This window comes from Monodelphis domestica, chromosome 1 (assembly GCF_027887165.1).
Source record: "Monodelphis domestica isolate mMonDom1 chromosome 1, mMonDom1.pri, whole genome shotgun sequence".
Classification (NCBI taxonomy): Eukaryota; Metazoa; Chordata; class Mammalia; order Didelphimorphia; family Didelphidae; genus Monodelphis; species Monodelphis domestica.
Window position 1 is genome coordinate 283531012 of NC_077227.1, and position 138464 is coordinate 283669475.

At 38.1% G+C, this 138464-nt stretch overlaps 3 protein-coding genes and 1 pseudogene across 6 annotated transcripts; 2 read left to right on the forward strand and 2 right to left on the reverse strand.

The window, feature by feature from the left end:
• The first annotated feature begins 17637 nt into the window (after positions 1-17637).
• Positions 17638-20222, forward strand: MGAT2 (alpha-1,6-mannosyl-glycoprotein 2-beta-N-acetylglucosaminyltransferase). The gene has a single exon (XM_007473123.3). The coding sequence runs from the start codon at positions 18703-18705 to the stop codon at positions 20086-20088; it is 1386 nt and encodes a 461-aa protein (XP_007473185.2). The 5' UTR covers positions 17638-18702; the 3' UTR covers positions 20089-20222.
• Positions 20223-21108: 886 nt separating this feature from the next.
• DNAAF2 (dynein axonemal assembly factor 2) lies at positions 21109-35776 on the reverse strand. 3 transcript variants are annotated; one of them, XM_007473126.3, is made up of 4 exons: positions 32155-35776; positions 28414-28551; positions 25382-25487; positions 22995-23166 (listed from the first exon to the last, which is right to left on the reverse strand). In XM_007473126.3, exons 1-4 carry the CDS (start codon positions 34399-34401, stop codon positions 23138-23140), a joined length of 2520 nt encoding a protein of 839 aa, XP_007473188.2. In that variant the 5' UTR covers positions 34402-35776; the 3' UTR covers positions 22995-23137. The 3 variants fall into 3 exon arrangements, with proteins under 3 accessions (XP_007473187.2, XP_007473186.2, XP_007473188.2); XM_007473124.3 differs by lacking the exon at positions 25382-25487 and having other exon boundaries at positions 21207-23166; XM_007473125.3 differs by lacking the exons at positions 25382-25487; positions 28414-28551 and having other exon boundaries at positions 21109-23166.
• Positions 35777-36868: 1092 nt separating this feature from the next.
• Positions 36869-98056, reverse strand: POLE2 (DNA polymerase epsilon 2, accessory subunit). 2 transcript variants are annotated; one of them, XM_007473127.3, is made up of 19 exons: positions 97944-98056; positions 95292-95392; positions 93845-93920; positions 91299-91376; positions 90459-90552; positions 85108-85182; positions 72174-72257; positions 59055-59111; positions 58075-58123; positions 56274-56346; positions 54968-55140; positions 53430-53519; positions 47455-47509; positions 42975-43034; positions 42809-42886; positions 42100-42208; positions 41488-41664; positions 39745-39812; positions 36869-37671 (listed from the first exon to the last, which is right to left on the reverse strand). In XM_007473127.3, the coding sequence occupies exons 1-19, from the start codon at positions 98009-98011 to the stop codon at positions 37662-37664; spliced, it is 1575 nt and encodes a 524-aa protein (XP_007473189.2). In that variant the 5' UTR covers positions 98012-98056; the 3' UTR covers positions 36869-37661. The 2 variants fall into 2 exon arrangements, with proteins under 2 accessions (XP_007473189.2, XP_016283626.2); XM_016428140.2 differs by lacking the exon at positions 97944-98056 and adding an exon at positions 97767-97915.
• Positions 98057-99322: 1266 nt separating this feature from the next.
• LOC107650958 (coxsackievirus and adenovirus receptor-like) lies at positions 99323-100680 on the forward strand (annotated as a pseudogene).
• Positions 100681-138464: the final 37784 nt, after the last annotated feature.

Below are 138464 nucleotides of genomic sequence, written 5' to 3' on the forward strand. Positions count from 1 at the left end.
ATTTCAGCAGCAAGAATTAGAAAGAGAAATACCATTCAAAATCACCCTAGACAATATAAAATACTTAGGAATCTATCTGCCGAGACAAACATAGGAACTATATGAACACAACTACAAAACACTTTCCACACAGCTAAAACTAGATCTAAACAATTGGAAAAACATTGATTGCTCATGGGTGGGATGAGCTAACATAATAAAAATGACAATCCTACCCAAATTAATTTACTTATTTAGTGCCATACCCATTGAACTACCAAAAAACTTCTTTACTGAATTAGAAAAAACCATAGCTAAGTTCATTTGGAAGAACAAAAGATCAAGGATATCCAGGGAAATCATGAAAAAAAATGCAAAGGAAGGAGGATCTCAAACTATACTATAAAGCAGTGGTTATCAAAACAATTTGGTACTGGCTAAGAGACAGAAAGGAGGATCAGTGGAATAGACTTGGCGTAAATGATCTCAGCAAGACAGTTTATGACAAACCCAAAGACCCCAGCTTTTGGGACAAAAATTCATTATTTGATAAAAAAAAAACTGCTGGGAAAATTGGAAGACAGTGTGGGAGAGATTAGGTTTGAATCAACACCTCACACCCTATACCAAGATAAATTCAGAATGGGTGAATGACTTGAACATAAAGAAGGAAACTATAAGTAAATTAGGTGAACACAGAATAGTATACCTGTTAGACCTTTGGGAAGGGAAAGATTTTATTTTATTTTATTTTATTTTAATTTTTATTTGGTCATTTCCAAACATTATTCATTGGAAACAAAGATCATTTTCTTTTCTTCCCTCCCTTCCCTCCCACCACCTCTCCCATAGCCCACGCGCAATTCCACTGGGTATCACATGTGTTCTTGATTCAATCCCATTTCCATGTTGTTGGTATTTGCATTAGAGTGTTCATTTAGAGTCTCTCCTTAGTCATATCCCCTCCACCCCTGTAGTCAAGCAGTTCGTTTTCATCAGTATTTTTACTCCCACAGTTTATCTTCTGCTTGTGGATAGTGTTTTTTAGATCCCTGCAGATTGTTCAGGGACATTGCATTGCCACTAATGGAGAAGTCCATTACCTTCGATTGTACCACAATGTATCAGTCTCTGTGTACAATGTTTTCCTGGTTCTGCTCCTTTCGCTCTGCATCACTTCCTGGAGGTTGTTCCAATCTCCATGGAATTCCTCCACTTTATTATTCCTTTTAGCACAATAGTATTCCATCACTAACATATACCACAATTTGTTCAGCCATTCCCCAATTGAAGGGTATCCCCTCATTTTCCAATTTTTGGCCACCACAAAGAGTGCAGCTATGAATATTCTTGTACAAGTCTTTTTGAAGGGAAAGATTTTAAAACCAAGCAAGACTTAGAAAGAGTCACAAAATGTAAAATAAATAATTTTGACTACATCAAATTAAAAAGTTTTTGTACAAACAAAACCAATGTAACTAAAATCAGAAGGGTAGCAACAAATTGGGAAACAATCTTTATAAAAACCTCTGACAAAGGTTTAATTACTCAAATTTACTAAGAGCTAAATCAATTGTACAAAAAATCTAGCCATTCTCCAATTGATAAATGGGCAAGGGACATGAACAGGCAGTTCTCAGCCAAAGAAATCAAAACTATTAATACGCACATGAAAAAGTGTTCTATATCTCTTATAATCAGAGAGATGCAAATCAAAACAACTCTGAGGTATCACCTCACACCTAGCAGATTGGCTAACATAACAGCAATGGAAAGTAATGAATGCTGGAGGGGATGTGGCAAAGTAGGGACACTAATTCATTGCTGGTGGAGTTGCGAACTGATCCAACCATTCTGGAGGGCAATTTGGAACTATGCCCAAAGGGCGCTAAAAGACTGTCTGCCCTTTGATCCAGCCATAGCACTCCTGGGCTTGTACCCCAAAGAGGTAATAAGGAAAAAGACTTGCCTATTTATCATTTTAGCCAAATTGATAGGTGTGAAATGATATCTCAGTGTTCTTAATTGGCATTTCTTGCATCAATAATGATTTAGAGCATTCTTTTGTATGGCTTTGATTTCCTCATCTAAAAACTATCTGTTCATATCTTCTGAGTATTTATCATTTGAAATATCTGAGAAACTGTCTATAAAATTCCACCACCACCCATCCAATTTTCTGCTTTCTTTCTAATATTGGCTATATCCGTTTTTTCTATACAAAAACTTTTCAGTTTAATATAATCAGAATTATCCATTTTATATCTCACAATGCTTTGCTCTCTCTTGTTTATTAATAAACTCTTATCCTGTTCATTGATCTGCTAGGTAATATGTTCCCTGTTTTTCTAAATTGCTTATGGTATCTCCTGTGATTAAACAATTTTGGAAAGCAATTTGAAATTATACTAAAAAATCCAATACTCCAAATATATAAAAGAAATTAAGAAAGTGCCTGTATATACAGAACTGTTTATAGTAATACTTATTTTAGCAATATTTTGGAAGCTAAGTATAGGTATAGGAAAATAATTGTCATAAGAAATGATGAAGGGGGCAGCTGGACAGCTCAGTGGATTGAGAGTCAGGCCTAGAGATCCTAGGTTCAAATTTGACCTCAGACACTTCCCATGTGTCCCTGGGCAAGTGATTTAACCCCCATTGCCTACCTCTTACCATTCTTCTGCCTTGGAACCAATACACAGTATTGAGTCCAAGATGGAAAGTAAGGGTTTAAAAAAATGATAAAAGGGACAAATTTGGGAAAATCTGGTAGGAATTGCAAGAACTGATGCAGAATAAAATCAAAAAACCAAAAAGAACAATTTATGTAACTATAACACTGTAAAGAAAAACAGCTATTAAAGAGTTAAGAACTATTACCAATTACATGATCAGTAATGACTAAAAAACATGATGAATTGTATTGTCCATCTCTTGATAGTAGGTAAATAGACTAGAAGTACAGAAAGACATACATTCTCTGAAATAGTCATTCTCTGAAATTGAGTAAATTTGTTTAGCCTGACTATCCATATTTGTTACAAGGGAAGGCTTTTATTTTGTGGAGATTTACAGGAAAGATTGGGGATTAATGCTATTTTTAGAAAAGAGAAGTAAAAAATGTTCATAAAATAATTTTTAAATACCAAGTAAAAAGCAGAAGAAGGTTCAATAGGGGACAAAGGCAAGCAGAAAGCAATGTTGGACTAATGTAGGAGCAGTGTTGAATAAAATGTATACTTAAAAAAGAACTAAGCTGTATGTAATAGAATTTCATGGTGTCATATATAATCCTCTTTTTATTTTTGGTGTAAGGAAGTATTCATATTTTTTAATATTTGTCAAATTCATAAGAATGATGAAAAATAAAAAACCATGACATGTTACAAAATAATTATCATCTAAATTATATGGTTCTGGGAAGAAGCTAGCTGGGTCAGTGGATGGAGAGACAAGTATGGAGAGTCATGGGTTCAAATTTGACCTCTGATACTTCCTAACTGTGTGAACCTGGGTAAGTTACTTAACCTGTAATAATTAAAATTAAATTAAGAGTCCGATCGTAGCTTTGGTAGCTTTATTACATCAAAGTAATGATAAGCTGTGGCCCTGAGGCTAATCTGCCCTTTTGTCTATTTCAAACATCTCTACAAACTTAGAGAGAAATGGGAATTCCAAACTCCCAACTTAACTACTAACAAACTGACTTAAAATAGTTTAGGGAGAGTAAAAAGTGAAGAAACTGAAGAAAATGAGTGTATTTAGCAAACCTTTGTGGTTTATCAAGTTGTAACATGTCATGGCCTTTTATTTTACACCATTCTTGTGAATTTGACAAAGACTAAGCAGGGTGGGGTAAATTTAAAAATTCACAATCCCTCCTGATGATGATTGGGAGACTAGTCTCCCCAGTTGATCACTAAACATAATCAACCTGCACCTCCAAATTTTCTTTTTATTTATTTTTTAGATTAATTTATTTAGTCAATTTAGAACATTATTCCTTAGTTACAATAATCACATTATTTCCCTCCCTCCCCTCCACCCACCCTTGCCGCAGCCAACACGCAATTTCATTGGGTATTACTTGTGTCCTTGATCAGAACCTATTTCCATGTTGTTGGTGTTTGCATTAGGATGTTCATTTAGAATCTACATCCCCAGTCATATCCCCTCGACCCATATATTCAAGCAGTTGTTTTTCTTCTGCGTTTCTACTCCCACAATTTTTCCTCTGAATGTGAATAGTGGTTTTTCTCATAGATTTCTCCAAGTTGTTCAGGATCACTGCATTGCCACTAATGGAGAAGTCCATTGCATTCAATTGTGCCACAGTGTATCAGTCTCTGTGTACATTGTTCTCCTGGTTCTGCTCCTTTCATTCTGCATCAATTCCTGGAGGTCATTCCAGTTCCCATAGAATTCTTCCACTTTATTATTTCTTTTAGCACAATAGAATCCCATCACCAACATATACCACAATTTGTTCAGCCATTCTCCAATTGGAGGGCATCCCCTCATTTTCCAATTTTTGGCCACCACAAAGAGATCAGCTATGAATATTCTTGTACAAGTCTTTTTTCCTTATTATCTGTTTGGGGTACAAACCAAGCAGTGCTATGGATGGATCAAAGGGCAGATAGTCTTTTAGCGCCCTTTGGGCATAGTTCCAAATTGCCCTCCAGAATGGTTGGATCAATTCCCAACTTCACTAGCAATGAATTAATGTCCCAACTTTGCCACATGCCCTCCAGCATTCATTACTTTCCTTTGCTGTCATGTTAGCCAATCTGCTAGGTGTGAGGTGATACCTCAGAGTTGTTTTGATTTGCATCTCTCTGATTATAAGAGATTTAGAACACTTTTTCATGTGCTTATTAATAGTTTTGATTTCTTTAACTGAAAGTTGCCTATTCATGTCACTTGCCCATTCATCAATTGGAGAATGGTTTGATTTTTTGTACAATTGATTTATATCTTTATAAATTTGAGTAATTAGACCTTTGTCAGAAGTTTTTGTTATGATAATAACAATATTTAAGAGTTACCAATATTCTCTTTTTTAGCATTCGTATTTGTCTAATGTCTCTTTCTCCGGATAAATCAAGGTCCATATATGTATTTCCTATGTCAATAAGTCTGTCCATAAACTGGGAGGGTGTTTCATCAATATCTTGTCGGGTTCTTTCAAATTTTGACCAATTTTCAGGTCTATCAGAACAAGCTCTCATGGCTGTCAATAATGCTTCTCTGGCCTGGTTTAGTTTTGTGCGATCTAGTTCAACACTGGGGTTCCAATGTGGATCTTCAGTTGGCCAATAACTTCCTTTTTTACCTCGCTTTTGATTAGCCAGAGAGACGATATTATTTTTCTCTCTCTTTGTCAATAATGCTTCTAATAAATTCTCAACATCCATCCAAGGGGGGTCAAAAGTTCTGAATATGTTCTCTAATTTTTTTATAATTAATATTGGTTCGTCCTCAAATGATGGCATATCTTCCTTCAATTTATTTAATTTCTCAGGGCTAAAAGGTGTATAATGTCTTACAGATATCAAGTTTCCGTCCTTATTAAAAGTGGATACTTCCCTTAAAGGAAATAAGCTATCTGAATTATTTGGTACTCCTGTTTCTAGGCTTCTTGCTCCATTCTCAGTTGGGTAAGTGTGAGAAATAGAAGAGTTGGGCACACTAAGGAAGAGGGTTTGTTGTTGTCCCATAGTGCCAGAAAGATCAGAGTTAGGGTGTGAATTTAGGGTGGAATGTGAACTTAAAGTGGATTGTGTAGGGTGAGAAGGAGGAGCAAAGGAAGAAGTGTGAAAGGATACTGAGGTGTTAGGATTGGAGGGTTCAGTAAGGTATGAAGTGGAGGCATTAGGATCAGAAGTATGGGTAGGGTGTGAACTTAGAGTGGATTGTGTAGGGTCTGAAGTATGGGTGGGGTGTGTACTTAGAGTTGAGGGTGTGAGGTTGGAAGCATGGGTGGGGTATGTACTTAGAGTTGAGGTTGTGGGGTCGGAAGCATAGGTGAATGTGAACTCAGAGTGGGTTGGTTAGAAGTAGGGTTTTCTGAGGCCGAGGGTGCAGGGGGAGGGGTGGGTTGGCTAGGAGGGTTAGTGTTTTTCATAAAAGCTATGAGCTCCCCAAAACTTTCCTCTATAAGTTCAAGCTGAGTATTTTGTTCTACATTTTGTTGAGTAGTAGAAGGAACAATTGGTTGTTTTGACTGAGAAATGAGTTCTTCAAGGAGATCCAATATTATAATTACAACAATCAAAAACTCAGGGGAAAGTAGTATGTCAATTAGATTTTGCCATAAGTTCCATGGGATGAGTCCTTTCAGAGAGACAAGGAATTCTGTATTAATAAGATTGGTCATGGAGCTGATGAGCCAGCTGTTCAGTAAGTTGCAGACCAATGCTTGTACTAAGAAAAGAACAAAGTATTTACTGAAATGCCAGTTGTTTACTAAGTTCTGAACTGTCTGTAACTCCATATTTCTAAAGTAAACACATGGGAAGCAGGACAAGGCAAAAGCTTTCCCAGGTTTTTCTAGTCCTAATTTAGGCAGTTGCTAGCCAGGACCTTAGGGCTCTGTTGCTAAGATCTAAAACAGCTTGATTTAAGGAGAATCAAAAAGGTTTTTCTTCACCCGTTCTTGCAGCTGTATTTTTGAAGCCAAGTTAAAAAAGGAAACAAAACTGACTGATAGAGCAAGTAATAAAGAGAGAGAGAAAAGAAAGAGATGTCACAGAAACTTTTTGAGGGTTTTCTCACCAACCTCGTGGTCAGCCATAAACTGTAAGAGTTAAAATAGTTGAGGCCATAAACTGTAGTGATTAAATAGTGGAAGACTTAAATTGTAGTAGATATAAGAGTGGATGAGTAAGTTGGGACCGCAGGAAATATGTTTTCACTACAGTGTTTTGTTTTTAAATCAAATATAAGGTGGTCGCCAGGGAAATATTCCCAATTATTCAAATATACCCAAGTCAGCTGGGTTTTATAGAGATTTTAATTAATACAAATGAGGAATTAAAGAAAAGGAGAGAAAGAGAGAAAAGGGGGAATAATGAGAAAAGGATAGACCAGCCCAGGCCAGCCCTGGCCAACCCAGGCCTAAGCCCTTAAGAGAAAGATCAGTCAGTCCTTAATCACTCACCACAAGATCTGTCCAAGCAAGGATTCTAGTGACACCAGGTCAGCATCATCTCAGCTGCCTCCACCAGCTCAATCCTCAATCTGAATGCCTCTCTGAATGAATCTGAGCTCCTATTTAAAGGGCATTTTCTCCTATGTCACCTCCCCTAAGTCCTTATATCTACCAATCACAGTAGACGTTTTTCAAAGGACAGACCATTCTTAGTTCACACCTAAGAAGCTGTAAATTTTTGAGTAATTCACACCAGGAAAGCTCTTAGTAAGTTTCTCACCTCTTTGTTCCTTATAAATTCACAAGTTGCCTGACCTTTATAGGTACTTAGCACCCTTTTGTATTATCCATCCAAAAATAGGCATGGCTTAAAGAACTTTTTGTCTTATTATAAGTATGGGTTTAAGTACTTTTCATTGTTCAGAAAAGAGTTTACAACTTTATCTTCCCCTAGGGCAGACTTAAGTAGGGGTGGAGTAGAGGTCTCAAATTCCTGATCTAAGTAGAGTTCTCATATTCCTGATCTAAGTACCTTCACTGCCCAAATGGGCAATGGTCCCAATGGGGAATGGTCCCAATGGGGAAATTTTTAACATTCACAAGTCTGAGAAATTTCAAGATTCACAGCATCAAATTTTCTGTTCGGATCTGGTCTTTTCTTTATAAATGCTTGGAATTCTTCTATTTTATTAAATGACCATACTTTCCCCTGTAAGACTATAGTCAGTTTTGCTGGGTAGTTGATTCTTGGTTGTAGACCTAGTTAGCTTGCTTTCCAGAATATCATATCCCATGCCTTTTGGTCCTTCAATGTAGATGCAGCAAGATCTTGTGTTATCCTCACTGTAATTCCATGGGGTCTGAATGACTTCTTCTTAGCATCTTGTAATATTTTTTCCTTGGTCTGGTAGTTCTTGAATTTGGCTATAACATTCCTGGGTGTTGTCAGTTGGGGATTAAGTACAGGAGGTGATCTGTGGATTCTTTCAATTTCCAGTTTTCCCTCTTGCTCTAAAATGTTGGGGGAAGTTTTCTTGGATAATTTCCTGTAATATAATGTCCAGGCTTTTTCTTTTGTCATGGTCTTCTGGTAGACCAATGATTCCTAAGTTGTCTCTCTTGGTCTGATTTTCTAAATCTTCTCTTTTGGGAATGAGGTGTTTCATATTTTCCTCAATTTTTTCATTCTTTTGATTTTGTTTTATAGTTTCCTACTGCCTTGTGAAGTTGCCTGCTTCTAATTGTTGTATTCTGGTTTTTAATGACTGAATTTCATCCCTGGCTTTTTGGTCATCCTTCTCCTGGTCTGATTTTCTTTGGAGGTCATCTTTCATCTTCTTTGCCTCATCTTTCATCTCCTTTGCCTCATTTTCAAGTTGATTACTTTTGGCTTTCAAGATACTATTTTCTTTTTCCAGATGACTTATCTTGCTTTTTAAGTTCTTTTCCCAGTTATCTTTAGCCTCTTGTAATTGTGTTTTGAATTGTATTTTGAGTTCTTCCAAAGCCTGTTTCCAATTTGCTGGAGTTTCTGTGCTTTTGCTTGGTATTCCTTGATCCTCCTCGGTTATATTTGCTCTTTGTTCATTGTTTGGATAGAAGCTATTGATTATAATTTCTTTTTCTGTTGTTTTTTTTTTTGGCTTATATTTGCCCCTTGTTTCTCCCCTGTAGTTGCCTGCAGTCTTGCTCCTCTCATTATGTGCTGAATCTGTGGGTTTGGACTTTTCTGTTAACCTTCACCCTTGGAGCTTAGTAAGACTCTCAGAGCAGTCTGTTGGGGAGGGGTGTTGGAGCTTGAGCTTCCCAGCCCTCTGAAGGTTTGATAAGATTAAGCCCAGCTGAGTTGATCTTGCAGAGCTGGATGTGCCCTGAGGCCAAAACCTCAGGAAGCTGGGGGGGGGAGGGGTCCACATATGGAGCATCTCTGCCTGCTCTGCACTTCTCCTTTCTCCTCTAGCTGCCTCACCACTGCCTGTGTTCAAAGCCCTGATTCAAAGCCCTGAGTCTGGCACAGCTTTGCCCGCAAGGTACTCCCTTCAGACTAGTGTCCTTGCCTGCCCAGAGATTCTAGGTACTGCTAGAGGCTCAGTACTATAGGTGAGGGAGGAATCCTAGGACCTTCTTCCTTCCCCTTAAATGGGAGTGTTCTTGAATTCAGGCTTATAGGGCACATACCTTTTAAGTTGAGTCCAGCAGGAGGGTTCCTTGACTCTGTCCTGTTGTTAGGTTTGGTTTTTAATCTCCTAGGAGCATTTGGTTTTTAATTGGTGATGAAGGGTTTTCAGAGATCTGAACTTTTTCTGCCTCTATGCCACCATCTTGACTCTGCCCCATCCTCAAGAAATATCGTAATTTCTTTAAAGCACTCCACAAAGCACTTAAGAACTTTGCCTCAGCTCTGTTACAGACAAAAGAGTGGTTGCCTTAAACTGTGACCGCGAAAACATGGGTTTTTAGACTGAATTTCCAAAACTGTAAAGATAATTTTTAGTGTCTTGATTTTATATTTTTAAAAAAGTGGTCGCCATGGGGAAAATTCCCAAATATGATATACCCAAGTCAGCTGGGTTTTATGGATATTTTAATTAATACAAATTAAGGAATTAATGAAAGGGCGAGAGAAAGTGTAAGAGGTAATAATAGGAAATGGGCTTGGGCCTAGACCAATGGCCTAGGCCTTTCTCCTTAAGAGATAAAACTAAGTCAGTCCTTAATCACTCACCACAAGATCCTTCCAAGCAAAACTCTAGTGTTCAGAGATCCAGCTACTCCAACTAATCCCAGCTCCAACTCAGCTACCAAAGCTGAACTCTCTTTTTTTCAGAGGCCTAAACCCCTTCCTTTTAAAGAAAATTTTCTCCTATGTCACCTCCCCTAAATTTCTACGTCTACCAATCACAGTTGATGTTTTCCAAAGAACTGACCATTCTTAATTCACATCTGAGCAGACTAAAACTTTTTGAGTAATTCACACCTGAGTAGACTAATCTTGTCCTTTGCAAGTTGCCTGATTAATTTGATCTTCATAGGTACTTAGCACCCCTTTGTATTAGATCTAAAAATAGACCTAATTTAAGGGTTCTTGCTTCACTTTAAGTATGGGTTGGGGACTTTTCATTGTTCAATCAGGAGTTTACAACTTTATCTTCCCCTAAAGTATGCCTAAGTATGGGTGGAGTAATGTTAGAGTTCCCACCTTCCTGACCAAAGTCCCTTCATTGTTTTAAAATGGGGAATGGTCCTAACCAAATGTTCTAAGGTAAACTCTGAGAATTTTTTTTTATTCAGGTTATCTTTTAATTTTCATAATGTCAATAATCATATTTACCACATTTATATAGAACTTTTAAAGCTTATAAAGTGAATTATAAATATTATAATATTTGATCCTTAAGAATAGCCCAGCCAGGGATATAATAAATATTATCCCCATTAAAGAACTTGCCCATGGTCACTCAGTTAAAAAAATGTCAAAACAAAGAGTCTCTTTACTAAGGTCCATGCTGACTCATTAGCAATAGTGTATCAGAATTTGTCAATAAATGTTAAGCTTAAATTATAAACTTTAAAGTTTACTATTACATCTGAGTTCTATAAACTTTTTTTTATATTTTATTTGATCATTTCCAAGCATTATTCATTAAAGACAAGATCATTTTCTTTTCCTCCCCCCCACCCCATAGCCGACGTGTGATTCCATTGGGTGTCACATGTGTTCTTGATTCAAACCCATTTCTATGTTGTCAATATTTGCATTAGAGTTTCGTTTAGAGTCTCTCCTCTGTCATGTCCCCTCAACCGCTGTAGTCAGGCAGTTGCTTTTTCTCGGTGTTTCCACTCCCATAGTTTATCCTTTGCTTATGCATAGTGTTTTTTCTCCTAGATCCCTGCAGATTGTTCCGGGCCATTACACCACCACCACCAATGGAGAAGTCCATTACATTCTATTATACCACAGTGTATTAGTCTCTGTGTACAATGTTCTCCTGGTTCTGCTCCTGACTCTGAGAATTTTTAAGATTCACACGTCTGAGAAATTTTAAGATTCACAGCTCAGCCATCTTACATTATTGTACATCAGCAGTCTACTGTAGCTGGAATCAACCTCCAGTAAAAGTGTAGAATATTCTTGCTTCTGAAGGGGATGAGCAGTTTTTAACTATTTTTTTAACAACTGACATTAAGTTGCTTAAGTTGATGAATCAATCCTGGCTTGGCACATAAAGCCTCCTGATGGATAATACAATGAAAGGCACAATTGGATGTCCAATAGCTTCCATAAACAATTTGATAAATCTGACTTTTTTCCCCAACATGTTCGGTGCCCCATATGTTGTCACTAACACAACTTTAAAGATATCAATGCTTAGGTTACAGAATGTTTATATAACAACCTTAACATATTTCTCTTCCTGATGTACTTGTTGGCACTGATCCTAACTTTATCAACTCTTCTCTCATTATGAGACCATCAGAATATCAACCAATAATGGCCAACTGAGCATGTGATGTTACATCAGTAATTTCATCAAGAGAGATTGAAAAATATTTTCAATTACTTATGTCTCTTTAATTGAGTTGTATGTTTGTGTTCAGTCTCATTATTCAGTCTTTTAGTATATTTCTACTGAGTGGTAACTCAGATATTCTCTTAATAATTGCATCTTTATTCTACATATTGTGAAATAGAACTGGTGCATATCTTAGGAGAGTTTCTTTAATAAATTCTCCCTCACTGAGTGTTTTTCCATGCTGAGCTATGGAGTGAGCAATGCTCAAACTTGCAGATGTTAAATTTGTAGAGCCTTTTACAAATTTAAGGATGGAATTAGATTGGCTGTGTGAATTTTAGATTTACTCTACCCTGCTTAGTCTTTAGAATTCTAGCAACCAGTAATATATGCACCCCCACTTAAGGATTAAGTGTGGGAGAGGAAGGTCTATGACCTGCATGTGCTAGCAAGTGACAAATCAGAATGAACATTGGTACATGTAAGACACAGGAAGTGATGTAAAACACTGCCTTTATATTTTGCATCATTTCCTATGAGAGGGATTTTTGGTGGTGGAACTTGACATGGAGGGGCTCCAGTGTAGGATCTGAGACTGCTTCCCTTAGGTGACCACATGGTGAGTGTTAAGGCTGAATCCCCTTTTCCTTGCCTTTTTCTGGAGGCACTAGCCTCCAAGGAGGCCCCTCATCTTGGAGGAAGCCTCATGGCTGGAAGCTGAACTAGATTTAATCTTCTGGGAAGACCCCTTGGCTGAGACCAGGCTGGAGCAGATCTTCTTCCCAACCCCCTCCCCCTCATTCCTAATTTCTTCTTTCTATTGTAAATAAACCACCATAAAATTCCATCCTGACTTAATAATTTCATTGAGATTTATAATTTAAATCCCTGGTGACCACTAAAAAATATATTCAGTCTCAACCTTAAAAATTTACCCTTAACAGCTCTTATAAAAGTGTAGCTGCCTGGAAATGTATTCCTTCCTTTCATCCTCACTTTTTTTCAAGAGTTGGAAATGATTAGTTTCAAAATGTCTATTTATATTCCACATTCTGCTTACTACCGTTTCAGTACATAGAAGACAAAATGATCTGCCGTTTTTTTCTATAATGCCATACATCTCGGTCCATGTCTCTTGAAAGGGTTGGCTACTGCTACTACCACTTCCTTTACTTAACCTTGGTTTTTTTGTTTTTTGGGTTCTTCATCAGGAGTTTAGTGACAGAAGATAGAATTATAGATAGCCTGTTAGCCATGCAGGCAATTACGGGTTAACTAGCCTAACTCACCACAAGATGACACATGTAACTGTCTTTTAGGAAAGGGCAGGGTTAATAAGCAGAAATAGGGGCTAATAAAGATGCACAACAGTAATAGTGGTGAAATGGAGTTTGCTCTGTGCTACAATATGGAGTTCTTTATGTAAATTAAGATGGCTACTGTTTCTAATGAAACAGCACCCATAGCACAGGCTCTCCCCTCTTCCAGCCATCCCCTCACTCATCTCAGTAATGATGGTCAATTAGAAATCCATGACACCCCAGAACAGTAGATTGGATGGTGGTTGCTGTGGTTATGTGGTTGCTGGTAATGGAGATCATGGGGCCCCCAGAGATGCATCCCAGCGCCATTCCACTGCTCCCTGCTCTGCGGGTCAGAAGTAAGGTCAAAGATTCCCTAATGGCCTAACTGGAAGTCCCAGAACTAGATGCTCTGTGCCAGACTTCTCTTGTTTTGGCCTACAGCCTTCTGGCATATAGTGTCCACACTACACTACAGCAAATGTTTTATCCTTGGCTATTGCACCTAGCTGTGTAGGAGCTGAGGATGAAATGTCTTTCTCGCCATGCAGTCCCATACTTCCCTGTATGCGGCCAAATGGAGCCACATTTCATCTAAAATTGCTACACGTGTCAGTGTTGACACACATGTCATAGGTTCACCATCATAGGCTTAGTCAAAAGTGGGAAGTTTCAGAAATTATGGCTGTCTCTCAGAGTAGGTATTGGAAAGAACAGGTCAAGTGAGCCCATGGGAGCCACATGTCCTGTGGAGAGCAGGCCTCCTTATAGGAGGGCTATAGGGACATTAGTCAGAGGATATCAATACCCTGGAAGCATTGGAGGCGTGAGCTGCCTATTCTCAAATTCTGATCCCTTGTGGCCTTTTCATGATCTCTGGATTTGCTCAATCACCACATTGATGGTATTTGTTTCTAGAACCATGTACCCTAGGGTGAAGAATGTTCCATTGTTATTTTAGTCTTGTGTTTTACCTTTCTTTTTTCCCCTTTTCTTTTCTCATCTTCAAAGAGAGCAAACTTTTTTTTTAATTCTTACCTTCTGTCTTAGAATTGCTAATGGGGGAAAATAGAACTATTAAATAGTCAGAAAAACTACTCTTTAATTAAGGAATGGAGGTTTAGCGCTAAAATTAGACCTCCTTGCAGAGTTCTGTGCTATCAACCCAGAGTCCCAAACTCTGGCTGCTTTGGTCACCAAACTCCTGGGAGTGCCAGTGCACTTGATGACAACTCCAGAGAGCCATTAAAGTGGGAAGCTTAAAAACCTTTCTAGGGGATGCAGGGACAGAGGTTGAGAGGGATAGTTGATTGGCTTTATAATGGACACAAAAGGGGAAGATCCAGCCAAGGGTTGGGCTACCTGGGTAAAGGACTTTGACCTAAGGGGAAAAATCATTGGGACAAAAGAGATACTTAACATCTGATGGGATTAACCCTCCCACCTAAACTAATTTAAGGTTTATTGTTAGTCTGAGACTCAGAGGTTGGATTTTCCCCTCAGGGAGGAACTCTCACTTGACAAAGTGTGACAGAGACTGGCACTAGGAAAAAGTGCCAGACTGAAGAGTATGTGAAATTGATCACCTCCATGGGGGAGGGGCCCCAGGAGTGACTATCCTGAGGAGAGAAGACTCTGGTGAGGAGAGCAGTGAGGGTCTCTTGGTCTTGAAACATGGAAGAGAGAAGGTGGATAAAGACTTTCTCCTGAGGGTTACTCACTTTTCCTGCTGGTGACTGGAAATCTTTCCCCCCAACACTTCCCAATTGAAGGGACTTTCAGCTCCTGTTGCCCAGGGGTGAGTTGATCTGACTTTCTCTGGGGGGGGGGGGGGGGGGGCTCAGGCTGCCAAGGCCTGAGTTCCCCCCACAAACTTGAGGAAGGAGGGGAAAGGGTTTAGAGACAGGGACCCCCTTTATCCACTTTCCTTTTCCCATTCTTCCCTGCCCATTATTCCCTTTGTATTACCTGATTGGGTTAACATTAAAAGTTATCTGTTCCCCAAGCTGAGTGTGAGTGAACAGAGACCTTTTGGTCTCTAGTAGTAGAGGGGGGACAAGAGGGACAAGAGCAAATTGGGGAGAGCAGCTTTAGCTAAGGAGGGAAGGCAGAAGGGGGAAAATCTTCTAACTCTCTCTAAGCCAACCCATTACATCTGCTGTCTCCCTTGAACCCTGCTTTGAGAAGGGGGTTTTCCTATTTTCCCCTTCTCCATACTGAAAGTCCAAGCTTCCCAGCAGGGTCCAAACTTCCCTACCTTTTTTTTTTTTTTAAACAAAAGTCAAATTTGGGGCTTTTCACCTTTAAGCTAAAGTGGAGGGAAGGGGGGTCATGGAATCTTACTAGACTACAAGTTTGGGGGCTTCCAGATTCTACAATGACAGACTCTATACTAAGCATCAGTTCCAAGGCAAAAGAAGAGTAAGGACTAGGCAGTTGGGGTTAAGTGACTTGCTCAGGGTCACACAGCTAGGAAGTGTCTGAGGCCACAGGACCTCCCATCTCTCCACTTAGTTCTCTTTCTACTGTGCCACCTAGTTGCTTTGAAAAAGTTCTTAATAAATTCTTGTTGACTGTTATCTCTAAAATATATTTTTATGCTTACTCACATACATGCATGTGGTTTAAAAATCACTTTTTATCCCTTTCTCCACCCCTCCTCCTTTTGTAAAATTAATATTTGTGGTGTCCAATCTATTTTTTTTCTTTTTTCTTTTTAAATTTCATTTACTTGATTAAGAAAAAATTTCCATGGTTACATGATTCGTGTTCTCTCTCTCCCCTCTTCTCACCCCCCTCCCATAGCCAACATGTAATTCCACTGGGTTTTATACGTGTCATTGATCAAGATCTATTTCCATATTATTAATATTTGCACTAGGGTGATCATGTAGAGTCTACATCCCCAATCATATCCCCATCTACCTATGAGATCAAGCAGTTGTTATTCTGTGTTGCTATTCCCACAGTTCTTTCCCTGGATATGGATATTGTTCTTTCTCATATGTCCCTCAGAATTGTCCTGGATCATTGCATTGCTGCTAATAGAGAAGTCCATTACATTCGATTGTACCACAGTGTCTCAGTCTCTGTGTACAATGTTCTCCTAGTTCTGCTCCTTTCACTCTGCAGGTCATTCCAGTTCCCATGGAATTCCTCCACTTTATTATTCCTTTGAGCACAATAGTATTCCATCACCAACATATACCACAATTTGTTCAGCCATTCCCCAATTGGAGGGCATCCCCTCATTTTCCAATTTTTGGCCACCACAAAGAGCACAGGTATAAACATTTTTGCACAAGTCTTTTTTCCTTATGATCTCTTTGGGGTATAAACTCAGCAGTGCTATGACTGGATCAAAGGGCAGACAGTTTTTTAAAGCCCTTTGGGCATAGTTCCAAATTGCCCTCCAGAATGATTGGATCAATTCACGACTCCATGTGGTACCCAATTTCAAGAAGTTTACTTCTCCCCCCCCCCCCCATCAGCTTGTCTACGTCTCATTTCTATCCTTTTCCCTTTCGAGCTCTTTTTTTTCATATTTCAAATCTTTATTTTACTTTCTATTTCACAAGCTCCAACATTCTTATCATGTATTTACAGCTAGTTAACTGACATATCTTTTATACTTTAATTGCATTTCATCTAGATTACCTTTTTAAAATAACCTTTATTTTCTCTCTTGATAACAATTTTTAAGTCAGAAGGGCAAGGGCCAGGCAAAAGGGATTGTGACTTGGGCAGGGGCACACTGCTAGGAAGTATCCAAGGACAAATTTGAACCCCAGGTCTTTTGGACTCTGGGTCTGGCCACTTAAATGCCCCAATCTAGATTACCTTTTAAAATTTTTATTCTTTGCATGTTTGGATTTCTTCAGAAAGATTCCGACCTCATTAGAGAAAGTAATTTTTACATTAAAAAAAAGTCATTTTGCAGTATCGCAGGGTAGGTGCTAATCAGTTTCTCTTTGCTTGTTCAGTATATTTCATTAAAGTATCTTTTTTTTTTTAATTTAAAAAAAAGCCTTACCTTCCATCTTGGAATCAACACTATGTATTTGTTCCAAAGCAGAAAAGTAGTAAGGGCTAGGCAATGGGGATCAAATGACTTGCCCAGGGTCTCACTGCTAGGAAGTATCTGAGGCCAAATTTGAACCTAGGACCTCCCATCTCTAGGCCTGGCTCTCAATCCACTGAGCCACCCAGCTGCCCCCATGTTAAAGTATCTTTTTGAGATACCAGGTGGTAAAGAGGGAAAGCTCTAGACTTTGAATCTAACTCTGTCTCTACTCCTTGCTAGCTATTTGAGACTACAAATACTTTATATTAAAGTTTTCTCACTTGTATAATGGGGATAGTTGAATTAATTTAAAAATTTCTTCTTCAAAGTTGTTGTCCTATAATGACTGTGAAATACTCTTAAGGAACTTGCTGGAGTGAGGGGGGGTGAGGGGGGTTTTGACCATCTTTCCACTCCAGGAATTTAGATTACAATCTGGGTGTAGGGAAAACTACACTATACAATATTGATAATGAGAGGGGGCATAATAAAATGGCATGTGATGTCACAGGATCAATGATTTATAGCTTTGAAGAAACAGGCTTGGCCAAGGTCGTAAAATAGATGAGGAAGCAAATGTTAGAGGAGGGAGTAAAACACATTCTCTGACTCACAAGACTTTCTGGAGAAAGTGGCATTTAATTTGAACCCCAAAGTCAAAGGTATTTTTTATTCCATTATTTTTACTCGTCAAAGAAAGCCATGGGACTGGATTTTTAATCGTTTTTGCAACCTTACACTTTCTCATCTCTGATGCCTTTTCAGAGGTCCAGAGATGCCACGTTTCTACTGCACTCATACAAGTTTCCTGTTCCTTAGAAGCCAGGCTTTCAGGATGACGTGTCGTTATTGCATAAGGTCAGCGATAGTGCAAAAGGGCCCCTACGTTAAGGCTCAATGACCATCTTGATTGGGTTCCCCCAGCAGGTTTCGTTCCCCAGAATGAAAGACAGTTTAACTCCACTTGGCTCCAAGCAAATACCACCTGGGCACCTGCGCTCCAACTCATCACCCCGCGCCTGACGGGAAGGGGCGGGGCGACTACAGCGGAGTGGCGGTACCGCTGCCCAATGGACTACTGGAAGCTGGGTTAAGGCGCCTCGGGACGTGATTGAGAGACACCAACCAGGGCTGAGAGGGCGGAGCGTGAGGCCGGAGGGCAGAGGCTTTCGCCAGCTGTGTCACAATCTAGCCCGCGGAGCCTGGGACTCGTCTGCCACCTGTGTCGCTCCGCTGCTGCCACCAAGAGAGGGTTGCGCGAGAATGAGCTTTGAAGGGGTGCAGGCTGGCTCGGACTGCGGGAGGGGAGCAGAACTAGAACCTTGAAACTGCGGCGCGCTCTTTCCGGACTCGCTGTGCTGAATGGCGAGAGCGCGGAGCGCCAAGAGCCGGGTGTCCTAGCGGCCGGGGAGCTGCTGTAGCTGGTGATACGAAAGGGGAGAATGGGCCGCGTAGGGGAGGCGAGGGGCCGCTGAGGACCGCTGCGGATCCACTGCCTTCGGGCCTCGGAACGGTCCCAGCCCCCACCTCCCGCCGAGCCAGGGATGAGTTAGCCCGGGGGACTACGGGGGGCTTGGCTGCTGCTACGGGCGGGGACGACGGCGGTCCAGCGCGCCTGCCGAGGCTCCGCGCAGGCGGACGCCCCTAGCTTGCCCGCTTCCTCCTCCCCGCCCCGCAGCCCCGGAGACCATGAGGTTCCGCATCTACAAGCGGAAGGTTCTGATTCTGACGCTGGTGGTGGCCGCATGCGGCTTCGTCTTCTGGAACAGCAACGGGCGGCAACGGAAGAATGAGGCCTTCGCCGGCTCAGTGCCCGCCCCGGTGCGTGCTGTAGGCCCCGGCGACCTCCGCAGGTTTCCCAATGGCTCAGCTGCCCCGCCGCCCGAGGTGGACAACATGACGCTGGTGTACCGGTCGCTAGTGTATCAGGTGAACTTTGACCAGACGCTGAAGAACGCGCTGGCGGCGGCAGCAGTTGGAGCCGGTGGCGAAAAGGCTGGTGGCGGTGGCGGCGGCGGCGGCGGCGGAGGAGGAGGAGGAGCAGGCGGCGGAGGCGGAGGCCCTGCGCAGTTGGAGCTGGAGCTCGTCCTGGTGGTCCAGGTGCACAACCGGCCCGACTACCTCAAGCTGCTGCTGGACTCGCTTCGTAAGGTCCAGGGCATCGGTAACCTCTTAGTCATCTTTAGCCACGATTTTTGGTCGGCCGAGATCAATCAGCTGATCGCTGGGGTGGATTTCTGCCCCGTGCTGCAGGTCTTCTTTCCCTTCAGCATCCAGCTGTACCCCAATGAGTTTCCTGGCAACGACCCCAAAGATTGTCCTCGAGATTTGCAGAAGAAAGCAGCTTTGAAAATGGGCTGCATTAACGCGGAATATCCGGATTCCTTCGGCCATTACCGAGAGGCCAAGTTTTCCCAGACCAAGCACCACTGGTGGTGGAAGCTGCATTTCGCCTGGGAGAGGGTCAAGATTCTCCGGAACTATGCTGGTCTAATGGTTTTTCTGGAGGAGGATCACTACCTAGCTCCAGACTTTTTTCACGTGCTCAAAAAAATGTGGAAATTGAAACTGCAGGAGTGCCCCGACTGTGATGTTCTCTCCCTGGGGTCCTATGCGGTCAGTCGCAGTTTTTTTGGCAAAGCAGACAAGGTAGAAGTGAAAACTTGGAAATCCACAGAGCACAATATGGGCCTAGCGTTGACTCGAGATACTTATCAGAAACTGATTGAGTGCACAGACACTTTCTGTACTTATGATGATTATAACTGGGACTGGACTCTTCAGTATTTGACTACAACTTGTCTTAAAAATTTCTGGAAAGTCATGGTTCCTGAAGTTCCTAGGATTTATCATGCTGGAGACTGTGGTATGCACCACAAGGATCCCTGTAGACCATCCACCCAGAGTGCCCAAATCGAATTGCTCTTAAACAAAAACAAACAGTATCTGTTTCCTAAAACTTTAAGTATCAGTAAAAAGTACTCTATGGTTCCTCTCCTCCCACATGGGAAAAATGGGGGGTGGGGAGATATTCGGGACCACGAGCTCTGTAAAAGTTATAGAAGACTGCAGTGAAAACTGCACAAATAAAAATGACAATTTTTAAATTTGGATCTTATGGGTCTAAAGGTCAAAAAATGTATAAAATGATTTAGGAACTGGTTTCTGCTTTAATACAAATAAACATTCTTGTCAAAAGTGTAAAAAAATAGTAATCTTTTTTAATCAAATCTTTTCAATTTTAAGCTGGAACAGATTCTATTTTGGGGTAATAATCCAAAGTTCAAAATCCCAACTGCAAAAGGTAATCTCAATTGGATATTGGAAGGGCTAAGGAATAGAAAAAATTAAAATTCATCTATTACAAATTTTTAATCTGGATCTTTGCATACTTTTCCACTTTGAAAACTTCTTTAAGCTCTGATATTATTTTGAAAAAAGTAAAATTACTGGGCATTGATTCACTGACTTTATAGCTGAAACAGTTTATTACATTGTCAAAACAAGTTAATTTTCAGAATAGCAATATCTGATGTTGTGTTAAGATTTGCCTGCGTATAACATCCTTTTTTTTGGTGTGTCTGATATGGAAAGCTTAAATATTGCTTCTACTTTTAATGTAGAAAAGCCTTGTTTTTCTTTTAGCATTGGCAAAATTAAAATCCATATTTACACAATCCTTAATCATTTTTGTAGATCAATTTTATTATAACCTCAATGCCAAAATTTAGTTGATAAAGATGTTTTGAAAAATATTTGTATTTTTGAAATCTGATGTTAATTCTTTAGAAGACCTAAGAGTTCTGGACTTGGAATCAGAAGACCTGGATGTGAGTGGTCTTGCCACGTAAGCTGAGTAACTTCTCTGAGCCTCAATTTCCTCATCTGTAAAATGAGGAAAAGTATACTATTACCTACCTCATAGGATGGTTTGCATATCAAATGAGCATGTGCATGTTGAGTTTGTACTGTTAGCTACTCAAACTGAAAACATTTAATTTAGCTTTTGAAATACCTAACCATAAAAAAGTGAACAATAAATTTAATGTAAATGAAGCCTAAATTTGCTCTCAAAATCATAAATGAGACAAAGTATTGACTTTAAATTAAACATTTACTCCAGTCAGGCTGCCAAGTTTTTTAAATTGGAATTAAATTTTTTCAAATTACAGAGAAGAGGCTAGGAAACAGAATACTTAAAATCAATATTTTATATTAAGTAGTTTGTAAAAAGTTTCAATTTTATACAATTACAATTGATTTTGAAAAATAACATTCGTTACAAAGAGATAATACTAGCAAATCCTTCCAAACAAAATAAATTACATGCATTTTAAAGTCTTAAAATTCCATCCGGCTGAGGAGAAACTTCATGAGGTATTTTTTCCATCATCCCATACCTCATTACCCCCTAGAGATCCCACCAGCTTTGGTTTGCCATCTCCTGCAAGTCCTGCCTAGAATTCTTAACTCTAAAAAGCTTTGAATAGTTCAGATCAATTTTATGGATAGGCTAATACTTTTCAACTATTCCAGGAGTCGGCCACTATGTGCAGTCCAAAAAGTAGACCGATTTCTGGATTTGGGGTTGGCTAGCAAATACTTTCTAGCTTCTCTTTTACGCTGTTCTATTAATTATTATTAAGGCAGGGCCCTTGCTTCCTCTGAGACTCATGTAAATTATTGTTCATCCAAAGTTTTACTTCCCCTTTTGACCCACAAGACCATATTGCAAGTGATTAGATGCTTTTATCTTTCCATTTCTACCCTTGTTTTTCTTATTCTAGGAGGCATGAAAAATTTACTTTATTAGGAAAATGCAAACTGAATTTTGTACAATCTCTAAAGCTATGTAAATTTGTTCTCTGGGATAGGATATTAAAGAAAATTTTCCTATCTGATTTTAAAGATTTTTCCTGTCAAAATAGTTACTATTATAGGAAACCAAAAGTCACGTTTTAATACCTCAGTAATAAATCTTAAACTGGTGAATTCTTGAAATAATTAGGAAAACAGTATCTCTGACATCTAATTATGTATATGGTAAGGCAAAGAAATATTTTCAGAGGTGAAGTAAAATACTAAATACTATTTTGCTCTAGAAATACTGTATCTTAATTGTTTAGTGTTTTAGTGATTGTCAAAAGGGTTCTTTTCTAAGACTAGGACAGGAATTTCTTTAATACAATGCAAGTCTAAGATAATTAGATAAAAGCTGGTTTTCTGTCCTATGTATTTGCTACCTACTCTCTTGAGAACTCTTTCACAAATAAACTAACATTCCAATTTTATGAATATTTTGAGAGAAAATAATGGTCAATGAAAGGTTCAATAAAAGGAAAAAATAATACAGTGCTGTTAAACTTTGTTTTTAAATTTTAAAGTATATAACATTAAAAAAAAACTTAAGGGGAATTGGTAAAGCCATTTCCTTAATATTTATCAGATTTTTAAATATTACCTGAAAAATTTAAAAGACATAAGGTAGCTATAAGTTTGAACTGCTTGGCTATATAAAATTTTTTTTAATCATCTCTGAAAAGTATTTATTTCAGCCAGACTCTGAATTTGATGCTTTCCTAAGTTAACTACTTCAGATCTAAGGATTTTATAGTACCTTGAATCTGGTAAGTTAAAATCCCCAAATTAATCCAAATCATATAACAAAGAATTTTGAAAAGTAAATGCACAATTAGTCGTATGTTCTTTAATAATCTGTACACTTCCATCCTTCATATTGGTCTCTTTGATACTTTGAAGTATGTGATCTTCATCCAGTTCTTTCTTTTCCATCAATGATGGTCTTACATTTTGTTTCTCATTATTTGAATAAACAGCAATTTTTTCTTCTGTGAAAACGGGTTTGGATACTGAGTCAGATTGTTGACATTTTCTAGTAACCTCTGTAGAAGTACCAGGAAGTTCATGTGGCAAGCAGGGGCCTGACCCACAACTGCTCTTTTCTAGTGCTTTATCTGCTGTATAAGAATCAGAAGGTTCGGTGTTTTCTTTTGTATGTCCTTTTTCAACATCCACTGTATTATTACTATTTTTTGTATTTGTTTGAAGCATATTTTCTTTTTCAGTCAGATGCCTTCTTATATTAATTCTTTGTTCCTTTTCATTAAGCTGATTTTGACCATCTTCTTGTGACTGTTAAGAGAAAGAAATGAATTGCTTTTTGAAGCAAAAACAACTAAATTGTAGGGCTTTCTTAAAATGATTAAATATTAAAACATAAATCATTTCTAAAAGACTATACTGGTTACTATGTATTCGTTGTGTCAAAGAATCATAAGACTTAAGAGTTGGATTGGAAATAAGTTTTTTCTCTAATCTTTTTTTTTTATTTGGAAAATTATATTTAATTTAGAATATTTTTCCATGGTTACACAATTCATATTCTTTCCCTCTCCTCTCCTCTCCCCTCCCCCTTCCAATGAGCAATTTAACTGGGTTTTTACATGTATCATTGATCAAGATTTCCATATTATTAATATTTGCACTAGGATGATCATTTTAGTCTACATCCCCAGGCATGGCACCCTCAACCCATGTGATCAAGCAGTTGTTTTTCTTCTGTGTTTCTACACCCACAGTGTTTCCTCTGGATGTGGATAGCATTCTTTCTCATAAGTCCCTCAGAAATGTCTTTGCATTGCCACTAATGGAGAAGTCCATTGCACTTGATTGTACCACAGTGTATCAGTCTCTGTGTACAATGTTCTCCTGGTTCTTCTCCTCTCACTCTGCATCAATTCCTGGAGGTCATTCCAGTTCACATGGAATTACTCCATGAACTGAGTCTTTTTTTTTTATATTTTTTTATTTTTTTTATTTGGTCATTTTTCCTCTAATAATTCTGTTAAGCTGTATGATCTGTCTTCACTATGTAGAAAACCACAACCCATCCATTGCCATAAGTCCTTCTAGCTGATTTTGTCTATGTCCTATCATAAACTTGCAGGATGGGAGTGTTTAAAAGTCCTTGGAGCTTTTTGGGAATTCTCTTGATAATATAATATCAAAGGAAGCACAAAGACAATTTTAATACAACTGCAGCAAGGTTTGAGGACTGGCCCAGGCAATGAAAGGCTCCAGCTTCAGCAGCCATCCTTGGCTTTTCTCTCTTCTAGGTTCCCAGTCAACTATCTCCTTTCCCAGATCTCCAGGCTCTCCAGATGTTTTATATTTCATTGCTGCTTTGCTCCTTAATCCCATTTTTTTCCCTTCTTGACTATAAGTCACTTCAACATTTAAAGAGGTTAACATCACTAAGAAATTAAGGTAAATCAAAGAAAACAAGAAAAATACAAGAAAGCCTACAATGTAAGATGGATGAAGTTATAAGCTCAATGAACTTAATAAAATATACATTTCTGAAAGGGTTTGGTTTCTAAATAAAGATATACAGAATTCTAGCATGAGATAGATTTTGGTCAAAACCATTTCAAGTGGAATCTTGAGATTTTTCCCAGGACCTGCTGCCCAGATTAATAATGTTGTACCCTTTGACTACCCTTAGCTTTTATGAGTTATTGTTTTTGTTTGTAGAAATGGATGAAACAAACTTTAGAGGCACTTTTCTGCCTAGTGTCCAGAAGTTTCTTCCTGTGTGATGGAAATTATTTAGGGGACTTTGATCTTGAGTACAATCTAGTCCTGGCATCCACTGGCTTCAGCATCACTCTGAGCATCAACATGCAGCCTTACCACAGAAGGAGGAGCTAGTGGGGTTTAAAAGGCAAGCTCAGGGAAAGAGTATTTACTTCCACTCCTGAACCCACTGATTCCCTGGGCAGGCAGCAGCAAAGCATGGAAGAGACCATGCTAGACTAAAATCTGGGACCTGATTTTACTTTAAATTAGTAAGACTGAGCTCTATCTGCCTTGTTCTCTTCTCTCTCTATTTTTTTAAACCCTTACCTTCCACCTTGGAGTCAATATTGTGTATTGGCTCCAAGGCAGAAGAGTGGTAAGGACTAGGCAACGGGGGGTCAAGTGACTTGCCCAGGGTCACACAGCTAGAAAGCATCTGGGAACAGATTTGAACCCAGGACCTCCCATCTCTTGGCCTGGCTCCCAATCCACTGAGCTACCCAGCTGCCCCCGCCTCTCTTTTTATTAATAAATGTGTATAAATCTGGTGCTGAGCCTCCAGACTGCCTTTTATTAGTTGCATTCCTCTAGGAATCGATGAATTTCCATCATTATTCTTGGAAATGCCTATGGACTCTGGCCTCCAGGAGGCCATTTCCTTTTGGCCATGCTTACCTATTTCCACTGGTGGATATGTGCCTTATGGGCAAATATTCTTTTTCTAAAGTCTATTGTATCAAAATAAAAAGATACCAACAGGTCATGTTACCTTTTGTGCTGCCCATTGTTTCTGAGGAATATTTCCTGCTCTCAGCTGATTTGCAGAAATGGCAGATGTGTCCTGAGGTCTCAAAATGGATATACTGTATCTTGAGCTCAGATGAATGAATGATAAAGCTAGTTTAAGTTACTAGCTTTTGTCTACTTCAACTAGTTCTCTTTAATAACATCTATTTTTTGGAACCTTTATTACCATATGCATAATTTTGGAGCATCAAAAAATACATTAAAAAACAACAACCAAAACATTAATTCTATTTTTCTGTGATCAGAGGCCAAAACAACAAACCTAAAGTTTCATTCAGAATTCTTAAGACAGGTGCTAAATAATTATCAAATGCTTTGAATTAAATGTCTAATACTAAAAATGAAAACAAAAATGGCAAAATATAACGGATATTTAAATGACTACTTTGTTGGGTTTTTTAAACCCTTACACCTTCTGTCTTAGAACGAATTATCAATTTTAAGGCAAAAGAGTGGTATGGGCTAGGCAACTAGAGTTAAGTGATTTGCTCAGGGTCACACTGCTAGGAAGTTTCAAATCAAGATTTGAACTCAGGACCCCCTCATTGGGTCTCCTAGCTGACCCTAAGTGATTACTTTGATTTCATAATGTACAACCTACTGTGATACTATTAACCACCCTTTTTGTGACGAGTGGCCAGTTGTTTACTTTATATGTATAAGGCATTTTGTTGTTGTGAACCTATATTAGAGGAGGATTCTAATAAATTATTTTAATCTAGTCATAGGTGTTTATTGACCATGGAAGTGTCCCTCATCTCAGTCTTGCTGACAAGTTGGAAACAAGAAGCAGAGATCTGCAAGGGATGGGAAGGAAAGGAAAGTCTAAGCAAAGGGAGAACCCACTTTGGGAACAATATAGGGGCAGAAGGTCAGGGAAGCTAGAATTCTAAAGGCAACATTTCTTCCTCTTAGATCACAAGTTCACTGGAGAAGAGGAGGAACATCAGATGTTAGTTAAGAGCAACAACTTGGAAGAAAACACTTTTCTGTTAAGATGGAGGTATTATCAGACTAATGAATTTATTTACTTCAGGCAAAACATTCAGGAGAAAAATTCTAGGTCAATTTAAGAGAAACTTTCCAGAACCTGGGGTCTCTAGTACAAGAAAGCCTAAAGCCCAGAGAAATAATTTCTGGAGGATAATCAGGAAGGCTCTTTGTCATTCTGACAACAAGGGAAAAGGGAGAGCTTCCATGGTTGAGAGAGGTACCTGAAAAGTTTGTAGGTTGGAATCTCAGAAAAGGACTCACTGGGGAAGCAGAAAAGCAAGGAAATAAATCTGAGTGGGGATGCAAATTTTGGAAGGGCTAATACTAGAATATAAAAGAAACATCTTGTCTAAACTTTGTACCTCTTCTAGGACCTATATAGAGTAGGCATGTTGATTATATTTTATTAGCATATATGGCCATTCTGGCTGAAACCTAAAGCTTTGATTTGATAAAAAGTGCAGATAGTACTAACTCTAACAGCAAAATTTAGTAAAGGGTTTTGTTTTTTTTGGGAAAATTTTATTTAGTCAATTTAGAACATTATTCCTTGGTTACCAGAATCATATTTCTTTCCCTCCCTCCCCTCCTCCCACTCCTTCCTGTAGCTGACATGCAATTACACTGTCTAGTAAAGGGCTTAATCAGATAAGAAAAGGAAGCTAAGAACACTTAAATCTCTTTAAAGCTTAATTATCTTTGTTTTGGACATGAAAACCCATCAAACTAAGTATTAAGATCTGTGTGTATTTTAATTAATTTGTTTATTATTTAAAACATATCACTTTCTCCCCTGGCTTCCTGAATTTGTAATCAGGTAGCCTCGGTTTCATGACCTGTCTCTCATGCTCAATGGATGGGGAGACCAAAGGAAATCTGTTAAATTCTCCTAGATTCCGTTTTCCTCAATTGCAAATGGAGATAATTAATCTGAAGAAATGAGACAATGTATGTAAAATTCTTTGGGAACTGACCTAAGTGTAAATTATAATTTGTGGATTATCATAAGGAACTTGTTTGTTACTTATTTCTTAACATTTGGAGTCAACATGGTTTATAGTGTTATGAGAAACTGGATGACCCAGGAGCCTAAATTCTAGGTCAGATTCTAGTTTCAAATGTATACCAGTGTCAAATTCTATAGAAAGGCTTAAGTTGTATGAATTTTAGGAATATTTTCCACTTCAAGATCAGCAATCTTGTGCTCAAAGGAATAATAAACTGGAGGAATTCCATGTGAACTGGAAAGACCTCCAGGAATTGATGCAGAGTGAGAGGAGCAGAACCAGGAAAACATTGTACACAGAGACTGATACACTGTGGTATAATCTAATGTAATGGATTTCTCCATTAGTGGCAATGCAGTGATCATGAACAACCCGGAGAGATCTACGAGAAAGAATACTATCCACATTCAAAGGAAAAACTGTGGAAGCAGAAACACCGAAGAAAAACAACTGCTTGATTACATGGGTTGAGTGGGATATGATTGGGGATGTAGACTGAATGAACATCCTAGTGCAAATATTAATAATATGGAAATAGGTATTGCTAATTGACACAAGTAAAACCCAGTGGAATTGTGCATCAGCTACAGGAAGGGTGGGTGGAGGGGAGGGAGGGAAAGAATATGATTCTTGTAACCAAGGAATAATGTTCTAAATTGACTAAAAAAAAATTAAAAAAAAGATCAGCAATCAATCAATAAGCATTTATTAAGCAACTATTGTGTTTTAGGTGTACTATGATAAAATTCCTAATAAAAGTAATATTGGTAAATATTAAAAGAACCTAAGAATTATAGAGCTTAGTAGTACATAATGGTTCTAGAATTACAAGATATAGTCAAGGACTACTTTTTTTAATTAGTGAAATTTAAGTGTGATTTTCATGTGTTTAGTTGTTATACTGAATACATTAAAAGACACCTTTGAGCAAGGGTGGGATCATTAGACTTTAAATATTTCACAAATCTCTACTAAGTTCACCACAAATTTTTACCTTTAACTGAATCTGGGTCTTCTTATCACTAACTTCAAGTACTTCAATTAATGGTTGGGTTTTAGGAGTTGACTTTTTGAAATTCAAGACACCTTGAAGAAATTCATCAACATTTTCCTCACTGACAAAAAACCTTTCCTATAAAAAAAAAGGAAAAGTGATGTTGTGTTAAAATGTCCCTTTAGTGTTACATATGAATCATCTAATTTAACTTGTTTGCCTTAGGTTCCTCATTTGTAAATGAGAATAACAGCACTTCCCTCCCAATTATTGGAGGATAAAATGAAATAAATTTGCAAACCTTAAAGCATTACCTAAAATGTCCCTTGAAACACCTGCACCTAAAAGCTCACAAAGAGACAAATTGAAGGTTGGGAGTTGAGGGCAACTTTTTAAAATGTATAGTATAAAAAATAAATATCTTTGTTATCTTTTTGTTCTTACATCACATAAAATTCCCAATATGTCTTTCTCCTTCCCCTTCCCAGAAAGTCATCCCTTATAACAAATAATTAAAAAAAAAAAAGAGGAGAGGAAAGAATAGTTCAGGCGAGGCTGTATATTGGTTAGTTTAACTGAACCACTCCCCTACTTGCCCTTTCTCTTTTGTTCTTTGTTGGGTTCTGGGTAGAGGACAGGGAAAGAATTTATTTGGAAATGTAGGTGGTGTCACCCCATGACCCTCCACCCTAAAAAAAACAAAACAAAATAGAACAAAAGAGATTAAAAAATGCACACACAAAAGAAATGTACCCATGCAATATACCGTCTCTAATTTTATATTACACTTCTTCCTGCAGTTTCATTTCCAGTCAAACCAACTTATTTCAGTCTCTCCCTGCCTCTCCTCTATCTCTTCACTTATCCCTTTTTTGAATATTTAGTTTCCCTCAAAGTGAAGCTATCCTGCTTTTACTGAAACCTCTAATTGCTGGTGTCCTTTCACTCTCAATGACTTTTTATACATAGGAAATCTGAAAAGCTATTAAAGCTTAAATCCAAATTAGGACTTTTGGGATACTATGTTATCTGTTGTGAAGATTGGATTTAGCTATCTCCTGATTGTAACAATGAAGATCCTTAGTCTAACAAAATCAGGAATGGATTGTAAACTTTAAGATTATCCCACCCTACTTAGTCTAACAAAATCTGGAATGTCTACATCCATACTTAAAGATTAAGTACTTAGGAGGTTAGCCTTTGATAGACATATGATAGGAATGACAAATCAGAAACAGCTGACAGACAGCTTAAGCTACCATTGGTACAGATGAGACGCAGGAAAGTGATGTAAAACCATCTATATATTTTGTGTCACTTCCTCTCTTTGGCCTCTTTCCCCAGAGAGGTGGCTCTGGCTGGTCACTTCCTGTGAGCAGGCCTGGGCACCAGTTCGAGCCTGGAGGAGCTCCCTCAGACAGCTTCCTTGAAAAGGTCATGTGGTGAGTGATAAGACTGAACTCCCTTTTCCCTTGGCTCTCAGGGGAGGCCCCCTTGGCCAAGGCCTTGAACTCCTGCCTGGCTCAGAGCAGTTTAAATTAACTCTTTTCCTCTCTCCCCCTTCTCCTTAATTTCTTTCCTCTATATTAATTAAAATCACCATAAATTTCCAGTTGACTTGAGTATTTTATTTGGGATATCCCCATGTGACCTAAAATTAATTTAGTTTAGGTTACAACCCTAAAATTATCTTTACACTGTTACTGGATTTCTCCCTCTTCCTCCTTACCCTATCCCTACTCACTCTACTCCAGTAGAATATTGAGCACCTTAAATATATAATAATTTAAGTAAATATGAGTATTTTAAAGATGAGATATTTTGCTTTTTGTTTTTGTCTAGGACAGTGCTCTTTAAAAAATTTTCAATTATTATCTGACATATTCATTGACATTCATATTCTTCCACTCTTTCCACCCCACTCCCTAAGGTGGTAAATAGTCTGGTACAGAGTATACTAGTGCTGTCAAGCAATACATATTTTCATATTTCTCATACCCTGAAAGAAGACACGTAACACATACATAATAAAAACCCATGAAGGAAATAAAGTGAAAAATGGCATGCTTTCATCTCCAATTGGACTCAAACAGTTCCTTCTTTGGCTGTGGAAAAAAACTTCATCATGAGTTCTTTTTGGATATCTTTGTCTTTCTGATAATAATTTAGTCCTTCACAGTTGATCATTGTACAATATTTCTATTACTGTATACAGCATTCTGGTTCTGTTCACTTCACTTTGCATCAGTTGATATAAGTCTTTCCAGGTTTTTCTGAACTCTTCCTGATCATCAGTCTTTATGGCATAATAGTATTCCATTACAACCATATATCACAACTTATTTATTATTCACTCCCCAATTGACAGATATCCCCTTAAATTCCAAATCTATGCTACTACAAAAAGCTGCTAAAAATATTTTTGTAGGCTCTTTAATAAATATTTGATCAACTGAAATGGACATGTTTGGTTTTTGTAAAAGCAGGTTTCTGCCCTATTGGGCAATTAGAGAATCATAAAGGCCTGCCAAGACAATGAGTTAATACTTTTAACATGACATAGCAGGCCCACAATAAGCTAGAGAAGGACATTTACCTTGAAGTGATATAGGGAATGAGATTGCCAAGGGGAAAAGTATGAGGAGAGAAGAGGGCTCAGGGTAGCTTTTAGGAAATGCCTATGGTAAGGGATTGAGAAGAGTATAAGAAGTCAGCAAAGAATAAATGGTTGGAAAGGTAGCAGAACTAATAATAAACATTTCTAAAGTACCTATGATATGGCCCTTCAAGAAGGACAGTCCCTGCTCTCTAGGAGCTTCCAATCTTAATGAGGGAAAACAACACAAAAGAAAGTGTGAAAAAAGTAGGGGGGGGGGGGAATAGGAAGATAGCCAGCGAGTGTACCCAAGTGGGAAATGAAATGTCTAACCTGTCCCTTCCCTGCTTTCTTAAATAGAAGTTAAAAAATCGTTCCTCCACTATCATCAGTCAGAAGGGCCTATGAGGGCTCAAGTCTCTTTTCATTCTAATCCATCCCCATAACTTCCAAAGGGATTTTTCTAAAGCCTCAGTCCAACTATATCACTTCCCTAATTCAATAAACTCCAACAGCTCTTTATCATAGCCAGATTCAACTATAAAATCTTCTGTTTGGCAGTTGAAGATCTTCAAAATAGGACCTCTTCCTACTTTTCCATATACCTTAGAACTCTTCATGTACTTTATGATTAAGTTGCATTTGCCTAATTGCTATTCCTTAATCAGAACACTCCATTCTGTCTTTTTTTTTTAAACCCTCACCTTCCACCTTGGAGTCAATACTGTGTATTGGCTCCAATTGCAGAAGAGTGGTAAGGGCTAGGCAATGGGGGTCAAGTGACTTGCCCAGGGTCACACAGCTGGGAAGTGTCTGAGGTCAAATTTGAACCCAGGACCTCCCATCTCTAGGCCTGGCTCTCAATCCATTGAGCTACCCAGCTGCCCCCACTCCAATCGGTCTTTGTACTATCCATTCCCCATGTCTAGAATGATCATTTTCCTTACCTCTGACTCTACATCATTACAAATATTTCAGAATGAAAAAAATGCACTTATGGAACAACAAAGAAAGCAAAGTAGTTTTTAAAAATGAATTTTAAAAGTTATCAAGTAGGAGGAGTAGGAGCCAATACACAGTATTGACTCCAAGACAGAAGGTAAGGGTTAAAAAAAAAGTTATCAAGTAGGAAAGATAACTCTTACCTGCAAACAGTCCTTGCTCAAACCGAAATACCACTTTTTCCAGTGCCCAAGGCTCTCTGGAGATTTGGTCAATTCTATTACTGCATTGAATGAAGAAACATTAATTTTCGGTTCTTTGATGTTCAACTTATTTTCAGGAGCAAACTGCAAAATGAATGAATAAGAAACAAAATCTTGTGTGGAAAAACAAAGTTGGTATTGATGGGGATTCAAATTGCTCTGAAGGCTTTGTGGCTGGATTTGAGGCACTTGGATTATCAGAGTGAGAGATTCTTCATTTTCATTACATTGCAAAGGAGGGCACAAGGGGTTCCCTCCATTACTCTCTGAACCGATCACTGTTTCTCTAGGTTGAACTTCACTAGCATTCTCTGGAAGACTTTGTTTTCCAATCGTTGTTTTCTCTTTGGGTTCTTCTGGTGAGCCTGTATTCCCCGGAAAGCTCAGTGTCCCAGAGGGTGGCACCTTATTACTTTGTTCTTCTCCTCCACTGCCATTTGGTAGACTTGCTTTACTAGTAAGTGGCTGCCCTGAAGTACCTGTTGTACCAGCATTCCCTGTTAAGTTTAATGGCCTAGAGGGTGGTACTTCAATTCCACCCCCAGGTAAGGCCATGGTCCTGGAAGGAAGTTCCTGTCCAACAGGACAGAGAGGTAGATTTGCTTTAATAAGTGACTGCCCCAAAATATCTGGTGGAGTGGCTACCATCTCAGTAGTTAGGTTCTGCATGGCACCCTTTTGAGAACCTCTTATTTCTTCACTAGCCAAAGCACAGGAATTCTCAAGCCGAGACTGGAAAGAAATGGGGGTATCTGATGGGATCTCTTGGCTCAAATCTTTAAATATCCTCGCATCCCTTAAGAGCTCATTAGATTGACTTCCTAACTTTTCAGAAGCGTAAACACTCGGGGAAGCTTCAGTTTCGGGGATGCCTTTTAATGCTAAAGGCTCCACCAACTCCTCCTCCCCTTCCGGTTTGGGAAGTCCGTTTTCCGAGACAGAGACCTCCTCCTTTTCCTCCGCCTCTTTTTTCTCCTCCTCCCCCATTTTCACCTCTTCTTTATTGGCCTCCTTTTTTTCCTCCTCCTTTTCTTCCGCCCCCTTTTTCTCCTCTTTGTCTGCCTCCCCCTCCTGCTGCAGGTCCAGGTGACCTATGCTGTGCTTTGGTGGCACCACCGGCAAAGTAACAATCAGCCGCCGTTTGGCCTTGTTGAACTGAGCGTTCCCTCGGCTCTCGTCTACCGGGTAAGGGAGCGGGAGGCGGAGGCTGTAGTCAGGTTTGCGGGAATCAAGAGACAGCTGCTTCTCGGTCACCTCCAAGACAGCATGTTCGGTGGAGCGCAGCAGAGGCAGTTCAATAGTGACCACTAGCTCTTGGGGTACCGTGCTCGGGCAGGAGTCCCGGGAGCATCGATAGTCCTGGAGGTCCACGTGGTGCCGTTGCACTACGCTGTGACGCGGCGTGGTGGGGGCCGGGTCTGAAGATTCTTCCCGGAGAGGAGGCGTGGAACCCAGAGGCTGCGGGGCGGGAGGCCTCTTCTCCACCTCTGGATAAGGGTAGGGATAGGGGAAGGCGGGCAGTGGACTGTCCCCTGACTCCTCCCCTTCGGTCGCTGGCTGGGCGCCCCGGGGAAGTGGCTTCCGCAGTACCGCTGCCTCTGGGGTGCCTTTATACTTGATCTTCAAGGTCTTGGCATTGCGCCGATCCAACTTCACGCCGAACTGCTTCTCCACCGCCTCCAGGGCCGTAGAATTGATCATGATCCGGAACCGCTCCTGCTGTTTGCCAAGGGACAGGGTGTCCGGGTGGAAGATGACGTCGTAGACTTTGTAGTGGGCGCCTTGGCGACCCAGATATTCGCGGCCCGGGGCCAGGCTGTATGGCAGGGACCAAATCTGCCCAGGCGAGGAACCCTGCGGGCCCCCAGTGCCTGGCTTGCTGCTGGGCCGGCCTAGCAGTAGGTTGCTGCAGATGTTGACGAAGCAGCGCTGGGCCCCGTTGAGGCTAGTGCGCAGCACATGGCCCGGCTCCGGGTGAACAAACTGCACCTCTATGCCGCGCTCCCGCTCCAGCGCCGTGATCTCTTCCTCGTAGCGCTGCCGGTTCTCTGGGTCTGATAACTCCGCCGCATACTCGCCGAAGAGTCTCCGGAACTCCGGATCCTGGAAGGCATTAGTGAGCTTCGTCACCTCCTCCGCACTCAGGTCCAGGTCCTGAAGCAGCGAAGAGGGGTTCTCCGAGGCCATGTTCTTCTTAGTTGGAGGGAGAGGAAACTCCTCTTGCCCGTAGGCCCGGGCCCCAGCTCGCTGGACCCTGTCCGACTGGAGAGGAGTGGCTGGCTGATGTTATCCAGAGAGACCGCCGGTTGGTAACCACTGAGGGAGGGGGAAGGGGTAGCGGGCGCTTGGCGGTTGCCATGGGGATGAGTGACAGCCGTACAAAACACTAGGGGGCGTAGAGAGAGCTGGCTAATAGGAGCTCGAGCAGTAGAGAAATCTTCAGCTCCCAGCTCTTACCGGTGTCTCTGGCCACCATTTATTATTTTTAATTTTAAAAATACGTGGGTTGGTAGGAAAATGGTAGAGAGAAACCATAACCTCCCGGCTCTACCAAAGTCTTCGCCAAAACACATTTATTTTTTAATAATTAAAATTTTGTGTAGAAAACTCAGCCAGCCGTAGTTACTTAACCATCAACCATTGGGCAATAAAATTTGAGTTTTGAGGGGTTTTTTCTTGTTTGACTTTTTGGACGTTCTCTAACATCTGCATATCAGTGAATCTGGCTTGTATACATTAATTGCCTACTAAGTGCTAGGCATTGTCCTGGGAGTAACAAGAAAGTTGTGAAGGCACTAGCCTAAAATCTACTGGGATGACATTAAAAACAAAGAACTGGAGAAGCTATGTAGGTAGCAAATAGATAAGAGAGCCAGACATTGGAGGACCTGAGTTCAAATGTGACCTGAAACACTTCCTGGCTTTGTGACCCTGAGCGAGTCACATAACTCGGATGGTCTAGTTCTTACTGATCTTCTTAGGCTAAAATAGAAGTTAAGGTTTTATTTTTAAAAAGCTGAAAAGGGGGAAGAGGAGTGGGAGAGTACCCAGAGGAGATGGCTGCCCTGGATGCCTTTTTTGTTTTTATTAATGGCCCCTTTCTTAGTGTTTGGGAGGAACTTTCAATTTCTCCAATAAGGAGGAAGGGACTGGAGGGATCTGAGACACCAAGAAGTGTAAATTTCAGGGTTGATAACATCTTCACAGGAAGACCAATTTCTGGAGTCAGAAATGAAGTCCAGTTTAGTGAGGTGGGAATTCCTACTATTCCTTTGTTCCTCAGAGATGTCAAAGTAAAATGCAATCTGAATTTTCACTGGAGTTGTAGTGGTATAGAGCCTGTTGTCACTTTGTGACTTTAGAAATGCAGAATTTCTGAGCAGAAAGATCTTGGGTAAAATCTAGTTGACTCTTCCTGGTTTTCTCATTAAAAAAATCTATCCCTCCCCAAATCTTTCCTCTCTGAATTGATCTAATTAAAAAAAAAAGCCTCCTTTTTTTTGTGCCACTTTAGTCCTGGGCAATCTGGGGAGGCTGGAATTGGAAGGGAGGAAAGTAAAAAGAAAAGGAGTAAAAAATGATTAGAGCAAAAATTTTTCCTCCTTCCAAATGTAACAGAAAAGTGTTAGAACTGATCCTGTTATGCATTGGACTTGGGAACAGGCTTGGTAGCTGGGAGAAGTAGGGAGAGGTACAAGATGAGTAGCAGACAGCCCATGTATAAGAAAAGTGAGAAATTTAGAGGTGCTTTCCCCCCCAATGGTGTCTTCTGCATTTGGGGGGGGGGTAGGAAAAATGAAAGGAAATGATTCAGCACATTGAAAACATTAAACATTCATACCTGCTTACCTGGTACATAAAATCATCCTTGTTCTCAAGAAGTTACATTTTCAGGGAGGAATATTGCCAAGTGAACATTCATTGATCAAAATGCAGGGAAGCTACCAAAAGTGATCATCTTTTTAAAAAAAACCTCATTCACTTCCTGTCTTAGAATCAATGCTGTGTATTGGGTTCCAAGGCAGAAGAGTGGTAAAGGCTAGGTAATGGGGGTTAATTAACTTACCCAGTCACACAGGTAGAAAGTATCTGAGGTTAGCTTTGAATCTAGGATCTTACTGTCTCTAGGCCTGGATTATCAATCCTTTGAGCCACCTAGCTGCCCCCTACTATCTTTTGAAAAAGATGAAAAAGCAGTGTCATTAATAATTATGAAGATAGCTTTGAAGTGAAAAATCTCTGGAAAAAATGGTAATCTCATGGCTTTTTAAAAATAAAAAAACTCAAAGGGATAATTTGGTAATTTTATTTTTTTTGTTGTTAAATGGACTTATATGCATCATTTTGAATACTATTTGGAGGCAATGAAACCACTTAAAAATTGTTTCATGGGGGCAGCTGGGTGACTCAGTGGATCAAGAGCCAGGTCTAGAGATGGAAGGTCCTAGTTTCAAATATGGCCTCAGACGCTTCCTAGCTGTGTGACCCTGGGCAAATTACTTAACCCCCATTGCCTAACACTTGCCAGTCTTTTGACTTGGAACCAACACACAGTATTGATTCTAAGACAAAGTAAGAATTTTTAAAAAATTGTTTCATTAATTTGAACCAAGAACAATGGCTTTATTATTAAAATTCCCTGAAACAACACAGATATGATTAGATGATTTTAGTTTTTATTAACACTGTATCATTGAATTCTTATTTCAACAATTTTATGAAAACTTATTGCATTGACAGTTTTAATGAAAATAAAATGCTTTATTTCATTTTTGTTGATAAAAGTCAGGTAAAAAACTGACTTGATAATGATGTACATCTAAAAATGAGTATACTGGTATGGATAAGGTAGAGATAATTAAATTATTAAAATGGGATTATAATAATAGGGAAACATTAAACTATGGCAAATATTTTAATAGAATGTTTTCCATCAGCAGCTATACTTGGTTTCCACTCTAGGATCATCATGCCTACATAAACATTGAAAACATTGAAATCTCATTACTGTGCTGATTGATTCAGTTTTTGATACTTAACACCTTCTGATCTTAATCTGGGCTAGAGGACGGAGCAAGCTGAGAACTTTCAGGGCAACTCTCCATTTTCCAAGTTGTTTGTTCTACTTGGTTTCAACTCCATGGAACAACATTCACTGCATAGTCTCCTTATGCCATTCTTCCTTCATTAGAATGAAAGCTCTTTGAGGGCAGAGACTTTTTTTTCTTATTTATATTCCCAACATTTAGTACAATGCCTAGCACAAAGTAGGCACTTAATGTTTATTGAATTATTGTCTTAGAACATGTTGAAAATTATTCTACAAAATTTCCTCCTAAAGGTTAACATAATGTTTACTGCATTTTAAATAAAAATAATATAGCTCTTTTAAGTTAAGCAGAGTTCCAAGTGAAGTTTGGTTTCTTTCTAGGAGAATCTCAGAAGTCTTAAAGTTTGCTGAAAAAAAGATAAAAGTTACTTCATTTAATAACTGAAATAAAACAGTATCTTTTTTTATTTGTGATTTGGTTGCTAATGTTCTCTCTCCAAAAAGTCTAATTTGTATAATCCCAGGCTTCCTTTAAGACTCAGTTCAGTCCTTGACTATTTATGCTTGTAATAGAGGTTTTGCTTTTCTTACTTTTTCAGTGGGGGAGAAGGGTAATGGGAGATAGAGATATGGTTGATCTGTTGTTTGGGTGGGAGAAGGAAAGACTGCTCAAGTGTCACCTCCATTCCTGGTCCGTTAGTGCCTTTCTGAGTACCTTCCATGTATTTTGTATGAACCTTTGTATTTATGTATTTGTTATCTTTCCCCTTTGAAAGTAGACTCCTTGAAAAATGGATTTTTTTGCCTTTTATTTATATTATTTAAATATCCCTAGTGCTTTGCATATTGCCTGACACAGTTAGTCAAGACCCCCAAATTAACCCTTTGCTAATACCTCTTATTTTTTCCTGAGTTGTAATGTTTCCCAGGCCCAGACCTAGCAGTTGAGCCTATCTCATCCAATCGAGATGTGCTATGAGCTTGACCTAACTACAGTCCTTTGTGCACATACACTCAGGAACTGTCAAAACCATTGACAGCTCAAAACAACCAGCCTGAATGATCCCTAAGATTGGGCAAACTCAAAACTTGCACCCGAAGAACCATATCCTAGACATGAAGCCCTGATGAGAATATGTTCTTTGATTCTTGGCAAACCTTACTATTGTTACAGCTTCTTGGTTCTGTATGTTGTCACTACTATATGTATCAAGGCTTCATTTTGTTGCCTTGAACTTTGTCCTAGGCCAAGCCCCACCTGACACAGCCAGTGTGAGCTTTCCCTTTTTCAGTGGAGTACAGTTTTTTGTTTATAACCTTTTTTACTTTGCTTTCTAACAGTACTTACTATCTTTTCCCTAATAGTTCTATTCTTTATGATATCTTTTAAAATTCAATTATTTTATTTTCAGTCCTGCTTTCACTCCCTCCCTACCTATTGAGAAGTTGAGAAAAATAAAACCTATTTTGAAAATGCTTTGTGGACTGACTCAACAAGAACAGAAGGCACTATGTATGCACTTATAAGATGCCAAATCATGGAGGCAGAAACAAAACAGGCCTACGATATTACAAGAGCCATTCCTCCTCCATACTAAGTGTAGAACAGTGTGGTACAGTACAAAAAGCATTTGATTGGAAGCCAGAGGATCTGGATTCAAATTCCAGCTCTGCAACTTACTACCAGAGTGCCTTTGGCAAGGAGCTTTACCTCCTGATCTCTACCTACTTATGTGTAAAATAAGAGGGGGTGGATTCAGTGATCCACTCAGGTCCGTTCTGGCTCTAAATCTATGATATTATTAATATGTATAGAAATAAGGGAAAGGCTTCTTGTAGCAGACAGTTCCTGGCAAGAATCCCAGAAGAAGAGATGAGGAAGCAAGCAGTACATTCTAGACACAGGATAGGAAGTTTGTGTAAATGCAAGGAGTTGAGACATGAAAGGTTAAAGCAGGGAAACTGGATAAAATGTAGATTTCACAAAGAGGAGTAAAATGATTGGAACAGTTAGACAGGGCTGAGTTCATATTTTAACCTAGAAGTAATAAAGGAACAAAACATCAAGAATATTAAGGGAATTTATGAAAAAAAGTGAGAAGGAAGCTACTTAGTAGTTTTTAGGAGGCATCACCTAAGGTGAAAATCATGGCTACAGAGATAAAGGCTGGAGATAGTTAATTTCATAGGATCATGGAATTAAAGCTGGATGGAGCCTTAGAGACCACTGAGTACAGCCTCGTCATGAAAGGAGGAAAATGTAGCTAGTGCGAGCAGCAGGATCTGAAATCTTGAGTCTTGCCAGTCTCCATGGCTGCTAGTGCTCTTATCCACTGCACCACATAGTGTGATATGAAGGAAAAAATGAGCCATTTGATTAAAGTAACCTTTTACCTTTTTCTTTTAAAATTATTTTTATATACCCCAAAGAACGCTGATAGCCTAACATAATTGTTTAACATTATTATGAGTATACTCACCTGTCTTCTACTGTCTTATTAGAAGGATAGAAAACCTTGAATGAAAATCCACTTCTTGGAAAAGAGCCCTTAAAAAAATTTAAGTAAACATCATCACCTTAATTTCAACAAGTTTTAGTTTGCAAAGAAAGCACTTTAAAAAACCCTATTCATTTATTTAATTTAGAATATTTCCCATGGTTACGTGATTCAGTTTCCTTCCCTCCCCTCTCTTGTAGCCAATGAGCAATTCCACTGGGTTTTACATGTATCATTGATCGAGATCTATTTCCATATTATTAATATTTGTACCATGGTGATCATTTAGAGTATATTCACCACCAAACCATGTGAGCAAGCAAATGTTTTTCTTCTGTGAGAAAGTGCTTTTAAGGTCAAGTAGTTAGGCTTGCACTAGAAGTTATCATGAAAAATACATATTGCTTCAGGACAGTATAAATATGAATGGCCATCATTTAAAGGAAAAAACATGAGGATTTGTGTGAAATTAAATCTTCAAGTGAGATACTTAGCATTTTAAATAAGTAATGAAAGAAATGTGAAGAGCAAACATTTCTGACTAGCAAAAGAAGTCTAAAGAAGGAAGGGAAGATGTGATAAAAATTTTTTTTTAACAATATGATAAAAATGTGGAAAAGGTAAAATTTGGTTTTTACTAAAGAATTACCTAAAGATAACCGATAAGATAAAATATTAGGTACTAACTATATGCCAGGCACTGTTCTTAAACCATGGGGATATAAATACAAGCACAAGCAAAAAGATCCCTACTCTAAAAACTTAATTTAGAAGTGTATTCAGGGTGGGTAGCTCAGTGGATTGAGAGCCAGGCCTAAAAATGAGAGGTCCTGGGTTCAAATATGACCTCAGATATTTACTAGCTGTGTGACTCCAAGCAAGTTAACACCCATTACTTAGCACTTGCTACTCTTATGCCTTGGAACCAATACTGAGTATTGATTCTAAGATGGAAGGTAAGGTTTGTTTTTTTTAAAGGTGTATTCATTCTGAAAGAAAAAAAAATTCAATACAAGTTTTCAAAGATTATACCATTTATCTGGGAAAATAACCCCCAAAAAGCATTTATTTCTCTTTCAAGGGTTAACTGAACAAAAAGTTTTTTGAAAAGAATTTATGATCATTCTTGTCATATGACTAGGAAATAAAAGGTCAGACTATTTATAACAGAAAAATGACACCCCAGATATAGAATAAAAATGTCAAACTCAAAAATGATTTTGCAGACTTATTTCTGACATCAAGGGCAACATTTATTTGATATTTATATCCTGAAGTCAGAGTTAATCTTATTACATAGAAAATCTGAAGCAATAGTGAGTTTCTATGCTATAGAAGAAAGTTAGTACAATGTGTGGGCCTATGGCTTTGTCACCATGAAAGTAACATGCTTTCTATTAAAAAGTTTTTAACAACAACAAAAATCTTATTTTCTAAAAGTTATTCACCCAACTTATCTCGAAAAGATTTTTGGCAATAAAAAAAAATTAAATGTATACTTATTTTAAAAGTGCTAAAAATCTGCAGGCAGTTCTAAATATGAAGATCACAGGAAGTTTAACAACTTTCTTTCTGTGCTATAGCAAAATATCCAGGTTCTGTTTGCCATGAAATCCCCACACATTCTGAAGTAACCGAAACAAATTTTAACTTTTAAAGTTAAAGATTAAAGAAATAAAATCTTCCTAATGATTGCCAATAATGTAATGTTAAATGAATTCTTACAGGGTTTATGCAAAGACAATCTGTATTGGTAATAGTAAAAGGATCATATTTGTCTGCGATGATAAGTAGATCAGGTACAGGATACACTCTCAAAGTATGATCATATGCCCAATACACTGGACAGACGTAAAGTGGTAAAGGAGTCAGATGTCCTTGAGATAAAAGAGTCTTTACAAACTACAAAAAAAAAAAGTATAATGTAAGAAAAAAACATACATTTTTCATTTGAAAATTTCATAAGAAACAACTAATATAAAGAACTTAAGAAAAAAGAGCTATCAAAACACTGCTTTGGAGACAAAATAATTAGACACAAAACTACATATGTCTGGTAGGCAGTATACAATACCCTAAACAAAAACCACAATTGCCTAAGAACTGAAAACATACGAGAAGCTTTAACTATGAATATGCTTAAAATTTTCATTTTACTCTAAGGGTAGAGTAATAATAATATTTTTGCTTTAAAGCAGTTCTCAGGAACCAATGATTTAAACTGTGATAAAGCAACATTAAAATAGAAAAGGCTAATTATCGTATGAATATGGCACAAATGATTTTTAAAAATTTCAATATAACAATAAAATTTAAGAAAAAAATACATTAACTGACATGATGAGGAATGTCCAGATTGCTGCTTGGAAAACGGACACAATTTCTGCACATTTTATTCACCAAGTCTTCTCGAAAAATAATGATTTCTTGTGTGCAATACTGAATTCTAGGATGAAAACATGAGTAAAATTTTGGATATTTAACATTTTTTAAAAATAGAGATAGGGAATACATGTAATTTCATTTATTGAGGGAAATCCCAAATGAAGAAATACCTTCTACCAGGGCAGGTCATCCCTTTATAGTCTGCAAGTATGTGTCAAAGGGAAGGGCTGGAACCCAGTCTTCCTGGCTTCAGGGCTATTTTTCTATCCATTATGCCATGGTCTCTTTCTTGATTTTTTAATTCACAGAAAATTTCATTTTACAAAAGAAACTACCTCTCCCATTAGTCTTAGAGATAGAAAGGACCTCAGAAATAAACAACTTAAATCTCCGCAACATACAGATGAAGAAACTGGCCTCAGAAAGATTACACAGGTATTGTGTCAGAATATGATCTAAGCCCAGGTCCTATGGCTCCAGTTCCAGCACTTTCCATTTTACTATGCTTCCTCTCCACAGTGCTTTGAATTATATGAATCTTTTTATTATTCATTTTGACTCATCCACAAAATAATAAACACTAGGAAAACATGTAAATGAAGGCATGTATTTCAACAAGCAAAAGAGAACTGTTAACAAAATACACAAAAGTAAAGTATACCTGCAGGGATTAGTACTGAAAACTGAGAATGGTACCCGTTGTCTAAAGTCATTCGTGATGCTTTCAGCAAGTGGTGGCCTATAAAAAAAAATTTTATGCTACAAATTACTTGTTAACGATTCTTGAAATTTTCTTTAAAATTGTTGAAAATATGGCTCTAACTTACCTTGGTAAAATAGAACCAGGCCCAGGATCCTCTGGCCCAGGTACAAATACAAAACGGCTGCTGTAAACATAATTCAATATCATTTGTTACTTAACAAATTATAATATAAAAACAAAATTATAATATAAAGCAAGCAATTCAATTACTTTGTGTTAGGAATGATTTAAATTTAGAATGTTATAATTAAAAAAAAAAACATTGTTGGGGGCAGCTGAGTGGCTCAGTGGAGCCAGGCCTAGAGAAGGGAGGTTCTAGGTTCAAATCTGGCCTCAGCCACTTCCTAAGCTGTGTGACCCTGGGCAAGTCACTTGACCCCCATTGCCTGGCCCTTACTACTCTTCAGCTCTGGAACCAATATACGCAAGGGGGAAGGGAAGGGTTTAAAAAAAACAACAACAACATATTGCTCAGTCTTCTTTTGTCATGAAGCAATGATAGAAACATATCTCCTTTATTATATTGAGATCAATTTAAAGACTACTGGTATGAATAATTGAATAATATGACTTTTGTCTTGGGGGATTTTTACCAAGCTAACACATTTAAATCAAGTTCATAAGCCTATGGAACAACATGTGAAGTACTCTGGAAAAACCCACACCCTCCAGGAATGGCTATAAAGCCAAAGAAATGACCCCTTTTGCTATTACCCTTTGAATGAATGAATGCAAAATAATTTATTTGCTCACTATGTGCAAAGCACTGGGGATACAAATGAAAAAGTAAAACATTTCCTGCTCAAAAGAAGTTCTCTGATTAGCTCATTAAAAGGGTAAATCCTTAAAAAAATGAGTGAACTTCAAAGACTCTACTACTTATTGCAGATCTGCACACAGACTTAATAGAATCTCAGTTAGATCCCCTTGTTAAACATCTGAAACATAAATTTGTGAAAGGAGATGACATCAAAGAGGACACATCATTTATTTTGCTGTTGCACCCAAAGGACCTTTCTATCTGACTTTCACATGACAACCTTCATGCTAGTATTTAAAGCTGCTTCCATATATATTGTTTCCCCCATTAGGATGACAGATTCTTGCTTTTCTATTTGTATTCCTGGTGCTTTGTAGATAATAAGCATAGTAAGCTATAAGCAAACTAAAGCACATTAATAAATGCTTCATTCTTTCACACATTTATTTATCTTAGTTGTACTCGTCTGGATGTGCTCCAACTTCAGTAGATATGATCTGTCCAGGGTAGAGTAACCATGGACAATTACCTCCTTATTCTGCGAAACTATGCCTTCATTAATGCAGTTAAGATTGTATCATATTTTTGGCTGCCATCTTATACTACTGACTCATACTGAGCACAGTCCACCAAACTCTCCAGGTCTTTTTCACATGAACTATTTTATTGGTAAAAAGCACTACATAGTTTTATCTCATTTGATCCTTAGAACAATGGAATGTTGCAGGGTACAAGTTTTATCTGTTTTACTGATAATCGGAGAAGTAGATAACCAGTCATATCAAAAAGCAGGACTTAAAAGACTCCCTCCCTCAACCTCCCAGTTCATATTATGGTGGCCACAGCATTCAGATCTTCCAGGCATTTTCTTCCTTTAAAAATCAACAACAAAAACCCTTACTCCAAGATAGGAAGGCAAGGTCTAGGCAAACAGGGTTAAGTGACTCGCCCAAGGTCACACAGCCAGGAAATGTCTGAGGCCACATTTGAACACAGGTCCTTCCATCTATTGGCTTTGGCTCTCTGTCCACTGTGCCACTCTAACTGGTTCTTTTTTTTTTCTTTTCTCAACGAGATCACCTGGCTCACTTTCTCTGATCTTTAATTTTTGCCCTTATACTCGGAGAATTATTTCCTTAAATCTCATGACTTCACTCCTCATTAGCCATATGTAGGGATAGTCAGGTAATAGAGCTCAATTTTAATGTTCCATATGTTCCAATTTCTAAGTAGGAACTCTTGACATTTCCCTATCAGATCACAATCTAGTGTTGGTTCCACCTCTCTAAGCCCCACTCCTCCTCAACTCAACCTTTGCCCTTATCAGACTTTTTGAGGCCATTACTCCTGCTTTGACTTTCTCTTTTTCCAATCTCAACCTAATTGTTAACCATTTAGACTCTGAACTGCCCTCTGCTCTTGAGTCTCTTGGCCTCTTGCCCTGGGATCCTGTCCAGAAGAAGCTGAATCTAGCTGAAGATAGTCTCACAACTGTGCCGAGTGCATTACAAATCCAGGTCATCCAACTGGGCCTTTACTGAAATAAAGTAGTCTTTTAATTCTTTCCTAATAGAATCCATATCACTGCCCACAGAAGCTATTCCAACACTTCCCTTTCTTCAAGCCTCCTATTCACTCTTACTTTATGGAGAAAATTGAAGCCATTCAGTATGATCTTTCTTCTCCCATTCTCTTCATCTCAAAGCACTTGGACATAAATCTACTCAGCTCTTTTCCCTCAGGTTCAGGCAAAGAAGTAGCCCCCTTTCTTAGCAAAGCCAGCCTTTCTACATGTATACTTTACCCCATGTTTTCCCATCTTTGGAAGACTATATTTGATATCATCCTCTCTTACTCTCTCAGATCTTTAACCTCTCCCTACCTACTGGTTCATGCCCAATCTCACCCATCCTTAAAAAATTTTTTTTTCTTAATGAATACTCAGCAATTGACTGGTGTGGTTTGGATAATCATAGATTTAGAGCTAGAATGGATCTTAAAAGCCATCTAGTCCAATCATCTCATTTTACAAATTAGGGAACTAAGGCTCAGAGAAATTGAACTATTTGCATAGCAGAGCTGTGATGATGGATTATAGATTCAAAATGAGATAAATATTTCCAGACATGACTATTACCATACAAATTGATTTTGCTTGACTATACTTTTGTTAGAAAGAATGGTTTTTGACAAAGGGTAGAAGGGAGCAATTTTTAGGGGATGGAAATGGAGAGTAGCAATAGTGATTTTTTTTTTAAGCAAAGAGAGAAATGAAACTCTAAAAATAGAGGGGCTTCAGAGAGGAACAAAGTCAAGCAAGGCATCATTGATCCTACTACTTTAAATTAACTACATATAGATTGGCAATTCCATGTCTAATCCCCACTTTCAGGCTTTCCTTATGTATAGAAATGTTCATGTTTATTGAGCAAAAAGTGGGGAGACAGCAGGGCAGGAGAGCTAGAGAACTAGCTTCAAAGCCCAGATGCCTTGGGGTTAAGGCCCACTTCTAACATACACTGGCTATGTTGTGAACCTGAACCAGCCATGTAACTACTCACTGCCTCAAGCAGCTGTCTAATTGCAGTGGGATGGAGTGGTGGATATTACCCTGACCTTGGAATCAGGTGGTACAAATCTGGCCTCAGACACTTCCTAGCACAGTGACTCTGGGGAAGTGACTTAATCTGTTTGCCTCAGTTTTCCCATTTGTAAAATGGGAATAATAATTATACCTACCTCCGAGGGTTGTAAAAAGTGATCAGCAAAAAGTTCAAAGTTCAAAGACTAGGTACTTAATAAATGCTTATTCCATCCCTTTTACTTCTTGAGATAATACATTGCAGAAAAGGTGTTAAACTACAATAGTAAAGTTCCCAGTTCTAGTGAAATCATAAGTCTGGTCCCCAATCACATCTCTAATCAAAGGAAAAAAAACAAGAATCCAGAAGCAGAAAAAATAAGAAAAATGAAATAGTATATTATTTCAACTGAGAAGAAATTAAGTTTGAGTTCAATTATGTAAATATAAAACAATACAAAAGAACAATGACTAAGTCAAATAAAAGCTTGATTTTTTAAGAAATTTCAAGAAATTCATAAAAATATTGGTTCATGTCCAGTATCCATAGGATAAAAACAAAAAAGAAAACATGAATATTAAATATTTCATGTCTCAAAACATTAATAATTAAAGAAAGGCATTTTAAAACAACTTCATATTCAGTAAAATGGCAAAAATGTTTTAAAATTATAAAATCTAGCATCAATTATTGTGGAGAAATAGGCAGTGATACATAGCTGCAGGTAAGACAAATTAATGACACGAAACTGGTGGTATCTTTTGACATAAGTCAATGAAATAATTGAAAAAAGCTATTTGTATGAAGATGTTAAAGCTAAGCTACATGTACAGTAATATATGTTTTTGAATCACAAAGATAATTTTTAAAATCATCGTATTAATAATATATTGCCTTCAGTGTTTCTATGACCATCTCTCTTTTAGTATCAATTCTAAGACAGAAGAGTAGCAAGGGCTAAGCAAGGAGGGTTAAGTGACTTGCCCAGGGTCACACAGCTAGGAATTGTCTGAGGTCAGATTTGAACACAGGTCCTCCAGACTCCATATCTGATGCTCTATTTACTATGTTACTACCTACCTGTACATATATAATTTCTTTTAATATACTTTCATTAGTTTTTAAATAGTCACTAATAGAATTGTTTGGTTGAAAAAGAATAAAAAACAGAGGTATAGAAACATGGAAGAGTATGTCATTACCTTTGGTGAATATTAGGGTATTCACATATTATATCTGCAAGAGCCTTCAAGGAATCTAAAATTTTAAAAGGATATTAAAATCAATTTTGTATGCTTTTGGATTTGAAATTAAGTCACATCAAAACACTGCAATGGCCTGAAGCTTTTCAATGAATGACTCAAATTATAGCAATTTACAACTAAAACTCAACATAAAAAGGGCTTTATCTGTCCACTATTTAGAATATGTAATGTATTTTCCCAAGTTATAAAATTGATGGTTAGACTCTCAAACTAGTTTACAAAAACTTTTAAAATTCATAATCTAGCTATCCTAATAATGATACTAAATTTAACTATTATCTACAAGTTTTTTTTTATGACAAAATGTTCAAAATTCCAACAGAAGATACCAAAAACACATTTTCCTCAGGAAAGTAGGAGAACTACTCTTGTCTCAGAGACCTACACCTAATAGGTTGGAAGTAGAGAGGACATTCAAGACAAAGATGAAGACACTAACAACTAAGGTATTACCAAAGTAAACCCTCTTTTTGTAAGCTCACTAATAACTGGTTAGATAACCTCTCTTTCCTCTGGCACAACCATTGCTTCAGATTAGGTTTTCTTCTCTAGCCCACAGCAGAACAAAGTATCACATTTAAGCTCCTCTCTCATAAGCAAAAACCAGAGCAACACTTGTTAAGGAGTTTTAGGCCTCTTAACAAAGAGGAAAGAGACAAGGAGTAAAATACAGGGTCTAAGTGAAAGTCCTTTGCCCAGGAATGCAAGGATGGTTCAATATTAGGAAAACCATCCACATAATTGACCATATTAAACAAGCAAACTGACAAAAATCACATGATGATCTCAATAGGTGCAGAAAAAGCCTTTGATAAAATACAACACCCATTCCTATTGAAAACACCAGAAAGTATAGGAATAGAAGGGCCTTTCCTAAAAATTATAAACAGTATATATCAAAAACCATCAGCAAACATCATCTGCAATGGGGATAAACTAGAAGCCTTCCCAATAAGATCAGGAGTAAAACAAGGATGCCCATTATCACCTCTATTATTTAACATTGTACTAGAAACACTAGCAGTAGCAATTAGAGAAGAAAAAGAAATTGAAGGTATTAAAACTGGCAATGAGGAGACTAAGCTATCACTCTTTGCAGATGATATGATGGTTTACTTATGGAATCCTAGAGAATCAACCAAAAAGTTACTCAAAATAATCAACAACTTTAGCAAAGTTGCAGGATACAAAATAAACCCGCATAAGTCATCAGCATTTCTATATATCTCTAACCCATTTCAGCAGCAAGAATTAGAAAGAGAAATACCATCCAAAATCACCCTAGACAATATAAAATACTTGGGAACCTATCTGCTGAGACAAACACAGGAACTATATGAACACAACTACAAAACACTTTCCACACAGTTAAAACTAGATCTAAACAATTGGAAAAACATTGATTGCTCATGGGTGGGAGGAGCTAACATAATAAAAATGACAATCCTACCCAAATTAATTTACTTATTTAGTGCCATACCCATTGAACTATCAAAAAACTTCTTTACTGAATTAGAAAAAGCCATAACTAAGTTCATTTGGAAGAACAAAAGATCAAGGATATCCAGGGAAATCATGAAAAAGAAATGCAAAGGAAGGAGGACTTGCAGTCTCAGATCTCAAACTATACTATAAAGCAGTGGTCATCAAAACAATTTGGTACTGGCTAAGAGACAGAAAGGAGGATCAGTGGAATAGACTTGGTGTAAATGATCTCAGCAAGACAGCTTATGACAAACCCAAAGACCCCAGCTTTTGGGACAAAAATCCATTATTTGATAAAAACTGCTGGGAAAATTGGAAGACAGTGTGGGAGAGATTAGGTTTGGATCAACACCTTACACCCTACACCAAGATAAATTCAGAATGGGTGAATGACTTGAACATAAAGAAGGAAACTATAAGTAAATTGGGTAAACACAGAATAGTATACATGTCAGACCTTTGGGAAGGGAAAGATTTTAAAACCATGCAAGACTTAGAAAGAGTCACAAAATGTAAAATAAATAATTTTGACTACATCAAATTAAAAAGTTTTTGTACAAACAAAACCAATGTAACTAAAATCAGAAGGGAAGCAACAAATTGGGAAACAATCTTCATAAAAACCTCTGACAAAGGTTTAATTACTCAAATTTACAAAGAGCTAAATCAATTGTACAAAAAATCAAGCCATTCTCCAATTGATAAATGGGAAAGGGATATGAACAGGCAGTTCTCAGCCAAAGAAATCAAAACTATTAATAAGCACAGGAAAAAATGTTCTACATCTCTTATAATCAGAGAGATGCAAATCAAAACAACTCCTAGGTATCACCTCACACCTAGCAGATTGGCTAACATGACAGCTATGGAAAGTAATGAATGCTGGAGGGGATGTGGCAAAGTAGGGACATTAATTCATTGCTGGTAGAGTTGTGAATTGATCCAACCATTCTGTAGGACAATTTGGAACTATGCCCAAAAGGCGATAAAAGACTGTCTGCCCTTTGATCCAGCCATAGCACTGCTGGGTTTGTACCCCAAAGAGATAATGGACACAAAGACTTGTACAAAAATATTCATAGCTGCGCTCTTTGTGGTGGCCAAAAATTGGAAAATGAGGGGATGCCCTTCAATTGGGGAATGGCTGAACAAATTGTGGTATATGTTGGTGATGGAATACTATTGTGCTAAAAGGAATAATAAAGTGGAGGAATTCCATGGAAACTGGAACAACCTCCAGGAAGTGATGCAGAGCGAGAGGAGCAGAACCAGGAAAACATTGTACACAGAGACTGATACATTGTGGTACAATCGAAAGTGATGGACTTCTCCATTAGTGGCAATGCAATGTCCCTGAACAATCTGCAGGATCTAAAAAACACTATCCACAAGCAGAGGATAAACTGTGGGAGTAAAAACACTGATGAAAAGCAACCCCTTGACTACAGGGGTGGAGGGGATATGACTGAGGAGAGACTCTAAATGAACACCCTAATGCAAATACCAACAACATGGAAATGGGTTCAAATCAAGAACACATGTGATACCCAGTGGAATTGCGTGTGGGCTATGGGAGAGGTGGGGGGGGGGGGGAAGGGAAGAAAAGAAAATGATCTTTGTTTCCAATGAATAATGTTTGGAAATGACCAAATAAAATAATGTTAAAAAAAAAAGAAAGTCCTTTGTAAGTGTTGATGGTGATTAAAACACCATAGTGAGAATGACACTAATATTTAGCACTTTTATAGTGCATTAAGGATAGAAAGCACTTTACATGTCATCTTATTTGATCCCTACAACAACAATCTTATGAGGTATATTATCACTCACATCAAGCAACTGAGGCTGGTATGCAAACTTTTTCATTATGTACTCTGTCAATAAAGTATGAGTATATTTATTTTAAATCATATATACATACACATGGTATTATACTAACATTTACTGTACCATATAAAACACACACTACAAAAAAAAATTAAAGGATAAGATGAAGAGAATCAATAGGGAGCCACTGGTATTTACTGAGTAAGGAGGTGAAATGATCTACCCTTTAGGAAAATCATTTTGGCAGCTCTTCAGAGTACAGGCTTGGAACAGGCTAGAGGCAATAAAAGAGAAAAGTGTTGTAACAGTATAGGTCACAAGTGACACTGGTTTGAGATAGGGTAATGCACAGTAGAGCAAAGGTGATGTATGCAAGATAGGAAAGGCAGGATTTGGCAGAAGTGTGTACATAGATGAATGAGAGTAAGGAGTTGGGGACAAGTTCAAAACCTGGATGGGGCCATGATAATGATAAGGAAGTTCAAAAAAAGTTTGTGGTGAAAGAGAATTAGTATAACTAAGTCTGTGATATACTATAGATCTGTGTAAGCAAACCTATGGCATACATGCCAAAAGGGGCTGCTCCCTTCCCCCTCTCCACATGTACCCGAGGACATTTCTCACATGACCTGCCCTCTGCCCAATGGAAGTGCTTCCTCCCTCCCCTGTCTGGGGTAAAGGGGTGGCTCACATGCAGAGTGAGGGTTGCAGTTTGAGCACTCAATCTCTAAAAGGTTTGCCACCACTGTTAAAGACTATCCATACCTACCCGTCTCATGGGACTGTCACATGGAAATCAAAAAGGGGAATTGAATGGTTCTCTAGTTGATTAGCCACTGCCCAGAGCACAGAGCACAGAGCACAGGGTAGGAAGGTGCCTGTCACAGCCACAAAGTAATCTGGGGATCAAGGTGTATAATTATCCTAAAATCCAAGGTTTAAGATCTTTTAAAGCAATTTTAGGAAGAGAAAATCACCAATAATCCAAATCAAGAAAATGGATCTTCTGGAAAAGATGTCATAAGGATGTCTACAGAAATCACACACTACATCAAAAGACCCAGAGTGAACTTTGGGATATAATGAACTAAACTGAAAGGGGTCAAATCTGTCATTTATTCTAAATTGTAAACTCTTACGCCAAAGAGGAGTGCCCCTCAATTGGCTTTTTGTCAATGTATCTGTCAATCTTTTTTTTTCCTCTTTTTTTTCTTTCCCTTTTATCCACAAATTGTTGTAATTCCCTCTATGTAAGGTGCAATATTTTATACACCTCTAGGAAGGATTCATTGGGGAGACTTGACATGTTAATCTTCCAGAAACCCCAAGTGAGGAAATCTTAACATGCTGGTCTCCCAAAGCATCAAAGGGGGATTGTGTGAGGAAAGTTCTCCCCTTCTTCCCTTCTGGGTAACACACCTGGTATGTATCTGCATGATTCTATGTGAGTTTGTGAGCTTGCATCATTGGCACCAAGTATGGGTCACAGGACAGTAATCAAGGCACTTAATCTGGAAATGGTTCTGAAATAGATCCAGGTATAAAGGGAAGGAATAAAAAAGGGGATCTAGGAAGTGATGAGCTGTCTATCTCAGGCAATGGCCCTGGGGGGAGCTGCTGTAGTGGCTAGGCTGAGACCACCCATGTGGCTAGGTAGAATAGGCCTTTTCTCTCTATTTGTATTCAAGTAACTAATAAACTTTATGAAAAATAAGGAACAGAGTCCTAATATAACTCTTGCAAAGGAGCAGAAATGGGGGGAGTGTGTGCATAAAGATGAAAAACAACAACAACAACAACAACAACAACAACGGTTTTCAGAGGACATAATTATTATAGATGCTGCTCTAAGTACCTTAATAGGTTAATTGCCTTGACACACTAATGCCTCAAAATATTCAAGGAGTTTAGGAGCTTCATGAGGAGGCAAAATGGGTGAATAAAGGTAGGTGTGGTCGTATAAGGTCCTCTTGTTTAAGCTATGGTTCCCACTTTATGGAAACCACTGACTTAGAGGGAAAGAAAGGAAACTAGTAATGGTGAAGAACAGTAGTGTTTAAAATTTATCTTTCTTGCCTACACTAAAACCAATCTTGGTACCACAAACTATATGTAAGATCCCAGACAGCTATGTGAAGGGGAAAGAGAAGGAAATGTCAGGCATTGCAGTGGGAAATGAATTTCTATAGCTGTCAGCCATCCTCAAGATCACAAGACTATATAGTTAGGGAGTTGAATGAGACTTTGATTATCAACTATTCTATTCCCCTCCTTTTGCAGGTAAGGAAACTCAGGTGAAGAGGCTTGGATTGACAGTAAAATGTAAGAAGGAAAGGAATGTCTCTTTAGGTAGTTACAGCCCTGTGCTCTCTCACCTACATTTTCAAACCCTCAGTAGGTGCTTAATACTTGTTGATTGCTTGATACACAAGGTAAAAAAGATGGGAAGCAGCAGAACCAGGATGTGAAACTAGGAACTTTGACTTCAAATCCTGGGTCTTTTCCATTATAGATCTAGCCAACACATTTTACATCAATTTGATTTGTGAAAACATTCAAGTATTTCTCATATACCTTGTCTTTAAAAAGATTTTCAATACCTTTCAATGACTGAACATGATTTTTCCCATATGGTGCAGATGAAAAATTTCCACAGAAGATGAAACAAGTTGGAGGAACAGCAGAATAACCTAAGGAGTAAAAGAATAGATAAAGATTACTAGCATTATAATTTGTCTATTTACAAGCAAATTAGCATATGTATCATGTGATTACTTATCAGATAAGGATATTTTTCAAAGTCTAATAAAACATAAACTGAAATAAAAAATTAACTAAACTGTTATTCCTAAGGATGTTGGATATTAACAACTAGTAAAAGATGGGGATTTTGTCACTCAAAAAGGTCAGTAGAACCAGAAGTCTGTTGTCTCTGTTTCTCTCAGGCTCAGAGGGCAAGATGGCTACCTACAGTTTTGGAGATCCTACAAATGCAATCTGACTGCTGTATAGTTATCACAAAACCTGTTGAAGTAAAATAAAGACTGCGTGTGGGAGGAGAGCCAAGGAGGTCCCTAGGCTAAACAATCTATGCTCCACCCACTAACTACAAAAAGCCTTTCTTCAGTATCTTCAAAGCTATCTCACACCCTAACCTAACTGTAACTGTAACCCCAAGATCCCTGTCCTAGCTTCTGTAATCTATGGCCTCTCCAAAACAGTCTTCAGAAAAATCACTAGATACAGTTGGCTAGATAGGTTTTGATGACCAGGTCACCAGGGTCTGCAAGTTACTCCTTGCAGAAGTTATGGGGAAATAAATCAGTTCAGGTTCAAGCTGGGTTTTCTCTTCAGTCATACTAATAGATTTAAAACAAGATCAGGAACAGGCTGAAATAATTCAGGAACAGACAGGACCCAAAAATCAGGACCACACAAGGAACAACAAACAAGCAGGATCAGAGAGTACTCCAGAAGCTGGGAATTTTTCTCACTGCCCAGAACTGCTCCTCAGTTGGCAGTTAACTCCCAGAAGCCCCCTCAGAGTTCTGAGTGACCCAGGAACTCCCCAGCTTCAGCTTCATTTCCCCTCTATCCTGGTTTTCCATTCTTTTTCAGAATCCTTCTCCTTTGCATTCCAGCCGAGACCTTCTGCTTTTCACCCTGCATCTCTTTGCACTTTTCTTTCTCTCTCACTCCATTCTCTCACTAGACTGTTAAAATCTAACAAAATAAATTGTTACTCCTGCAATATAATAATCTATTATTACAACAAAGTCAATAGGTACTTCCTTCATCAAAAGATATTGATCCTTCTCTACTTAGTAGATGATCTTCATGAGAGCTGCTAAAGCTAATAAAAATTTCTAACTGGTGGAGAACCTGAGGTTGATCCTAGAAAGGCAATTTCTTGGGAAAGAAACAAGCACCACCAGTCTGTTGATTTCCAATTTGATAGAACCTACTTGTCCTCTGTTGTAGAAACCCATCACCACACCATCATGAGGCACAGCTATCTGACATTAGAAGAACTTTCTATTCTTATTTATTAACTTCAAAAATAAAGTCTCTTAAAAATGTTTTATTGTTAAATAATTATAAGGATTCATGAACTCAAAACAATAAAAAAAATACATACCAGAAAACATAATGTGAAGTTTTTCTAATACTTCCACTTGGTCCAACCAAACATCAGACACCAATACAAACATAGTGTCTTCATTTTCTTCTTCCAACTGTTTTAGTTTTGCGGATGATTTTACAGATGTAGAAGTTGGTCCACCAAAAAAATTGACATTTCCATAGTATGCCCTATGTAATGGAAATAGCATCATCATTTTCATTTTTCTTCCTTACTACCCTTCTAGATCTGAGTAATCTCGCCCCCCCCCCCAATTTTATACTGCAGCACTCTTCTAACTGGGGGTTCTCCCAACAAATGTACATTCAAGAAAAAATATAATCTATAGCAACTGGAAATTAAACATCCTAGAGTCTGAAAAATTAAAGGTACAAAGAGAAATAAGAGATGGTTAGCAAAAAACATCTGATCCAAAATATGCTATTTGTCTCTGACAACAGTCTCATTTCTCAAATTATAGAGAACTGAGTCAAATTTATAACACGTCATTCCCCAATTGATGAATAGTCAAAGGATATGAATAAGCAGTTTTCAAATAAAGACATAAAAGCTATCTATGACTATGGATGTTTAAAATATAATAAGGTACAATGTGACTGTCAGGAATGTACCACATGCCTACTAAGTCTAGCAGCAAAGGTTCACTGTGCCACACATTCCCTCATTGGGTCCCTGCAACAATCCAATGATGTATGTAAGGCAAGTATTTTTATCTTCAGTTTTCAAATGAGGAAAGTGGGGCCCAGAGAACTTCATAGGAATTAGTATTAAAAGGGATCTAAATTCAATTCTCTCCTGTCAAAGATGCAGAAACAGGTCTAGATATGTTAAAATGATTTGCCCAAGGTGACAAAAGTAGAAGCAGAATTAATGCTAGAACCCAATTTCTCTGACTCCTTGCCCAAGAATTTTTGAATTAGGTCCCAGTAACTCAGATGCAATTTTTATATAGTAGGCATCTAGGTAGTACAGTGGATAGAGCACCATGCCTGGAGTCAGGAAGACTCATTTTCCTGAATTCAATTCTGGTCTCAGATACTTACTAGCTATAAGGCCCAGGGCATGTCACTTAACTCTTATTTGCTTCAGTTTCCTCATCTATAAAACGAGATAGAGAAGAAAGTAGCAAACCACTCCAGTATTCTGGCCAAGAAAACTCCCAAACGGGGTCACGATGAGTTGGACACAATTGAATAACAACAAATTTTTCATACCTGTTACAAAGGTAGTACTAATATTATGTACAATAATGTTATGACTCACAGTTGCATAGTTTTAGACAAGTCAAAAACCAAATTTTTACCTAGTTGTGCTAGAAGGTTCAATGGGAGGAAATCCAAAGGCATTAACATGAAAAACCTGATCTTCAAACCAACCTGAAAAATGTTATATTAAACAGACATGATCAGCTGTATTACAGTTAGGGGAAAAATAAAATTAAATAACATGAAGCAAATGGACATGATTATTCTATGTAGGGTAACCAGACCCAAGCCAACTAGGTCTTCCTTCCTCTCCAGGTTGCAGTCCTCACTCTGGGCTTTCCCCCACAGAACCTGATGCACCGCCGCCGCCGCCGCCGCCGCCGCCGCCGTCGCTGCCCCCCACCCCCGACCCAGCTCAGTACCTGTGCCCTCCCTATTTCAGCTTCCTTTTAAGTGTTGTCTTCCTCTACTGGCTTTTGTGACACTGCTTTCTCCTAGTTCTTCCTAGTTTTTCCAACTTGTCTGACAGTTCCTATCCAGTCTTCTTTACTTAATCAATCAAAGTACTTAATTAATCAAAGTATTTACTGAGAACATACTGTGTCAGGTACTGGGAAAAAAAGAAAAAAATGAAACTCTACTCTTAAAAGAGTTAATACTGTATTAGTGGAAGAGGGAAGTGCAACAGACATCATGTACAAATATAAAGATACCTATATACACACACATACATAGACATACCTTAACCAAAATTAATTAATAAATGGGAACCACATACAGAATAGTTTGCGAAAACACTAGCAACTGAATCAAAGAAGGCTTAGTGTAAAAGTGCTAAAATTATATATTAATGTAAGGAATTCTTTCAGATGGAGGTGAGGAAGATGTGTATCCTAGACATGAGGAATGGCCAGTGCAAAAGCACCAAGATGTATGGGCCTTCTCTCTTTTTAGCCTTTCTCTATAATTTCCTATCAGTGAAGGGATCATCAATGACCCCAAATGTATACATCCAGCTCACTGCTGAGCTCCACTCCCACATCACCAACTGCCTGAATTCTACCTGCATGCCTCAATGACATTTCAAGTACAGTATATGATAAACAGAACTTATTATCTTCCCCAAAAAACTCACCTCTCTTCCAAATTTCTCTATTTCTTTAGAAGGTATCAACATCCTTCTACCACCTGGAAAATAGTCATTTTCTACTCTTTTCTCTCCCTCAGTACTTAAAACAAATACATTTCAAGTATTGTCAATTCTACCTCAACAATATCTCTTAGATCTTTCATATAGGGCCCCTTCTAATCACAGACACCATTCTAATACAGGCACTAATCACATATGAACTACTGCAATTGCCTTTCAATTTAACTTTCTATTCTCCTCATTCAATTCTCCATATAGCTGGCAAAATAACCTTCCTAAAGCACCATGATTGAAGAGATTTAAGTGGTTCCTTACATTCCACTGAGATAGTTTCATGATTCAGGAGCCTTTTCTGATCTTTCTACTTGTTAGTGCTCCTCAAATCATTTTGCATTGCCTTATTTGTGTGCCAGCTATACCCTGATATCCTCCCCCAGCTTGAGTCAAATCGATGGTTCTTGAGGGCAATGTTTATTTATCATTTGTCTTTGTAGTTCCAGTGCCTGGCCCATGTAACTTATAATAAAAGTTATATTTTAGAGGAAAATGAGTCCTATGTTCAGACCAATAAAATTACCAAGATGTTACCTGGAATGAAATTAAAAATTATATACTATTTATAATAATTGAAGTTCCCCAGATATTTACTTTTGTCATATTCAAATTATTTTATGCTTTCTTATTTTAACTGACCTAGAAATTATTTTAATATAGAATAGTCAGAAAAAAAAACACATTTATTTACTTACCTTCTGCTAAGACAAAGCATGACTCTGTATATAAACCACTATGAAACTGGTATTCATTAGTTCAGGAAAATAATTAAATTTCTTTTTGTGAGATGGAGGATCAGAACTTGTGATTTCACCAGGGAACTCCTGGAATAAAAACTACCTTCAGAGATGCAGATGAAAACTATTTTATAGTGATATCTTGGCCAAGACATAAAAATGATTTGTCTGTGATCATACTAATATGAGAGAGTGAGAGCAAGAGCTGTGTATATCAGAGAAAAAGAATCGAACTTAAGTCTCCTTTGCTCCAAAGGCAATCATCTATCCATTACACTATGTTTTTTCTCTACTAATAAGACATTTCAATTAGTGATACAATAACAGTTTCAACAGAACTCTATAGCCAAACTCTAATGTCAGATACATTTTACATTTATATAGCATCTCTAGACATCTTCATTTCGGGGTGGCTTGTTTAGATTCCCTGGGAAATTTCCTTGTGGATAAAGAATAACATTATAATGCATATAATACTATATTTGTAAGCAAAATTATTTTATTTCCCCTTTCTACAAAACTCATACTGGTAATCTAGATGGGTTATTCTGTGGAAGAAATAGAATTAATTTAATCAATTCATCAATTAATACAATTCAATAATAAGTTCATCTGAGAATAATTTTGCACCATAAGAAATACTGAACAGATTGATTAAATATGAAGAAAAGTATGCTAAACATATAGGAGACTTGTGATTTCATTTGTGTCCTATTTTCTTTTTCTTTGTATATGGAAATGCTTGTTATATTTGGTTTTGTAAAATGTGTGTGTGAATAAATAAAAAACCATTTTTACCAACTAAGAAACATTAGTAGAATTATTTTATAGGCAATACAGTAGTTTTCAAAAGTCTACTAGGATTAAATAAACTATTTCATATACAAAAAAATAAGTTCCCTTGGAAAACATAGTACTTCTTGATATATAAAGGATATTGCTTTACTAAGATTCAGTTGCACTGTTCCTGTAGGATCTTCCAAGAAATATTTCCCCTAAAAATATTAAAAGAAATACAAAAATTAACAATTAACTGCTCCCTAATCAAAATTAATAATTATCAGAATATGGTAGAGTGGGAATAGCACTACATAAGCAGTCCAAATGTCACTTTACTAGCCACGGGTATATGGAAAACTCTTTTAATTTGATACTCAGTTTCCACATCAATAAAACAGGGATAATACTATATACTTGGTATCACACATGGCAAATTTGAAAAAAAAATGGGATAATATATGCAGAGGTAACTATTAAGAGCTTAAATAAATGGAAGTTAGTATTATTTTTCTCATAATTAAGCAAAAGTTGCATGCAAAACACATCTAATAACTAATGCTTCCTTTTTAAAAGAGTTTTTTCCTTTGCTTTTTGACCAATCTATTTTTTTAACCTCTTTGGAATCTCTAATTCTCTACCTCTCAGTATTCTTTCAGGCTTCACCTCAGTTATGACTTCACCTTTCTCCTTTTCTAATCCTCAAATTCAATATCATTGTTTTTTCTACTCTCAAATCTCCTGGCCCTTGGTTCTTTTACTGATCGTGTCTTGTCAAAGCCCAAACCTGGAATAATTCCATCACCTATTTGTCAAGCAACCTAAGCAAGTTAAATAGTTCCACTAAAAATGTACATTATCCACAATGGCCAAACACAATTCCAGGGTTGATTCTGATCCTAAATACTCTTTCTTTGGATTTTCATGACTGATACTTTCTCCTGATTCTCTTCCTACCCATCAGAGCAGACTTGTCATCTCATTTTATGTGTGCATGACCCACATCACACCCTGTCTACAGTAGGTATATCCCTGAACACTGCCTTGGAGGCCTTCTCTATATACTGGGTTTCTTGGTAACCTCTCTAATCATTTAAAAAGTATTGATTTTATCTATGTGCCAGTCATTGTGCTAAGCTGAGTGAATACAAAGAGTTTTCATTGGTTTAATTATCACCTCCATGAAGAAGTCCAGATCTAATGTGTCTAAAACTAAATCCATTATCTTCTACATCCTCAACCCGACCTATCCCTATCCTCCCAAACTTTCCCTTTTTTTTTTTTAACCCTTACCTTTCATCTTGGACTCAATACTGTGTATTGGCTCCAAGGCAGAAGAGTGGTAAGGGCTAGGCCATGGGGGTCAAGTGACTTGCCCAGAGTCACACATCTGGGAAGTGTCTGAAGCCAGATTTGAACCTAGGACCTCCCATCTCTAGGCCTGACTCTCAATCCACTGAGCCACCCAGCTGCCTCCTAAACTTTCCCATTTCTGTGGAAAGCACCATCGACTTTCATGTCTCTCAGGTTCAAAGCCTCTTGAGGCTCAAGTCTTTCCCCACTCCAAAGTAAGTACAAATCTATACCATTTCATGTCACTACTCAAAAATCATGTTTACTTCTACTTTATTGCCTTTAGGATCAAATATAAACTCTATAATATAGGGCCAGTAAGGGAGGTTACACGCACCTCACTGGTGAATTGGAAGAGGGAGAGAAAGGGATGAGAGAATGAGGGAGAAGAGATTAATCTTCCACTCTCTTCCCCTTGCTGAAGACAACCTGAGTATGTCTCCTCAGAGAATGGGTTTCTGAGGTAGAGGTTAAGGACTGGAGGAGAGGACTTTGGAGAAATGACCCACTGCCTCCCTTCTTGATCTTAGCTGTTGTTGAAAGGCAGGATAGATTTTCCTGCCTCTGGGTCCTTCCAGTACTCCAACTACCACTATTCCCTTAAAGATCTGTGTTTACTTCTCAACCTTGGTCTTGAGCCAATCTTCCTCCTTAGGGAGAGGTATGGTTCTCCCCAAATCTTCAGTCCCCTTCTTTGATATCAGAAAGTAGGCAGACCTGATCTAAATAGTAACCCTTGAAAAGAGGGTTCCCTTCCCTGAAAACAGGGAAGGAAAAAATTAAAGGTTTGGGTAATGAAAGTGGATAGCAGGAGTCCCTCAAGACTGGCAGACTGACCCCCCCCCAAAAAACTTCAGGGGTCCAGGCTCTCAGCCTCAACCTCTCTTCTGGTCAGCTGCTGGTTATCCCTACTCCTGAGCTAATCTGGTTAAATTGCTGGAGTTCAGGACAAATTGGAGATAGAGAAGTAGAGAAAATCCTCTCCAAGGATTCTTTAAAAGTCCAGTCTACATTGTTTGAGCTAAGCAAGACTTCAGGGGTTCACTAGGAAGCAGCTGTCTAGGGGGACCTCCAGCCTCAGAGATCATGTCAGGCTCTTAGCTGAAGGAAAGGGAGTTAAAGTAGCAGTTTCTGAGTTCCCCTCGGCCTCTTTTCTTTTCCTGGAATCTTGGGTCTCTTCCTTTCTGCCCTTTTTCTGTGTGGGCTGCTTCTTGCTTCACCAGAGTCTGATTCCTCTCTTTTGCAATTTCTCTCTCTTACAACTCCTACAATCTGCATTCAATGCCCTCATAACCTCAACCTACTTATTTTTTTAAAGTTTAAAAGATAATACTGGGTGAATAGCATTCTTGGTTATAGGACTTTCAGAACTGGATGATTTTATTAGTCAGAATAGTTAAGTCTTTTACATTTGATCATAGTACAATATTGTTGTTACTGTAGACAATGCTCTCCTGGTTCTGTTCACTTCACTCAGCATCAGTTGATGTAGGTCTTTCCAGCTCTTTCTGAATTCATCCTGTTCATTTCTTATAGAATAATAGTATTCCATCAACATCACAATTTGTTCAGCCATTCCCCAATTGATGGATGTCCTTTCAATTTCCAATTCTTTGCCATGACAAAAAGTGGCTGGTATTAAAAAAAAAGGGTCCTTACCCCCCCCTTTTTTTTTATCCCTTTAGTATCCAGTAATAGTGGTATTACTATCAAAGAGTATGCACGCTTTAGTACCTTCTTATATCTGTTAACCATATCTATTTTTACTATTGTTTAAGATCATTAGTCAATCAATTAATCAATCAAAGTAGCATTTGTTAAGTGCCAACCATGTCCCAGGCACTGTGTTAATGTAATGATAAGCATTTCTGTGATGTATGAGTAGTCTATGACATATAATAAATTTTTAAAAATTGAAAAAAAAATACTAGAGTAATTCCATATCCAAATGGATAATGGGTGGATCACATTGTGAACTTTAAAACTACTCCACCCTACTCAGACAGTACTTTAGGGGAAGATAAAGTTGTGATCTCCTGATTGTAACAATGGAGATAGTTGATCAGGAATGTCTTGGGAACTTTACATTGCTCCACCCTACTTAGTCTAACAAGATCACAAATGTCTTCACCCATATTTAAGGATTAAGTATCTAGGAGGATGGTCTTTGATAGACATGTGCTGTAACATCTGACAGACTCCCTGGGCTATCAAGCTAAGCTACCATTGGTACAGATGAGACACAGGAAAGTGATGTAAAGCCATCTATATAGGGCATGTCACTTCCTCTCTTCACTCTCTTCCCCCAGAGAGGTGGATCTGGCTTATCACTTCCTGTGAGCAATCTGGGTGTCAATCCTGGAACTCAGCCTGGAGGAGCTCCCTCAGACAGCTTCCTTGAGACAGTCAGGTGGTGAGTGATAAGACTGACTTCCCTTTCCTTTGACTCTCAAGGGAGGCCCTTGGCCAAGGCCTTTAACTCCTGGCTGGCTCAGCCTGACCCGGAGCAGTTTAAATTAACCCTCACTCTCTCCCTCTCCCTCTCCCTCTCCCTCTCCCTCTCCCTCTCCCTCTCCCTCTCCCTCTCCCTCTCTCTCTCTCTCTCTCTCTCTCTCTCTCTCTCTCTCTCTCTCTCTCTCTCTCTTCCCCTTAATTCCTTCTCTCTATATTAATTAAAATCACCATAATTTCCAGCTGACTTGGGCATTTTATTATTTGAGATTTTCCCTGGTGACCAATTAATTTAGATTTTAAGTCACAACTATAAAAGTATCCTTTACAATATGCAAGGACAAGAGATAGTAGGTAGATATCCACAGTACTTTTCACTCATCTTCATGATACCTAACAATGGTCTCAGTACATTGAATGGAACACCTGTGTTGAACTTTTGGATCAGAGCTGCACAATATTAGTTAGGCATAGATGACTGGTAATTTGTATCATTATAAGGAATGTCTAGGACAGCTAAGTGGGTAGAATGCTGGGTCTAGAGTCAGGGAGAGTCATCTGAGTTCAAATTTGCCCTCAGGTGCTTATTAGCTGTGTGACACTGGGCAAGTCACATAAGCCTTTTTACCATAGTTTCCTCATCTGTTAAATGACCTGGAGAAGGAAATGTCAAACACTCCAGGGTCTTTGCTAAGAAAGCCTCAAATTGGGTCATGAAACAACTTAATCACCACTATTAGGAATGTCCAAGGCAATTGAATCATTCATTTTAATATTACTGAAGATTAACATATTGCTGGGGTTTTTTTTTTCTGATCCATTCTGCCACCCTCTTTGATTTTATGAATGAATTTATAACATGCATTTTTTGCAGTTGAGATTTTTAGTTGTTTTTTTTCCAAAGTAGCCATGCTGATTCTTTTTCTTCTTGCCCCATAAAGGAGCCAGAATGAGGGGAAAGAAAGGGGAATAAAGAAACTAGTACCAAAATATTCTCAAACTATTGGGTCTCATGGCCATTTATGGTCTTAAATTATTGAGGACTGCCCAGAGAGCTTTCTGTTTATAAAGGTTTCATCTATTGATATTTATTGTCTTAGTAATAGAAGAAATAGTTTTAACCTTTTAACCTCTTGAAAGTGTATAAATGGAGATTTTGATCCTTTGGATTTCATCCCCCAGAAATCCCTTAGTATTTCCCAAAATTCCATTTTCCTGCATCCCCACATTTTGCATAATTGTATTTAAGTGGCTGTAATGCCTCCCTCTTCCTCTTTTGGACCTGTGATTGGGCTGAAGTCAGGCAGTTCTTTTGTTTTAGTTATTATTAATAAAACTCTATAAAATATAATATTTAATTATGGATTCTTAATTTAAAAACCCACATTTTGGCTTACCATGAAGCAATTATGAATTCTCAAAAATTTTTGAGCAGATAGCCTTACAGTAAAGATAGTAAGTTTGCCCCATCACTGCCCACCATGCAGATCCGTGGCAGGGTATGCTGGTGCTCCTGCCCGATCCTGCCACCTGCCCCTGCCTGCTGTTTCTCCTGTCCATCGGCTTGTTCAGCATTCCTCACCACTCTCCACGCAGCTTGAAGCCTCCTCTTGCCGAGACCAGACCTGCCACAAGAGCCTGACAATCCAAGCCATTTTTTTCCACAGAGGGTGATGTATAAAAATCTTTCCACCCCAATCCCTTCCCACACTCCACGTGTTTCTAGCCTGCCATAGCCATTTTTCAGTGGAAAAAAGAACCGCACACCTTCTATTTTCAAGCAATTTTTTTAAAGCTGATCCTGGACTCCTACTTTAGAAGGCCGTTACTAAAGATTTTTCACAGGGAGGGCAGTTAGTTCCAAATCAGTAAATTTAAAGTCAGTTTGGGAAATAAGCCTGATTTTTCCCCCTTTCTTTTTCTTGATCCAAAACAGTAAGGAGATAAACTTTTTCTCCCATATACAAAAACGCTATTGTTTTCCCTCAAAGTTTTGCTTCTTTATGTTTATTCTTTAAGCAAATCCCATTCAGTCTTTCAGGAAAAATGCTATTGCAAAGCATGCTTGAAACTCTGAAACAACCGTTTCAGTTGGTAGAGCAAAAAAGTGCAGTTTGAATCTGCTTAATTCTTATCCTGAGACTTTTTATTTTCATTGGAAATTTCCCACTTTATTCCATTCTCCTCAAGAATATGCCACAAGCTAGGTTGCTTAAACTACAAACCAAACTGAAATGTTTTGACAAACTTCTAAGTCCTAACTGCTCTCAACATGCAGAGTGGAGATTCTGCCCCGTGCTTCTATGAGGAAATTCAGACCTCTGACAAAAGAAATCTGAATGGATAATAAATATGAGGGGAGGGGAAGAAAACTTTAATAGAGATCTGGAAGTTTACTGCTAACTATTTTGAGTTTATTCTCCTCCTATAATATAGAACAAGCCTATTGGCATTGCTAAAAAAGGATTTTACCTGTGCCATCTCATTTGTTTATATTATTGTACTTACTGATTTTAATTTTTTTAAGTTTATCTGTATTAATCTACTCAATACATTTCTGTAATACTGAGTCATTTTAAGCTACTATATTTTGCCTATATTGATCTTTAATTTGTACTGTTACCTTTGCTGAAGAACAAAAATATCATTGTATAAGCCCATGAACACCTTGCCTAAAACCCTTGTCACTAGATCCATTGAAGGTCACATGTTGCCTTTGTTAATTGTCACATAGATGATGGTGGATGTATTTCAACAAAACTGGTTAAAGTGTGTGCAACCTTTAGAGAATTTAATAAGCTAAGAATTTAACTGTAACTTTAAGGGTCTTCAGAAATAATTTTACATAACTAGCAGTTTCTGAATGGATGATATTTCGTATTTATAGTATAAAGAATGTTGTATTAAAGGTAGAGAAACAAAGAAATGTTCCTACCAAGGTGTTTCTATGTAGCAGGATGCAAAAAAAAAAAAAGCTCCTGCAAAATCCTTCATTTTAATTTATTTCCACCAGAACAATATAGATTTCTTGATGATTTCCTAGACCCAAATAACTTACTTTGTTTAAAATTATATTTTCCAAGATTGAAAGAATTGCTATATCTATAAAAATTGTGACAAATATCCATCAGTTAGTGGGGGTTTTTTATGTCATACAGCAACTTATCTGAAATATGATAGTGGGTATGTTTGCTATTGTAATTAACTGGGCTATTGTGAATTTTGAGGATTTAGGCACTTCTTTGAATGTGCATTTTCTACTGTGTCACTGTTTTATTATGAAAGTCATTTGTACTCACACATGGCTAACACAGTGTGTCACTGATTTTATGCTATATATTTTTTATTTAAAAAAATTTTTAAACTGAATTTTATTGAATGTGCAATATAGTATCTGAATTTTATTTTTTCTCTTCTTTTTGTATTTGAATCACAAGCCAACAGTATTGAGATTTATGTTTAATTTTTTTTTCATTTTGCAGTAATATAAGTTTTAAATACATTTGTTCTAATATTAATGCATGCCCAAAACGCTTTAGACTATAAAAATAATGCCCTTGATTGTTTAAAAAAAATGTATGGGACTTTGCTTAATGACTCTGTCTGATTCCAGGACAAGAGAATACAAAAAGCTAAACTGCATAGTGCCAATCGAGCACAAGGTGAAAGAAACCAACTAATCCCGATGGCATTGATGAAAATTTTGAGCCAAGACAAGAGAACTTGAACTTGCTTGAGGTTTGAGGTTGTGACTGTTTAACATGTGTTAAAGGCAGGTCTTCTTTGTCCCACATTCTACCAAATATCTCAAATTTGGCTCCTACCTGGCTCCTATAATATAGTCCCTTTTCTGTCTTTCATGGTGTGGCAAACTTTCTATAGTCCAGGCTACTGACTGGATAAATGTGTAATTGCTTAAATCATTGTAATTGGGCCCTGATTCAAGGACCTGTTTTAGATTTGTTTTTCCTTTACTTAGATTTTTTAGACATAGGACTTTTTACATTTTGTATTATATCCACAAGTTACCTTTCTCTATTACTTGGATTTTTCCACGTTTTTGATTTTCTTTTGCAAATTGACTCATATACCTCATAACATAGCCATGCATCACTGAGTGAGCCCTATGTTTGTCATTATTCACCTCAGCAGGGCCAAGTTATTGTTGTGAACTTTGATTTAAATTTGAGCAATTTTAGGATAAGAAACTTGCTACCTCCCAGAATCCAGAATGCCCCACAAAGATAGATGTCTGCAGAGACCACATGCTGCACCAAAAGATCCAAAATGAACTTTGGGATGTAAATTGAACTATGGGGGGTTGAAATGCCTTTGTTTTGAATGTATACTCTTATGCCACAGGGGACTGCCCCCAAATTGGCTTTTTGTCAACCAAGTAATCATTGGGTTTTGTTCTTTTTTCCTTTTATTCACAAATTATTGCAATTTTTTGCTCCAACCTTTAATTATGAACTTGTGAGTATCTACCCACCTCAGGAGTGTTTCTTATAGCCAACATATGGTAGGATTTTGGATTCTAATCCACTCTCCTATTCGTCTACGTTTTATTGGTGAGTTCATCCCATTCACGTTCAAAGTTATAATTGTCACTTGTGTATTCCCTAGCATTTTGATATCCTCTCCTAGTTCTGTCTTTTCTTCTTTTGCTATATCCTTTTAAACCAGTGGTTAAATTTTAATTAATCCCCCTAATCCCCTACCTTAATATGCTTCCCTTTCTGGTCTCTCCCTTTTTGTTCACTTCTTGTTTTTTTAGGGTCTGTTAAATTCCATCCCTCCCTTATTGAACTCCCTACACCCTCCCCCCTTATTTTTCCCTTCTCACTTATCCTGTAGGATAAGATAACATTCAAGACCCCAATGGATCTGGATGCTCTTCCCTCTCAGAACTGATTTCACCGAGAGTAAGTTTTATTAGCACTCTCTTCCTCTCCTTCTTATAAGAGTATTCTTCCCCTCCCCTTCCAATGTGTATCTTTGTGTGATAAAGATTATCCTATTTCTTTTATTTCTTCAAGTATCTTAGTGCCATCTTCAATTCCCCCTTCCCTTTTTCTTTTTTTACAGTATCATCTTATAGCCTTAATGCCCCATCTCTTCCTGTGATTCTTCTAATTACTATAATAATGAATATAATTTTTGAGTTACAAATAACATTTTACCCATATATTAATATATATAATTTGATTTAATTGTAGCCCTTAAAGAAGACAGTTTGAATATAAAAACATTTTCACCCTTTTCCCTCTCTTTCTTATTTACCTTTTCATGTTTCTCTTGATCTTTGTGTTTGGATATCAAACTTTCCACTTAGTTCTGGTCTTTTCTTTACAAATACTTGGAAACCTTCTATTTTGTTGAATGTCCATACTTTCCCCTGGAAGTATATAGTCAGTCTTGATGGATAGGTGATCCTTGGTTGAAGAACCAGTTCTCTTGCCTTTCTGAATATCATGTTCCAGGCCTTGCAGTCCTTTAGTGTGGAAGCTGCCAGGTCTTGTGTGATCCTGATTGGTGCTCCTTGGTATCTGAATTGTCTCTTTTTGGCTTCTTGCAGAATTTTCTCCTTAGCCTGAAAGCTCTGGAATTTGGCAATTACATTCCTGGGAGTTGTCTTTTGAGGATTTAGTGTAGAGGGTGTTCTAGAAACTCTTTCAATGTCTATTTTGCCCCCTGATTCAAGAAAATCAGGGCAGTTTTCTTGGATGATTTCTTGTAGTATGATGTCAAGATTTCTGTTTATTTCTCACTTTTCAGGTAGACCAATGATTCTCAAATTGTCTCGACAGATCAGAAAAACAGATCATGACATCTTGTCAGTGAGATATTTTATGTTTTCTTCTATTTTGTCAGTCTTTTGACTTTGCTTTATTAATTCTTGCTGTTTTGCAAGATCATTTGTTTCCAGTTGCCCAATTCTGGTCCTTAAGGCCTGGTTTTTCTGTTATAATCTTTTTAATTTCCTTTTCGGTTTGGTCTATCTTGCTTTTCGTGGCTTCCAGCTGTTTCTCCAATTGTGAGTTCTTGTCCTTTAAATTGTTATTTTCTCTTTGAACTACTTCCCACTTTTCTTGCCAGAAGGCTTCCATCTTTTTGATAAGCTCCAATTTAAAATCTTCAAGAGCTTGTGGAAATTTTCCATTTTTTTGGAAGTTTTTGGCTTTGTTTGAATTTCCTCCTCTATTTCCTCTGTAGCCTGGGTTTTTCCTCCATAAAAATTTTCAAGGATCAATGCCTTCATTTTGTTTTATAATATAGCTTTTGAGACATTCTTCACACCGTGGCACATATATGCTAGTCATAATATCCTTTTAGGCTTAAGTTATATTTTTTAAAATAGTAAATCTTCCCTCTACTTCCTCCTTATTTCTTTTCTGAGGTACTTCTTTGACTTTTTTTTTATTCTTTTCACTTTATTTTTAGCAGGTAAGTCCTAGCCATTTTCCCTTGTCCTCTCTGCCCAGGCCCCAAAAGGTCATGGCTTGATGAAGGGCACTAGAGGACTCTGCCCAGGTGGCCTGAAAGCACAGAGAGACACAGATATACAGAAGTCTCCGCTGACCATTTCTGGGCTCTGTCTCATTCCTCAGTCACTCAACAAAGGTGCAAAGGGAGGGTTGACTGGAAGGGGGCCTGTCAGTCCTCAGCCACAGGCCCAACATACTGGCAAACAGCATCAAAGTCTAAGCGAAGGACAGTGCCCTCCCCCTCCTGCAGCAGCTGCACAAGAGCTTGGCTCCTCTCCTTGTCCCGGGCCAGAATGCAGCCTACCTAGCCCCTCTGGGGCCCCAACACCACCATGAAGTCAGCCTTCTCCTCCTTGGGGATGAGGGTCTCCAACATGTCCTCCAGGAGGCCTTCCAGGAGGCGGCCTTCATCAGTTTGGCACACACAAGTGTCTGGGCTCAGGACATTCTCGATGATCACCTTGGTGTTGTAGTAGCGGCCCTTATGATGCTGTTTGTCCACAAAGCGCACGCAGAGGTCCCTGCACAGCCAGTGAGGGGTAGTTGAGGGCTGCTTCCTCTTCAGTCCCTTCTTCTTGGCCCCTTGGCCGGCCCCTCCAGCCTGGGGGTCCCTGGACAGCCTGCCAGAGCCTTTTGCCTACTTCTCATACTCCTGACAGCTGACGGATCTGAGCACATACTCGCTCAGCGTGGCCACCTGGCCAGAGGCAACCAGCTTCATCACAGCCCTGGCGTTGTCCGGATCCAGCCCCTCTACCTTCCCATACAGGTCCCAGTGGGGGCCTGCCAGGACCCAGCATGGCCCTCCCTGGGACCAGGTCCTCGGGCTCCTCCGAGGCCCTCTTGTTCTCAGGCGGGGTGGGCACCGGGGAGGGGGCCAGGCTGGCCCCAAGGTTGAGCCCCTTGGGCTGCAGGGGGTTCTCCCACGGCTTCACCACCTATTTGAAGATGCGCCCAATGCTCTCACCCGGCTTCCACCCCATTCCCTGCAGCATGACCAGGCCGTAGGCCTCCACGGGCACTGCCTTGTAGTCAGCCCCCACAGACGGAGCAGCCGCGGCCTTGGTCTCAGCCCCAGCCAGGGCCAGCAGCGGGATGGCCAGGGAGGGGTCGGCGGCCTCGGCTCCATCCGACGGCTGTTGTAGGGCCCGTTGGGACTCCTCGATCAGATCTTACACAGCCTGGCACAGGACAGCATCCTCAGGGGCTGTTCTGCGCCCGCGACCCCTCGGCAGCAGGGGGATCACCAGCAGAGGGGATCACTTGAGCACACTGACTTTGTTTTTCATTCTTTAAATATGATGAGATTCTAGTCTGTCCTTTTTATACAAACTTGATTTTCAGTTAGTTATTTAAATAGCCTCAAAATTATTTATCTTTTTGGTTTCCCATTACTATTCATTTGAATTTTTAAAGATTGCAACCATGTCTGGTTTTCTTAAGTGGAGTGCTTAGAAACCATATGTTTAAAGGTCTATTTTTTCTCTTTCCTCTACAGTTCTCTTATAAAATAATGCTTAGCTTTGCAGGCTGTTATTCTTGATTGCAACTCTTTTATTTTTTCCTTATGGTACATTTTATTCCATTTTTCCTTCCTTTTCCATAATTTTGTGTTATCCTTACTGTGACCTGTCTATTCCAGCCGGTTTTTGGTATTTTTTCTTTGACTTAGAATATCTAGGGTTTGGCTATCACATTTTTGGTTATGTTAAATTTAGAGTTTCTTTCGTAAGTTGGCTGACCTTGAGATTCCATCTTTGCACAGTGCCTTCTGGTGTTGCTAATTCTACAGGGTTATTCTTTGATCAATTCATGAAATATGGTATGCAAGTTTTTTGTTTCATTCATAGTTTTCCCTCAACTAACTTTTCCAGCTTCATTATATACAAATCCCCTTCCCACTCCCTATAGTCTTGCTAAACTGGACTTCTTGCTACTCTTCAGAGACAAGACCCACAACCCATTTCCATGCTTCTGTATTAGCTATCTCCCATGCTTAGAATGTATCCTCTCGTAAGGGGAGAGTGCTGCCTCTAAGAATCCCTTTTAACACTCAGCTCATGCTGTGCCTTATACATGAAACTGATCCTGTCCCTCTCACCCCCTGCTGTCAGTGCTCTCCCTCCTCAAACTACCTTACATTTTAAAACCATATTTCTATATACTTCAACTTGTGCATTTTGTTTTTCATAATAGAATATAAGCTACTCAAGGGCAGGGGCTCTTTCATTTTTGTCTTTATATTCCCAGTGGAGTCTTCCTGATTTCAAGTCTAACACACTATAGCACACTATCTTTTATACCAGAGGAATTAAACTTACAGCTAGCAAAATTTCTTAGTTCTGCACAATCCAGATTACTCTTTGGACTTTGGGAAATGTTTAACAAAATAAACAAAAATATGATAAAACCTAATGTTAGTTTGTGGGTTTCTAAGTCAATATGCTTCCCAGAGGGATCCTTTTCTATTTTAGTTATTTTCCACTGCTTTGTATACTTCTTTTTTCGCCAGATAGATAATATTGGGTGTTTACTGTTGGTTGATTCCTATGTTATCTTAATTCAAGCATATCCAATTTTTTTTGTTATAATTTAGGCAGCATGGATTAAGTAGGGAAAAGACAAGAGCACTATATATCTAAGAGCTCATTTAACCTCATTGTACTTCCTCTTCCTTATATGTTTTTAAAATGACAGAATTGGTCCAAATCTCTTAGGTTCCTTCTGCCTTTAACATTCCACATCTGATTTCTGCTTCTTCAGATTTTGTCATGCTCTAAAGCCTTAAGACTTAGGATACACATTTAGTCAATGTTTAATTCTAGCAACATTTACAATTATTCTTATATAACAGAGATTAGCTCAGTGAGGATCTTGCACTATCTCAGTACTGGATACTTTATAAGCTATGTTTTGTACAACTGACACACACTAAAAAGTTTCCCAAAATCAGAATGTTGGCTGTAAAACAGTTCAAATTTCACCTACCTCTTTCATTTGGGTTATCATCCCGAGAACAATCACTTCTCCAATTTTGGCTGTGCTGCCCAATAAGGTTTCTATTGTTTTAAGCTGAAAGAAAAAAAATTTCTCAGATTTAGAAGTGTACACATTCCAGAAATTTATTTCTAAAAGCTAAACATTTCATGAAATATTGATAAATATTTAAATTTTGTAATAAACTATTTTTTAAAAATCTTAGATCTACACTAAGATTTTGGGTACAATGCATAATTCATGTGTTTTTGTGTTGTTTTTTAAAGCAGGATCTCTCATCTCTAGGCCTGTCTCTCAATCCACTGAGCTACCCAGCTACCCCCAATTCATGTGTGTTTTAAAAATTTTTATGCACATGCCAATGCTCTTAAAGAATTTTTTTTAAATCCTTACCTTCCACCTTAAGAGTCAATATTGTGTACTAGTTCCAAGGCAGAAAAGTGGTAAGGTGTAGGCAATGGGGGTTAAGTGACTTGCCCAGGGTCACATAGCTAGGAAGTATCTGAGGTCAGACTTGAACCTAGGACCTCCCATCTCTAGGTCTGGCTCTCAATCCACTGAGCTACCCAGCTGACACCTCTCAAAGAATTTTTAATCGTAGATTCTCAAAGGCTACTCAAGCTCTATTATATCTTACCATACTAGAAAGGCTTCAATTATGATTTTAGCAATAGAATGTGTTTGATTTTTGAGAACCAGTATCCCTGGTATAGAGAATTTCATCACCAGGCTGGTTACTGGTAACAAATTCTTTGGTTACAAAATGGTGCTGAATATTGGGCTTCTATAATATCTGCAGTAGAACATAAGAGAGTGCTAAGAATTGTAGAGACCATCTATAGACATTATTTAGCTAAATGTGAAATCTTTGTTCAGTGACCAGTGAGATGCTACTGAAAAAATTTTAATTGAATCAATATTGACATTCATGATACAAATGAAATCTGAAGACAAAAATAAGTTGCAGCTTATTGGAAGGACAGGTTTTCATGGGAAGGCAAATTAAAAAACTGAGGAAGTTAGTTTTATTTTGTGCCCAAAGGCAATGGGAAAAATAAGTTCTTAGGACTTTTGGCCTTGCACTACCTAGCTTATGATGTGAATTTGCAAAATGATCACCATGCAGATGCTTTACAATACCTGCTGTACAGTAGATGAAGAGGTAAATTCTATGAAGAATTTGATAAATTCCTCCAAATTAAATCAACATATACTTTGATACTCAGTAAATTTTATGCAAAGGTAGGAATAAGTAAATATGGCTAAAAATGTTGGAACCAAAGACTTTTGGATCACATACTAGCCTCATGCCTAGGCATTTGTAATGTTTTAAGACTCAGAAGGTGCCATACCAAGTGATATCACAATAAATAAAAATGGTAATATTTTAACAGGAATTGACTTGTTACTGATATCAAAAATTAGGAAGTAGATTGAAAAAAGGACATCAACAATGGCTAAAATAATTTCATATCTGTCATTAAATTCATGCAAAGTATAAGTCAATTGCCATAATGAGAAAGTCAAAAGAGCCTAAAAACCACCTTACTCATTTGCCAAGAAAAAAGAGATGATAGGCAAATATGTTGGCTTAGAGCAGAAACTGATTTGTAAAATCTTATGAAAAGGGAAAATAGAAGACATGTAGTAACACCTATTGGAACTTAAAATTGTAATAAGTCTTTTCAAACACTTTGTATGAGATAGTTCTTGAAATGTTGGCTATATAGCAAAAAGACATGAAAACAAAATTAAAGATATGAACTTTGGCAAAGAGTAGGTAAAATTATCTCGAATAGAGTTAGAAAACCCTAGAAAGTCAGCAAAAAAAAAAATGAAGAATAGCTACAAAAAGGTTACACAATGCAAAACAGATTCATAAAATCATTAATACTATATAGTACAGCAAGGTAGTATACAATAAAGCCAAAGATCCTGGCTTTTGGAACAAGAATTCAGTGTTCAACAAAAACAGCTGGGAAAATTGGAAAACAGCAAGGGAGAGATTAGGTCTAGATCAACATCTCACACCCTTTACCAAGAAAAATTCAGAATGGGTAAATGACTTAAATATAAAGAAGGAAATTATAAGTAAATTAGGTGAACATAGAATAGTATACCTGTCAGATCTACAAGAAAGGAAAGTATTTAAGACCAAGCAAGAAAGAGAATATTACATTAAATTAAAAGTTTCTATGCAAACAAAACCAATGCAAACAAAATTAGAAGGGAAGCAATAAATTGGGGAAAAATCTTTATAACAAAAACCTCTGACAAAGGTATAATTGCTCAAATTTATAAGGAACTAAATCAACTGTACAAAAAAAAAATCAAGCCATCCCCCAACTGATAAATGGACAAGGGACATGAATAGGCAGTTTTCAGATAAAGAAATAAAAACCAACAATAAGCACATGAATAAGTATCCTAAAATATAATTAGAGAAATCCAAATCAAAAGAACTCTGAGGTACCATCTCATACCAATAGATTGGCTAATATGACGGTGAAGGAAAGTAATAAATGTTGGAGGGGATATGGCAAAATTGGGACATTAATGCATTGCTGGTGAAGTTGTGAATTGATCCAACCATTCTGGAAGGCAATTTGGAAGTATGCCCAAAGGGCTTTAAATGACTGCCTGCCCTTTGACCCAGCCATACCACTGCTGGGTTTGTACCCCAAAGAAATTATAAGGAAAAATATATTTACAAAAATATTCATAGTCTCACTCTTTGTGGTTGCAAAAAATTGGAAAATGAGGAGATGTCCTTTGATTGGTGAATGGCTGAACAAACTGTGGTAATTGTTGGTGATGGAATACTATTGTGCACAAAGGAATAATAAAGTGGAGGAATTCCATGGAAACTGGAACAACCTCCAGGAATTGATGCAGAATGAAAGGAGTTGTACACAGAGACTAATATATTGTGGCATAATCCAATGTATTGGGCTTCTCTACTAACAGAAATGCAATGATCCAGGACAATTCTGAGGGACTTCTGAGAAAAAAAGACTATCCACATCCAAAGAAATATGGGAGTAGAAACACTGTGATAAGAGGAATGATCCTGAGACTTTGAGGGACAGAGCCTAGAGCACATGCCGAGGTTTACATTCACAGCGGGGGATGGTGAAGGAGGTTTGGAATCTTGAGGGAAGAGGAGATTCCAGGGGAAGACAGTTGATCTCTCTCTCTCTTGAGAAAGCCAAGGGTGACAGGCTTATCAGAGATTTCTCTCCTGAGCCACATAAAATCCCTCATTGATCCTAATCACCATTTCCCCGCAAAAGCACCAAGAGTTGTGACAAAAACCTGAGAAGAACAGCATCAGAAGATTTCACACAGCTCCTGTGATACCCTGAGTCTAGACATTGGCTCTGCTGTGCTAAGACCAGGAGTCACCAAATCCTGAGCCTCGCAGAGACCAGGCTGATAAGCCTGGTTCTCTCAACTGTGGAGGGAGGGAGAAAGATAGACAGATAGGGACTTTCCTTACCCTCTTTCCTATAAACTCCAACCTGCAGACATCTTGTTTATCTTAACCCTAACCATCATTTGTTAGAATAAAGTGTGAGTTATCTTAAATTGACTTCCTTGTCATATTGAAGGGGGAGAGAGCAGACTTCTCTCTCTTTCCCCAATGGAAAAGGTTCACCCATTAATCAGTTATTAGAGGGGAGTAAAGGCAGGGGTTAGTGGAGACATATTTGAAAAAGACTGAAGGAAGGATTCCATCTCACCCTCCTACTTTCTGGGATTATCTACTATTTCTCCATTATACCCAAACCAATCCTCTAATACAACACTGAAGACATTTCCTTGATCACAGGGTTCAATATGGATATGATTGAGGATATAGACTCTAAATGATCACTCTATTCTAAATATTAATAATATGGAAATAGGTCTTGATCAATGATACTTGTAAAATTCAGTTGAATTGTGCCTTGGATATGGGAGGTGGGAGGGAGGAGGGAAGAGAAAGAATATGAATCATGTAACCATGGAAAAATATTCTAAATTAAAGGAAAAAATACTACACAGTACTAATATCAAGAACAATGAAAAGAAAAATTACATTCAAAATAACTATGAAATGAATAAAATACTGGCATTTATCTACCAAGTCACGCACAAGACTAATTTAAATAAACTACAAAATACTATTGACAAAAATAGAGACAAATAACTAGGAAATACATATGATTTGGGGCATCTTTCTGAACTATAGCTATTAATATTTTGGATTTCTTTCTCTAAAAAACTGAGTTAATTTCTTTTGACCTTAAAGATCTTGCATATGAGACTCATATCAATTAAATACTGCAAAGATTTCCTACTCAAGTTATGTGTTTTCCTTTTAATTTTAGTTGCTTTTTGTTTGGTCAAAGCCTTTTATAATCAAAAACTGTCCATTTTATCTTCTGTCACCTTCTCTATTGTCTTTTTTTGTTCATTAATTCTTTCCCTTATCTGAAAGGTATTTTTCCCTCTTTTTTTTCTGTTATTCTTTATAGGCTCTTTCTGACAAGAGCTGATAAAGAAATTATAAAGCAGCTTGGTAGAAAATGTTTTTAGATCAACCTTTCATACCATATGCTACAAAAATCAGATACATGATACAATCAGATACAGATACATGACTTGAATTGCAAGGTTTTCCCAAAATAAATTTGAAGATAATGATATTAGTGTGAATTTTAGATTTACTTCACCCTGCTTATTAGTCTTTTGAATTCTAGCAACCAGGAATGTATACATTCCCACTTAAGGATTAACCATGAGGAGGATGGCCTTTGACCGACACATGCTAGCAAGTGACAAAGACCCCCTGGGCTGTCATAAGTCAAGCTTAAGCTACCATTGGTACATGTGAGATGCAGGAAGTGATGTAAAGAACAGCCTATTTATTTTTTCACTTTCTTTCTATGGCCTCTCTCTCTCAGAGATGTTGGGCTCGCTTGGTGAGGTTGGGCTCTTACAGTTCAGTGTTGGGAGCTCGTGGCGACATTCTTGGCATGCTTGCGGGTTTTTGTTCTGTAGTGTGGTTTAGGTGAGGCATCTTCCCTGAGCGAGTCTGGTGTAACAGTTAAAATTCAACTGTTTTGATTAAAATTTAGGGAAACTGAGACAGGTAGAAATTAGTTTCTCTCTGCAAGGAATATTATATTTTTAGAGTTTTATTTAAGATAAGGAATTTAAGAATATAATTTAAGAATATACAAGTAAGAGAAGCACGTGCTAGGTGGGCCGAGAGGCCCATTCAATTTTCACTCACATCATGAGATGCGTCTGCTCTGAAGCGGAGGTAGGAAAGAGGACCAATAGCCTTTACAGCCAGGTTAAATAGAAATTCTTGACCTCGCCCAGGTGGAAATCTCAGTGAGATTAGAGGGCATTCTGGGAGCTAGCAAGGACTCCTGGGGTTTGGAGTCCAGAGTTCAAGTCTCCATTTTTACACTGGTGAGTGGTTAGGCTGATTCCTCCTTTCCTCTACCTCCTCCTAAAGCACTATCCTCCTAGGAGGCCCCTCATCTCAGAAGAGACCTCATGGCTGGAAGCTGAGCTAGATATAATCTTCTGAGGAGGCCTCATGGCTGAGGCCTCTAAACTTCCCTTGACTTAGGCTAGGTCAGAGAAATCTTATACCCTTTCCTCTTGCTCTTCTTCTTAATTTCCTCCTACTATTGTAATTAAACCACCATAAACATCCTAAATTGAGTATTTTATTGGGATTGAATTTAATCCCTGGTGACCACTAAAATAATATATTCAGTCAACAACCCTAATTTTACCCTTAACATTAGGTACTTTTTACAACTATAACTATAGAGAAAAAACTATAAAAGACAAACTAGCCAATTTTGATTATTTAATATTAAAAATCTTTTGAAATAAAAGAAATTATTTAAAACATTAAAATGGCAAAAAAAAAAGCCGAATAGCCTACATATGTGTGTGTGTGTAATGCACAGAAATAATTATAATGAAGAACCATTCTCAAGAGACAAGTGGTAAAAAGATGTGAACAGTTTTCAAAAGATTTACAAACAATAAATGCTCACCTTATCAAGGATGCCTTATATGCATGTGTAAATTCTCATAAAAAGTTTATATAGATAGGAAAGTAGGCTTATAGTTAGGTAATTATTGATGTTCTCATGGTTGCCCTTTTGGTACTAATAATGTCTGACATTTTTCTATGCCTTTGCCACCCTCCTTCCTTGAAAATAATTTTCAAAATCCTCAAAATTATTTTGCTTCCTCTTCTATGTAAACCTGGTCTTGTTCAGTTGCATTACCCATCTTTGTTCTCTTTGGTAGTATTTCCACTTCCTCTGTAAGCACATTTGGCATTATAATGTTAGAGTCTAAATGTGCCTCTTCCATTCTTGATAAAGAAAAGATTTTGTTACAAAAATTTTTGCTTATGTTTTCCATCTTTTGTCTGTTGATTACATTTCCTTTAAAAAACAAAAACCATGGTGCCTCTTGGAATCACAGTTATTTCCCATTGTTCATTGAGGCTGATCTCTCACTTGTGACGGAAAACAAAAACACAAAAATATTTGGTACAGAAACCTGGTCTGACAATATATACAATAGTATGTCCTAATAATCTCTGGTACAACATTTTGATCTTCTTCCTCTGCAGAGAAATACTTTTCAATTAAGCTTGAAGAAGCCTTATATACCACTTCATTTTCATGGGACTAGAGTGCTTCAATTCTGTCTAATCCTCCACATTCTTCAATTCAAATACACAGTTTTTCAGTTTCGTTTAATTTTTCAATAGCCAGAAAAATATTTGAAATTGCATCCAAAATAACCAGGACAATTTTGCTGTCTTTTGCAGATAAGAGGTTGATTAAGGGTTCTACAATTCCATTTTGAACAAGATAAACAATCTGTTCAATTGTTCCACCACTGGTGTAGTTTGTGACAGCCCATACAGCTTCTTTCTGACTTAATTTGACAGAATTCCAACCAAGTAGGGAACTAATCCATAATTCACAACTTGCTGTATTTGGTCCCAACGGCCAGCTGTGATGTTTGACATGGTCCATGCAGCCTCCTTTTGGATATTGGTTTTGGGGTGAGTCAGCAGGCTAGGAAAGACAGCAAAAGCTCCTGAATCTATTACAATCTGAGTTTGTTCATCTGTCCCAGTGACAATGTTTCCTATAGCCCATAGGGAAGGAGTCACAATTGGCAATTCACCAGATCCTAGAAGTTTCACTAACTGTGGGACAACTCCAGTTTTCACAACCACTTCAATTCTGTCATTTGAGCCATCTGTAAGGTAGGAAATAGCCCAACAGGTATCTGCCAGTACATCCTAATAATCTCTTAATCTCTCTGTCATGCAGTAGAAGCTATGTTTCAATGTTTCTTCTCCAGGTCCTCTGGTTTATCAATTATTCAGAATTCAATTTTATTCAGTTTACCTTTTAATAATTTGTGCATTTAAATTGTTGCAGTCATACATACTATGCTCTTGATTTTGTTAATTTTTCTTTTTCACTGGTTCATAGAAAACTTTCCCATATCTTTCAGGATTCCTCATACTCATTTATTCTTAACACCCAATATACCATAGCTTTTTTTTTTTTTAAACCCTTACCTTCCGTCTTGGAGTCAATACTGTATATTGGCTCCAAGGCAGAAGAATGGTAAGGGGGGTTAAGTGACTTGCCCAGGGTCACACAGCTGGGAAGTGTCTGAGGCCAGATTTGAACCTAGGACCTCCCATCTCTAGGCCTGACTCTCAATCCACTGAGCTACCCAGCTGCCCCCTATACCATAGCTTTTTTTAAAAAAATCACTCACTGATAAGCACTCTCTGTTTTTTCAATTTCTTAGCTGCCACAAAGAGTGTTGCTATGGCTGTTTTGTTACTTTCTTGGGCTACCTGTCCAGCCATGGAATTCCTGGGTCAAAGGATAGGAACAATTCAGTTTTTATTTAATGTTATTTGTCTTTTCTTTTTGAAAAAGACCAATGAAGGCACATGTCTTGTACATGAGTTGAATTTAAGTGTGGTAGAGTGGCACAAAGTCATCAGCCTTGCTCTCTCTTTCAGAATCATCAAAGTCCAGTGGCAAGACAAAAGTCAATATGACCAGCAACAGCCCAGAGACCTTGGCATTCTTTATATTTGACCAACCTCTAAACTATCCCTAGAGCCTGCTTCAGCTGCCTTCAGCCACTGGAATGAACTGTTCATAACTGCCTATAACACTGGGGAGGAAGTCTTCACATGCTTGGGGTATTCATCCACCTAAAATCACTGGAACTCAGGTTATAAATGACCTCTTAATTTAATCACCTTTTCCAATCATCCTTCTTGACTTCTTTATGGCTTTTAATCACTATCAATCACTCTTTTCTCTAGGTTTCTGTGACAGTATTCTCTCCTAGTTCTTCTCCTACATATGACTGCTCCTTCTTAATATCCTTTGCTGGATTTTTATCTAGGCCATACCAGCTAACTATAAGTGTCCCCCACAAATTCTATTCTGGGGCCTCTTATCCTTCTACACAATTTTTTGATGATCTTACCTGTTCCCATAGATTCAATTATAATTTCTATACAGATAATTCTTAGAATTAGACATCTTGAAATGGATGTCCAACAGACATCTCAAAATCAAAATATCCAAAATTAAAACACCTAATCATCTTTCCCCAGAAGCCTTCCCTTTTGCCTAAGTTTCTTATTACTATTGAAGGCACCACCATCCTTCTAGTCACCTTCACAACCTAGGTGAAGTGAACCTTGACTCTTCTCTCACTATCAATCTGTTGCCAAGGTCTGCCAATTAATTACTTCTTCATAACATCTCTAGTATATGCCTCTTTCTCTTCTCTGACACTTCCATCACCCAGATCTGGGATTTGATCACCTCATGCCTGGACTATTGCAATAGCCTACTGGTGGGTCTGCTTGCCACAAGTCTCTCCCTGTTCCAATCCATTCACCACTCAGCTATCAAAAGGACCTTCTTAAGGCATGAATCTGAGTATGCCAAACACCCCAAACTTCCACCCCCCCAAAATCAATTTCAGTGACTTCTCCTTTTCCTCTAAGATCAAATAAAAAATTCTCTGTCTGGTCTTCAAAGCTCTTCATAACCTGACCCAGTTTTCTTTCCAGTTTTCTTATATGTTATGTTATATGTTATTCTCCTTTTTGCACTTTCATCTATTAACATTGGCAGCCTTCACAGAACACATTCCATTTCACAACATTTTTTCATTCTATCTCCCAGCATTTTCACTTGCTGTCCCCATGCCTAAGAGTTGCCTCCTCTTCCCTGTCTTAGGGTTTTTCTGGCTTCCTTAAAATCTCAGTTAAAATCTCATATTCTACAAGAAGGCTTTCCTGATCTCCCTTAATGCTAATGTCTTCCCTCTGCTGATTATCTCCAATTTACCCTGACTATATACTGTGCACAGTTATTGGCATGTTGTCTGTTCATTAAACCATGAGCTCCTTTAATGGCAGCAAGATAGGGAGGGGGATAATTGTGACTTTCTTTTATTTCCATTGCTTAGCACAATGCCTTGCACATAATAAATGTTAACTTGACAGATTATATCAAGGCCTTGAAGAACCAATTTGAGAATTATACCCATTTAAGAATTTGCTCTGGCTATCCACACAGAAGGAACTGAATAGATAAAGATGGTTTATCTACTAGAATTAAGATATATAGGTGAATGGACAACCTACAAATACATTAAATTGAGCCTACAACTACACAAGAGGAGAGCAGGATGGATTACTTTTAGGAAACTGCAATGTTCTTTCTAGTGAGGTTAAGTTTCTCCCTATCTTTTTAATACCAACATTCTCCTTACTGTTCAGCTACAAGTTATCAAACAGTATCTCCAAAGAATTAAAATTGAAATAAAGAACAGAATGGTGGATATGAATAGACTAGAATGCACTATGAAGTAGTGTAAAGGATGTCATTGCAAATATCATAAAAGGGAGCATAGCAGACAGAGTACTGGGCCTGTAGCTAAAAGGTCCTGGGTTCAAATCTGACCTCAGACACTTTCTAGAGGTGGGACCCTGGGCAAGTTACTTAACCTCAAATCCTTAGCCCTTGCCTCTCTTCTGTCTTTGAACCAATAGTAGGACAGAAAGTATGGGTTTTAAAAAAAAACAAACCACTATATAAACAAACCAACATATTACATATTACAATGATATAAAAATAGATAGGTAAGCTGAATACAAAAAAAAATCATACCATAAAAAATTAAGAGAACCTGAGCATGTGCTTTTTACTATTATAATAAGAGATCACAAGAGAAATGAAATTGAAACAATCAAAGCTTCACCTTGCAATTAAAAACTAGCAGAGGTTTTTTTTTGTTTGTTTGTTTTTGTTTTAATGGTAACAGTCAATGTGACTGGTCTTACCATAATGGAAAGCAACTTGAAATCATTTTTTGAAAAATGACCTTAAGCTCTACCCGCTTCAACTCATATTCCCTCAGTCCTCAACTTTTCTTTCAGGATTCTACCTACAAAAAAATCATGTGGCTACAGGCAGCTACAAAAAAGAAAACCGAATGCTGTGTGATTATAATGATCAAGCCTGGAAATAAAAAATAGAGATGAGAATGTACCTCACTCCCTCTTCTGATGTATATGCTATCAGGACTAGTTGATGTACTAATTATTTTTGCTGAATTGTTTTTTGTTGTTGTCATAAGTTATAGCTCTCTGGAGAAAGGAAAGGGAAAGTATATATTGGGAAAAGAAGGTAATATAAAAGCCAAAGTATCAATAGCAATTAAATTAAAATCAATAAAGAAAAAATACATACTAATGAAAAAGAAAATTGCCTCATCAAAGATTAAAAGCCATTCGGTATGCTTCCACAGTATTACTGAGGTATCAAGACAAAGTGAGGAAGGCTACCAGGATGTTAGGTATACTACTTGTAACAAGTTGATGCTTAGACAAGGACATATCACACGGGATGGGTGGGCATGAAAAGGTTGTAAAATGGATTTTAGTTAGAAGGAATTAAATGAGATCATGGATCTGTTTGAATAGATCTGTTGAACTCCAATATCTAAAGCAGTATCTTGAAACTGAATTGCTACCAGCTTTAAGTACCTCACAATAAAGAATTAAGCAACATTTTATAAAATGACATTATACATGAGGAATAAATACATCACAAAAACATGTCTATGAACCTATATGTGGAATAATCTTTCCCACTCACATTGATGCAGATAGTAGGATTTAAATTATTAAGACTAGTAGGTATATTACAAAAATAATTTATTTTGGTATCTATATAATTCTTGGGTTATTGAAAATATGCATACGTATTGAGTTTTTTGATATTTTCAGAAAAGCTGTGAATTATGTAAATTAAATAATATCATCATACTTCAATGAGGATAATTATGAAATGGGCTTTTTACTTTTCTAAAATCTGACCCTGAGAGAGCAGTTCTGGGCTACAAATATGTAATGTGTACCACTTCCCAGGAGCTGCCATCTCTAGACTTGGCTCTCAATCTACTGAGTCATCTAGCTGTCTCCAATCTGTACCACTTTTGAATAACTGGTTTTAGCAATAATGCAGAGTGATTGCCCATTTCATATAGATACTACATTTGTCGATAGCAGAATAAGAATACAGAGGGAAGTTTTAATAAGATTGAAGATAGGCAACAAGTATAATATAATTTCATTTAAATTAGCTTTAAAATTACTATGCAATTATTTTGAACAAAGTAAAGCAAGAACTCTAAAGGTGTTTGAGGATTTAAGTATTCAGGTTCCACAAACATAATATGTTGGTGGGGAAATGATATTATTTTCCAAAACTCCTCAAATGAATCTGGTCTCTAGTGAACTCTTTTAATATACCTTAAGGCTCTTATATGAACTTCTGAAAATTATAATTCTGGTTTCTCTTCTTAATTAACAGGAAAACATGACAATGTGTAATAAAGACTGGCATGTCACTGAATTTCTCTTAAAATTCAAGAAGCAAAAAAACAAAAATGAATAAGTAGAAAACCTATTAATTCACTTACCCCAATTTTTTTTAAAACCCTTAGCTTCAGTTTTAGAATCAATACTGTGTATTGCTTCTAAGATAAAAGAGCAGTAAGGGCTAGGCAATGTGGGGTTAAGTGACTTGCCTTGCCCAGTCATACATAGGTAGGAAGTATCTGAGGCCAGATTTGAACCTAGGACCTCCCATCTCTAGGCTTGGCTCCGAATTCACTTAGTCACTGACTCCTTACCCAAAATTTATCCCTTCCAACATCCTCCCCACCCCCACAAGAAACCAATAAACAATCTTTTAGCTAATATTATATACCCTTGATGCTAATATACATTTTAGATGTTTCTATAATTGAGGATTCACAGAAAAATACTTCTTTTTCCAAGAAATATATAACCAAAGAATAATGTTCTAAATTGACTAAATAAATTAATTTTTAAAAATTAAGTGTTTGCTATGGAAATATTTTTTGCATAATACATGTATAACCTAAACCAAATTGCCTGCCACTACCAGGAGAGGAAAAAGTTCTTTGGAAGGAGGAAGATAAGTTGGATCATGTAACTTAGGAAAACTTAGAAAAAAAAGTTTGTTATTACATGTAATTGGTAAGTGTTTGCTATGGGATTCACTGAACATATATAAAGCATTTACTATATGCAAGACACCATGCTTGTTGAGAGGAGGCCAAGGTGGAAAATGGTTTTCACCTGTAGAGATTTCAGTGTCAGATGAGAGATTTAAACATGTACACCAAAAGAGATGGCACCATGTAGTAGCCAAAGAAGTAGTCCAGAAAAGAGCATATTTAGTATAGATGAGTATACTAAAATTCATATTACCCACAATTTCCAATAAAACATTCTAACCTGGAATTTGCTTCGGCTTTCATCAGGATGAGCACCTGTTGCTAGGGGAGTAAACAATTCATGTCTTTGGGTTCTCTGTGAAAAAAGATTGCTTGGGTTAATGAAGCAGACATTTTATAATCCTTGAGTCATAATAGTAGTCTGATTAAAAATTACTTTCTAATTGCTATTATTTGCAATAACTACAACAATCCTATAGAAGGAAATATGGGGAGGGAAAAAGTCTTGTTAAATACAACAGGAAAACTTTTTACCAGGGCAGCTAGGGAGCACAGTAGATAAGAGTACTAGGCCTGGAGTCAAATCTGGCCTCAGATCCTTCTAGCTATGTGACCCTGGGCAAGTCACTTAACTCCAATTGCCTAGCCTTTACTGTTCACCTCTCTTGAAAACAAGACAGAAGGTAAGTCTTAAAAAGAAACATTTACTATTGTGCTAAAAGGAATAATAAAGTGGAAGAATTCCATGGAGACTGGAACAACCTCCAGGAAGTGATGCAGAGTGAGAGGAGCAGAACCAGGAGAACACTGAACCCAGAAACTGACACATTGTGGTACAAGAGAAGGTAATGGACTTCTCCAGTAATGGCTTTACAATGTCCCTGAACAACCTGCAGCAATCTACGGGAAAAAAAAAACAACTATTCTCAAGCAGAGGACAAACTGAGGGAGTAAAAACACCGAGGAAAAGCAACTGCTTGACTACAGAGGTTGAGGGGACATGATTGAGGAGAGACGCTAAATGAGCGCCCTAATGCAAATACCAACAACAAGGAAATGGGATAAGAGCAAGGACACATGTGATACCCAGACGAATCGAGTGTCGACTAGGGAAGGGGTGGCGGGGGGTTGGGGGGAGGAAAAGAAAATTATCTGTTTCCATTGAACAATGTATGAAAATGACCAAATAAAATAATGTTTTAAAAACTAAAAAAAAAAGAAACACTTATTATCATACTGTTCAAGTTAAAATTTTAAGGAACACGTCTATCATTTCTTTTAATTAATAACTGGTAAACTTTTTCAAGGAATATATTTTGTAAGGGAGTTTGTTTGGAAATGTCTATTGTACTAAAACAAAATAAATCAAAATTGTTTTTAAATAATGTACAATTGCCATGACTTAGCATTAATGGAATCTTGCAAAATTTGCAATTCCAAACACCAAAGTTTAAAGAACTTGAGAGAATTGCATAGCTTATTTTATACTGATATTAAGTTCTCTAAAGTTGACTGAAAATATGCTGAATGCTTCACTTATTGCAGAAGAAATAACTACCTCTAAAGTTATTTTTTAAAGTCCCTATTTCTCAAAAACAATTAATATTCAACCCATGGATAATACAAAAGAAAACTTTTAAAAGGTAATCAATCATTTGATTAGTACTCTATTCTGAGAGATGTGCTATTTGGGTCTGAAAGATTTTTTCTGGTCAAACCTGGCTAGGCCCTAGATAATCACTATTTTGAAAACCAGAATATCAAAGAATATTTGAGTTGGAAGTGACCTATATCTTTGATGTGAAAAAGCTGTATATTAAAAGAATTTGAGCTTGATAAAGAATTATGAACGAAATCTGGAGAGTAAGAAGAAGGTCAGAAGTTGAATTCAGGGAGAAAAATGGCAAGACCTGAATCAAGACTTGAAGGACATGAGGTAAAAGAATAAAAGGATATGAAAAGACGTAAGCAGAAAGGCTTGAGGGGGATAAAAAGAAAGAAAAGCAACAGAGCTCAAGTTTAAGGAAATTGTTACAAAAATTATATCCCACTGCCCAGGCCTAGAGTTGGGAGGTCCTGGGTTCAAATCTGGCCTCAGACACTTCCCAATTGAGTGACCCTGGCCAAGTCACTTGACTCCCATTGCCTAGCCCTTACTGCTCATCTGCCTTGGGACCAATACAGTATTGATTCCAAGAGGGAAGGTAAGGGTTTAAAAAAAAAAAAAGAAGATGATGGTCAACGTTATCAAATGCAGCAGAGGCCAGTAAGGACAAGGATTTAGATAAGTCCACTGCATATGGTAATTAAAAAGATCACTGGTAACTTTGACTAGTAAGATCAGAAACCAGATTACAGTGTTGAGAAATGAGAAGAGGAAACAGAAGCAATAAGTTTAGACAATTTGTTAGCTAGGAGTTTGGCTAAGAAGAGTGAGGAAATATAGGGTGATAATTTGAGGAGATGGTTGGGTCTAGAGAATGACTAAAGAGATTTTAAGGCAGTAGGAAAAAAACTAGCATATAGACCAAAAAGTTTAAGATTGGAGGGGGTTGAGTGCTAATTAACAGAATTTGAATCATTTTATTCATGATAGGGGGCAGGAGGAGATGGGATTAAAGGTACATGAGGAGAGACTGGCCTTGGTTACTTGAAGAGAAACAGAGGAGAGGGTTTTTATGTCAAATGGACTCAGTTTTCTCCTTAAAGTAAAATAACAGGTGAAGTTCTCATCTGAGGTAGAGGTGTGAGAGGCTTGAAATAGCTTTTAGGAATTAGAAAGTAACAAAATAATTGCCTTGATGTAGGGAGGAACCCGTGAAAGCTGAATTTATAATGTACCCAAGGCAACATGATTTTCTCCAGTTCCATTCAACAGCACAAGTAGGGGGAGAAGAGGTAGAGGGAAAGGGAAGGAAGAGATAAAAAGAAGAGAAGGGGAAGAAAGGAAAAGAAGAAATACTTATTAAGTGCTTTTATATGCTTCCAGGCATTATACTAAGAGTTTTATAAACATTATGTCATTTGATTGTTATAAGAATGACCTTATTTTATAATTGGAAAAACTGAGGCAGATAGAAATTAAGTGACTTGCCCAGGATCACATAGTAAATATCTGAGGCTAGATTTTTACTCAGATATTCCAGATTCCAGACTCAGTGCTCTATTCATTGGGTCACCTAGCCACATGAAGCCATCCAAAGCAGACCTGAGATTTGGGAGGATGAATGGAAATAGAACAAGGAGGCAGTGAAGAATCGGAAAGAAAACAGTATGGAATTTAATTGGTTAACTGTAGGATCAGTATTGTAAAGGAAGAAAACTAAAGTAAGATCAGAAGTAACAGTTTATTATGTAACCAGAATCCACAAGGCACAGGCAAGTCTGGAAAAAAGACTTAGGTGGATTAGGGCTCAGAAGAATGTGGTTAAGAGTTTGGGAGGTAGGGTTGGGGGTAGTTTGTTCCTCTGTAGCTGGAAAGAAATACAGCAAGAAATAAAATTCTACTGGGTACTCCAAAGGGAATGTGATGTTTTATGCAACAAAATTAAATTTAAATGGTGACTAAACAAGATTAATTGGTTTATTGGTATTCAATATTGGGTTTTTCTTTAAGTAACTAAGTTTTAAAAAGAAATACAGAAGATGATCCAAGGACAGGGGAAAATGGGTTAATAAAAGACCACTATCAGAAAAACTAAAACAATTTGGTATATCCTGAGACTGGCAAGAAAAAGTACAAATACCAAAAAAGTTTGGGAGGATGCTTTATGGGAGAAATAAAAAGGACTGGAAAAAACAACAGGACTCCTGTTAAGGACAGATGAGACAATGATAAGAGGAAAAAAGTGCCATTCAATTACTGTTTTGTTTTTTCTGCTTTATTTGTCAAGAAAAATGGTCTCTGGGTTGGAAAGGAAACTTAAAATACTTTGGTCATATAATGAGAAGCAGGAGTCATTAGAAAAGGCCCTGATGTTTGAAAGATCAAAGGCAAAAGAGAAGCAAAGGATGAGATAGATGGATATGGAAACAACAAACATGAACTGGGGAACAGACTTCAAGAGTGAAGGATATAGCAAATTGGCCAATATGATAGTAAAGGAAAATAGCAAATGTTGGAGGGGTAGTGGCAAACTTGGGCATTGCTGGTAGAGTTGTGAATTGATCCAACCATTCTGGAAGGCAATTTGCAACTACGCCTAAAGGGCTATAAAAGAATAAATACCCTTTGATCCAGCAATACCACAACTAGGTTTGTGCTCTAGAGAGATAATAATGAAAAATGTCTGTACAAAAATATTCAGAGTCTCAGTCTTTGTGGCGGCAAAAAACTAGAAAATGAGGGGGGTGTCCCTCAACTATGGAATGGCTGAATAATGGTGATGAAATACTATTGTGCTGTAAGGAATGATGAACTGGAGGATTTCTATATGAACTTGAAAAACCTCAAGGAACTGATGCAGAGTGAAATGAGCAGAACCACAGGAACATTATACATAGAAAGTGAAACACTGTAGAACAATACAATGTAATTGACTTTGCTAATACAAGACAATCCTAAGGGATTTATGAGAAAGTTATCCACATCTAGAGAAAGAACTGTGAGAGGAGAAACAGAAGAAAAACAAATGACTTATCATTTGTTTATATAGATATATGATCTGGGGATTCAGTTTTATAAGATTGCTGTATTGTAAAAATGAATAATATGGAAATAAGTATAAGTGGTAACATTTGTATAATTTGGTGGAAGTGCTTATTGGATCCAGGGGGGGGAAGGTTAGAGGGGAGGGAAAGAAAATGAAATATGTAAACATGGAAAAATATTTTTAAAATAAAAAAATTGATTAAAAAAAAGAGCAAAGGATAGAAAGGCCTGACACAGCTTGCTGTGGTCCACAGAGTCAACGCTTAGACGAGGTTTTCAATATGAAACAATAACAAATACTTGATACGAAGATATCTAATTTCACCTGCTCATATTCTCCTCAAATGATAAAACTCAAAACCCCTCCATACACCTAAGAAGATAATTTTATGAGTTGTCATGGCTAAAAAAGATTCAACACCTTGCTATGATGAGTATCTCTAAATTTAGCTGGCACTTAGGTGACAGATATATAGTCTGTTCCCAGGATTATATACTATGGTGACACAATAGAATTTTTTTTTTGGAATTTTAAAAATTCCATATTTCAAATACACACAGACATAAAGCATGAAAGACATAATCAATGCAATCTATTATCAGGTTTACAATTTATAACAGCAAGTTTTCAAACAAATAACCAACTATCTATAAAAAGCTAGCAGGTACTCAAAAAGTACAACAGCACTACAGAATATTAAGGATAGATGGGAACTTATAGTTAAGTTAGAAAAAAACTGAGATTTAAAAGAGGTAAGTGATCTTCCCCCCCCAAATGTCACATAAAAATGCCCTCTAAAACACAAAATATTAAATTAACACTGGTCCATACTGGTCTTCATTATCTCCAATACTAGAAACCTTAAAATTCTGAAACAGATGTCTGCAAATTTACCTTTACAAATATATTATGAAAATTCTTAAATCAAAAATGTAAATGCCAATGAACAGAAGAAGCATGTCTTTTTTCTTCAACTCACTTGCTGTAAAATGGTATATCGTTCACGAAATACTTCTGCTTTGTCTCTTGCTTTCCCAAATAAATTTGGTGAAGGGTGACTGATCATTGAGAGTCTGGAAAAAAGAGAAATGTCTTTACTCTTTGAAACTGATTCTCTTGTTTCTTTTTTTTTTAAACCCTTACCTTCCCTCTTGGAGTCAATACTGTGTATTGGCTCCAAGGCAGAAGAGTGATATGGGCTATGTAATGGGGGTCAAGTGACTTGCCCAGGGTCACACATCTAACCTGGTTCTCAATCCACTGAGCTACCCAGCTGCCCCCTCTCTTGTTTCTTAAAGAGAGGTACTTTATGAAATAAGCACACATAAGATTATATATTCTTTGAAAAATGAAACACTAAATAAGTAGACATTTCACAATGAAAGATAATGTGGTAAAAGCAAAGAGCAAATGGCTTAACGGCTGGAGACATGGGTTCAAATAGACTCTAACCCTACTCTTGTGTGGCCATGGGGAAGGTATGAGCCTTAGTTTCCTCATCTACAAAACAGGGACATAGCACCATCCAACTCATACATTCATGTTTAATGAATAAATAAGCTCTCCACATTCTTTGGGGATGGGAATTTTACAAGGTTTCCAAATGGTTACTAGCAACAGATATTAACCCTTTGAAGAATTCCTATGATTCACAGTTTACCTAATGTTTCCTTCCCCTTTTCATTGCCTTTGGTTTACAAAGCAGTCATGAAACAAAGTGCACTATAAGGTCATTAAGAAGAAATTTTTTGGGTAAACATCAAAAGTCATACGTGAAGCATTATTCTCTCTATAAAAACTACTATTTAAGAACACTTACGGAAGAAATTTCTTTCTTTCCAGATTGTACACAAAGTGTGGAATATCAAATGCTCCAATTATATTCAGAATATGTTCTCTGGGAAAAAAATAAAACACAAACTACATGAAACCTTATTAATAAGATACTACTTCAAAATGGCAACATGTACTAGGAAAAATGCTGTTACATATTAATCTTATTTTTCCATTTTATTTATACATTTCAATTAATAAGTATTATCAAACCCTGATTATGTGCTAGAACTGATAGTGGGGTCTGAATATAAAAAGACAAACAAAATGCTCCCTGTCTTTAAGGAAAGTGTCTAGGGAAACAACATGTATGTATACAAACAAAATGAATTCAGAGAAAAGGGAATGAGGAAGATTAGCTAATAGCTGAAGAGAATTCAAGAAAACTTCAATGTAAGTGATGTTTGACATTGTGGAACTATCCAATGTAATGGACTTTACTACTAGTAGCAATTCAGGACACTCCTGAAGGATTTATGAGAAAGAATGCTATCTACATTGAGAGAAATAACTATGGGAATAGAAATGCAAAAAACCCCCAAACATATGGCATCATTAACACTTGTTTATCACATATATGGGTTTATGAATTGGGGTTTTGGTTTTAAATGATTGCTCTATAGCAAAAATGAATAATGCTGAAATAGGTATCAAGTGATAACATTTGTAGAACCCAGTGGAATTGCTTGTCAGCTCTGGGAAAGGGGAGGGAAGAGGAGAGGGAAAGAAAATGAATCATGTAAACATAGGAAAATATTTTTTAAATAATTTTTTTAAGAGGCAAAAAAAATGTAAGTGATGTTTGAGCTGAGCTCAAGGGGAAACAAGGGTCTATAAGAAGTACATTGCAGGGGGCAGCTGGGTAGCACAGTGGATTGAGAACCAGTCCTAGAGACGGGAGGTCCTAGGTTCAAATCTGGCTTCAGCCACTTCCCAGCTGTGTGACCCTGGGCAAGTCACTTGACCCCCATTGCCTAGCCCTTACCACTCTTCTGCCTTGGAGCCAATACACAGTATTGACTCCAAGACAGAAGGTAAGTATTTGAAGTATTTGAAGTCAAATTGAGGAGCTTCAATTTGCAACTTGAGGTAAAAGCAAGTCAATGAAATTAATGGATGAGAGGAGTAGCATGGTCAGAACGGTGTTTTGGTGAGGATTCAGGGACATATCTGAGGAAGCTACAAGGGTGCATAAGTATGTGGTTAGGGTAGGGAAGCAGAACACCTCAATTAAAAATAACCTCTAAAAACTCCTACAGTGTAAGTTTAACATGTTAACTGATTGTTACAACCAGCTCCAGGTTCTTGAGTAAAAAAAAAAAAGCCCAATACTCTGATTTTTGGCTTTTATTCAAGGAAGTACAATGAGGCAGCAACTGGATCTTATTCTTGATATCTCCTCACCCAGGCCCTTGTACTGACAGGTACAATGGATACTTGTTGAATTAAATTAATGTTGAAGTAGATTTGGTCAATATAAAAGATTTATGAAATAAAAAGATGTCAATCTCATATTATAGATATAAAAATTGGTATTATCAGAAGCAAATTTCTCTCTCTATTATGTCGCTTTTTTAAATGTCATCTCTCAGTGACCTACAGGTCAAAGACCACTGAGTAAATTCAGGTACAGACAAGTCCTCAAAGAAAGGAAGTTAAAGAATCAAGGAACCAATGAGACAAGAAACTAATTCCACAGGCACTGCCCCCTGGGCGGCCCAGCAAATCAAGAAACTATGGTTGGTTCCTGAGATATGACATATGAGAGTTAGTAGGTGGAGGAAACAGCTTATAAGGAGAGACTCAGCAGGAAGTAAGGATCTTCTGGCTGGAGCTTAGAGAGCTGAAGGAACCTTTAACGGAGTTTAGCCACAGGCCCATCATGGTGACCAATAGATTAGAAAGCTAAGTATCTCTCTACCTCTTTCCTACCTTTCCCTCTCTTTACTACTCCTATTGCTTTGATTTAATAAAGTTATTAAGCTACTATCAGCCTCATAATTTTATTACAGTATGTTCTATTAAAAAAACAGTGCTTTAGGAAAACTTCTTTGATAGCTGTGTGGAGGAAAGATTAGAGAAAGGTGAGACTAGAGGCAGAGATGAATTAGAGGAGAACTGGAGAAACAAATCTTGGAATACAAAGATTCACACAAATAACAAGATGAGGTTTTAATTCAAAATAACCAATGTAATGGCTGACATTTATGTAATGCTTTAATAGCAAATTATCTTTTTTAATGTATAATACACAAAAATTGGCTGCCAGAAAGTCAATATAAAAATATACCTCTATTTCAAAATGTATGTTATATTTTAAGTATGATATTTAACAATTAAGATATTAAAAACCTTAAATACCAAGAAAAATAACAGATGAAAGCACTTAACAGAATCAGGCACATCATTTGAATAAAAATGTCTAGAAATGATTGGACCTTCTATTACAATGTTAACTACTTCTCTTCCCTAAGGAAATCAGTGAAAATTAATTTTCAATAACTTAATAAAATGATACTTATGACAACATACACAGTTTCGTCTACTGACTGACTGCATTCATGAACTGCTGCTTCCACTACAGATCGTTCAATCATATTTGATGACACTGCAAAGACAATTTAAAAGTTATATATTAAAGGTTTTTAATTTTTAAACATTAACAATATTTTTTCTAAAATATTCTTAAGAAAAGAAAATTCTTTCCATTTTCAAGAAAAATCTTCTAAGACAATTCTTAACCTAAGCTCTATAAATTTTGTTTATTAAAAAACATTTTGATAATCATATTTTAATGTAATTGGTTTCCTCAAAAATCTTATATATTTTATTTTATGCATTTAAAAAGCATTTTTCTGCGAAGTTTTTAGGCTTTAACTGCTTGCCAAAGAGTCAATGATACAAAAAAATATTCAGAGATCCTAGCCTAAGTGTCATACAGTCCTCCGATTAGTTCATAAAGATAAGGGTTTTTAAAAGAAAATGCCTGAGGTAATTTTACTGCTATATTTTCAACAACTAAGATATATATGATACATATACATGCATATACAGACAGACAGACAAAACACACACACACAGAGAGACAGAGATGCAAAAGTGGCTCAATTATTACTATAGATCTTAAAAATGAGATATAGGAAAATTTTTCCACCTGTTATAACAGTGTTATAACAATGCTTTCTGTGTCACAGATTTGATTCTCTTCCTTCTGCAATAATAGCAACAATAGCAACAGGAATAGACAAGAGAGCAGAAGACCACAGTCAGGGAACTGACCCTATATCCACTACAGATTTGTGCCTGTTGTATTGACAACAGTTGTACATTTAGAAGGTCCAAGATGACCTAGCATAAAAACCCTTAATTACTGTCTGAGTTGGAGAGATGGAACTTTTAATTAAATGGGCATCCAAGGAAAAATGGATGTCCAAGGAGTACTTTCTAAGTTGATGATAACTTTCTAGAAAGCCTAGTATAATAACTGTAATTACTTCCCTTAGTTCTTTTTTTTTTTAACCCTTCCCTTCCCTCTTGGAATCAATACTATGTATTGGTTCCAAGGCAGAAGAGTGGTAAGGGCTAGGCAACGGGAGTCAAGTGACTTGCCCCAGGGTCACATAGCTGGGAAGCAGCTGAGGCCAAATTTGAACCTAGGATTTCCCAACTCTAGCCCTGGCTCTCAATCCACTGAGCTACCCAGCTGCCCCCTACTTCCCTTCTAATGAAACCAGAAGTTACAGGAAGATGAGGAAAGATAGCTGTAACAATACCAGCTATGGTTTATACATACAAATATCAGAGACTCTTGGGATGAAGGTGAAAATTAGATTTAATACTATGGTTACTGTCAAATTAGGGAAAAACACATGGTAAGTATGCCCAACAGATAAAGCACTTTGCTATAACAAACACAAGTCACCAAATTTAAGGATCAAATTAAATTTGTAACTATATAAACAACTTAAGAATTACTTACAAGGTTGTTTTTCAACAGCATCAATGACATTTTCCAATGTATCATCAAGCTCTAAATCAGGGACAAGCTTAAGAGCTTCTGTAAGATATTTAGTGGCTTCACTAATAAAAATAGGAAAAAATAGGAAATTGATTTTTTTAAAATCAGATAATTTACACTTAAGAGCAATGTATTCTTTAAAAAAAAAAATAAACCCTTACCTTCTGTCTTGGAATCAATACTGTTTATTGGTTCCAAGGCAGAAGACCAGTAAGCGCTAGGCAACAGGGGTCAAGTGACTTGCCCAGGGTCACACGGCTGGGAAATGGCTGAGGCCAAATTTGAACCTAGGACCTCCCATCTTTAGATCTGGCTCTCAATCCACTGAGGCACCCAGCTGCCCCCCAAAGTACTTTTTAATATCAAACATGACATTAAAATACTGGACTAAAATCATCAGTCTATAATTGAAATTTAATCTTGCTCTTTGTATCCTGAACTGATCTTTACATATCTGGGAAGCTTCTGCTCCTGCTATGACCCAGGCTAAAGCAGTAGAGCAAGAAAGGAGGAAACAGGTGCCAGGTGAGTCAAACAATCATCATCTCATCTCATCATCGCAACAACCTTGACCACCATTTCCCCTCAGATCCTATATAGCCATAGGGACTAGTAGTACTCACCAAACAAACAGATTAGGCTCCAAGTTATCCACAATCATTATGGAGAGGGGGCCCAATTTTCTCATTACCACCAGCAACAATTGCTAACCAAAGGGTAGATTGTGAAAGGAACTCTGGAAGTGGCAACACTCACTAGGCCACCATTCCTGCTTCCAGACCACACATCCCTGCCATCATCTGGAAAAAGCAACTTTTGTGATGGGGCCAGTAATATTTACCAACTTCCAACTAACTCTACAGGACAGGTGAGCCAACAGAGCTGAAACAGCAAGGCACTTTGAGGGAGAGTTCGAAGGAGCCATTTGCTAGGCAAGTCAAACTACTACAACTACCTTGAACACCATAGTCCCTGATGGGGAAGCCCAGGACCCTGAACCCAAAAACCTTGGGAGGAAATGACATTAAAGAGGTATTAACATTGGTTTTTGCCACTGTAGTTAACTTGTAGGATTTTTCCATCATATTTGCAGCTGAAACTTTTCATGTGTGGATTCCCCTTAATTAGAATGTGAAGTTATTCCTACTGCTTTGCACACAGTTTTATAATAAATACTTATTCATTTATTCTATACAGAACTGAAGTTGGGGATCACCCAAAGTAGAATGAAATGGTTGCTGGTGGGTCTATATAAGTTATAATACATTACAAACAAAAATTGAGAATCAGTATAAAAGGTGTCATCAAAGAAATGGTCAGAAAAAATATGGGTGAATTCGCTACCTAATGCCTGGGAGGGATAACCAAAAGGCAGCCCAGGTGCTCTATATAATAACCATATAATATCAAGAGAATGGAGTAAAAGCTTCTACCCCATTGAGTGGACCTCCTACAGTGAAGTTATAGGCGGTAGCACAGGATGAAGAGACGGATGATATTATATATCCACTGAAGGATGAGTAGTCGAAATTAGTTGATATAAGTATTTACTTATATCAAATGAGTTTATAATACTTTTCAAAAGAGTTTAGAATAACGCTTCATCTTTTTAAATATTTTGCATTTTAAGATGAATTTGTTATTACTGAGAATTATAAAGACATAGGCAAAATAAAAATTAAAAGCCAAAATAAATTATTTTTAAATTAATTTGTTGAATTCTGGCTATTCCTATCACTTTGACTAATAATCAGAATTCGACAAATACTTATTAACAAAAAAACTTCTCAGGGCCTACATAACTCTCTAGTTAGTTACAGATAAAGTGGAATTGATTTAGGGATACATTTTCTTGGATTCAAACAGGCTTTTTTTTTTTTAATTATTGTACACAAGGGATAAACCTAATCACGGACACACGAGAAGGTCTTTCTATTCTCCCCAAGGAGTGGAATATGTAAATATGTCTTACAAGTCAACAAATTCCAGGGACTTCATAACATGTAAAATCCTGTTTGGCTTTTAAAGCCCTTCACAACCTGGCCCCTTCCTACCTCTCTGGTCTTAATACTTTACTCCCCGTACTCTACAAGTCCGTGACTTCACTCCATCTCCCAACTCCATGCCTTTACACAGGCCAGTGCCCGAGCCTAGAATGCTTTTCCTCCTCACCTCCACCTTCCAGCTACCTTTAAGATTTAGCACAAAGAACCAATTCCGCTGGAGGCCTTCGCACACCGCCACCCCCGCCCCAATAGAAGACCTTCTTTTATGCAATATAGTATCTTTTGTCTGGACCCAACTGTTTTCTGGTTGCTTCCTATCATAAGATTAGAAGCTCCTGAGGGCAGGGCTTGTTATTCGCCTTGCTAGGTAGAGCCAGCACAGAGAACAGCAGGCACTTCATAAATGCTTCCAAAGAAAGGCTCAGCATACCCCGGGCTTCCATCTGCAGCCTTCTTATGGGGTTCGAGCTCAGTTCCCTCCTTCCTCGGCTGGAGCCAGTAGAGCGCTGGTAGGGGTGACAACGGACTGGACAAGCTCCTGACATTCCTAGGAACCGTCTCCCTCCCTCCCGACCTCCTTCATGCCACGCACTACTCGAGAACTCACCCTCGGAGCAGATAGCCCCGCAGATTAAAGGCAGAAACTACTTTACTACGCAAACGATCCGGCGCCATTTTCAGATGTTGGCGCCAAAGTAGCCCCACCTCCTCCTCCTCCTCCTCCTCTTACCCCTGAAGATCCGCCCCCACCCCGACACCCTGGTGCCTAACGCAAGTCTCTCCCACCGGAAGTTTCTCTAGAGCGCTTAACCTAGAGAAACTACTTGTAGACTCCCTTAACTATATCAACCACCCTCACTGGTGGTTCCCTTCTGTTTTTCATCCGTGATTTTGCGGGAAACACTTATATTCCCCTTTGAAGTGATAACTTCTTTGGATCTATGTTTACAAAGGTTTGCGTTTTAAATGGGCAACAACTTAATTGAATCATACTGACCAAACATGTTTTTCCTAAAATCAAAGCAGATAGTGGGCTTTAAAAGAATTTGGAATCATGTAAAAAAGTACTACCTGGAATGCATTATTAGCCTTACCTCTGCCTTTTTAGAATAACTTATTTTCTTCAAAATTCAGTTAAAGTGAGCCCACTAGATAGCACAATGGAGGGAACACCATGCTTGAAGTTGGGAGGATCTGAGTTCAAATTTGAACTCAGGCCCTGCAAAGTGTGTGACCCTGGGCAAGTCACTTAATCCTGATTGCCCAGCCCTTGCCACCCTTCTGTCTTAGAGTTGATACTAAGTCAGAAGATTAGGGCTTTAAAAATTCTGTTAAGGTATCACCTTCAATATGATGCCTCTGCTGATAGTCATCATCTGCTAAGGCCTCCTCTCCTTCAAAGTCATGAACTAGTGTTCAAATTACTTTGGATCAAGCTATATCTTTTACATATTTTGTTGACAGCTTTGGTCAAATAAATGTGCTTTTCACTCCCAGTAATTCCCTTCCTTATGGAAATGACAAGACAATAAGAAATTAGATGGAACACAATTATAACTCCAGACTAAAAATATTTAAGAGAGCAGTAAATATATCTTGTATTATCTCTAACTTAGAAAGCCTGGTTTTCACTAGATGAAACTGGATGGAGTTAGTTTCCCCACCTTTTAATTATCTCCATTTCAATTTAGTTTGGGATTTCTTGGAGTGTTAGTTTTTTTATTTCTCTTGTTGTGTTTTTGATTCTGTTATTTTTCTTCAAGAATAAATATTATGGGACAGTTAGGTGGCTCAGTGGATAGAGAGCTAGGCCTGGAGACAGAAAGTTCTGAATTCAAAGGTGAACATAGACATTTCCTAATTGGATGACCCTGAGTAAATCAATCCCATTTGCCTCACCCTTACCCATTTCCTGCTTTGGAATCAAGAGATTCTAAAACAGAAGGTACGGGTTTAAAAAAATAATGGATATTATTCCGAGGAAACATGCTATTAAAGAGCAAATTAAAAGGCCCAGAAGGAGACAAGGAGGGCATAGAATCACCGAGGTGTTTGCGAGTCAGGCAAGGAGTGAGACCTGCTGACAAAGCTACAGAAAAAGGAGCAAAAGCAATCTGTACCTCTAGCTGGAGCGCAGAGTCACGGGAATTTCCTCCGCGATGGAGTTTCTATTGCTCCTTGCGCTCCTGTGCTGGATATCGGGTCCTATTTAGTTATTTCAGTTTTTGTAGTCCTGACTGATACAGTCCTGGCTTCCCCACTCAAGCCCCAGTCCATAAATGACCTCAGTTATTCCAGCTGGAGCCTAGATTACCAGAAGTGTGATTTTAACTACTACTGAAGAGAAATTTGAAAAAACCAAGGGAGAAACTCAACAGATGAAAAAGCTCTAAACATTGAATGGATTATATCACCTGCTGACATTAAAAAAAGACCAAGAACTAATTTTATATTCTAATGGCCATGTTTATGACCATTATTCTAAAGATATGAAAGGACGAGTATATTTTACAAGCAGTGATCCCAAATTAGGTGATGCATCAATCAATGTAACAAATTTACAATTATCAGATATGGGTACATATCAATGCAAAGTCAAGGAACTCCCTGGTGTTGCAAACAAACAAACAAAAAAAAATGCAGCTTTCTGTGCTTGTTAAGCTTTCAGGGACAAGATGTTTTGTTTGATGGATCCTCAGAAACTGGCAGTGACTTTAAACTGACATGTGAATCAGAGGAAGGTTCGCTTCCTTTACATTATGTAATTTACATTATATAATGGCAAAAATTGCCTAATACAGAAAAATTTCCTTCTGTGCCATCATCAGAACTCAACTCACCTATTATTTCTCTACGAAATACCACCCCAGAATACTCTGGCACATACAGCTGTACAGTTAAAAACAGTTGGTGTTGATCAGTGTCTTTTGAGGGTGAATGTTGTTCCCCCTTCAAACACTGCTGGTACAATTGCTAGAGCTGTCATGGGAACTTTTTGTGCCCTGTTGCTGCAGGGTCTTCTAATCTTTTGCTGCTGTAAAAAACACAAAGAGGAAAAATATGGGAAAGAAGTTCATCATGATATCGGAGAGGATGTTCCTCCTCCAAAGTGCTGTACATCTACAGTCAGAAGCTATATTGGTAACAATCATTCATCTCTGGGATCAATGTCTCCTTCCAACATAGAAGGCTATTCCAAAGCTCAATATAACCAAGTACCAAGTGAAGACTTTGATCGTACTCTACAGAGTTTTCCACCAACCAAGGTAGCAGCATCTAATCTAAGTAGAATGGGAGCTATTCCTGTAATAACAGCACAAAGCAAAGATGGCTCAGTAGTATAGACGGTCTTAACCTTTGTTTCTTCAGACTTTTTTTCTTCTCTGGAAATAAGGGAAAGCTGACAACCTAAAAACTGCTTTTGAAGGAATAGAATAATTTAACTTGAACTAATAAAAAGAAGGATCTTCAAAAAATGGTTTAATTAACCCGAGTTTGAATTCTGCATTACTTAAAAACTGAGCAAGTTATTTAACCTTTTTGAGCTTATTTCCTCACTCATTTCACAATGTTATTGTGAGGATGAAATGTGATATACACATGTAAAGTGCTTTGTGAATTTTAAAGTGTTTTCTCAATACTAACTATTGTTATTAAAAAAGAAGAGATCAGATAGAATCTCCTGGGGAAGAGGACAGAATTGAATTTCCTAATGTAAGGGTTTTTTTTTCCTCTGTTCCTTAAGAAATAACAGATTTCACAGATACTTAATGTCAACTGTTCTCTATATCTACCAGGAAAAGCAAAACTTACTGTTACTATTATGGTTTTCTCAGCCATTATCTGTAGCATAGCTATATAAAATCCTTCAAAACTGAAGAGAATGGTAAAAATAACTAAAATTTAAAGCTGTAAAATGACTACTTTGGAATAAGTTTGATTGAAGAATGTGTGTTGAACATTTTCCTGAAAGAATATCAGCTATGATTAGCTATGCTCTATAATCTAATTTGGTGAAATTATTTCATTAAATATTTTAACACATGGAAATGCTACCAGAGTAGCTAATTGTTTTTTTGTTTTGGGTTTTTTTTTTTTTTGCTATATTTAGTAATAAAGGAGCAGCTGATAGATTCTACTAAAAGCCTATAAGGTACACTAATCTTTTATTTTTATTTTATTGAAAAACCATCCAAACTATTGCCTAGTCTACTTCCTGTGGCCAGTGACAAATATTTTACCCAAAAAGGTCAGACCTACATATTAGAATGCAACATGTTAAGGAATATGGTTTATTACCATATGTGCGCTTAACATTTAAACTAGCTAAGTCCAAACTGACCAGATAGGGTTGTACCTTTTTATTTGGCTGACTGTTTCAGGCTGTGTATTTATGTGAATGAAATAATTATTTATGTGATTTAAACACACACACACACACACACACACACACACACACACACACAAAATAAGCCTGTCAGACCTTTAAGCATTTCCTACATAAGTTCCCCACAAAAAATTCATGTATGCCCATATTTACATTTTTAATCAATTTCCCAGAACAGATGTAAAAAAATAAACACCACAAAGTTTATTTTTAAAAGGATGACTTTTCCTCCATGAATATTGTAAGTTTATAGCTTACAGCTTGTATGTTATGATCTTAAAGAAGAAACTTTGTATGATATTTATTTTTTAAAAATTGAAGTATAGGACGATTTCCTACTTAGTTTTCTGAAAATTAATAATTTTTAGCAACCTTAAGTATTTTTAAGACCAAGTATGTTAAAAATAGAAATAAGCAAACTAATCTTATTAGAAGTGAATGCATTTCCTACTTTTTTCTTAATATCTGCTATTTATTAACTTCAAAGTTTTTTCCCTTGTAGATTTGTCATAAGAACTTAGTTCTTAAGAAACTTTTGAGTGCTTTGATTGTAAATATTCCATCTAAAATGCTGTTCTGAACCTGGAATTATGTACTGTTTCCTGTATACAACTAAATGGCTAAAACTTTGATTTTTTTGTATGTATGTAGTTTTTATCATACACGATTAGAACTAAGATAAATTTTCATCTGTGCCTTTATGGTAAACTCATCAAGCATTTTTGTGCCCATGAACTAGCTATCATATGAAAGGTGCTTATGGGTAAAGGTACTGTTCTTTAAAAAAGTACAGCCAGGAGAACATTGTACACAGAGACTGATACAATGTGGTTCAATCGAACGTAATGGACTTCTCCATTAGTGTCAATGTAATATCCCTGAACAATTTGCAGGGATCTAGGAGAAAAAAGACTACCCACAAGCAGAGTACAAATGGTGGGAGTAAAAACACCAAGGAAAGGCACCTGCTTGACTACAGGGGTTGAGGGGATATGATTGAGGAAAGACTCTGAATGAACACCCTAATGCAAATACCAACAACATGGAAATGGGTTCAGATCAAGGACACATTTGATACCCAGAGTAATCACACAGTGGCTATGGGAGGGGTGGTGGGAGGGGGGAGGAAAAGAAAATGATCTCTGTTTCCAATGAGTAATGTTTGAAAATGACCAAATAAAATAATGTTTAAAAGAAAAAAAAAAGCACATCACTGTGATACCTTCTATTTTGCTTTTAACACTGCCTTTATCTACATGTCCTTTTTGAATATCATTTAAATGCATTTAAACAATTAGATTTAAAAAAAAACTATTTAACAACTATTTTCTTATGTTCCTGGCTCCTGTGTTCTTAGATTGTTCTTATTTCTTTTGACTGCTAGAAATTTAGAAGTTATTTTTATAAGAATAAAATTAATATAAAAATTGATTATGAAACAACTTTAAGACTTGATCTTTTTTTTCCTACTAAGGAGTAAGCTAGATACTAGAAATAACGTGGTTTGCAATATGTGAACAATATGTATGTGACTTTTAAAATTGAATCTTGTACATTTAGAATTGATAAGTAGAAAAATTCATTCATTTAAAAGAAAAATTTATCACATTTGAGAGAAACCTGTCTGCCAGTAGATAGATTTCAAACTGCATAATATGTGTGATATTTCCTTTCTTAAGTAACTTATAATAGTTTCTACTTTTCTTTTATGTGCTTGCATGGGTGCAAATTTAAAATATCTTTTCTGAGCTGATGGATTTTCTTTTCTTTTTGAACCATGCAAACTACATTTTAAAATGCTGAAATTGTATATACTTGATTTTTTTTATTTTAGTCAAGAAATAATTTGTAGCATGTATGAGTTGGCACAATTTTAACTATTTTCTATAGTTTCTAGAAATATACATTTGCTTTCATTATATTCATACATTTCTTCTTTTTAGTACTCTAATAAAATGTTTCAGGAGGGCAGTTGGGTAGCTCAGTGGATTGAGAGCCAGCCCTAGAGATGGGAGGTCCTAGGTTCAAATCTGGCCTCAGACACTTCCCAACTGTGTGACCCTGGGCAAGTCACTTGATCCCCATTGCCTAGCCCTTACCACTCTTCTGCCTTGGAGCCAATACACAGTATTGACTCCAAGAGGGAAGGGAAGGGTTTAAAAAAAAATGTTTCAGGAAAGTTTTAATTCTAAAAAGTTCCAATAAAGCCAACATTTCACAATAGAATTTATTACAGCAATAATAACAACATATACGGTTTTACCATGTGAGTTTAGAAGAATCATCACTAAAAGCTGTAATAAAAATTGTGAAATTAAAATTTCCTTGACCATATTTGTGTCCCTGTTATTCTATTCAAGTACAAGTTTCAACTTTTAATTCACCTTGTCAATCCAAGAGTGAAAAGAAACATAACTCATTGATTGGTAAATCATTCTCCCTAATTATGAACAAAGATCTTATGAGACACATATCCATTTATTACTGGGAAAAGATTTTATTTAGTACATATCACAGTGAACAAAAAAAGATATAATAATATCAGATTTTCATTAAAGTAATAGATTTAAGTATTTTAAATGAAGCTTTTGAAATAAAGTAATTTAAGAAAGTGAAATAAATAAATAAATAAAGACCCAGAAGTTCTCAGAGTGATGGGACAGATAACAAAGGCCAAGGTTCCTCTATATAAATAGGACAGAAGAGAATCCTGGGGACCTTAGGTAGCAGTGGCAGAAAAGATAAAAGGTTTTTTGGTCTTGGCATTGGAAAGCAAGACACCCCTCACCAACTGTACTCCTTAGTCTTCCAAATTCCTTTCTGTGAAGGAATTGTCCAAATTTGCAGACAAAAGACTTTCTAATTGAGGGCAACCTGAGTCATTGGGAGGTCAAAGTCTTAGCAATTACATGCTATCAATAGAAAAAAGTAAAGACTGGAACAATGTCCAAAAAGAGTCCATCCTTATTGGTTAAATAATACCAGAGGACAGATCCAAAACCTGTAGAAGTGGAAAACACTCTCTCATCCTAAAATAGAATCAGTTTGTCAAGAACATGGCATCTGATGAAAAGGATCTGGTGAAGTTGCTATTTCAAGATTATGTTTTATATTGTGTTGACATAAAGAACCTAAGGTCCTATACTCACCACAGGTACCATGGCCTCTTTATCCATTTTGGCAATGGACCTACCTACTCCTCAGTCTTAGCCATTCTCATAAGAGTAGAGTTCAGGACTTCTGATCAAGATGGCAGCTTAGAAGCAGCAAAAGTTCAGACCTCTGAAAACCCTTCCTTACTGATCACAAACTGAATGGTCCTAGGGGACTAAAATTCAAACTTAACAACAGGACAGAGGCAGGGAACCCTCCTTCTAGACTCAAATCAAAAGGTACGCCCCCCCAAAGCCAAAATCCTAGAACATTCTGGACTAAAGGGAAGGCAGAAGGAAGGTCCTGGGACCCCCCAACCCAGAGCACTGAGCCCCCAGCAGCAATGGGAAACTCTGGGCCAGCAAAGGTGCTGTTCTGAAGGGTTCACCTTGAAAGCAACCTGGGCCAGGCTCAGGGTATCCAATACAGACGGCAGGGAAGCAAAGGAAGCAGTTGAAGATAGACCGGGGGGGTAAAGGAGGAGCTGCAGCCCTGTGGCTGGGTCCTTCCATTAGAGTGTCACCAGAGGCTTTTGCCTTGGGGCCCATCCAGACCAACCCAGTTGAACATAATCCCATCAGGAGTCCTCAGAGCTCAATGAGGACAGGACCCCTCCTGCCCTAGAGTGCAGGGCCTCCCAAAAGGACAGGAACCTCAGGGCAGGCAAAGGCACTGGGGTACCTTGCGGACAGTGCTGTGCCAGGCTCAGAGCATGGAAATAAGGTAGCGGAGAAGCAGCTGGAGAGAACTGAGAGCAGTAACACCTGAAACACCTGCAGGCAGGTGAGGGCAGACCCTGGGCTTCCCCGGGAAGACAGCTCAGCTACGGAGACCGGACAATTTGCCTGGGGCTAAAGCTTCCAGCATCAGACCCATACACTGAGAGCCAGCCCTCCTCACTCAGATTTCTGACTGGAAAGGGGAGGAAAAAACCATAGAGAGGGAAACAGTGCAGAGCAGCAATAGCCTCCAAACACCAAGAAAAGCAAGAAGAAGGGGGTGACTTTGGACACATTTTATGGAGCAAAAATACAAAATACAGAGGGAATAGAAGAGGAAACACAAACAATTGCTCCAAAACCTTCCAAAAGAAATGGAAATTCTCCACAAGCTCTTGAAGAATTTAAATTGGAAATTATCAAAAAGATGAAAGCCTTCTGGCAGGAAAAATGGGAAATAATGCAAAAGAACTCAGCAATCTGAGAGACCAAAATATTGAAATGCAGAAAAAGCTCCAAGCCTCAAAAAACAGGTCAGACCAAATTGAAAAGGAAAACCAGTCTTTAAAGGTCAGAATCAGGGAACTGGAAATCTTGCAAAAGAGCAAGATTAATAAAGCAAAGACTAAAGAATTAGAAGATAACATAAAATATCTCACTGACAAGGTGACAGATCTGAAAAACAGAGGGAGGAGAGACAATCTGAGAATCATTGGTCTACCAGAAAAGCCAGAAATAAACAGTAATCTTGATATCATAATACATGATATCATCAAAGAAAACTGCCCAGAGATTCTAGAACAAGGGGACAAAATATGCATTGAAAGAGTTCACAGAATACCCTCTACACTAAATCTCCAAAAGACAACTCCCAGGAATGTAATTGCCAAATTCCAAAGCTCCCAAGCAAAAGAAAAAATCTTACAAAAAGCCAGAAACAGACAATTTAGATATAAAGGAACACCAATCAGGATCACACAGAACCTAGCAATTTCCACTCTTAATGACCCTAAGGCATGGAACGTGATATTCAGAAAACCAAGAGAGCTGGGTCTTTAACCAAGAATCAGCTACCCATCAAAATTGACTATATACTTCCAGAGGAAAGTATGGGCATTCAACAAAATACAAAATTTCCAAGTATTTGTACACAAAAGACCAGAGCTCTGTGGAAAGTTTGACATCCAAACACAAAGAGCAAGAGAAACGTGAAAAGGTAAATATGAAGGAAAGGGAAAAGGAGAAAAATATTATCTTTTTCTTTTATTCAAACTCTCTTCTATAAAGACTACATTTGTATCAAATTATATATATTAATATGTGGGGAAAATATAATGTATAACTCAAAAATTATATGAATCATTAGACTAGTAAGAAGAATCACGCATAGGGAAAGTTTAGGGCATCAAGATGATATGGAGAAAGGGGGTGATAGAAAGAAAAAGGGGGGAATTGGCAATGGTACTAAGATATGCTAAAACTAAACTAAATAGAATAATCTTTCTCACACAAAGATACACATGGGAAGGGGAGGGGAAGAATTCTCCTATAAGAAAGAGAGGAAGAGAGTTTTTACTTAAACCTTACTCTCCATGAAATCAACTCTGAGAGGGAAGAGCATCTAGATCCATTGGGATCTTGAATTCTATCTTAACCCACAGGTTAAGGGAGAAGAGAAAACCAGGGGCATAGGGGGGAGGGAACACAAAAAGAGAGGGAAGAAGAGGGGGGAGGGGAAGGGAACAAAAAAGGAGGGACTAGAAAAGGAAGCATATCAAGGCAGTGGACTAGGGGGACTGATTTAAAGTAAATCACTGGCTTAAAGGTTATAGCTAAAGAAAAAAGGTCAGAACCAGGGGAGAATATCAAAATGCCAGGGAATCCACAAGTGACAATCATAACTTTGAACGTGAATAGGATGAACTCATCCATAAAACGTAGACGAATAGCAGAATGGATTAGAATCCAAAACCCTACCATATGTTGTATTCAAGAAACAAACATGAGGTGGGTAGATACTCACAAGGTCAGAATTAAAGGACGGAGTAAGACCCTTTTGGGCCTCAACTGAATAGAAAGAAGGCAGGAGTTGCAATCATGATATCTGATAAAGCCAAAGCAAAAATAGACCTGATTAAAAGGAATAGGGAAGGTAAATATATTTTGTTAAAAGGGACTATAGACAAGTAGGAAATATCAGTAATCAACATGTATGCACCAAATGGTATAGCACCCAAATTTCTAATGGAGAGACTAGGAGAATTGAAAAAGGAAATAGACAGTAAAACCATATTAGTGGGAGACTTAAACCAACCATTATCAAATTTAGATAAATCAAATCAAAAAATAAATAAGAAAGAGGTAAAAGAATTGAATGAAATCTTAGAAAAATTAGAGTTAATAGACATCTGGAGAAAAATAAATAGTGACAAAAATGAATACATCTTCTTCTCAGCACCACATGGCACATTCACAAAGACTGACCATACACTAGGTCACAGAAACATGGCATACAAATGCAGAAAAGCAGAAATAATAAATGCAGCCTTTTCAGATCATAAGGCAATAAAAATAATGATCAGTAAGGGTACATGGAGAGCCAATCAAAAATTAATTGGAAATTAAATAATATGATACTCTAAAATTGGTTAGTTAGAGAACAAATCATTGAAACAATTAATAATTTCATCAAGGAAAATGACAATGGTAAGATATCCGGGCCTGCCGGACTTCAACGGTGGGGTTCGGGGAGCAGCCACCTAAAAAGAACCCATAGGGGGAGAGAGGGGGAGACCAAGCACGCAATAGAGAGACAGAGTCAATCTGGTAGTGTCAAGGCTCCGTTTATTACAGGTGTAAGGTAGAATATATATGCTTGAGGTAAAGGGGGGGTTGTTGGTGGTAACTAAAGACTGCTTGTACCAGGAGGGAACATGAAGAATGGTTATTGTTATGTTTTGTGGCTGTTGGTCTTGGCGACGCCTGGGAGGTAACTTGTTTGTTAAGTTTCCCTAGGATCTTAAATCTTGTTTCAGGTCAAGTTGTCCCTGAATATGGTCTCTGACAATTCCCCCTTTCTTTTTTATAGAGGGAAGGTTTTAAGTCAGGACCGCAGCGACGGCCCCTGTCTTAGGCTACACAGGGGGAGTTGCTTGACCATCAAGGGTCAAGGACCTGTGCTATTCCCGTCATTGGGTTACCGCCCTGCTAGTAAATTGGAGACGATCAGTAGGGATGTGTGGTCGGTCAGTATCTGTTATTTCGATACGATGGTATTGGACCGTAGGGAACTTAGTAAGGGCTGAGTCAATGTTTGATTTAATAAATCCAGTCAGGCGTTGGAAAGCCCAAGGGCCAAAGGTGAGTATTAGGAGGATGATAATAACGGGAGCTATTATTGTGGGAATTAGAGTAGAGAGCCAAGGGGTTTTTCTTAAAAGATTGTTGTACCATCCTTCTTGGGCCTCGGCCTTCTTTTTTCTAAGGGCTAGGCGTTCTCTTAATTTTGCCATTGATTTTCTGACCATGCCTGTGTGGTCAGCATAAAAGCAACATTCTTCTTTAATGGCTACACATAATCCCCCTTCTTTTAAAAAAAGTAGGTCGAGGCCACGTCTGTTCTGCAGTACAACTTCTGAGAGGGAGGATAGGGATTTTGCTAAAGCAGAGACAGACTTTTCTAGGATCTCAATGTCAGTTGTCATATCAGCATGTAAAGTTGTGAGGTGTTGGGTCTGTAGGTAAGCGGTGGTGCCGGTACCAATGCCGGCAGCAAGACCACCAATACCTAGAATAATGGCAATAGTAGAGAGGGGTTCCCGTTTAACCCGAGGGGACGGAGACAAAATTTTTTCTAAAGCAGTGTCTGTGTGATAAGTAATTCTGGGCCATAATTGTATAAGTACACAGAATTCTGAGGAGGTATTAAAAACCTGAAGGGAAATGCAGGGGGTGAGGCCGGTGTTGCAGGCCCAAAAGGTGTTATTGGGAGCCTCTAGATAATGAGGGGAGTGGGAGATGGGAAGGGTAACATTACAAAGATGGGAGTGAGAGGAAGGGGGGTGACCTAGGCAAAGGCCTTTTCCGGAGACTTCAGCAAGGGTGAAGTGGTGGGGGAACCGGGCGCATCGAGGGGAAGGGGCAGAGGTGTTGTAAGGGTGATCGGTAAAGGCGATTCCTTCATAGTATGGGGGCTGCGAGTGGAGACATAGCCAACAACTGATTGTAAGGTTTGGGGCAGTAGCATTCAAAACCAAATAGGAGCTCTCAATGAGTTTGAGGAGTCTATCAGTGGTACCAGGAGGTATTTTGGGAATAAAGGTAGGTGGGAGTGTAAGGGAGGGGAATTGGGTGGGGGAGAGGGGTGGGGGGGCTGGGGGAACTGATATGAAGGGCTGTGTTGGTCAGTGAGAACAAAATTAGGACCCATAGAGTTGGTAATAGGGGTCACGCGCAGTCGGAGTGTGAAGAGAAGGACATCATCGGGGCCCCTTTTATAAAGGCGCAGTCCCCAGGTGAGTCCTTCCGTCCAACGGGGATCTGTTTTGCCCTTGTTGGTGAATTTGATAATAAGGGGATTACAATTGGGGGGATTAAAGGAGCAGGTCTGAGGGCGGGAGGGATTTCGGGCGATGGTAATCAAGTCTTTGTTGGTGATCCAATAAGCAGTGCCAAAAGTCACACAGCCCCATGTGGCACAGAATCCATCTGACTGGCCCCCACAGTGCTCTGGCTGGCCGAACCCAGGGCAGCCGTATAGAGGGTATTGGGTATATTGGGTCCAATAGTCCTTAATCGGGAGACCGGGCACATTTGGGGCGCAATAGTGCATTGATGACTGGTATGGGATACCGAGGACACAAAGGTCGATGGTCAGTTGGGGGAACCATGTAAGGCTCGGCCACTGGGAACTGGAGACAGAGGCAAGAACGGCTTGGTTAACTGGATTGACAATCTCCCATACTTGATGAACGGGGATGTGTGGACTTCCTGATCTGGTGGCTGGTAGCAGGATAGAGATGAGGGTTACTGTCAGAACTGTCGCCATCTGTTCCATTGTGAAGTAGCTGAAAGAGAACAGAAGATTTTCTCAGGGATGGGCCCTGGAAGGTGATTAAGGGGAGGGGATATTTGTGGTTTTGATTAATCGAGACGGGACCCAGCAGGCGTTGTTTGCTTTGGCATCAAAGATACAAGCTGAGCCTTTTCCCCAAGTGAGGACAGGGTCTGGGCCTTGCCAAAGGCCTGTAAGTGGGTCTCGCCAAAGAACTTTTGCCAGATCAGATGTGGTGTGTGGGTGCCAGTGGCGATCAGCAGCAGAGCGTCCTTCCTCATCCAGGGTGAGGAAGTTAAGAACAAAAACTTTGCAACCCCAGACCTTCCCTGTCCTTATGGGGTCGAAAGGAAATGGGGTGGGGGAGGCCTTGTTCCCTTTTTCCAAGGCCCTTTCCTGGAAGGTATCCAGATTTTAACATCATGGTGGTGACAGGGTCACTAGGGCTAACCATGAGAAGTCTCATTTGGGCTAGGATGTCTCTGCCCCAGAGATTGACAGGAAGCTCTGCAACTACATATGGGCGTGTGGTGCCTCTATTGCCCTCAGTATCTTGCCAAGTAAGGATCTTAGAACTCTGCAGGGTGTCTTGGACTTGGCCTATTCCTGATAAATGGGTAGATGAAGGTTGAAGGGGCCAGGAGCGGGGCCAGTGGGCCTGAGAAATAACAGTGGAATCCGCTCCTGTATCTAGTAATCCAGTGAAGGTTTTCCCTTCGATTTTCAACTTGAGTGTGGGTCGGGACTCAGTAAGTTGCTGCACCCAGTAAATATTGGAGGAGCCTGGGGAGGAGGGGCCCCGTGTGTGGGCTACCGCTGGAAAATTGCCAATCATGGGGAGGGGGAGTGCTTGGGCTAAGCGTTTGCCTGCAGGGATGGTAACAGGGCCATGTGGGGATTCTATGATGATTTTTATTTCCCCTGTGTAATCATTATCGACAAGGGTGGGATGTACTACAACACCTTGCAGGATGGTGAGTGCTCTACCTATGACCAAGAAAAACATACCAGGGGGTGGTGGTCCGAATTTGCCAGTAGGGAGAATTATTGGGCCCTCTTCTGCTGTCAGTATTCTGGTGGTGGAGGCACAGAGGTCCAAGCCTGCGCTACCTGCTGTGGCTCGAGTAAGGGAGTTGGACAGGGGCTCCCGAAGGAGCCCCGCACCCCGTTTCCCTGAACCGGGGGAAATATCTGCCCATTAAAGGTGGTTCTGGATCGGCAGTCTCGGGCCCAGTGCCGGCCCTTCCTACACTTTGGGCAAATGCTAGGCGGTGGTTTGGGAGGGGCTATTATTGGTGCGGGTGCCTGCCTAGGATTTTGTCCAGAAGGGCATTGACGTGCAAAATGACCAAGTTGTCCACATTTAAAGCAATTGCGGGGGGTGTTGGGGCGAGAAGCCTGGATGGCTGCCCCTATGGCTAGGGAGATGGACTTGTTTATTTTGTGATCATAAGCATCAATATCATTGCATAAGCAGATCATTCCATCTAGATCAAGATCTCTTGCTTTTCCTCTTAGGGCATCCTTACAGGCAGAATTAGCATTTTCGATTGCCAAATGTCTCAGCATCGGGTTATCTGCTCCATCTTGGCCCAAGACCCTTTCAGCAGTTTCTAAAAGTTTTGCAACAAATTGAGCGTATGGCTCATTGGGTCCCTGGAGAATTTTTGAGAGGGGTGCTGTGACTGACCCAGCGGCAGGAACTGCCCGCCAAGCAGCCATAGCAGCTTGTGCAGTTTGCATGAGCAAGCCAGGGGTTAATCTCATTTGCTGGCTTTCTGATGCAAAGCGGTCACGGCCGACGATTTTGTCAATCGTCCAAGTAGCTGTCTGGGCATTTTTCAAGTTAAGTTTAGCCTGATTTTCTGCCCTTTCAAGGAATTCTGCCTTCCAAATTAAAAATTGTCCCCTGGAGAGGACGGACTGTACTACTTTGGACCATTCAGAGGGGAGCATGTGTCCTTCTCCTCCAAGCCCCTCCAGAATGGAGAGTGTAAAAGGAGCGTTAAGGCCATAATTTTTAACAGCTGAATGGAGGTCTTTAATGTGTTTGAATTTTAATTTTTTATAGATCGGGTTACCGAATTGTGGTGGGGTTGAAATATCAGCCCCTCTAGGATTTTTCCCCTCTGTATCATTTTCTTCTGCTCCTTCAGAGTCAGAGGATTCGGCAGAAGGGGGGAGAGAAATGTCCTCCGGTAGAATCTGAGCGGCTTGTTGTTGCCTAGTAACAACCGGGAAGGCAAGAGTGGTCTTATCTTTTAATCGAGGTGGCTTGGACTTAGGGATCAGAGGCCGAAAAATATCTATTTGTAGCTCATGTAATTGGTTAGTTAATGTATGCACCTCCTTTTGAAGTCCTAGGAAATTTTTAAGTTCAGTAACTTGCTGGCTGAGTTGTTTTGTGGCCTCTTTAAGATTCTCAGAACCAGGAAGTACGGAAAAAATAGGAGGAGTGAGGCTGCCACAGAGATCGTGCGGGAAAGATTTGTTTTTATACTGCAGGGGGGGCCTGTTTTCCAGGCGATTACTGTCCTGATAGCGGGCGGCCTCTTCTTCTGGCTCTGTCTGATAATTGGGTTTAAGTATATTCTCTGATTCAGGGTTTGTATATAGAACAGGATAAAGGTGGGGTTTGGAAGGGACAAGGGGTTCCCTAAGGGAGGAATTTTCAATTGGTTCATCTAAGAGGGAAGGAGGACGTTTGTCTTTTTCTGGTGGTATTTCCTCCTTTTCAATTTTTGTTTTATGGTCTAAGATAGTTTCTTCAGCTAAGCTAAGGAGGTGGGACACCTGTTTATTGGTGTCGGCTTCTTTAAGAATATCACGGATTAGTCCGTAGTAAGAAAAATATTCATCGGAGATCTCTTGGCCTGATTTTATTAGGCTATTCAATTCTTTACCCACTTTGTTCCATGTAAGGGGGTGAATTCCCGGGCCATGTAGAATGAGCCAGGGGCATTGTTCCTCTATGAAGCAGAAGAACTTAAATAAATTTTTCTTTTTTACCCTAATACCTCTCTCCCTGAGACTATTTTTTAATTCTTTAACAAATAGAGTTTCTTTTGAGAGTGTCTTCCCCATCTCATTCACACAATTATTACACACAGTCACATACAGTCACTCTGGGGTAATTACTCTCAACTTCTTATGCCTATGGGGGATGGGACGACTTACCCTTATCTCAAGGCTGTCCGTTCAGCCTCTACCGTTTACTTTGTCCGCGGAATCTGTTTCCCAGTCGTCCGGTAAGCTGTCTTACTCAAATCCCAACACGTTGGGCGCCATCTATCCGGGCCTGCCGGACTTCAACGGTGGGGTTCGGGGAGCAGCCACCTAAAAAGAACCCATAGGGGGAGAGAGGGGGAGACCAAGCACGCAATAGAGAGACAGAGTCAATCTGGTAGTGTCAAGGCTCCGTTTATTACAGGTGTAAGGTAGAATATATATGCTTGAGGTAAAGGGGGGGTTGTTGGTGGTAACTAAAGACTGCTTGTACCAGGAGGGAACATGAAGAATGGTTATTGTTATGTTTTGTGGCTGTTGGTCTTGGCGACGCCTGGGAGGTAACTTGTTTGTTAAGTTTCCCTAGGATCTTAAATCTTGTTTCAGGTCAAGTTGTCCCTGAATATGGTCTCTGACAGTAAGACATCATTTCAAACCTTATGGGATGCAGCCAAAGTAGTACTCAGAGGAAAATTCATATACCTGAGTGCATATATTAACAAATTAGGGAGGGCGGAGATCAATGAAATGGAAATGCAAATAAAAAAACTTGAAAGTGAACGAATTAAAACCCCCCAGAAGAATACCAAACTAGAGATCCTAAAAACTAAGGGAGAAATTAATAAAATCAAAAGTGATAGAGCTATTGAACTAATAAATAAGACTAGAAGCTGGTACTTTGAGAAAAAAACAAAATAGAGAAAGTACTGGTCAATCTAATTTTAAAAAAGGAAAGAAGAAAAGCAAATTAACAGCATCAATGATGAAAAGAGGGAACTCACCTCCAATGAAGAGGAAATTAAGGCAATCATTAAAAACTACTTTGTACAATTATATGGCAATAAATATACCAATCTAGGTGATATGGATGAATATTTACAAAAATATAAATTACCTAGAATAACAGAAGAAGAAATAGAATTTTTTTGAGATGTTTCAGAACAGTTTATTACACAGATTAAAGATGTTAATATATTCATTATTATAACCAGAACTTTTATTATATTGTATAAGCAGAATTAAAAACATATTCCTATTATATTTTACCAGAGGTTCATTAAGCTCTGGCACATCCATCTGGATCAGTGATGAAATTTATTCTGATCTACCTCCCACAGGAATGCATCATTTCTTTCTTTCTTTTTTTTTTAAGAAATAGAATTCTTAAATAATCCCATATCAGAATAAGAAACCCAACAGGCCATCAAAGAACTCCCTAAGAAAAAATCCCCAGGTCCATATGGATTCACAAATGAATTCTATCAAACATTCCAAGAAGAGATCATCCCAATACTATAAAAACTATTTGACATAATAAGTAAAAAGGGAGTTCTACCAAATTCCTTTCATGACACAAACATGGTACTGATTCCAAAACCAGGCAGGTCAAAAACTAAGAAAACTATAGACCAATCTCCCTAATGAATATAGATGCAAAAATCCTAAATAGGAAACTAGGAAAAAGACTCCAGCAAGTGATCAGGAGTGTCATTCACTATGATCAAGTAGGATTTATACCAGGAATGCAGGGCTGGTTCAATATTAGGAAAACCATCCACATAATTGACCATATCAACAAGCAAACCAACAAAAATCACATGATTATTTCAATAGACACAGAAAAAGCCTTTGATAAACTACAACACCCATTACTAGAAAATATAGTAATAGAAGGGTCTTTCCTAAACATAATAAACAGTATATATCTAAAACCATCAGCAAACATCATCTGCAATGAGGATAAACTAGATGCATTCCCAATAAGATCAGGAGTGAAACAAGGATGCCTATTATCACCTCTATTATTTAACATTGTATTAGAAACACTAGCAATAGCAATTAGAGAAGAAAAAGAAATTGAAGGCATCAAAATAGGCAAGGAGGAGACCAAGTTATCACTCTTTGCAGATGACATGATGGTCTACTTAAAGAATTCTAGAGATTCAACCAAAAACCTAATCAAAATAATCAACAACTTTAGCAAAGTTGCAGGATACAAAATAAACCCGCATAAGTCATCAGCGTTTTTATATATTTCCAACACAGCTCAGCAACAAGAACTAGAAAGAGGAATCCCATTCAAAATCACCTTAGAAAAAATAAAATACTTAGGAATCTATCTCCCTAGACAAACACAGGAACTATATTAACACAACTACAAAACACTCTCCATACAACTAAAACCAGACTTGAACAATTGGACAAACATTAACTGCTCATGGGTAGGACGAGCCAATATAATAAAAATGAACATCCTACCCAAACTTATTTATCTATTTAGTGCCATACCCATTGAACTTCCAAAAATTTTTTTTACTGATTTAGAAAAAACCATAACAAAGTTCATTTGGAAGAACAAAGGATCAAGGATATCCAGGGAAATAACGAAAAAAAAAATACAAAGGAAGGGGGCCTTGCAGTCCCAGATCTCAGACTATATTATAAAGCAGCGGTCATCAAAATAATTTGGTACTGGCTAAGAGACAGAAAAGAGGATCAGTGGAATTGGTTTGGGGTAAGTGACCTGAGCAAGACAGTCTATGACAAACCCAAAGATCCCAGCTTTGGGGACAAAAATCCACTATTTCATAAAAACTGCTGGGAAAATTGGAAGCCAGTGTAGGAAAGATTAGTTTTATTTTTGCTTTTGCTTTGTCTCAGATTATTGATACCCCTGTCTTTTATTTTAAACATTATATTTTCTAATCTGGTCCTTTATTCTCACTATATTTGTCTTTCTATTTCAGCTGTGTTTCTTATAAACAACATATTGTTGGATTGTGGTTTCTAATCCTTTCTGCTATTTTATTCCATTTTGGGGGTAAGTTCATCCTATTGAAATTCATAATTGTGAATTCTCTCTATCTTATTCTCTTAAATTTATCTTATTCCCTACCTACACATTCCCATTTAAGAATTTGTTTTGCTTCTGATTAACATCTCTCTTTTCTTATAGTCAAAAATCTATTATTCCTCTTAATATCCACCCCAGTCCTTCTTCTCTTAATCCATTTCCTTATTTGCCTGTTAGATAAGATTTCTGTGGGTACTGTATTCTTTTGTCCTTCAACTAATCTTCAAGAGAACGAGCTTCAAATGTTGTCCAACTAACCACAGCTCCATCTTTGTTGTATAAACTTTTTATCATACCCCATTTATGTGAGATAATTTTCCCTATTGTTCCCCTCCCCCTTTTTTTCAGTGTACTCTTCTATCCACTCATTTCATTCTTCTTTTTAGAATATCCAGTTATACCTCTTTCTAATTAGACTTCTATGATTCCTAGTCTGAAGCTAGATGGAGCAATGGGTAGTGTTGGCAGGGCCTGAAGTCTCAAAGATCTGAGTTCAGATCTAATCTCAAAAAGTAATCACATGATCTTTGGTAAGCTATTTCACTCTGTATGTTTCAGTTTCCTTTCCAATATCTTTGCCAAGAAAACCCCAAATAGGATCACAAAAAGTTGGACAAGACTGCAAAATGAACAATAACAAAACATATAGGAATGTAAACAATTTAATCTTTAGTCCTTTATGATTGCTCATTCAGGTTTGCTTTTTATGCTTCTCTTCATTCCCATGTTTGCATGCTAGATTTTCAGCTCTACTCCTCAGGAATGCTTGGAAATCCTCTATTTCATTTAAAATTAATTTTTTTTTTCTGTTCTAGGATTATAATTAATTTTCCTGGGTAAGTTATTCTTGGTTATAAGCCTACATCTTTCTAGAATATCATGTTCTAAGCCTATGTTGGCAAACCTATGTCACATATGCCAGAGGAGGCTGTTCCCCTCTCCTTGTCCACACACACCTGAGGGCATTTCTCACATAACCCACCTCTCTGCACAGCAGCTCAATGGGAGCACTTTCTCCCTTCTTTGTCTGGGATAAGGCAGGGGGCTCACAAGCAGTGTGATGGTTGAAGTTTGGGAATGCAGTTTCTAAATTTGCCATCACTATTCTAAACTCTACCCTCTTTTATAGAGGTGACTGCTAAATCTTTTATAATCCTGATTTTGGTGCCTTCATACTTGAATTTTTTATTCCTGACTACTTTTACTATGTTTTCCTTGATTTGGAGCTTTAAATTTGATATGATGTTATTATATTATATAAATCTCATAGGATATAATATTCCTGGGACTTTTCACTTGGAGGAGTTTCCCTCAGGAGATGATGGATAGATTCTTTCAGTTTCTTTTTTTCAGATCAAAGAAAAGATATTGCAAGGTGCCAAGAAGAAGTCATTCAGATATCATAGAATGACAGTGAGGATAATGCAGGATCTGGCGGCATCCACACTGAAAAGCCAAAAGGCATGGAATATGATATTCCGGAAAGCAAGGGAACTAAGTCTACAACCAAGAATCAAATACCCAGCAAAACTGACTATATTCTTACAGGGGAAAGTATGGTCATTCAACAGAATATAAGAATTCCAAGAATTCGTAAAGAAAAGACCAGACCTGAACAGAAAATTTGATGTCCAACCACAGAACTCAAAAGGTAATTTAAAAAGAGGGAAAAAAGAAAAACAAAACAAAACAAATTTTTAAGAGACTCAATAAGTTAAAATGATATGTATCCCTATAAGAAAAGAGGTCATTGGTAACTCTTAAAAACTGTTGTTATTACCTGGGCAGCAAAAAAGAAATACACTTAGACAGAACAGTGACAAACTATATAGGATGAAAGGACAAGACATAAATAGATATATGCATACATAAATACATACACATGTCTTATAGTAGTAGTCTCTCGGTAACCGAGGATGACGGTTGTTTTTGTGCACTTTCATCTGTGATGTAGATGAGTGTGCACAAAAACAATTGTGTGTGAAGGAGATTTAAGTGGAAAAGTCAATGCACAGAGACAGTCCCACTCTCTCGGCTTTGGAAGCCTGGGTCCAGTGGCATGAAAAATCGTTACACCTGGAGACTTCCTCAGCTGCATTGGATGTCCATGTTGTCTTTTGTGCTCCAACACACCATAAGCACTCCACTGTGCTTTGCTGTGTCGCCCTCTCAGCTCTTGAAACTTCTTATTGGTTACTTCCGTCTGTTTGGCTGAAGCAGTCTTCACATGCTGGGTGAGCAAAGCCTTAGTTCACCAGGGGTCTACAACCCGATGGTGACCCTCACAAGGTTTAGCCGGCCTGTCGAAGCTGTTGCCCAGGGTGTGGCCGCTGCCGCATGCTAGCAGCTACTGGGAGCCACAAGTGAGAGCTGGATGTCAGGTGAGGGTCAGAGGATGGAGAGCTGCCCTTAGAGGGCACGACAAGCCCTCCATATCAGAGATACTACTCCTCCCTGAGCACCCCATACACCCCACACATATGTATGTGTATATATATATACACACACATATATATATAACTAGAGGTTTAAAAATAAGTTAATATTAAAAGAAATGGGAAAAGGAAAAATGGGGGTAAATTTATATGTCACAAAGGAGCTCATGGTGGGAGGGGGGAAAACATCGATACATTGGAAGGGTAAAGAGGTCAGAGATAGGAAATACTCAACTCTTACGTGCTTTGAAATTGATCCAAAGAGGGAAGAACAATCCAATCCATTGGGGCAGAGAATAGATTTGCTCCCTATAAGGGATTAGAAGGGTAACAAATGGACTGGTGGGGAGGGAAGCAGTACAAGGCAGGGAGGAAGCGAGTGGTTAATATTAGAAAGACTACAGGGAAAATAAGGGGGGGATAAGAAGGGAGGGGGTAGAAAGGGAAGTAAAATAAGGGTGGGAACTAGGGGGACTGATTAAAAACAAACATTGGGGTAGAAGGAAATAGTGAAAGAAGAAAAGGCAGGAACAGGAGTAGAAATCAAAATGCTGGGTAATACACAGCTAGTAATCATAAATCTGAATGTGAATGGAATGAACTCACCCATAAAACACAAGTGAATAGCAGAGTGGATTAGAATCCAAAACCCTACCATATGCTCTCTACAAGAAACACACATGAGGAAGGTAGATACGCATAGGGTGAAAGTAAGAGGATGGAGCCAAATCTATTGGGCATCAAATGATAAAAAGAAGGCAGGAGTTGCCATCATGATATTTGATAAAGCCAAAGTAAAAATAAATCTACTTAAAAGAGATAGGGAAGGTAATTACATCCTGATAAAAGGCAGTATAGACAATGAGGAAATATCTGTACTCAACATGTATTCACCAAATGGCATAGCACCCAAATTTCTAAAGGAGAAACTAGAGGAGCTCAAGGATGAAATAGATAGAAAAACTATACTCGTGGGAGACCTGAACATTCCTCTATCCAAACTAGATAAATCAAACCAAAAAATAAATAAGAAAGAGGGAAGAGAAGTGAATGAAATCTTAGAAAAATTAGAGTTAGTAGACATGTAGAGAAAAATAAATAGGGACAAAAATGAATATACCTTCTTTTCTGCAGCACATGGTCCATTCACAAAACTTGACCATTAGGGCATAAAAACATTGCAAACAAGTGCAAAAGAGCAGAAATAATTAATGCAACTTTCTCAGATCACAATGCAATGAAAATAATAATTAGTAAGGGAACATGGAAAGGTAAATCAAAAATTAAATGGAAATTAAACAATAAGATTCTCCAAAACCAGATAGTTAAAGAACAAATCATAGAAACAATTAATAACTTCATTGAAGAAAATGACAATGATGAGACATCCTTTCAAAACCTATGGGATGCAGCCAAAGCAGTACTCAGGGGGAAATTTATATCATTGAGTTCATATATTAACAAATTAAGAAGGGTAGAGGTCGACTTCCGGTTAAGATGGCGGCTTAGAGAAAGCTGAAGTTCAGATCTCCGGAAAACCCTTCCCGACCGATCTCAAACTAGAAGCTCCTAAGGCGCCGAAATTCAAAACGATCAACAGCACAGACCCTGGGAACCCTCCTCCTGGACCTGGACCCGGTTCAAAAGGTATGGCTCCCCTTAAAAGCCAGAACCCGAGATCCCTCGGACCTCAGGGGTAGGAGCGCAGAGTCCAAGGCTCCCGGAAGCCGCAGCCGCGCCGGGCTCAGAGAGCAGGGTCTGAGGAACAACAACCCTCAGGGTCTTCTACCCAAGTCCCAGTCCGGGTGAAAGTTACTGCCTGGGGCCTCCGCTGCAGAGAGCTGGTCAAAACAACAGCAACCCTCAGGGCGGGCAAGACAGCCTCACGGGCTGGATCCTGCTATCCAAGTCTCAGTGAAAGTCTGTGCTCTCGGAGCTTGGGGAAGCGGCAGCCCATCCCCCCGCAGGCCGACGAAACAGCCTCGCGGCCAGGGATTCTGAAGGCAACTTCCGGAAATCGGGCCAGGGGGAGAGTGTGGCCTCGTGGTCCGACCCCTCCATTCCAGTTCCAGTGAGGCATATTCAGTTTAACCCAGGGAACGCTCATAGAACCAACATCTGCCCAGGACTAAAGCCTCTGATCACCAGACAAAGACAAGAAAAGCCAATCCTCCACGTTCAGAGATGACAAACTCCACAGAAACACAGAAGCCCCAAAATACCAAGAAAAATAAGAAGAAAGGGGCGACTCTGGACACATTCTATGGAGCCAAAATACAAAATACAGAGCAGATAGAAGAAGATATACAAGAAAATTCTCCAAAATCTTCCAAAGGAAATAGAAACTCTCCACAAACCCATGAAGAATTTGAATCAGAAAGGACCAAAAAGATGGAAGCCCTCTGGGAGGAAAAGTGGGAAATGATGCAAAAGAAATTCACGCATCTACAAAACCAGTTTGACCAAACTGTAAAAGAAAACCAGGCTTTAAAGCAAGAACTAATAAAGCAAAGCCAAAACACCAAGAAATTAGAAGAGAACATAAAATATCTCACCGACAAGGTGATAGATCTGGAAAACAGGGGGAGAAGAGAAAATTTAAGAATAATTGGACTCCCAGAAAAGCCAGAAATAAACACCAAACTGGACATGGTGATACAAGATATAATCAAAGAAAATTGCCCAGAGATTCTAGAACAAGGGGGCAATACATCCACTGACAGAGCTCACAGAACACCTTCTACACTAAACCCCCAAAAGACAACTCCCAGGAATGTAATTGCCAAATTCCAAAGCAATCAAACAAAAGAAAAAATCCTACAGGAAGCCAGAAAAAGACAATTTAGATATAAAGGAATGCCAATCAGGGTCACACAAGACCTTGCAAGTTCTACGCTGAATGATCGTAAGGCATGGAACATGATCTTCAGAAAGGCAAGAGAGCTGGGTCTCCAACCAAGAATCAGCTACCCAGCAAAACTGACTATATACTTCCAAGGGAAAGTATGGGCATTCAACAAAATAGAAGACTTCCAACTTTTTGCAAAGAAAAGACCAGAGCTCTGTGGAAAGTTCGATACCGAAAATCAAAGAGCAAGGAATACCTGAAAAGGTAAATATTAAGGAAAGGGGAAAAATGTTATCTTCTTTTACTCAAACTCTCTTCTATAAGGACTACATTTATATCAACCTATGTATACTAATATGTGGGGAAAATGTAATGTATAAATAGGGGGTAAAGAAAGACCAAATAGAATAATGGTTCTCACACAAAGATTCACAGGGGAAGGGGAGGGGAAGAAAACTCCTATAAGAAGGAGAGGAAGAGAAGGGGGGGGGGGTTTACTTAAACCTCAATCTCAGGGAAATCAACTCTGAGAGGGAAAAACATCCAGATCCATTGGGATCTTGAATTCTATCTTACCCAACAAGGGTAAGGAGAAAGGAAAACCAAGGGGGGGAGGGGGAGAGGGAGAACAAAAAGGGAGGGAAAGAGAGGGGGGAGGGGGAGGGAACAAAAAGGGAGGGACTAAAAAGGGAAACATCAAGGGAGGGGACAAGGGGGACTGATTCAAAGTAAATCACTGGACTAAAAGGTAGAGCCGAAGAAGAAAAGGTTAGAATTAGGGAAGGCAATCAAAATGCCAGGGAGTCCACAAACGACAATCATAACTTTGAACGTGAATGGGATGAACTCACCCATAAAACGTAGACGAATAGCTGAATGGATTAGAATCCAAAACCCTACCATATGTTGTCTTCAAGAAACACACATGAGGCGGGTTGACACCCACAAGGTCAGAATTAAAGGATGGAGTAAGACCTTCTGGGCCTCAACTGATAGAAAGAAGGCAGGAGTGGCAATCATGATATCTGATAAAGCCAATGCAAAAATAGACCTGATCAAAAGGGACAGGGAAGGTAATTATATTTTGTTAAAAGGGACTCTAGACAAGGAGGAAATATCATTAATCAACATGTATGCACCAAATAATATAGCACCCAAATTTCTAATGGAGAAACTAGGAGAATTGAAGGAAGAAATAGACAATAAAACCATACTAGTGGGAGACTTAAACCAACCATTATCAAATTTAGATAAATCAAATCAAAAAATAAATAAGAAAGAGGTAAAAGAAGTGAATGAAATCTTAGAAAAATTATAATTAATAGACATATGGAGAAAAATAAATAGGGATAAAAAGGAATACACCTTCTTCTCAGCACCACATGGCACATTCACAAAAATTGACCATACATTAGGTCACAGAAACATAGCACACAAATGCAAAAAAGCAGAAATAATGAATGCAGCCTTCTCAGATCACAAGGCAATAAAAATAATGATTAGTAATGGTACATGGAAAACCAAATCTAAAACCAATTGGAAATTAAACAATATGATACTCCAAAACCGTTTAGCTAAAGAAGAAATCATAGAAACAATTAATAATTTCATCAAGGAAAATGACAATGGCGAAACATCCTTTCAAACCTTTTGGGATGCAGCCAAAGCGGTAATCAGAGGCAAATTCATATCCCTGAAAGCTCATATTAACAAACAAGGGAGAGCAGAGATCAATCAATTGGAAATGCAATTGAAAAAACTCGAAAACGATCAAATTAAAAACCCCCAGCAGAAAACCAAATTAGAAATCCTAAAAATTAAGGGAGAAATTAATAAAATCGAAAGTGATAGAACTATTGATTTAATAAATAAGACAAGAAGCTGGTACTTTGAAAAAACAAACAAAATAGACAAAGTACTGGTCAATCTAATTAAAAAAAGGAAGGAAGAAAAGCAAATTCACAGCATTAAAGATGAAAAGGGGGACAGCACCTCCAATGAGGAGGAAATTAAGGCAATCATTAGAAATTACTTTGCCCAATTATATGGCAATAAATACACCAATTTAGGAGAAATGGATGAATATATACAAAAATACAAACTGCCTAGACTAACAGAAGAGGAAATAGAATTCTTAAATAATCCCATATCAGAAATTGAAATCCATCAAGCCATCAAAGAACTTCCTAAGAAAAAATCCCCAGGGCCTGATGGATTCACCTGTGAATTCTTTTTTTTTTTTTTAAATATATTTATTTGATCATTTCCAAGCATTATTCGTTAAAGACATAGATCATTTTCTTTTCCTCCCTCCCACCCCCCATAGCAGACGCGTAAGTCCACTGGGCATTAGATGTTTTCTTGATTTGAACCCATTGCTTTGTTGATAGTATTTGCATTAGAGTGTTCATTTAAAGTCTATCCTCTGTCATGTCCCCTCAACCTCTGTATTCAGGCAGTTGCTTTTTCTCGGTGTTTCCACTCCCATAGTTTATCCTTTGCTTATGAATGGTGTTTTTTTTTTCTCCTGGATCCCTGAAAGTTGTTCAGGGACATTACACCGCCACTAATGGAGAAGTCCATTACGTTCGATTATACCACAGTGTATTAGTCTCTGTGTACAATGTTCTCCTGGTTCTGCTCCTCTCGCTCTGCATCACTTCCTGGAGGTTGTTCCAGTCTCCATGGAACTTCTCCACTTTATTATTCCTTTGAGCACAATAGTATTCCATCACCAACATATACCACAGTTTGTTCAGCCATTCCCCAATTGATGGGCATCCCCTCGTTTTCCAGTTTTGGGCCACCACAAAGAGCGCAGCTATGAATATTTTTGTACAAGTCTTTGTGTCCATTATCTCTTTGGGGTACAGACCCAGCAGTGCTATGGCTGGGTCAAAGGGTAGATATTCTTTTGTCGCCCTTTGGGCATAGTTCCAAATTGCCCTCCAGAATGGTTGGATCAGTTCACAACTCCACCAGCAATGAATTAATGTCCCTACTTTGCCACATCCCCTCCAGCATTCATTACTTTCCTTTGCTGTTATGTTAGCCAATCTGCTAGGTGTGAGGTGATACCTCAGAGTTGTTTTGATTTGCATCTCTCTGATTATAAGAGATGTAGAACACTTCTTCATGTGCTTGTTAATACTTTTGATTTCTTTATCTGAGAACTGCCTATCCATTTCCCTTGCCCATTTATCAATTGGAGAATGGCTTGATTTTTTGTACAATTGATTTAGCTCATTATAAATATGAGTAATTAAACCTTTGTCAGAGGTTTCTATGAAGATTTTTTCCCAATTTGTTGTTTCCCTTCTGATTTTAGTTATATTGGTTTTTTTTGTACAAAAGCTTTTTAGTTTGATGTAGTCAAAATTATTTATTTTACATTTTGTGATTCTTTCTATATCTTGCTTGGTTTTAAAGCCTTTCCCCTCCCAAAGGTCTGACATGTATACTATTCTGTGTTTACCCAATTTACTTATGGTTTCCTTCTTTATGTTTAAGTCACTCACCCATTTTGAATTTATCTTGGTGTAGGGTGTGAGGTGTTGATCTATTCCTAGTCTCTCCCACACTGTCTTCCAATTTTCCCAGCAGTTTTTATCGAATAGTGGATTTTTGTCCCAAAAGCTGGGATCTTTGGGTTTATCGTATACTGTCTTGCTGAGGTCGTTTTCCCCCAGTCTATTCCACTGATCTTCCTTTCTGTTTCTTAGCCAGTACCAAATTGTTTTGATGACTGCTGCTTTGTAATATAGTTTGAGGTCTGGGACTGCAAGGCCCCCATCATATGTGTTTTTTTTCATTATTTCCCTGGATATCCTTGATCTTTTGTTCTTCCAAATGAACTTTGTTATGGTTTTTTCTAAATCAGTGAAGAAGTATTTTGGTAGTTCAATGGGTATGGCACTAAATAGATAAATAAGTTTGGGTAGGATGGTCATTTTTATTATATTGGCTCGTCCTATCCATGAGCAGTTAATATTTTTCCAATTGTTCAAGTCTAGTTTTAGTTGTGTGGCGAGTGTTTTGTAGTTGTGTTCATATAGTTCCTGTGTTTGTCTTGGGAGATAGATTCCTAGGTATTTTATTTTGTCTAAGGTGATTTTGAATGGGATTTCTCTTTCTAGTTCTTGCTGCTGAGCTGTGTTGGAGATATATAGAAAAGCTGATGATTTATGTGGGTTTATTTTGTATCCTGCAACTTTGCTAAAGTTGTTGATTATTTCAATTAGCTTTTTGGTTGAATCTCTAGGATTCTTTAAGTAGACCATCATGTCATCCGCAAAGAGTGATAACTTGGTCTCCTCCTTGCCTATTCTGATACCTTCAATTTCTTTATCTTCTCTAATTGCTACTGCTAGTGTTTCTAGTACAATGTCAAATAGTAGAGGTGATAATGGGCATCCTTGTTTCACTCCTGATCTTATTGGGAATGCATCTAGTTTATCCCCATTGCAGATGATATTAGCTGTTGGTTTTAGATATATACTGTTTATTATTTTTAGGAATGACCCTTCTATTCCTATGCTTTCTAGTGTTTTTAATAGGAATGGGTGTTGTATTTTATCAAAGGCTTTTTCTGCATCTATTGAGATAATCATGTGGTTCTTGCTAGTTTGCTTGTTGATGTGGTCAATTATGTGGATGGTTTTCCTAATGTTGAACCAGCCCTGCATCCCTGGTATGAATCCTACTTGATCATGGTGAATGATCCTTCTGATCACTTGCTGGAGTCTTTTTGCTAGTATCCTATTTAAAATTTTTGCATCTATATTCATTAGGGAGATTGGTCTATAGTTTTCTTTCTCTGTTTTTGACCTGCCTGGTTTTGGAATCAGTACCATGTTTGTGTCGTAAAAGGAGTTTGGTAGAACTCCCTCTTTGCTTATTATGTCAAATAGTTTGTATAGTATTGGGGTTAACTGTTCTCTGAATGTTTGATAGAATTCACAGGTGAATCCATCAGGCCCTGGGGATTTTTTCTTAGGAAGTTCTTTGATGGCTTGATGAATTTCAATTTCTGATATGGGATTATTTAAGAATTCTATTTCCTCTTCTGTTAGTCTAGGCAGTTTGTATTTTTGTATATATTCATCCATTTCTCCTAAATTGGTGTATTTATTGCCATATAATTGGGCAAAGTAATTTCTAATGATTGCCTTAATTTCCTCCTCATTGGAGGTGCTGTCCCCCTTTTCATCTTTAATGCTGTGAATTTGCTTTTCTTCCTTCCTTTTTTTAATTAGATTGACCAGTACTTTGTCTATTTTGTTTGTTTTTTCAAAGTACCAGCTTCTTGTCTTATTTATTAAATCAATAGTTCTATCACTTTCGATTTTATTAATTTCTCCCTTAATTTTTAGGATTTCTAATTTGGTTTTCTGCTGGGGGTTTTTAATTTGATCGTTTTCGAGTTTTTTCAATTGCATTTCCAATTGATTGATCTCTGCTCTCCCTTGTTTGTTAATATGAGCTTTCAGGGATATGAATTTGCCTCTGATTACCGCTTTGGCTGCATCCCAAAAGGTTTGAAAGGATGTTTCGCCATTGTCATTTTCCTTGATGAAATTATTAATTGTTTCTATGATTTCTTCTTTAGCTAAACGGTTTTGGAGTATCATATTGTTTAATTTCCAATTGGTTTTAGATTTGGTTTTCCATGTACCATTACTAATCATTATTTTTATTGCCTTGTGATCTGAGAAGGCTGCATTCATTATTTCTGCTTTTTTGCATTTGTGTGCTATGTTTCTGTGACCTAATGTATGGTCAATTTTTGTGAATGTGCCATGTGGTGCTGAGAAGAAGGTGTATTCCTTTTTATCCCTATTTATTTTTCTCCATATGTCTATTAATTATAATTTTTCTAAGATTTCATTCACTTCTTTTACCTCTTTCTTATTTATTTTTTGATTTGATTTATCTAAATTTGATAATGGTTGGTTTAAGTCTCCCACTAGTATGGTTTTATTGTCTATTTCTTCCTTCAATTCTCCTAGTTTCTCCATTAGAAATTTGGGTGCTATATTATTTGGTGCATACATGTTGATTAATGATATTTCCTCATTGTCTAGAGTCCCTTTTAACAAAATATAATTACCTTCCCTATCCCTTTTGATCAGGTCTATTTTTGCATTGGCTTTATCAGATATCATGATTACCACTCCTGCCTTCTTTCTATCAGTTGAGGCCCAGAAGGTCTTACTCCATCCTTTAATTCTGACCTTGTGGGTGTCAACCCGCCTCATGTGTGTTTCTTGAAGACAACATATGGTAGGGTTTTGGATTCTAATCCATTCTGCTATTCGTCTACGTTTTATGGGTGAGTTCATCCCATTCACGTTCAAAGTTATGATTGTCATTTGTGGACTCCCTGGCATTTTGATTGCCTTCCCTAATTCTAACCTTTTCTTCTTCGGCTCTACCTTTTAGTCCAGTGATTTACTTTGAATCAGTCCCCCTTGTCCCCTCCCTTGATGTTTCCCTTTTTAGTCCCTCCCTTTTTGTTCCCTCCCCCTCCCCCCTCTCTTTCCCTCCCTTTTTGTTCTCCCTCTCCCCCTCCCCCCCTTGGTTTTCCCTTCTCCTTACCCTTGTTGGGTAAGATAGAATTCAAGATCCCAATGGATCTGGATGTTTTTCCCTCTCAGAGTTGATTTCCCTGAGATTGAGGTTTAAGTAAACCCCCCCCCCCTCTCTTCCTCTCCTTCTTATAGGAGTTTTCTTCCCCTCCCCTTCCCCTGTGAATCTTTGTGTGAGAACCATTATTCTATTTGGTCTTTCTTTACCCCCTATTTATACATTCCATTTTCCCCACATATTAGTATACATAGGTTGATATAAATGTAGTCCTTATAGAAGAGAGTTTGAGTAAAAGAAGATAACATTTTTCCCCTTTCCTTAATATTTACCTTTTCAGGTATTCCTTGCTCTTTGATTTTCGGTATCAAACTTTCCACAGAGCTCTGGTCTTTTCTTTGCAAAAAGTTGGAAGTCTTCTATTTTGTTGAATGCCCATACTTTCCCTTGGAAGTATATAGTCAGTTTTGCTGGGTAGCTGATTCTTGGTTGGAGACCCAGCTCTCTTGCCTTTCTGAAGATCATGTTCCATGCCTTACGATCATTCAGCGTAGAACTTGCAAGGTCTTGTGTGACCCTGATTGGCATTCCTTTATATCTAAATTGTCTTTTTCTGGCTTCCTGTAGGATTTTTTCTTTTGTTTGATAGCTTTGGAATTTGGCAATTACATTCCTGGGAGTTGTCTTTTGGGGGTTTAGTGTAGAAGGTGTTCTGTGAGCTCTGTCAGTGGATGTATTGCCCCCTTGTTCTAGAATCTCTGGGCAATTTTCTTTGATTATATCTTGTATCACCATGTCCAGTTTGGTGTTTATTTCTGGCTTTTCTGGGAGTCCAATTATTCTTAAATTTTCTCTTCTCCCCCTGTTTTCCAGATCTATCACCTTGTCGGTGAGATATTTTATGTTCTCTTCTAATTTCTTGGTGTTTTGGCTTTGCTTTATTAGTTCTTGCTTTAAAGCCTGGTTTTCTTTTACAGTTTGGTCAAACTGGTTTTGTAGATGCGTGAATTTCTTTTGCATCATTTCCCACTTTTCCTCCCAGAGGGCTTCCATCTTTTTGGTCCTTTCTGATTCAAATTCTTCATGGGTTTGTGGAGAGTTTCTATTTCCTTTGGAAGATTTTGGAGAATTTTCTTGTATATCTTCTTCTATCTGCTCTGTATTTTGTATTTTGGCTCCATAGAATGTGTCCAGAGTCGCCCCTTTCTTCTTATTTTTCTTGGTATTTTGGGGCTTCTGTGTTTCTGTGGAGTTTGTCATCTCTGAACGTGGAGGATTGGCTTTTCTTGTCTTTGTCTGGTGATCAGTGGCTTTAGTCCTGGGCAGATGGTTCTATGAGCGTTCCCTGGGTTAAACTGAATATGCCTCACTGGAACTGGAATGGAAGGGTCGGACCACGAGGCCACACTCTCCCCCTGGCTCGATTTCCGGAAGTTGCCTTCAGAATCCCTGGCCGTGAGGCTGTTTCGTCGGCCTGCGGGGGGATGGGCTGCCGCTTCCCCAAGCTCCGAGAGCACAGACTTTCACTGAGACTTGGATAGCAGGATCCAGCCCGTGAGGCTGTCTTGCCCGCCCTGAGGGTTGCTGTTGTTTTGACCAGCTCTCTGGAGGCCCCAGGTAGTAACTTTCACCCGGACCGACCAGCTCTTTGCAGCGGAGGCCCCAGGCAGTAACTTTCACCCGGACCGACTGGCTCTCTGCAGCGGAAGCCCCAGGCAGTAACTTTCACCCGGACTGGGACTTGGGTAGAAGACCCTGAGGGTTGTTGTTCCTCAGACCCTGCTCTCTGAGCCCGGCGCGGCTGCCGCTTCCGGGAGCCTTGGACTCTGCGCTCCTACCCCTGAGGTCCGAGGGATCTCGGGTTCTGGCTTTTAAGGGGAGCCGTACGTTTTGAACCGGGTCCAGGTCCAGGAGGAGGGTTCCCAGGGTCTGTGCTGTTGATCGTTTTGAATTTCGGCGCCTTAGGAGCTTCTAGTTTGAGATCGGTCGGGAAGGGTTTTCCGGAGATCTGAACTTCAGCTTTCTCTAAGCCGCCATCTTAACCGGAAGTCTCACCTGTGAATTCTATCAAACATTCAGAGAACAGTTAACCCCAATACTATACAAACTATTTGACATAATAAGCAAAGAGGGAGTTCTACCAAACTCCTTTTACGACACAAACATGGTACTGATTCCAAAACCAGGCAGGTCAAAAACAGAGAAAGAAAACTATAGACCAATCTCCCTAATGAATATAGATGCAAAAATTTTAAATAGGATACTAGCAAAAAGACTCCAGCAAGTGATCAGAAGGATCATTCACCATGATCAAGTAGGATTCATACCAGGGATGCAGGGCTGGTTCAACATTAGGAAAACCATCCACATAATTGACCACATCAACAAGCAAGCCAACAAGAACCACATGATTATCTCAATAGACGCAGAAAAAGCCTTTGATAAAATACAACACCCATTCCTATTAAAAACACTAGAAAGCATAGGAATAGAAGGGTCGTTCCTAAAAATAAAAAACAGTATATATCTAAAACCATAAGCTAATATCATCTGCAATGGGGATAAACTAGATGCATTCCCAATAAGATCAGGAGTGAAACAAGGATGCCCATTATCACCTCTATTATTTGACATTGTACTAGAAACACTAGCAGTAGCAATTAGAGAAGAAAAAGAAATTGAAGGCATCAAAATAGGCAAGGAGGAGACCAAGTTATCACTCTTTGCGGATGACATGATGGTCTACTTAAAGAATCCTAGAGATTCAACCAAAAAGCTAATTGAAATAATCAACAACTTTAGCAAAGTTGCAGGATACAAAATAAACCCACATAAATCATCAGCTTTTCTATATATCTCCAACACAGCTCAGCAGCAAGAACTAGAAAGAGAAATCCCATTCAAAATCACCTTAGACCAAATAAAATACCTAGGAATCTATCTCCTGAGACAAACACAGGAACTATATGAACATAACTACAAAACACTCGCCACACAACTAAAACTAGACTTGAGCAATTGGAAAAACATTAACTGCTCATGGATAGGATGAGCCAATATAATAAAAATGACCATCCTATCAAAACTTATTTATCTATTTTGTGCCATACCCATGGAACTCCCAAAAAATTTCTTTACTGATTTAGAAAAAACCATAACAAAGTTCATTTGGAAGAACAAAAGATCAAGGATATCCAGGGAAATAATGGAAAAAAAACACAAATTAGCGGGGCCTTGCAGTCCCAGACCTCAAACTATATTACAAAGCAGCAGTCATCAAAACAATTTGGTACTGGCTAAGAGACAGAAAGGAGGATCAGTGGAATAGACTGGGGGCAAGGGACCTCGGCAAGACAGTATACGATAAACCCAAAGATCCCAGGTTTTGGGACAAAAATCCACTATTCGATAAAAACTGCTGGGAAAATTGGAAGACAGTCTGGGAGAGATTAGGAAATGATCAACACCTCACACCCTACACCAAGATAAATTCAAAATGGGTGAAAGACATAAAGAAGGAAACCATAAGTAAATTGGGTAAACACAGAATAGTATACATGTCAGACCTTTGGGAGGGGAAAGACTTTAAAACCAAGCAAGATATAGAAAGAATCACAAAATGTAAAATAAATAATTTCGACTACATCAAATTAAAAAGCTTTTGTACAAACAAATCCAATGTAACTAAAATCAGAAGGAAAACATCAAATTGGGAAAAAATCTTCATAAAAACCTCTGACAAAGGTTTAATTACTCAAATTTATAAAGAGCTAAATCAATTGTACAAAAAAATCAAGCCATTCCCCAATTCATAAAAGGGCAAGGGACATGGATAGGCAGTTTTCAGATAAAGAAATCAAAACTATTAATAAGCACATGAAGAAGTGTTCTAAATCTCTTATAATCAGAGAGATGCAAATCAAAACAACTCTGAGGTATCACCTCACACCTAGCAGATTGGCTAACATGACAGCTATGGAAAGTAATGAATGCTGGAGGGGATGTGGCAAAGTAGGGACATTAATTCATTGCTGGTGGAGTTATGAACTGATCCAACCATTCTGGAGGGAAATTTGGAACTATGCACAAAGGGCGATAAAAGAATGTCTACCCTTTGATCCAGCCATAGCACTGCTGGGTCTGTACTCCAAAGAGGTAATGGACAAAAAGACTTGTACAAAAATATTCATAGCTGCGCTCTTTGTGGTGGCCAAAAATTGGAAAACGAGGGGATGCCCATCAATTGGGGAATGGCTGAACAAATTGTGGTATATGTTGGTGATGGAATAGTATTGTGCAAAAAGGAATAATAAAGTGGAGGAATTCCATGGAGACTGGAACAACCTCCAGGAAGTGATGCAGAGCGAGAGGAGCAGAATCAGGAGAACATTGTACACAGAGACAAACACACTGTGGTATAATCGAACGTAATGGACTTCTCCATTAGTGGCCGTGTAATGTCCCTGAACAATTTGCAGGGATCTAGGAGAAAAAACACTATCCATAAGCAGAGGACAAACTGAGGGAGTAGAAACACCGAGGAAAAGCAGCTGCCTGACTACAGCAGTTGAGGGGACATGACAGAGGAGAGACTCTAAACGAACCCTCTAATGCAAATATTAACAACATGGCAATGGGTTCGAATCAAGAACATATGGGATACCCAGCGGAATCAGGAGTCGGCTCCGGCGGTGGGGGAAGGAAAAGAAAATGATCTTTGTCTTTAATGAATAATGCATGGAAATGATCAAATAAAATACAATAAAATTAAAAAAAAACTGCTGGGAAAACTGGAAGACAGTGTGGGAGAGATTAGGTATGGATCAACACCTCACACCCTACACCAAGATAAATTCAGAATGGGTGATTGACTTGAACATAAAGAAGGAAACTATAAGTAAATTAGGCGAACACAGAATAGTATACATGTCAGACCTTAGGGAAGGGAAAGACTAAAACCAAGCAAGACTTAGAATTAGTTACAAAATATAAAATAAATAATTTTGACTACATCGAATTAAAAAGGTTTTGTACAAACAATGTAACTAAAATCAGAAGGGAAGCAACAAATTGGAAAACAATCCTCATAAAAACCTCTGACAAAGGTTTTAATTACTCAAATTTACAAAGAGCTAAATCAATTGTACAAAAAATCAAGCCATTCTCTAATTGATAAATGGGCAAGGGACACGAATAGGCAGTTTTCAGATAAAGAAATCAAAACTATTAATAAGCACATGAAAAAGTGTTCTAAATCTCTTTTAATCAGAGAGATGCAAATCAAAACAACTCTGAGGTATCACCTCACACCTAGCAGATTGGCTAACATGACAACAAAGGAAAGTAATGAATGCTGGAGGGGATGTGGCAAAGTAGGGACTTTAATTCATAGCTGGTGTAGTTGTGAATTGATCCAACCATTCTGGAGGGCAAATTGGAACTATGCCCAAAGGGCAATAAAGACTGTCTACCCTATTATCCAGCCATAGCACTGCTGGATTTGTACTCCAAAGAGATAATAAGAAAAAAGACTTGTACAAGAATATTCATAGCTGCGCTCTTTGTGGTGGCCAAAAATTGGAAAATGAGGGGATGCCCTTCAATTGGGGAATGGCTGAACAAATTGTGATATATGTTGGTGATGGAATACTATTGTGCTAAAAGGAGTAATAAAGTGGAGGAATTCCATGGAGACCGGAACAACCTCCAGGAAGTGATGCAGAGTGAAAGGAGCAGAACCAGGAGAACAATGTACACAGAGACTGAGACACTGTGGTATAATCTAATGTAATGGATTTCTCCATTAGTGTCAATGCAATGTCCCTGAAGAATCTGCAGGGATCTAGGAGAAAAAACACTCTCCACAAGAAGGGGACAAACTGTGGGAGTAAAAACACCTAGGAAAAGCAACTGCTTGACTACAGGGATTAAGGGGACATGTCTGAGGAGAGACATGTATAAAAATTGTTTTGTGATTAGGTTTACATAGTTTCTGGATTTGGAAGCTATATTCCTTGGTTTTTTTTATTCTATCTATGATTAATTTAAGTAAATTTCTCATTATCTCTTTTTGCAGGTCATTGTTAGTGATATATAGAAATGATTTATGTGAGTTTATTTTATATCTTGCCACTTTGTTAAAATTATTGATAGTTTTAATTATTTTTAGTTGAATCTCTAGTCCTTTCTATTTTACATGTATCATAATATCATTTACAAAAAGAGATAATTTTATTCCTTTGTCCATTTTGATACCTTCAATTTCTTTTTCTTCCCTTATTGCAATTGCTAGCATTGCTAGTACAATATTAAATAATATTGGTGATAATGGGTATCCTTCTTTTACTCCTGATTTTGTAGGGAAAGCTTCTAACTTATCTCCTTTACAGATAGCATTTGCTAATAGTTTCAAATACATATGTATTAATCTAAGGAAAAATCTATTTATACCTATGCTTTCAAGTGTTTTTTAATAGGAATGAGTGTAGTTTATTGAAATGTTTTCTAATGTTTATGTAATCATGTGATTTTTTTTTGGGTTACTTTTTTATTGTAATCAATTATGTTAAAATTTTTTCTTATATTAAACCATCTTTGTATACCTGGTATAAATCCCTTTTGGTCATAATGTATAATCTTTGCAATATATTGTTGTAGTCTCCTGGCTAATATTTTATTTAGAATTTTAGCATTTTATTCAATAATGAAATTGGTTTCTAATGTTCTTTTTCTGCTTTTGCTCTTCCTGGTTTAGATATTAGAACTATATTTGTTTCATAAAAGAGATTTGGTAGAGTTCCTTTACCAATTGTTCTGAATAATTTATTTAATACTGGAATTAGATGATCTTTAATTGTTTGGTAAAATTCACTTGCAAATTCATCCTGATGCTTTTTCTTAGGAAGTTCTTTTCTAGTTTCTTCAATTTCTTTTTCTAAAATACATTTATTTAAATATTCCATTTCTTCCTCTGATAGTGTAGGCAATTTTTATTTTTGTAAATATTCATCTATTTCACTTAAGGTTTTACATTTATTGGCATGTAATTGGGCAAAATAACTTCTAATAATTGTTTTGATTTCATCTTCATTAGTGGTAAATTCACTGGTTCCATTTTTGATGCTGGTGATTTAGTTTTCTTCTCTTTTATAAAAAATCATATTGACCAATATTTATCTATTTTGTTGGTTTTTAAAAAACAAAATAAAACCACCTCTTATTCAATGATTTTCTTCTATTTGATATTGTTAATCTCACCTCTAATTTTTAAGATTTCCAATTTAGAATTTAATATGGGACTTAAATTTTATTTTTCTAGTTTGTAAATTTGCATATTGTATTCATTGATCTCTTTATTTTATTGATGTGAGCATGCAAAGATACAAATTTTTCTCTAATTGCTGCTTTTGTTGTATTCCATAGATTTTAGTATATTGTCTCATTATCTTTTTTTTTTTTAACCCTTACCTTCTTTCTTGGAGTCAATACTATGTATTGGTTCCAAGGCAGAAGAGTGTAAGGACTAGGCAATGGGGGTTAAGTGACTTGCCCAGGGTCACACAGTTGGAAAGTGTCTGAAGCCAGATTTGAATCTAGGACCTCCTGTCTCTAGGCCTGGTTCTCAAACCACTGAGCTACCCAGCTGCCCCTTATTATCATTTTAAAAATAAAATTATTGTTTCTATTACTTGTTCTTCAGTCATTCATTCTTTAAGATTATTTCATTTCCAGGTAGTTTTATTCCATGGTTCTTTATTAAATATAATTTTATTGCATTATGATATGAAAAGGATGCTTTTAACATTTCTATTTTTCTGCATTTAATTGTAAAGTTTTTGTTTCTTAATATGTGATCAATTTTTGTAAAAGAACCATGTGGCACTGAGAAAAAGGTATATTCCTTTCTATCTCCATACAATTCTCTTCATAAATCTATACTATCCAAGATTTTATTCATCTCCTCAATCTTTTTCTTATTTTTTGGCTGGATTTATTTAGTTCTAAGAGGGACAATTGAAATTCTTCCACTATTATAGTGTTGTTATTTATTTCTACCTGTAACTCCTCTAGCTTTCCTTAAAAAAATTTGAGTGCTATAACATTTGGTGCATGCATGTTTAGTATTGACAATGATTACTTTTCTATGTATCTTTTAACATAATATGTCCCCTTTATCTATTTTAATTAGTTCTATTTCAGCTTTAACTTTGTCTAAGATTCTTATTGCTACCCCTGCATTTTTTTGGTCTGCTGATGTATAAAGCCCGAGTTTCATCAGACTGGTTCTTGACTCAGTCATTATTACTCCACTGGGACACTGTATTCCTACTTATACAACTACCATTTCCTTCCTGGAATTCATTCTGTGCTCAGTACACAGGGAGGGACAATGCTCCAAACTACTTCTCTATACCTTTGTCAACTAGGAAAAACACAGAACTCTTAAATAGTCAAAATCACTCTTTAATCAAGGGAAAAGGGGTTAGCGCTACTAAATATGACAACAGAGCTGCTTTCCCAAGACTGCACAGAGTCAAGAGGCCCTGGTCACTAGCCCCTGGGAGTGTCACTGACTCAGGATGGACTCCGGGGAATAAAAGAACTTGGGGAACCTATATACCCTTTGGGAAATCCATGGGCAGGGAAAGATGATTGACATTACTATGGCTACAAGAAAAATGGGAGTGTTCAAACTACACTGACAAGATAGAAGCAGGCTAGGGAAAAGAATCATAGCTAGAAGCTAGGGTGCAAAAGAAGCGGGCTGCTTACAATAGTTACTAAAGGATGGTTCATGCCCAGGTCTGACCTTCCTGAGAAAGGTTCCAATACAATAAGGGATGCTACCTAAAACAAAGAATGTCCTTAGCTTATCTCACCCAGAGTCATCATTTCCCTTCAGGGTATATTTCTCATGGGAACAGGGAACTAGGACAAGCTTTTGGGGTCTCCAATCTACAAGCTAAATCTAAAATTAGGGTTCATCAGATGCCACTGGACTACAAGTTTGGGATTCCTAAATTCCATGTTGACACCTTGGATTAGTCACTTGGCTCTTACTTGTTGGTAAGCAACAGGGCTGTCACATGGAACCATTTTCTGCACCTAGTACTTGCCAAGAGATCTCCAGGGATTCCTTTCTATTGTCCAGCATCAGCCTCCTTTCTTGGCACCCGAAGACTCTCCACCACAGCAACTGTATGCCCCTGTCCTTCCCCCTATATTTGCAGACCTGTCTCTCTCATTTGCCCTGGGCTGAAAAAAAGATTCACTGTGATTTCTTGGCTTTTCCAATAAGAATTCAATCTGGGGCATTTTCTAGTGTTGCAGTTTGAGCTAGACTGTAATGCTCCCTCTTTTACCTTAATTCTTCTTTGGAGACTGCTTTGACTGAATTTATTTCGAAATGGAGATGTATAGAAAGTTGTATGTTTGCTGAATATAAGTAGACTATTTGTTAAATGTAATATGATCTACAAGTGTCTTATTTAATTTCTAACTTTAATGAATCAGCCAATCACACCTGGCCCAAAATAGATAAGGAAGAGTCTATTTTATGTTTAGGTGACAAACTTTGTCAAGTTTTTTCATTGTGAAGGTGAACTATCTTTGAGTTCTGTTCCATATCAAAATTGTGATCCCCTCAACATAGAAATAATACTGTAATCTCTAAAATGATACTTAATCCACAGCTCTCCATTCAAAGTATGTAGTATGGTTGTCTTTAGACCTCTACTTTGGACATTTTTGGCTCCCTAAGTGCCTGTCTCATGTGCCTGTAGTTTGATTTATTATATGATGCCAAATCCCTAGTACTTAGCAAATGAGCACATAAAAATTTTTGAGGTAGTTCTTCATTGTTTAAAATA

What these genes read in the sequence shown, in the direction of transcription:
- MGAT2 (XM_007473123.3), top strand. Translation starts at nt 18,703, where the DNA reads ATGAGGTTCCGCATCTACAAGCGGAAGGTTCTGATTCTGACGCTGGTG.
- POLE2 (XM_007473127.3), bottom strand. Translation starts at nt 98,011, where the DNA reads ATGGCGCCGGATCGTTTGCGTAGTAAAGTAGTTTCTGCCTTTAATCTG. An exon ending in GATATACCATTTTACAGCAA is followed by an intron (nt 85,183 to 90,458) that starts GTGAGTTGAAGA and finishes CTTTTTTCACAG; the next exon opens with AGAACCCAAAGACATGAATT. An exon ending in ATCTGGACATTCCTCATCAT is followed by an intron (nt 41,665 to 42,099) that starts GTCAGTTAATGT and finishes TTTTTTTTGTAG; the next exon opens with TTTGTAAAGACTCTTTTATC.
- DNAAF2 (XM_007473124.3), bottom strand. Translation starts at nt 34,401, where the DNA reads ATGGCCTCGGAGAACCCCTCTTCGCTGCTTCAGGACCTGGACCTGAGT. An exon ending in TGAGCAAGGACTGTTTGCAG is followed by an intron (nt 28,552 to 32,154) that starts GTAAGAGTTATC and finishes TTTTTTTTATAG; the next exon opens with GAAAGGTTTTTTGTCAGTGA. An exon ending in AGACCCAGATTCAGTTAAAG is followed by an intron (nt 23,167 to 28,413) that starts GTAAAAATTTGT and finishes TTCTCTTAACAG; the next exon opens with TCACAAGAAGATGGTCAAAA.